Raw genomic sequence first — 144,179 nt, 5'->3', positions numbered from 1 at the left:
AATATGACCTGTGACAAAGAGTCTCTCCTTGACCAAACTTTACTCAGGCTCCCCTGAACTTTTCAACTAGGTCTTGACTTTTGGACTTCCATGTTCATCTCTGCATTGTCCAGTTTTAGCAAGAATCCTGTTAAATTCAGTTTAGCCAGAATCCCCAACCCTTGATACCTGATCACCTTCAATATCTGATCATGTTCCTTAAACTCCACTATCCCCCAGGTGATGTTTGATCATGCTGGCCTACCTTCAGCAAGAATCCTGATAGGTTAGTTTAAGCAGAATCTCCTCTTCTACACTGATGTTTCTTCTTAGTAATTTTTTTATTCATCAACCCCCTCCCTGCTCCTTGGCTATAAATTCCCACTTGCCCATGCTATATTCTGAATTGAGCCTACTTCTACACTGAGGTCTCTTTTTCCCTATTGCAATAGTCTTGAATAACATCTGTTTTTATGGCTTTAGCTACTGTGAAGCTCTGGTTTTTCTTTGACACCTGTTGCTTGCAACTCCAAGGCTACTGGACACAAGGGGAAGTTGGACAGAGGAAATTTCAGAGTGGAAAGGGACAATGATCATAACCAATTCCAAATTTAAAAGCCTACATTTAAGAAAACAGAACACATGCCTTGGGTGGGGATGAGGATCCAAGTGTTGTAGAACCTAAAGCTTATACATTTAGAGGCCCTCTTTAAGAAATAGAACACATAACCTGTTTTTTTTTAATTCCATATATATGTGTTAGCATGTGATATTTGTCTTTCTCTTTCTGACTTACTTCACTCTGTATCACAGACTCTAGGTCCATCCACCTCACTACAAACAACTCAATTTCATTTCTTTTTATGGCTGAGTAATATTCCATTATATATATGTGCCACATCTTCTTTATCCATTCATCTGTCGATGGACACTTAGGTTGCTTCCATGTCCTGGCTATTGTAAATAGAGCTGCAGTGAACATTGTGGTACATGACGCTTTTTGAATTATGGTTTTCTCACGGTATATGCCCAGTAGTGGGATTGCTGGGTCATATGGGATGAAGTGAGAGAGAGACATGGACATATATATACTACCAAATGTGAAATAGATAGCTAGTGGGAAGCAGCCGCATAGCACAGGGAGATCAGCCCGGTGCTTTTTGTCTACCTAGAGGGGTGGGATAGGGAGAGTGGGAGGGAGATGCAAGAGGGAAGAGATATGGGAACATATGTATATGTATAGCTGATTCACTTTGTTCTAAAGCAGCAACAAACACACCATTGTAAAGCAATTATACTTCAATAAAGATGTTAAAAAAAGAAGTTATTACAAAAATAAATAAGAAATAGAACACAATATTAGCAATGCAAGATTAGATTTAATAGTAAATAGCTATTTAGAATTAGGAAATATATCCCATCAAATTACAAATCTAAAAACATATGCTATATAAAGTTTAAAGCATGTAACACAAGCATCACAAACCTCCTCCCCAAAAACAGACAAATTTTATTAATTAACAACTTGATCCACTTCCAAAGCCCATTTATGGTTGTATTTGCTGCATCATTAAATACTTCCTAACAGGAAAAATCTGCTTTGACTAGGCATCTTGGAAAACCAAATCCCCCACTCAGAATGTTACACATCTGACTAGATTCTAGGAGCCTTAGTACATTTCAAACTTTGTTTTTCCTCACTACCGTTAAAAGATAATACTCCAGAAAAGGTAAAAGCATAACTCTTATACTAATATAAAAAGGAATACATGTTAAAAATTTTACTTTAACTCAATCAATAAGGATCCAAGCAGATGTTATGAAGGTGAGGCCAAAAAGCATGAGTTTATATGGCGTAAAAGAATATTGAAATGAATCGGCAAATGGAGGCAGAATTGGTTTTATCCACAGTCAAGGAGGGAGATCAGTTGAACCTCTCCAGTACAGAACAGAATTTACACGTCTATGGCCAAGAGTTATTTTGTATCACTGTTACTGTATTTACAATTTATAGAGTTGTAAAATGGCTCCCAGAATCTGATAACCTGGTGGAATGTCCTTTAGACAAAGCATAGTTTTCCACTGAAGTACTTTTTCTGTTACAGTCTCCCCACTTGACATCAAAAGTAATCTCAAATAAAGATAATAAAGATTATTCATGATCATAAAATAAGGTTGTCTCATTAGGTGTGGCCTGATTACTTACATAGATGCAGCAAGAGGGTTAACCCACCACATATTAAGTCTTCTTTAAGTTTGCTGGAAATTTTCATAGGGAGTCTCAGATTTGACTTTTAAATGCCTCTTCTTATTTGCTGTGCTGAAGTTAGGAAGCCACGCCAAGAAACTCTTGCCACCAGGTTATGGGTTCTGGTCACCAGCCGAACCCATAAATTTGAGTAAATACCTTTTTTCTTGATGTTCCCTCAACTTATCCTAAGTTTCTGGAGACAGCCAGGAAATGGCTTCCTCACTGCTTCTAAGGCTGGGATCATGTGAGCCAGATACTAGGCCAGTTTTTCCCAGAGGTCTTTGTCAGCACTGGCTCCATAAAGCCAACCTAATTCCTCATAATGGGCTGGTTGTACCTGATTAAATGAACATCATTCTCAAATATGACATTTCAAGGAAGGCCTTGGTTGCATGACCAATTTTTTTCCAATTATATTCTGGTTTAAAAAAAAAACAGGTACAATCTATGCAAATAATGATATTGCCATAAAAAGGAAGAAGACTCAATAAGAGTTTCTGAATTCTGAAGGGAGTCAAACAGAGAGGACAAAATATCTTTTACAAATGTTTCATTTCAGTTTTCAAAAGCAGAATCTGCCAAATCGTTATGGGTTACAGATATCTTAAGAAGAAAGAGAAAGGGCTTCCTTATAAATAGAAAATAGAACACTGCCTTAGTTGTTCAAGCTATTATAACAAAATATCATAGGCTGGGTAGCTTATAAACAACAGAAACTTCTCACAGTTCTGGAGGCTGGAAAGTCCAAGATCAAGACACCAGCAATTTGGAGTCTGATGAGGTCCCACGTGCTCATAGATGGGCTTCTTCTCACTGTGTCCTCACATGGTGGAAAGGGCAAACTAGCTCTCTGGGGTCTCTTTTATGAAGGCACTGATTCCACTTGAGGCCTCCACCCTCATGAACTAATCACCTCCCAAAGGCCCCACCTCCTAATACCATCACATTGGGGGTTAAGTTTCAACACATGAATTTGGGGGGGAGGGGACATAAACATTCAGTCTACAGCAAACATCACCTGAAACTAACACAACATTGTTAATCAACTATACTCCAATATAAGATAAAAATTTTTTTAAAAATAGCATCAGTAATAGTCCAAACAAAACTGTCATCTCTCTTCAGTGCATTTGGTTATGTGTAATTCTCGTTCCTCTGTATCTTGGGTTAGAGCCTACCTTGACTAATTCAGCCCACTGGTATGGTCTCAAAGTTTTCTAAGTGATGCCACTGGAAGCCTGTAGCCAAGAGTCTCTTCTCTGAAGTACCCAGTAGAGTCCTTGTCCATAAGACTCTGAGACATTCCTTCTTTGTTGAAGACAAGAAGTTTGGCCTGTGCTGATTGCAGTACCTTCTGAGAAACATCAGAATAAAATAACAACTGAAAAAAAATTATCTGTAGATGACAGAGACTCAAAATAGCTGCATTCAATTTACTACTGATAATTTTCAAAAGTGAAAGATCTGACAAGAGTTCATAGCAAGAATAATGCAACTGACAAGGAAATGTGTTTAGTTCTGTGGCATGAAAAACAGAATAATAAAGCCAATCCAAAAAATTCTAGACAAAATGTCTATAAGTATTATGATTAAGACTATTTTCAAGGAAGACAATGAACATTGCATCTGATTTATAAAAATGGATAAACATTTTTACAGAGAAAAAATATTGAGGCATAATATATAATATAATACAATGTCGATATGGTGTAATATTATATCATATCATATAGTAATCCTAAAACAATATATCATGAATATACCAAGAATATATCAAGAATATCAAGTAAAGAGATTCCATGAGTCTGGAGTAGGTCCTAGACATCTGTATTAAACTCCATAGGTAAGTCCAATGGGCACCTTTAATTGAAAACCATTGGCCTAAATGTAAATGTAAAAAGAAGGACTGTAGCCAAAAAAGCATTTTAAATAACACCCAAAATTATGACTGGTGACACCATACTGTTATTGACTACTGTCATCTCGCAAAGCAACCTCAGGGCTCTAGGATACAGCATCGTATTCTAGAGAGTGAGGGCATTGACATATTTCTAGGAACTTCCCAAACAATGTCCAAATTCTAAAATACTTTTATTAAAAAATTTACCTATGCCAATTTAACCTAGAGAAAGCTAAGCATCTCTTCTGATTTGACAACTCTTCATGCAACTCATTAATAGTAACTTATCAAATAAACCTAATTATTTCCTTTTTTTTAAAACATCTTTACTGGAGTATAATTGCTTTACAATGGTGTGTTAGTTTCTGCTTTATAACAAAGTGAACCAGTTATACATATACATATAACCCCATATCTCTTCCCTCTTGCATCTCCCTCCCTCCCACCCCTAGGTGGTCACAAAGCACCGAGCTGATCTCCCTGTGCCATGCGGCTGCTTCCCACTAGCTATCGGTTTTACATTTGGTAGTGTATATATGTCCATGCCACTCTCTCACTTTGTCCCAGCTTACCCTTCCCCCTCCCCGTATCCTCAAGTCCATTCTCTAGTAGGTCTGCGTTTTTATTCCCATCTTGCCCCTAGGTTCTTCATGACCATTTTTTTTTAGATTCCATATATATGTGTTAGCATACGTTAGTATCATTAGTTAGAACCCAGAAAAACAGCAACAACAAACAACCCCTTTGGTGTCCTCAACAAGGTTGAAGAGTATAAAGAGTTTTGCAGGACACCCCCCCCCCAAAAAAAATACAAGCAAAACTCTGAGAACTGCTGTTTTTAAGGCAAAACTACTATTTTCCTTGAAATACAGAAGCATATCCACAAGTGTATTTCTCTGAAACTATTACTCCCAAGTGGAGTTTCAATCATCTATATTCATTATAACTATGGGGACCTATTAGGAAACCCAGAGTTGGTATAAAGATTATTTTAAGCTGAAGGCTTTTGAGATTCAACAGATGCAGGGGGGAAAAAACCACACTCTCTCAGAACTTCCCTTATTTGACTAAAAGCAGGAACTTCTATGAAATAAGGCTGTCATAAATTCCTCTTCGGGTTGGATCTACTCCCAGAAGGGCGAATGCTAATAAAACCTACCCCAAATTCCTTCTCCAGGAGAATTTTATGGCCCATGAAGGAGACCACTCATACCTGTATAGACAAATATCATCACAAACTTTATCTCCTGTTTGTTCTCCTGAAAATTGTTCTGAAAAGTGCCTTTTCTTGCTCTCCCCATCACTTACTAAGTTGGTATATAGCCTCAAATTCTAACCACCCGTTTGAGTTATTCATCAAGAGCTCTCCCACATGCGTGCATGTTGCACGCACAAATAAACTCTGTTTTTTCTTCTGTTAATCTGTCTTTTGTCAATTTAATTTACAGTCTCCAGTCAGATGATATAAGAGGGTAGAGGAACTTGTATGTGAGGATTTTAGAGCTCATGAATACACGTTAACGCAACTTTCTATAGTCACACACATTCTTCATACAAACTCTCAATGTGGCAAAAATCAACACATTACTTAACAGACCCAAAGATATAGCCTCTCTATAGCACATAAAAATAAGAAACAAAGGGATATAAATTTAAAGTTATGCTTAATGACCACTGTTTCAGTATTCTAACTTATTTAGAAATGATCTAGGTATCCAATGAACATCTATTAATTATCAATGTAATAACAATCCAATTTTGGAGTATCCTAAAAATCCTGGGAATTATCTCAAGTGGGCATACTACGAAGCATAATTTCTGTTGAAATAAAATTTATGAGAATAACAATTCAATTTAGTGAAACACAAATTTACATTTTTCATAACCTTAAACAATAATGCTAGTTTATCTGGTCACTAAATCTTCATAAGTCAAGAAGAACATACCTAAGTAGAATAAAATGTGTGCTTATATTATACTTTAACACTCATAGAGAAGATGTAACTGTTTTTATTTTACCAAAAACAGTAAATTAGTCTTATTTACCAAAGATTTACCTAGATTAAGAAATTGGATTCTTAAACATTTTTGAATTAGTTTCTGTAAGAATATTTTTCTTCTGGCACATTTAAAGTATCAGAAGTTCAATTTCCTTGTTTTTTGGTAATTTGGGGTCTATCCAATTTACATAAGTGCTTATTTGTCTTTGTAAGCTGATCAGAACAGAGGTTCTTCAAGAGACTTTATAATCTAATTTTTCTACAGGGGTTAGGGAAGTCAGTTGAATCTTTTACCAGATAGGACAGAATTTGCATGTCTTTAGAAAAGAATTATTTTTGCATTGCTGTAGTTTATTTTCAATTTATGCCATAGAATCAGAAACTGATAATTAAGAGCAGTGTCCCCTAGACAATGCATAGTTTTCCATCGGAACACAAATGTTTCTCTACGCTACCCATGTAATTCTGATGCTGGATACAAGCATATGTTCATATCATGACACAATCTCAGTGCCTGATCTTCCATATCACAATGCCAAGAGAATCTACACAGTGGATGGTAAAGGTACTCCTTGAAGCTATTCCTACACCAGGGTGGCTAGCAATAACTTAACTGTACACAGAAGTGACTTTATACAACTTGTCAATTTTTATCCCACTAAATCCAAACTAAATGTAACCCCATCTCAACTTCCTCTTAGTTAGATCCTCAGAATTAGACACCACTCCAATACTATCTGACACCACCTAACATGAGGGGAAGTGTCATGGAGTAAAAGTCAGAATGAAACAAGACAGAGGTTTGTGATGGTTAATTTTATGTGTCAATTTGACTGAGCTATGGAGTGCCCAAACATTTGGTCAAACATTATTTGGAGTGTGTCTGTGAGGGAGTTTTTGGTTGAGATTAACATTTGAATTGGTTAACATACACATACTACTATATATAAAATAGATAAGCAACAAGGACCTACTGTATAGCACAGGGAACTGTACTCAATATCTTGTAATAACCTATAATGGAAAAGAATCTGAAAAAAATATATATATATACACATATATACATATATATATATCACTTTGCTGCACACCAAAAACTAACACAACATTGCAAATCAACTATACTTCAATAAAAATTTAAAAATTTTTTGAATTGGTAACTGAGTAAAGCAGATTGTCCTCCCTAATGTGTATGGGTCCTATCTAATCAGTTGAAGGTTTGTAGGACAAAAAGTTTGAGTAAGAGGAAACTATGTTTGCCTGACCTTTGAGCTGGGCCGGTGGTCTTCTCCTGCCCTTGGAGTGGAATTTATACCATTGGCTCTCCTGGCTCTCAGGCCTTTGGTCTCCGACTGAAACTATACTCCCAGTTCTCCTGGGTCTCCAGCTGGCAACTGCAGATCTTGGGACTTTTCAATCACATGAGCCAATTCCTTATAACAAACAAAAATAAAACAAACAAATAAATAAATATTCTGTTTCTCTGGAGAACCTTAACTAATATAAGGTCTTCAGAAATTGCAGTTTAAAAATATCTTACTTTTTAAATTTTTGCAAAAATATAGAACTGTATGTGTATATTACTATGGCCCATCCTAGGGCCTTGGAAAGAGCCCATGCATGTAAGGGGCCCTATAGCTTAAAATTCATTAGCTTCACAGTAAATCTACCTCTACTTCTATTCATTCCTCAAAACTATGACCTTGAAGAAGCCTTCTCTGACTCCCTGGTATCCCTGTACCCTTCCCAGATAAAAATGATTTTTCATTTCCTATGCTACTTCTATATAATGTACATCTCGGATGATTGTGTCTGTTTCCCTAGTTTACCTTACTAGATTATAAGCTTCTTAAGGGAAGATACTGGATCTTGTGTCTCTCTCTATACTCAGTGTCTAGCAAAGTAGGGCCTCAATAAACTTGAGCAAATGAATGAATAACAAATATGGCTAATTTCACTGGCCAACCAGAGCTCTCCACCTGCAATGTCCTCAACCACTACAGCCCATCACACCTCCACTATCCCATTCATTTTCCTTCTCCTTCCACCTCCCCCCAAGTCACCATCCAAATACACTCTTCTGTTCCAGTTATCTGCTGCTGGATAACAAACTACCCCAAACTTAGTGGCGTACAATGACAACAATCATTTGTTATTTTCTCTCCCGGACTGGGGGTTGACTGAGTTCAGCTTGGTGGTTTCTCACTCAGGGTGTCTCATGTAGTTGCAGCCAGATGGTGGCCAGAGATGAGGGCATCTCAAAGGCCTCTTCACTCACAGTTCTGCATGGGCTGCAAGAACTCAAATGGCTAGAGCCTGGAACAGCTGGGGCTCCTTAAACATCTCTATCTCCACATGGTCTCTCCAACATGGTGACTTCAGTAGCCAGACTTCTTACATGATGGCTCAGAGATCCAAAGGTGTGTGTCCTGAGAGAGAGAGAACCACACAGAGGGGTATTGAATTTTCTGACATAGACTGGGAAACAACACTGCATCCTGTTCCTTAGAAGCAAGTCACTAAAGCCGGCCTATGTTCAAGGGGGAGGCAGTTAAATTCCACCTCTTAATGGGAGGAGGCTTCATGAATTTGTGGACATGTTTTCAAACCACCACCCTAGCCCCTTGCCAGGTCTCATGAAGACCTTGCTCCCTGAGAGGTAGCAAAGTGCCAACCAAATCATCTGGTTCCTGACAGCACTTTATCTGACAACTTTCTCTCCCATTCTGCCAAATGAATGTACAACAGTCTTCAGAAAGCTTTTAAGGAAGGAAATGTCAGTGCTTTTTAAGATTTTGCAGTTTGGCATATAGCACAAGGAGACTCTCCCCGCTCACCTCAAATCACAGCCACTCCTGCGCACACACAACGGGGGTTCCGATATCCTGCAGGTAACACTCTTACTTTTTTCTTGCTTGTCATGTAAATGCACACTAATTTGCTTAAGCTAAGAAGAAGTAATTAATTGTACTAACATATCATTAATATGTATTCCAATAAGAATAAGTTTAAAGTGACCAGATAGGGCTTCCCTGGTGGTACAGTGGATGAGAGTCTGCCTGCCAATGCAGGGGACATGGGTTCGAGCCCTGGTCTGGGAAGATCCCACATGCCGCAGAGCAACTGGGCCCGTGAGCCACAATTACTGAGCCTGCGCGTCTGGAGCCTATGCTCCGCAACAAGAGAGGACGCCGCAGTGAGAGGCCCGCACACCGCGATGAAGAGTGGCCCCCACTCGCTGCAACTAGAGAAAGCCCTCACACAGAAACGAAGACCCAACACAGCCAAAAATAAATTAATTAATTTAAAAAAATAAAAAAATAAAGTGACCAGATAATAGTCTAAGACTTAATTGGCTTCTAAGAATACTTCATCTGATAATAATTCCGCTCAATTTTCGCTTCCTTCTGAGGACACCTGCTTCATCCTGAGCCTAATTGTGACAGGGCGGTGTCCCAAGCCGGTGGCCAGCTGGCTCTGTCCTTCAGTCCTACAGACATTTCAAAACATTATTTAATTTAATCTTCCCCAGAGCCCGGCAAGGACTATGTTATTCCCCTGCAAAGTAGAGATGAGAAAAAGGGAGTTCGGAGAGTTTCGATAATCTCCAGTTTCCCCAGCTCATATGTCTTCTCTTCTGTCTCTTATAAGGACACTTGTCATTGGATTTCAGGTGCACCCAAGATAATCTCCCCATTTAAAGTCCTTAACTTAATTACATCTGCAAAGATCCTTTTTCCAAATAAGGTCACACCACAGGTTCTGGGAGTTAGGGTGTGGACATGACTTTTTGAGGGCCACCATCCAGCCCACTACAGACTCTTTTCTACCTACAGGCCACATTGCCAGCCCACAGCCAAGCAGCGTGACAGCAAAGAGGATGTTGAACTTTTACCACGGTTGTTAAGACCTCGGTGCCAGTGCTGGACAGACTTAGGTGCCAGGCCTCATTCTACCTCCTACTAGCAGCTGAGTGACTCTGGGCAAGCTTATTAAACTTTCTGATTAAAACAGGCCTAGGGCTCTTTCAGTAGTGGGAGATACCAGCAATACTAAGTTTACAAATATTTGGTAAAAGAGGGAGTCTAGTATAAAAGAAAATGGGTGAGGAGACCATGCAGACAGAGGTGATATGATAGGCTTCTCACCCTGGTCAAGTGACCTGTGGTTGAGAATAGACATCCAACTTTTTGATATCTCTTCATGCTTCAGATCATACACAACTGAGAGACTAAAACTTTGAGTTAATCATTCAAATATCCAAATATGGAGCAACTTCATTGATTATTTTCCACATTGACATTCTGAGCAGATCACCCCTTACTTAATTTCTCTTCTGCTTCTAAGACTCAAACAGCCCTTCTGACTTGTCATATGACTTACATCTTGGAACCAAGAATGATAAAAAGAAACTAAAGCAAATAAATAAAATAAAATAAAACAAGCCTTGGTTTACTTGTTTGTAAAATGGGGATAATAAGTGTTTACCTCACTATGTTGCTGAGAGGGTAAATGAGCAGTTACTGTGCTGGGCTCTACCTTCCAAATATGCCTAAAATTCAGCCACTTGCCACCTTCCAGGCTACAACTCTGGTCCAAGTCAGTATCACCTCTCACCCAGGTTTTCACCACAGCCTCCTCTCTGGACAATCTGTTACCCCCATCCCTTCCCTTTAGTCTATTCTCCACACATCAGCCTGAGGGATCTTTGAAAATCATAAGTCAGATCACATCCCTCCTCTGCTCATGACCCTTCGGTGGCTCCCATCTTTCTCAGGGTCAAAGCCAAAGTCCTCTCCATGCTGTGTATCAGACTCTACACAATCTAGCCCTCTGCCACCTTTCTGACGTTGTCTCCTACCACCTCGCTCCCTCCTTGCTCACTCTATTCTAGAAACACCGGCCTCTTTGATGCTCCTGGAGTCTACCAAGCCTGCTCCTGCCTCAGGGCCTTTTCATTTACTGTTCTTCTTAATAACCACATAGCTCACTCTGGCTGACCCTTTCACTCTATCCAGGTCTTTGCTCAAATGTCATCTTATCAGAGAGGACAAACGTATACAAAGATAGCACTGCGATGTGAGTTCAGTTGTGTCTTCCCAAAACATTTGGTGAAATCTTAACCCTCAGCATCTGTGAGTATGACCTTATTTGGAAGTAGGGTCTTGCAGATGTAATCAAATTATATCTATACAGATGAAGTGAGTCTTGTGCCCTGGGACAAGCCTCTGAAGGTCACGGGTTCCAGTCATGAGCAGCAAAGCCTGAAGATGCTGGGGGATGGGCACACAGCATTTGTAAAAGGAATGGAAGGGGTCTGGGTGGGGTGCCAGTGGTGCTCACTACACTGGCACTAATCTACTCTGCCTCAATATGGACTCACCCTGAGTTATTTCTTCCCCAAGGGAACAACCAGCCAAACAGCTAAGTCTCGATGTCAAGCCAGGGAGCACCTCCATCACTGAGTCTGCTGGATGAACTTAGTGGTTAGGGGGACTGGATCAACTCTGCTCCCCTCCCCCATCTCAGTTCCTGATGCATTTATTCCAGGGCTTGGTGGCAAAGAGGAAGAAGAGGGCCTTTCTTCTGAAAGCCCGTGCATTCTCCTCTCCTTGGCCCCAGTCATGACTCAGTGTCTGATCCGGGGCTTTACAATGACAGTACCTTGTCACTGACAAAGAGGACAAATAGAAATCAAGGTGTTTTCCTTCCACGAAGAAGAGAACAAAGAACAATATACAACCATTGCAGCCATTGACTTACTGGCTGGTGACTAGCTCCATTTCCATGGAAACAGAGAGTAGAACAGGAAAGAGAAAGGCTTTTTAGAATAATAGAGGGCTTTTGTGTTGTGAGTTGCTTTTTTAAAATAAAGCCAGCAAGGTGTCTCCATTCTCTCAGCCCTGACCCCTGCACTGCACTTCTCTCCTGAGAAACCAGTAGGCAGCAGGACAGAATGGCAAGAGGGCACCTGCCAGTCTGCTAGCCCTCCTCATCAGCCAAGGCAGCCGGAGCTAGCAGGAGACCACACACAGTGTCAGCCCTGAAGAGAGAGACCCGTTCAGGAAAAAGCAAAAACAGTTTACCATCAAGAGAACAAAGCCTTATACGAAGAGCTAGCTGCTTTTCATAGGTCCTTTTGACTTAAAAATACATTACATAGGTACCAACATCCTTCACTGAAACATCAATTTGAAATTCTGGTAAAGCTTCATATATTGAGGTGCTACAATTGCACCCGCCCGCCCTCAGCCACCCCCTTCCCTGGGTACTTCAGGGGAGAGTCTGGCAGAGTGGAGTGGCTATAGAACACTGGGCTGTTTTATGTCTTGACCTCACTCTGTGGACCAACCACATCTGTGGGTGCCCTGCACCCTGGCATCTAGCTGGGGTCATGGCACTCTCAAGGGGCAACCAAGCAGTGGTCTCTCCAGTCACATGCCTGATCATGCAAGTTTCATTAAAAGGAACCATTTTAAGAGAAGCAAAGAACCCTACAGCCCACACACAACTCCCATGGAGAGAAAAAGTAGAATTGAGGGGGAAAAAAATACCAAGATAAGCGACGAGTGCCGATCTCTCTTTTCAGAAAGTCGAGATTCCCTTGGTAACCATGACTCACAGTTGCCATAGTGATGAATCTCGTTGCTAAGGAAACCTTACTTCATAGGCAGAACCTGAAAAAAACAAGAGTTCTACGGGCTCTTAAGTTTGGGCTCTTAAGTTTTACTGAGTGGTGGGATTCTTCCAGAAGCAGCCTCTGGGATGAGAACTCAGGCAGACGTGATTTATGCAGAAGGTGCTTCTGAGAGAAACTGGGAAGGGATCAGGCGACAGTGCCAAGCAAGGATGGGAGTTTAGGTGATGCTCCAGCCTCAGCTGCTACTGCACAGAGCTCCGAGGCAAAAACTGCTCTTCAGAGTTTAAGAGGGCCGGAGGCAAGCGAGCTGAGCTTTTGTACTTCTGTATCTGTCAGACATTGGTTAAGGGTCAACCCAAGGACAAAAATCTTCAGGCACTTCTGGCCTCAGCAGTCCAAGGATGGGCCTCTGCAGAAGGTCAAAAGCGCAGGCCATTAGGAGCAAAGCCCACAGAAGGTGGGAGAGAGGCGTACCACACCAGCAAAGGGGGTCTAAGACCTCCAAGAGGGTGGCCAACAGCTTCTGGCTACTGTTAAGAGGTGGGGTTTTCCAAATAAGGTGGGAGAACTGAAGCCGAATCTGGCCTCTGTACCCCAACACTGAATTAAATCTCGGAGACAGAGTTTTGGGTGGAGTAGAAAAAAAAATAGCATTATTGCTTTGCCAGGCAAAGGGGGCCACAGTGGGCTAATGCCCTCAAAAACTATGTGTTCCAACCTGGAGGGGGTAGTGAGAAGTTTTATAATAATGCTTCAAAGAGGGCATGGTCAGCTGGTGGACATTCTTCTGATTGGTTGGTGGTGAGGTAAGTGGGAGTTGGCCTCATCAACCTTCTGGTTCCAACCGGTACGGGGTCTACGTGCTTGTGGGCAGCATACAGTTAACTTCTCCCACCTGGTGGGGGCTTCAGTGTCTGCAAAACAGCTCAAAGATATTGTTTGTGTATCCCTTGAGGGGGAACCAGGACCCTGCCCCAAGGCTGCACTATTTTTGACTGTTCCTCCTTGTCTCTGCATCCCCTTCCTTCCCTAATTAGCATCTGCTTGAACCTGCCCATTGGAACTCAGGGAATGTCATGGAGGCTGAATGAAGTCTATTTCCTATAATCAAGAAATGGGGGACACAGAAAGGCCTTTGTGCCCAGGAGTCCCACAGGGTCCTGCTTGGTATCAGAACTAGGGTGAAGCAAGTGAGGCTCTCACTAGAGCACAAAATTTAAGGTAGTGCCAAAATCTCAGAAATTAAGATAAATAACAGCTTAATGAAATATTTTTTACACCCCCAAACATTCCCAAAGTTTATACTACCACTAGGGTAACCACTAGTCTTTTATTTATTATTATTATAAATTATTCAATTTATTTAAACTAAAAAAAAAAAAAGGCAGTTCACCCATTTTTCCCACCCCCTACCCCTGCCTCTAGAAACCTCCACCAATCCATTCTCTGTATCTATGAGTTTGGTGGGTTTTTTTAAAATTTTATATTGGAGTATAATTGATTAACAATGTTGTATTAGTTTCAAGTGTACAGCAAAGTGATTCAGTTATACATATACATGTATCTATTCTTTTTCAAATTCTTTTCCCACTTAGGTTATTACAGAATATTGAGCAGAGTTCCTTGTGCTATACAGTAGGTTCTTGTTGGTTATCTATTTTAAATATAGCAGTGTGTACATGTCAATCCCAAACTCCTGGTCTATCCCTCCCTCCCATCCTTTCCCCCTGGTAACCATAAGTTCTTTCTCAAGTCTGTGAGTTTGCTTCTGTTTTGTAAGTAAGTTTATTTTTATCATTTTTTTAGATTCCACATATAAGCGGTATCATATATCTTTCCCTGTCTGACTTACTTCACTTAGTACAATAATCTCCAGGTCCATCCATGTTGCTGAAAATGGCATTATTTCATTCTTTTTAATGGCTGAGTAATATTCCATTGTATATATGTACCACATCTTCTTTATCCATTCATCTGTTGATGGTTGCTTCCATGTCTTGGCTATGAACACTGGGATGCATGTATCCTTTCAAACCATGTTTTTCTCCAGATATATGCCCAGGAGTGGGATTGCTGGATCATATGGTAGCTCTATTTTTAGTTTTCTTAAGGAACCTCCATACTGTTCTCCATAGTGGCTTCACCAATTTACATTCCCACCAACAGTGTAGGAGGGTTCCCTTCTCTCCACACCCTCTCCAGCATTTATTGTTTGCAGATTTTTTGATGATGGCCATTCTGACTGGTGTGAGGTGATATCTCATTGTAACAAAACGAAAAGACAACCCACAGAATGGGAGAAAATATTTGCAAACAATGCAACCAACAAGGGATTAGTCTTCAAAATTTACAAAGAACTCATGTGGCTCAATATCAAAAAAACAAACAACCCAGTAAAAAAAAGGGCAGGAGACCTAAATAGACATTTCTGCAAAGAAGACATACAGATGGCCAAGAGGCACATGAAAAGATGTTCAACATCGCTAAATGTTTTTTTAGATTCCCCACATAAGAGATATCATACAGTATTTTTCTTTCTCTGTATGAGTTATCTCACTGAGCATAATGCCCTCAAGGGCCATCTACATCGTCAAAAATGGCAAGATTTTATTCTTTTTATGTAGAATAATATTCCATTGTATAAATATACCACATCTTCTTTATCCTTTCATTCATCAGTGGACACTTAGGTTGCTTCCATAGCCTGGCTATTGTAAATAATGGTGTAATGAGCATAGGGGTGCATATTTCTTTTAGAGTTAGTGTTTTTGCTTTCTTTGGATAAATGCCCAGAAGTGGAATTGCTGGGTGATATTGTAGTTCTGTTTTTAATTTTTTGAGAAGCCTTCATACTGTTTTCCATAGTGGCTGCACCAATTTACATTCCTACCAATGGTGCAGGAGGGTTCCCTTTTCTCCACATCCTTGTCAACACTTGTTATCTCTTTGTCATCTTGATGATAGCCATTCTAACAGGTGAGAGGTGATATCTCATTGTGGTTTTGATTTACATTCCCTGATGATTAATAATGCTGAGCATTTTTTCATGTACCTGTTGACCATCTGTATGTCTTCTGTGGAAAAATGTCCATGATGAAGAAAATAGCAATATTTTGCATAAAGACAGGATCCAATTCTGCCTCACTCTCTCACCCTAATACTGGCCTTGGTTCTTTATTTATCATAACAGGCGGCTGTCCTGTGGGCTATAGATTGCCGATTTGGTTTTTTAAAATATTGCATTAAAATACTATACATCTTGATTGCTGACTGTTTTGGCACCTCCTCAAATTCTGTACCTGAGGCAAGTACCTCACCTGCCTCACCATAGTCCCACCCCTGCTCAGGCAAGTAACAGCTTCCTGGAACAGCAGCATGGAAGCTTTCCTCTCCTATGACAACTACCTTCCTCAACACACACACACACACACACACACACACACACACACACACAAATGCACCGTTAAATTCCTCCCTTTTCCCACTCTCCAACCCAGATTCTTAATCCCTAAGGGTTAAGAAGTTTTTATTTTTTTAATGTTTTCTATTAAGCAAATAAGGCTCCAAATGCTCTTTATGTGCATCTTTAAGTCCTCCAGGATGGGGGGAAATGAGGAGATGTCTGTTGGTCAAAGGGTACAAGCTTCCAGTTATAAAAGAAATAAGTTCCAGTGATATAATGTATAGCACAGTGATTATACTTAACAATATTGTATTGTATACTTGAAAGTTTCTATGAGAGTAGATTTTAAATTATCTCACCATAACAACAAAAAAAGTGGTAATTATGTGAGGTGAAGCATGTGTTTACTAACCTTATTGTGCTAAACATTTTGCTATATATATGTGTATCACATCATCATGTTGTACACCTTAACCTTATACAAATATCTTAATAAAGCTGGAAAAAATCCTCCACCCCTGGAAAAACCCATCTCCTGCACTGATTATTCCTTCCTAGAGGGACTTAACCCTCATTTAAGATAATCAGCTCACCCCAGTTTTCCCCAGGACTTCCTGGGATTTAGCACTGAAAGTCCTGTGTTCCAGAAAACTGCTCAGTCACAGGCAACCAGGATAGGTGGTCACTTACTTGTTTGTTTTGTTTTGGTTTGATTTGGTTTGGTTTTTGGGTTTTATTGGGGTATAGTTATTTTACAATGTAGTGTTACATTCTACTGTACAGCAAAGTGAAGTAGAGTTCCTGGTGCTATACAGCAGGTTCTCATTAGTTATCTATTTTATATATATTAATGTATATATGCCCAATCTCCCAATTCATCCCACCCCTCACCTTTCCCCACTTGGTGTCCATACATTTGTTCTTTACATCTGTGTCTCTATTTCTGCCTTGCAAACCAGTTCATCTGTAACATTTTTCTAGATTCCTCATATATGCGTTAATATATGATATTTGTTTTTCTCTTTCTGACTTACTTCACTCTGTATGACAGTCTCTAGGTCCATCCACATCTCTACAAAGGACCCAATTTCATTCCTTTTTATGGCTGAGTAATATTCCATTGTATATATGTACCACACCTTCTTCATTTTTTTTCCTTAAACATATTTGTTGCAGTATAATTGCTTTACAATGGAGTGCTGGTTTCTGCTTTATAACAAAGTGAATCAGTTATACATATACATATATCCCCATATCTCTTCCCTCTTGCATCTCCCTCACTCCACCCTGCCTAACCCACCCCTCTAGGTGGTCACAAAGAACCGAGCTGATCTCCCTGTGCTATGTGGTTGCTGCCCACTAGCTATCTATTTTACGTTTGGCAGTGTATATATGTCCATGCCACTCTCTCACTTTGTCCCAGCTTACACTTCCCCGTCCCCATATCCTCAAGGCCATTCTCTAGTAGGCCTGTGTCTTTATTCCTACCTTGCCGCTAAGATGACCTTTTTTTTTTTTTAGATTCCATATATATGTGTTAGCATACAGTATTTGCTTTTCTCTTTCTGACTTACTTCACTCTGTATGACAGACTCTAGGTCTATCCACCTCACTACAAATAACTCAATTTCGTTTCTTTTTATGGCTGAGTAATATTCCATTGTATATATGTGCCACATCTTCTTTTACCATTCATCTGTTGATGGACACTTAGGTTGCTTCCATGTCCTGGCTATTGTAAATAGAGCTGCAATGAACATTTTGGTACATGACGCTTTTTGAATTATGGTTTTCTCAGGGTATATGCCCAGTAGTGGGATTGCTGGGTCGTATGGTAGTTCTATTTTAGTTTTTTAAGGGACCTCCATACTGTTCTCCATAGTGGCTGTATCCATTTACATTCCCACCAACAGTGCAAGAGGGTTCCCTTTTCTCCACACCTTCTCAAGCACTTATTGTTTGTAGATCTTTTGATGATGGCCATTCTGACTGGTGTGAGATGATATCTCATTGCAGTTTTGATTTGCATCTCTCTAATTATTAATGATGTTGAGCATTCTTTCACGTGTTTGTTGGCAATCTGTATATCTTCTTTGGAGAAATGTCTATTTAGGTCTTCTGCCCATTTTTGGATTGGGTTGTTTGTTTTTTTGATACTGAGCTGCATGAGCTGCTTGTAAATTTTGGAGATTAATCCTTGGTCTGTTGCTTAATTTGCAAATATTTTCTCCTATTTGACAGTTGTCTTTTCACTTTGTTTATGGTTTCCTAAGCTGTGCAAAAGATTTTAAGTTTCATTAGGCCTCATTTGTTTATTTTTGTTTTTATTTCCATTTCTCTAGGAGGTGGGTCAGAAAGGTTCTTGCTGTGATTTATCTCATAGAGTGTTCTGCCTATGTTTTCCACTAAGAGTTTTATACTGTCTAGCCTTACATTCAGGTCTTTAATCCATTTTGAGTTTATTTTTGTGTATGATGTTACAGAGTGTTCTAATTTCATTCTTTTACATGTAGCTGTCCAGTTTTCCCAGCACCACTTATTGAAGAGGCTGTCTTTTCTCCATTCTACATTCTTGCCTCCTTTATCGAGGATAATGTGATCATATATGTGTGGGTTTATCTCTGGGTTTTCTATCCTGTTCCATGGATCTATATTTCTGTTCTTCGGCCAGTACCATACTGTCTTGATTACAGTAGCTTTGTAGTATAGTCTGAAGACAGGGAGCCTGATTCCTCCAGCTCCGTTTTTCATTTCCAAGATTGCTTTGGCTATTTAGGGTCTTTTGTGTTTCCATACAAATTTTGAAATTTTTTGTTCTAGTTCAGTGAAAAATGCCAGTGGTAGTTTGATGGAGATTGCATTGAATCTGTAGACTGCTTTGGGTACTATAGTCATTTTCACAATGTTGATTCTTCCAATCCAAGAAGAACATGGTATATCTCTCCATTTGTATCATCTTTAATTTCTTTCATAATGCCTTATAGTTTTCTGCATACAGGTCTTTTTTCTCCTTAGGTAGGTTTATTCTTAGATATTTTATTCTTTTTGTTGCAATGGTAAATGGCAGTGTTTTCTTAATTTCTCTTTTAGATTTTTCATCATTAGTCTGTAGGAATGCAAAAGATTTCTGTGCATTCATTTTGTATCCTGCTACTTTACCAAATTCATTGATTAGCTCTAGTAGTTTTCTGGTAGCATCTTTGGGATTCTCTAGGTATAGGATCATGTCATCTGCAAACAGTGACAGATTTACGTCTTCTTTCACAATGTGGATTCCTCTTATTTCTGTTTCTTCTCTGATTACTGTGGCTACAACTTCCAAAACTGTGTTGAATAATAGTGGTGAGAGTGGGCAACCTTGTCTTGTTCCTGATCTTAGTGGAAATGGTTTCAGTTTTTCACCATTGAGGATGATGTTGGCTGTGGGTTTGTCATATATGGCCTTTGTTATGTTGAGGAAAGTTCCCTCTATGCCTACCTTCTGGAGGGTTTTTATCATAAATGGGTGTTGAATTGTGTCAAAAGCTTTCTCTGCATCTATTTAGATGATCATATGGTTGTTCTCCTACAGTTTGTTAATATGGTGTATCACATTGATTGATTTGCGTATATTGAAGAATCCTTGCATTCCTGGAATAAACCCCACTTGATCATGGTGTATGATCCATTTAATGTGCTGTTGGATTCTGTTTGCTAGTATTTTGTTCAGGATTTTTGCATCTATGTTCACCAGTGATATTGGCCTGTAGTTTTCTTTCTTTGTGACATCTTTTTCTGGTATTGGTATGAGGGTGATGGTGGCCTCATAGAATGAGTTTGGGAGTGTTCCTCCCTCTGCTATATTTTGGAAGAGTTTGAGAATGATAGGTGTTATCTCTTCTCTAAACGTTTGATAGAATTCTCCTGTGAAGCCATCTGGTCCTGGGCTTTTGTTTGTTGGAAGATTTTTAATCATAGTTTCAATTTCAGTGCTTGTGATTAGTCTGTTCATATTTTCTATTTCTTCCTGGTTCAGCCTCGAAAGCTTGTGCATTTCTAAGAATTTGTCCATTACTTCCACGTTGTCCATTTTATTGGCATATAGTTGCCTGTAGTAATCTCTCATGATCCTTTGTATTTCTGCAGTGTCAGTTTTTACTTCTCCTTTTTCATTTCTACTCCTATTGATTTGAGTCTTCTCCCTTTCTTTCTTGATGAGTCCGGCTAATGGTTTATCAGTTTCGTTTATCTTCTCAAAGAACCAGCTTTTAGTTTTATTGATTTTGCTCTCATTTCCTTCATTTCTTTTTCATTTATTTCTCACCTGACCTTTATGATTTCTTTCCTTCTGCTAACTTTGGGGATTTTTTTGTCTTCTTTCTCTAATTGCTTTAGGTGTAAGGTTAGGTTCTTTATTTGAGATGTTTCTTGTTTCTTAAGGTAGGATTGTATTGTTATAAACTTCCCTCTTAGAACTGCTTTTGCTGCATCCCATAGGTTTTGGGTCATCGTGTTTTCATTGTCATTTGTTTCTAGGTATTTTTTGATTTCCTCTTTGACTTCTTCAATGATATCTTGGTTATTGAGTAGTGTATCGTTCAGCCTTCATGTGTTTGTATTTCTTACAGATTTTTTCCTGTAATTGATATCTCGTCTCATAGCATTGTCAGAAAAGATACCTGATATGATTTCAATTTTCTTAAATTTACCAAGGCTTGACTTGTGACCCAAGATATGATCTATCCTGGAGAATATTCCATGAGCACTTGAGAAGAATGTATATTCTGTTATTTTTGGATGGAATGTCCTATAAATATCAATTAAGTCCATCTTGTTTAATGTATCATGTAAAGCTTGTGTTTCCTTTTTTATTTTCATTTTGGATGATCTGTCCATTGGTGAAAGTGGGGTGTTAAAGTTCCCTACTATGATTGTGTTACTGTCAATTTCCCTTTTTATAGCTGTTAGTATTTGCCTTATGTATTGGGGTGCTCCTGTGTTGGGTGCATAATCCCCTCTCCTCACGCACCAGGAAACAAAGAGGCAAGAAAAGTCTCTTGCCTTTCTGGCAGGTCCAGACATTTTCCCGGACTCCCTCCCGGCTAGCTGTGGTGCACTAACCCATTCAGGCTGTGTTCACACAGCCAACCCCAGTCCTCTCCCTGCGCTCTGACTGAAGCCTGACCTTCAGCTCCCAGCCCCGCTCGCCCCAGCGGGTGAGCAGACAAGCCTCTCAGGCTGGTGAGTGCCGGTCGGCACCAATCCTCTGTGCGGGAATCTCTCTGCTTTGCCCTCCGCACCCCTGTTGCTGTGCTCTCCTCCGCGGCTCCAAAGCTTACCCCCTCCGCCACCCGCAGTCTCCACCGCGAAGGGGCTTCCTAGTGTGTGGAAACCTTTCCTCCTTCACAGCTCCCTCCCACAGGTGCACGTCCCTTCCCTATCCTTTTGTCTCTGTTTATTCTTTTTTCTTTTGCCGTACGCAGGTACGTGGGGAGTTTCTTGCCTTTGGGGAGGGTCTGAGGTCTTCTGACAACGTTCAGTGGGTGTTCTGTAGGAGTTGTTCCACGTGTAGATGTATTTCTGATGTATCTGTGGGGAGGAAGGTGATCTCCGCGTCTTACTCTTCCGCCATCTTGAAGCTCCCCCACCACATCTTCTTTACCCATTTGTCTGTCGATGGGCATTTAGGTTGCTTCCGTGACCTGGCTATTGTAAATAGTGCTGCAATGAATATTGGGGTGCATGTGTCTTTTTGAATTATGGTTTTCTCTGGGTATACACCCAGCAGTGTGATTTCTGGGTCATATGATAATTCTATTTTTAGTTTTCTAAGAAACCTCCATACTGTTCTCCATAGTGGCTGTATCAATTTACATTCCCACCAACAGTGTAAGAGGGTTCCCTTTTCTCCACACCCTCTCCAGCATTTATTGTTTGTAGATTTTTTGATGATGGCCATTCTACCCGATGTGAGGTGATACCTCATTGTAGTTTTGATTTGCATTTTTCTAATTATTAGTGATGTGGAGTATCTTTTCACGTGCCTCTTGGCCATCTGTATGTCTTCTTTGTTGGTCACCCTACTTGTAATGCTGCTTCCCTAGGATAGGATTGTGCGTTTTCTTCTGATTGTGGATCCCAAGTAGGAATCCCTGGTCCAGTCACTATTTCTACATAACCAACCTCTCCAAACATGGTGATGTAAACCAAGAAACATTTTGTTCTGCTCATGAAGTCTATGGCTCATGAATTTGGGCAGAAGACAGTAGAGACAGCTTGGCTTACCTCTGCTCTTCAATTTCTGGAGGCTTCACTGGAAAGATTCAAAGGCTGGGGGTGACTTGGCTATCGGCTGGAACCTCAGCTTGGGTATCATCCAGAACTCCTTTCCATGGCTCTCATGTGATTTCTCTGTATGGGCTCGCTTGAGTTTCCTAAGAACATGATGGCCGATTCCACAAATGAGCAAACCAAGAGACTAAGATGTAAGTGCAGAACATTTTCATGATCACACCTCCAAAGTCACATAGATTTAGTCTTGTCATTTTGTTTATACATTGGAGAAAAAAGAATTCAGTTTATTAAATCTTTCATATAACTGCACCCAAGTTTTGCCAAGCTGGGAACTTGGACATTTTCTGTGTAGTGACTTTTGTGTGTGTGTGTGTGTGGTACATGGGCCTCTCACTGTTGTGGCCTCTCCCGTTGTGGAGCACAGGCTCTGGACGCGCAGGCTCAGCACAGCCGCTCTGCGGCATGTGGGATTCTCCCGGACCTGGGCACGAACCCATGTCCCCTGCATCGGCAGGCGGACTCTCAACCACTGCGCCACCAGGGAAGCCCTGTAGTGACTTTTTAATTCTAGTTTTCATAACCTGAATATCAGACTGTTGCTTTCGCATGTTGTACATAGTGTCTCATGACTGGAGTTAGCTTTATTTTATAGTATCTGTACTCCTTGTATTTTTCAAGAGTTATTTTGTAAACAGATGATATAGTTCTCCATTGAAAACACAATAAAAAAAAAGCACAACCCCCCCCCCCCCCAAAAGTCACACAGCATCACTTTCTTCACATTCTATTGGTTGAGGCAGTCAAAAAGTCCATCAGTTTCAAGTAGATGGGACAGAGACTCTACCTCTTAATATGGGAGTGGCACTGGTATAGAAGAGCATGTGGGATGGAAGATATTGTTTAAACCATCTTTAGAAAATGCAGTCTACTGGTGTTACATGAGTAACAGGGTATATCCAGAGGAAGTAAGAGGGAATATGGAGAGCTTCCTGTGCTCAGCGTGGCTTCCAGCCTTCCAGAGGGTCCTGGCTAGCTGCCCTGTGCTGCTGTGAAAGGGCTCAGCAATAGTAGTTCTGGGCAGGAGGAGGAGCCTGCAGTTCAAGAGCTCTTAGGCTGGCCCTGGGTACCTGCACTGGGAGGGGGGTACCAGAAGCAAATTATTGTTCTGTAGAGTGAGGTTTTCTAGCCCCCAGGAGCTCTGATCCCTCCCTACCCTATCACCAGATCAATACTACTGTTACAGACTGAATTTTGCCCCTCGCCCAAATTCCTATGTTGAAGCCTTAACCCCCAATTTGATATTTAGAGGTGGGACTTTTGGGACGTAATTAGATTATATGAGGTCATAAGGATGGAGCCCCCATGAGTGGAATTAGTGCCTTTATAAGAAGAGGAAGAGATATGAAAGAAATACAAAAATGCTCTCTCTCCACGTGCATGCGTCAAGGAAAGGCAATGTTTGGACACAGTGAGAATGCACCCTCTGCAAGCCAGGAAGAGGGCCCTCACCAGAACCCGACCATGCTGGCACCCTGTCCTAGGACTTTCAGCCTCCAGAACTGTGAAAAAACAAAAGTCTGTTATTTCAGCCACCCATTCTATGATATTTTGTTATGGCAGCCTGAGCAGACTAAAACAATTTCTTCTACAGGGCTCGTGCTCAAAGGAGTAAAGTAAAAGCATTTGTGAGTCCCCTCATAACGTGCCTACAGCAGTGTGTATACCAAGAGGTGGTGCCCTCCATCTGACCTCCAACTCAACATGGGCACCAACCCCTGGGAATGACCCCAGTGCCACCAGCTACTGGCCACAGGAAATGCAGGCCTGGTTGTCCAGGCCCCTGGGTGAAGAGATGCCTCCCAGGGTACTTTCTGCCTTGGAGAGGGCAGAGGCTAGGGGTCTTCACTCCCCAGAGTGTTCTCCCTGGCCTTCTGTGCCAAAGCCTAGTCTGTGCCTGACTGCTAAACGTTTCTAAGAGCTAGCTCTCATGCCTTTGAATACATATAATTTGCAGGAAGAAGGAAAAGCAATCAGAGGCTGTATTTGAATTAGAAGACATATTTTTAAAGTTTATTGACAGTAAAAGCATCAAAATCCCATTGTGTGAGTGTTGTCAAGTCCAAATTAAGATTCCTGAGGGCAATTTTAGAGATGTAAAGTTCTGCTTTTTTAAAAACTTAAATACTCAGGGGACAGCACACATTCTGTGTGACTTTAATTCTTCTGTTAAAGCTGTAAAAAAAAAAAAAGAAGAAAGCTACTTTCTTGCTCTACATTTCAAGTCTGAGTAATGAGGAGAGAGAACAACCCACAGTATGGTATAATAATAGCAAACTAAAAGAAAAGAACACAAAACAGATAAACAGGCTTTATTAATGGCTTCCGGCTAGGCAGAAAGAGTTAAGAGTTCCAGTGTGTTCTGCTGATATGTCTATTAATTTTCAGACAGAGTTTATAGTTTTACATTTTTTCCTATAATGAAAAGTAAATCAATGCTTGTGTGTGTGCATTTTGTTGTTGTTGTCAAACTGTTTAGGCCCCTAAAAACGAGCTGTTTGCTCTTCTTTATATTTGATTCAGACTTCTTTAAAATGACTCAATTTTCATAAAAGAATAAATGAGCACCCAATCCTAGAGTGGTTTTGAATCCAATTTAAAGATTATATCAGTTGTAACTGATTTCTCTGTTTCCTAAAATAGGGTTCTAGTGAATCAATAGCATAGTGTGTAGATTAGAAAGAAAGCTATGAATTTTTCCACTCCCAGCATCCATGCCCCTGAAAGGGGCATGCCCCTGAAAAATTTTTTGATCGCCGCATCAAAAGATGGAATCTATTTTTCCACCTGTTGCATCTGGGTTGGCCACATGACTTGCTTTGGCCAATGGGATATTGGCATATGTGACACAAGGAGAGACTTCAAAAGAACTTGTGCATTGGAGCTTGCCATCGCCTGTTTCTCCTGAAAACCTACCTGCCTCTATGTAAACATGTCCTGGCCTGAGAGCCTCATGACCCAGTCAGCCCTGTTGCCACAGCTACTGCCATCCAAACTCTAGAAACACAGCCACTAGCTGATGGGGAGCCAACTGCAGAGGTACGAGGGAGCCCAGCTGAGACCAACAGAAGAACCTGCCCAGCTGAACCCAGACCAAGTTACAGACTTGTGAGCCATGTAAATGGTTGGTGTGTTAAGCCACTCACTATGTTTTGGAGTGGTTTGTTATGCAGCAGTGGTTAACTAACACACATAGACTCTCAAGTTTTTATTCTCTTTAAATTCTAGAAGGTGCACTTCTTAGTCAGAGAAGTAACAAAGGGCACATGTATCAAGAAATAGTAGTGTCTGCTTAATCTCCTGATACAAGTAATTGCTATCACTTTTGATTTTTTTAATCATATTTTCCTCTTGTCTCTTCCCATGCTGACACTGCGTTCGTAGGGGTTAGGTTAAGCAGAGGGCGTGACTGGCAGTGGTAAAGAAAAAGTTATTCATGACATTTGTTAGAGAACAGTAAGGCAAACTTTATTCAGTACCATTGCTAGAGGTGTAGAGCCCACTGCTATGGGGTTTTGCAGTGGCGGGGGGAGATTGGGCTCAACTCTGAATACAACAAAGAAGGTGGGAATTTATAGTCAAGGAGCAGGGACAGGTTAGTGGCAGGGTGGGGGGTGGGGGAAGAGGGGTAGTCAGAGGATGGAAAATTACTAAGAATCCTCACAGGTCAGGCCAGAGTGATCAGACATCACCTGGGGGATGGTGGGGTATGAGGAACCCTATCAGACATGGAGGGTAATCAGATATGAAGGATGGAGGATTCTGGCTAAACTGACAGGATTCTTTCTAAAATTAGACAATGCAGAGATGAACACAGAAGCCCAAAAGTCAAGGCTGAGTTGAGGAGAGGGTTCAGAAGAGCCTCCCTGACTAAAGTTTGGTCAAGGAGAGACTCTTTGTCAGTAGTTAAGGGACAGAACGTGAAAATGGGCACTTTCAGCCTCTGTTTTCCACCCTACACTAGAGGGCACAGAGCCAAATAGCCAAAACTCCCTGCCCTCACAGCCACTGACCCTGAAGTCTTCAAAGACTCCTCTCTGTGCCCACCATCTTCAGGGAGCAGCCTGCACTCCTCAATCTCCTGTGTCTTTTCCTGGGACAAGGGTTCCTTACAGCAGCAGAAGGAGAGCATCCAGGGCCAGCTTCTCTGTGGTTGCACAGGGCCCATATTCAGAAGGCTCCCTGTGCTGAAAAGAGTTAACACAGCAGGCCAACTGCTTATCCTTGGAAAGGCCTGCTAGCAAGTTTGGCTCTTGGCTGGAGTCCTGGAACTTGGATTTCGGAAGGATTCTCACCATTCCCAGAACTGATAAGGGCGGCTCACTGTGCCTAGACTGTTTGTGCAAACATTAAGGTTTATGCTGAACACCTGCTTGCCTTCTGGGAGTCTGGAATTCGGGGATGTGTGAAGCAAGGGGTGCCTATGTGACCAGCCCCCAGTAAAAACCCTGGGCACCGTATCTATAAGGACCACCTGTAGTTGGCAACATTTCACATGTGTTGTCACAAGTCGTTTGTGATTCCACTGGGAGCAAACTCTTGGAAAATTGCCCCTGGTCTCCCCTGGACTTCTCCCCATGCACCTTTTCCCTGGGCTGATTGTGCTTTGTCTCCTTTTGCTGTGATAAATCTTAGTTGTGAGTACAACCATATGCTGAGTGCTGTGCACCCTCCCTGTGAATCATCGAACCTGGGGATGAGCTTGGGGACCCCTGATCCAGCCTCACACTTGGAGATTAATGCTCTGTGGTCACCATCTTGACATTCTTAATAATTTTACCTTTGCATTGGTGTTTCCTAAGTGAAGTCAAATGGGACAATGGAGCATGCTCCAGAGGCTTAGGGCCTCCCATCTCCCTGGGATGGTTTCCACTGCCCCCTGCCCCCGGCCACCCAGGATCACTGCTGCACCCTACCCCCAGCAAGGACCTAGGTACAGGCATGCGAACCTGCACATGTGCCCTGTGGCGTCTCAAGGTGGGGCAAGGTGGCTGGGGTCCTTGCCAGGGCTAACAGCTCCTCAGCACATTTAGTGGATGACTCAGGGGGTGTTGGGAGGCCAAGCCTCTCACCCACCACCAATCCAGATACTGAGCAGGTCTAGGCACAGAGGTTGCAGTCCTTTGGGAGTCATTCCTTTTCATCTGCTGTGGATTGTAGCAGTGAGCCCTTTGGAAGGGAAGCTGCCTGGAGAGACTTCACCGCCACACAGTATTGCTTGTCAATCTGGCAGCTGGAGGGGGGAGGGAACCCAGAAGCTGGAGAGCCACATGGACCCAGTCTCAGGGCAAAGCCCCAGGGTCCCTGTTCACAGACCCTTCAGGTCTGCATTTAACCCACAAGATGCATGCCCAAGGGAACAGGACTTTAAATAGCAAATAGGGACTTCCCTGATGGTCCAGTGGGTAAGACTCCATGCTCCCAATGCAGGAGGCCAGGGTTCAATCCCTGGTCAGAGAACTAGATCCCACATGCATGCGGCTACTAAAGATCCTACATGCCACAATGAAAAGACCCGGTGCAGTGAAAGTAAATAAGTAAATTTTTAAAAATAGCAAATAAAAGGAACATGACAAGTGTAAAGAGAGACTATGGAAGAGAAGAAAAGGCTTTATATTTTGTACCTTTAATAGCACATTTTTCCTGCTTTTTGAACAAGATGTCTCATATTTTCATTTTGCATTGGGCCCCACAAATTCTGTAACCCATCCTGACAACAGCTGAATATGTTGAGCTCTTGGCACTTTGCCTGAATCATCTTCTTTCATCCTCACAAGTGTCCCCCATGCTTTTGGACTGATATCCTAGAACTGTGTTTTTCAATTTTTTCAACCATGACTCTGAGTAAGAAATATTTTACATCATGACCCATACATATAAATGAATCAAATGTTTCACTAAATAACACTTACTGTTGGGGGATTGATTAAGATGGTGGAGTAGGAGGACGTGGAACTCACCTCCCCCCATGAACACATCAAAAATTCATCAACGTGTGGAAAAATTCTCACTGGAAACTAACTGGAAACTGGCAGAAAGAGTCCTGTACAACCAAGGCTTTAAGACATATGTAATCAAGCAGGAAGGGAATAAAAACGATTGAGTCAGGACCTGTGTCCCTGGGAGGAGACTCAGAAGAAAAGGGGGATTACACAGGTGGAGATTCCCCACCCTGGAGAGTGGGCGGTTGGAGTCACATATTGGGTATCCCAGTCCTGGGGTCCAACACAGGGGAGACAAGCCCCTTGGCTAGTTGGAGGGTCACTGAGACTAACAGGAAGGCTGTGGGAAGCCTGGACTCCACTTGTGAGGACCACACAAGTGCTGGCTTGCTCATGAGGCAGGGGAAGAGGGCGGATTGAGGACTGCTCTAGTGACTGCCCAGTTTCCTGTGACTACCCTGGGGCGTGCCCCAGCCTGAGGCAAGCAAACACTCCAGCCCACTTACATCACCTCCCAGCTCTGCACTGAAGCGAGGGCTGCCACAACCAGGGAGAGAGCTCAGCTATGGGACATTGAAGAGACTCTAACACAGGACAGTGTCTGAGTGGGGCAGGGGTGGCCAGTGCTGGTGCTTACACAGGCAGTGCATCAGGATTGTCCTTATCTCTAACAGTGGTGGACTGCCACAGCCCCTCCAGCTCTGTAGGGCAACAGGGCAACAGGGCAATGGAGGCTGGGGACAGTGATTGGCTGTGAGGGACAAATTCCTAGAAATGTACAATCTCTCCTAAGACTGAACAAGGAAGAAATAGAAAATATGAACAGACAAATTACCACTAAATATCAGCAAAAACAAACAAACAATAAAACCTCCTGACAAACAAAAGTCCAGGACCAGATGGCTCCACAGGTGATTTCTACCAAACGTTTAGAGAAAAGTTAACACCTATCCTTCTCAAATCATTCCCAAAAAATTGCACAGGAGGGAACGTTTCTGAACTCATTCTAGGAGATCAGCAACACCCTGATACTAAAACTGGACAAAGATATCACAGAAAAAGAAAATTACAAGCCAACATCACTGATGAACATAGCTTCAAAAGTCCTCAACAAAATATTAGCAAACCAAATTCAACAATACATTAAAAGGGTCATACACCATGATCAAATGAAATTTATTCCAGGGATGCAATGATGGTTCAGTATCTGCAAGTCAAACAATGTGATACACACATTAACACACTGAAGAATAAAAATCATATGGTCATCTCAATAGATGTAAAAAAAACTTTTGACAGAATTCAACATCCATTTAAGATCAAAACTCTCAACAAAGTGGGTATAGAGAAAACATACCTCAATGTAATAAAGGCCATATATGACAAGCCCACAGCTGACATCGTACTCAATGGTGAGAAGCTGAAAGCATTTCCTCTAAGATAAGGAACAAGGCAAGGATGCCCACTCTCACCACTTTTATTCAGCATAGTATTGGAAGTCCTAGCCACAGCAATCAGATGAGAAAAAGAAATAAGACATTTGAATCGGAAAAGAAGTAAACTGTCAGTATTTGCAGATGACAATACTATACATAGAAAATCCTAAAGACACGGCCAAAAAACTACTAGAACTCAATGAATTTAGTAATGTTGCAAGATACAAAATTAATATGTAGAAATCTATTGTGTTTCTATACACCAACAACAAACTATCAGAAATAGAAGTTAAAAATCAATCCCGTTCACAATCATCAAAAAGAAAAAAATACCTGGGAAAAAATCTAACTAAGGAGGTAAAAGACCTGTACTTGGAAAACTATAAGACACTGATGAAAGAAATTGAAGATGACACAAACAGATGGAAAGATATACCATGCTCATGGATTGGAAGAATTAATACTGTTACTATGACAATACTACCCAAGGCAATCTACAGATTCAATACAATCCCTATCAAAATACCACTGGCATTTTTCACAGGACTAGAACAAATAATTCTAAAATCTGTATGGAAACACAAAACACCCTGAATAGCTAAAGTAATCATGGGAAAAAATAACAAAGTTGGAGGTATCATGCTCCCTGGCTTCAAACTATACTACAAAGCTACAGTAATCAAAACAGTATAGTACTGGCACAAAAACAGACACATAGATCAATGGAACAGAATAGAGAGCCCAGAATTGAACCCAAACTTACATGGGCAATTAAACTACAACAAAAGAGGCAAAAATATACAATGGGGAAAAGACAGTCTTTTCAATAAATAGTAGAACAGCTGCATGAACCAAACTGGACTACTTTTTCACACAATATACAAAAATAAACTCAAAATGGATTAAATACTTAAATGTAACACCTGAAACCCTAGAAATTCTAGAAGGAAACATAGACATATGCTTTTTGACATTGGTCTTAGCAAATATTTTTTTTTGAATATGTCTCCTCAGGCAACAGAAACAAAAGCAAAAATAAACAAATGGGACTACATCAAACTAAAAAGCTTTTACACAGTGAAGGAAACTATCAACAAAATGAAAATGCTGCCTACCAAATGGGAGAAGATATTTTCAAATGACATATCCAATAAGGGTTACTATCAAAAAATATACAAAGAACTCATACAACTCAACATCAAAAAAGCAACCTGATTTTTAAAAATGGACAGAGGGTCTGAATAGACAGTTTTCCAAAGAAGACATAGAGATGGCCAACAGACACATGAACGATACTCAACATCACTAATTATCAGGAAAATGCAAATCAAAACCACAATGACATATCACCTCACACCTGTCAGAACAGCTTGTATCAAAAATACAAGAAATATGGGCTTCCCTGGTGGTGCAGTGGTTGAGAGTCTGCCTGCCGATACAGGGGACACGGGTTCGTGCCCTGGTCCGGAAGGATCCCACATGCCGCAGAGCGGCTAGGCCCGTGAGCCATGGCCGCTGAGCCTGCACGTCCAGAGCCTGTGCTCCGCAACGGGAGAGACCACAACAGTGAAAGGCCCACGTATGGCAAAAAAAAAAAAAGAAGAAGAAGAAAAAATACGAGAAATAACAAGTGTTGGCAAGGATGTGGAGAAAAGAAAAGCCCTTGTTCACTGTTGGTGGGAATGTAAATTGGTGCAGCCACTATGGAAAACAGTATGGACATTTTTCAAAAAATTAAAAGTAAAACTACCATATGATCCAACAATTCCACTTCTTGGTATTTCTCTGAAGAAAGGGAAAACATTATTTTGAAAAGATATATGCACCCCTATGTTCATTACAGCATTATTTACAATAGCCAAGATATGGAAGCAACCTAAATGTCCATCAATAGACGAATGGATAAAGAAGTTGTGTATATACACAACTGAATATTACTCAGCCATAAAAAATAATGAATCTTGTCATTTTTGACAACATGGATGGCCCTCAAGGGCATTGTGCTAAGTGAAATAAGTCAGACACAGAAAGACAAATACTGTCTGATTTCACTTATATATGGAATCTAGAAACAAAACAAATGAACAAACATAACCAAACAGAAACAGAATCATAGATATAGAGAACAAACAGGTGTTTGCCAGAGGACAGGAGTAAAATAAGTGAGGGAGATTAAGAGGTACAAACTCAGTTACAAAATAAATGTTCATTGAAATGAACAATGTGGGAAATATAGTCAATAATTATGTAATATCTTTGTGTGGTGACAGATGACAACTAGACTTATCATGGTGAACATTTTGAAATGTGTAGAAATATTGAATCAGTATATGTGTACCAGGAACTAACATAGTGTTGTAGGCCAATTATACTTCAAAAGCAAACTCATAGAAAAAGAAATTAGATTTGTGGCTATCAGAGGCAGAAGGCAGTGGGGAGAGGGAATTAGAGGGAGGTAGTCAAAAGGTACAAACTTTCAGTAATAAGACAAATAAGTACTAGGGATGTCATGTACAACATGATAAAGGTAATTAACAGTGTGGTATGTTATATAGGAAAGTTCTTAAGAGAGGAAATCCTAAGAGTTCTCATCACAAGGAAAAAAGGGGTTTTTTCTCTATTTCTTTAAACTTGTATGTATATGAGATGATGGATGTTCACTAAACCTATTGTGGTAACCATTTCATGACATATGTAAGTCAAATCATTATGTTGCACATCAAAAAACAAAAAAAAACAAAAACAAAGCTACCACATGAAATGCCACATCTCCCTTCTCTCATGTTGTAGAATCTTTTTGCCAATTTTAATGCCCGTGACTAACAGAAGTGCCGCAGGGTACAAAGATTTTTCCAGCTATAGTATTGGCTAAATCTATAGATGATAATAAGCCACTTTGGGAGCATGTACTTGTGATCATTAGCCAGGGGACCCCCCACACAGTTTGTGTATCTGTTAGTTCAGGCCTATGAGGAGCTGGTTGGGGGAGCCCAATTCACCCCAACTCTTTCTCTTTCAATAAGCAGTCAAGGCACAGAACTCAGATTTGCTCCTCCACAACAAAAAGCTGCCTCTTTTGAGTGTTTCACAAGAAAGGAAAGGAAACTGCAGTTTGAAAATGGTTTGGGAATGAGAAGACTTCTGAAGAAAAGCACTGAGGGCCCATCCTAGCCTGCTGGTCTGCTGTTAAGGATCATATTTCAACCATCCTTGGCAACTGTGCAAAGAGTTTGCCTGTTGGCTCTCATCTCTTTGCTGAGCAAAAGACCTTGCAAATAGAAGACACTAACTGATTGATCTCATGCAGACCACAGAAGCCTTTTCCAAGAGAAGACAGTAAGGAAACACAATTAAAAAGAAACCGGAAGGATTGTCCCCAGTCCCAGGTCCTCAGGGGCCATTGAAGTTTGTTCCACTGGTTGGAACATAACTGCTGTGGCTCATCTGATTTCACATTTTGTCTGGTGCAAGTCATCTGGTTTCGATCACAAGACAGGCAGAGTAAGCAACTACAGCTGGATTGACACAAACCCTCAACCACTCCTGGAAAACTAAGCACAAATATACTTTATGACAACATCAATAATACCATGTCCCGCTAGGAAAGAAAACATAGCCCAGGCCTCAATTCCCCATCCAGAGCTTTCCATACTATAAGAGGAATCAGGCAACCTAAGACTTTCACAGGAAGACTGGTTAGGTAGAGATCATCTTAGCATTTCTGAGGGGATGTGAGGAACACTAGCTTGTGAAAGTTTCTGCTAGAAAGTGTTCCTTGTTCAAAAACCTGTAGGAAACATTGAGTACTATTCCCTTCTCTTGGAATTTCATAGAACATTTTGACGTTTTAGGAGCTCTAAAAAGCCCTGCAGTTAAACACAACAGCAGCAAAACCACATTTATACAACCAGAGAAGCCTTTATTCTTGTAAAACCTATGAGCATTCTTAGATTTGTTTTCTCATGGAACATAATTCAAGAAACACCAAGGCTCATCCACATGTATCTTCCCACTCAGCAGCTCCATTCTTTTTTTCATAATTTATTTTATTGAAGTATAGTTGATTTATAATGTATTAATTTCTGCCATACAGCAAAGTGATTATATATACATTCTTTTTCATATTCTTTTTCATTATGTTTTATCATAGGATATTGAATATAGTTCCCTGTGCTGTACCGTAGTACCTTGTTGCTTATCCATTCTATATATAATAGTTTGCATCTGCTAATCCCAAACTCCCAGTCCATCCCTCCCCCACCCCCCTCCCCCTTGGCAACCACAAGTCTATTCTCTATGTATCTGATTCTGTTTCTGTTTTGTAGATAAGTTCACTTGTGTCATATTTTAGATTCCACGTATCATATGGTATTTGTCTTTCTCTTTCTGACTTACTTCACTTAATATGATAATCTCTGGTCCATCCAAGTTGCTGCAAATGGCATTATTTTGTTCTTTTTTTGTGGAACAGCTCAATTCTTGATGCTGAGTCAATCTGGAGGACAATACTCTCAGAAGATCAAGGTGGCCTCAGGCCCATTTGAGCCTGATGTTGACATCAACCCCAGGGCAGAGCAGTGAAAGTCCTTCCCTTGGGAGGAGCAGCCTGGTGTATGTAGGGCGGTGCTCACTAGACTGAACCCAGACCCCTGGGTTTAAGTCTAGATCAGGAACTTCAGAAGAAGCCCTAAAAATATTATATGCCCCACCCCGTATATACTATAATTCAAAATAAACTCAAATAGTAAAATAAATATAAGGAAGCATAACAGAATTCTGAATGCTTCCATAATAACAACTTCAATATTTGAAATAAATTCTTGCCAAAAAATTAATACTCCTGCTCTGCCATTGCCCTAAACACTAGTCCTGCCAGCATTCCTACCCCAGGATCTGCCATCGTTGACCCCAAGCTCATCAATTGAACTCTTTTGGCCCCAGTTAAAATGGCATAGGAGGTTAAACTAGTCTAGATAATTGTTACAATTACTTCCAGCTCTAAAGTTCTGTGATTCTTCCTGATGTATTAACTAGTCCCAACATTGGAGGATGAAAGTTTTTCCCGAAGTAATTCCCTAGGTGCCTATGGTAGGACACACTGCTGGCTTCTCACCTTGGTGGAAACTGTGGATGTTCAGCCCACCTGCCCTTGGTACTTCCTTCATTCCCATCCTGACTGATGGCTTCCAACTTCAAACAGTGCAACACTTTGACTGAGATCTTCCTCTGACTATTGACAGCCTATGTGGGGCAGGCTGGAACTACCATGGAATTAATATCCCCTAGAGCAGCCTTCAACCAATGGTGGATGAGAGTTGATCTGTAATACCCCAGCTCCCTGCCCCTCAGTTGGAATAACTCCAATGTGTGTGCTCTCCACTATCTCCCAGAATTCCCCAGTAGGACTGAATCCCAGTTGCCCACAGTGGCAGCTAGCTTGGCAATGTACTCTTTCTTGGCTTCTTTCATTTCCCTCTCTTAGCTCCCTCCTCCCCTACCAGTATTTCCTGAGATCACCTCTCAATCCTCAAATCCTTGTTTCAGAGTTCGTTTCTGGGGAACCCAAACCAAGACACTACTAGCCAGCATTCATTTCCCTACTTTTTTCCTCCCTAACCACACCTTGTTTTGGTTTAGCTGTCCACCCTGCAAGAAAATGTACTCCTACATGGTAATCTCAGTCCTCTTCACAGTGATGGGGTAGGATTTTATCCAATTCTAGCCAATGAGACCTGAAGAGAGACTTCTGGGAAACAGTTTCTTGCTCCAAGAAAAGAGATGTCTCCTATTCTTCTACTAGGAGTTGACATGTCTGAATGTGAGGCCCCAAAGTGCAGCCACCAATTTATGAACAGGGGAGCCAGCCTGGAGGGAAAATGGACTGACTTAACATGCAAAGTGGAGAGATGGCAAGATCCTGTCTCTTTTATTATTATTATTATTATTATTATTATTATTATTATTTTGGCCGCATGGCATGGCTTGTGGATCTTAGTTCCCTGACCAGGGATTGAACCCGTGCCCTCGGCAGTGAAAGCACGGAGTCCTAACCACTGAAGATCCTGTCTCTTTGATGACGTATTTGAGCTGCTGGAGCCCACTAAATCTCTGGACTTCATACATGAGATAATAGATTTTGTAGTATTTAGACAAATATCAGTAGGAATATTCTGTTATTTGCAGTTACAGATATCCTATCTGATATACCTTCCAAGATTTCAGGAATAAAACCAAAATGTTTGTTTTGAAACTTTGCCACTTGAGAAATTAAATCCTGCATAATTTTTAGCAGATGTCTTAATAATAGGGACTGGTTCAATTAATTACGGCACATATTATACACCCATGAAAAATTCCGCTTTAGGAAAAATAATGACACAGAAAATTATTTCAGTGTATTTTTAAGTTAAAAAGCAAGTATGGGGCTTCCCTGGTGGCGCAGTGGTTGAGAGTCCGTCTGCTGATGCAGGGGACACAGGTTCGTGCCCCGGTCCAGGAAGATCCCCCGTGCCATGGAGTGGCTGGGCCCGTGAGCCATGGCTGCTGAGCCTGCGTGTCCGGAGCCTGTGCTCCACAACAGGAGAGACCACAGCAGTGAGAGGCCCGCGTACCACAAAAAAAAAAAAAAAAAAAAAAAAAAAAGCAAGTGTGGTGTAAATGCATTAAAAAAAATTACAGTTCATACCCAGAACCATTAATGTTCACTTTAATTTTTTTTCATCTACCAAGTTTTCTATTAAGAAGATGTACTGCTTTTATTATTTAAAAAATAAAAGGACACAATATTTGAAAAAGTAACATAGGCTCCTTCAAGTGTTCCTTCTCTTTCCTCTCTGTCAGGGGAGGAACCAAATGTCCAGCATCAAAGGACACACTGAGGGGCAGAAAGTGTCCAGAGTTCTGCAGCAGCCTAAGTTTCAAAAGGTCAGCTTCATGAGGTGCTCAGGGCAGAGCTTTCACAGAAGCCATAAAAGATAACCATTTCTTTTGCTACTCAAGGGTTATGGGCAATGTAAGAAGGCGTCCGATAGCCTGATGGACATATCTACATTTGCCTTCCTGCCTGAGCCACTGACCATTGGGATAACAGAAGATGCAAAAAAACTAGTCTCCTGGTTTCAGGAGAGGTGGCAGGGTTTGAGGACCATCTTCTAGGAGCTAAGTTACTGGAGAGGAGGTAGGGTTTTTTCTTCTGGTTTTGTTTGTTTGTTTGTTTGGGGGTTTTTTTCGGCAAGATGGAAGAAAAATATCCAAAAGCGAAGCCAGAATAAGAAAGCAGAGAGGAGGGACCTTCAAGACGGTGGAAGAGTAAGACATGGAGATCACCTTCCGCCCCACAAATACATCAGAAATACATCTACACGTGGAACAACTCCTACAGAACACCTACTGAACGCTGGCAGAAGACCTCAGACCTCCCAAAAGGCAAGAAACCCCCCACGTACCTGGGTAGGGCAAAAGAAAAAAGAATAAACAGAGACAAAAGACTCGGGACGGGACCTGCACCAGTGGGAGGGAGCCGTGAAGGAGGAAGTGTTTCCACACACTAGGAAGCCCCTTCGCGGGCGGAGACTGCGCGTGGCGGAGGGGGGAGCTTCGGAGCCGCAGAGGAGAGCGCAGCCACAGGGGTGTGGAGGGCAAAGCGGAGAGATTCCCGCACAGAGGATCGGTGCCGACCAGCACTCACCAGCCCGAGAGGCTTGTCTGCTCACCCGCTGGGGCGGGCGGGGCTGGGAGCTGAGGCTCGGGCTTCTGTCGGAGCCCCGGAAGAGGACTGGGGTTGGCGGCGTGAACACAGCCTGCAGGGGTTAGTGCACCACAGCTAGCCAGGAGGGAGTCCGGGGAAAAGTCTGGACCTGCCGAAGAGGCAAGAGACCATTGTTTCCGGGTGCCCGAGGACAGGGGATTCAAAGCACCACCTAAACGAGCTCCAGAGACGGGCGCGAGCCGCGGCTATCAGCGCAGACCCCAGAGACGGGCAGGAGACGCTAAGGCTGCTGCTGCCTCCACCAAGAAGCCTGTGTGCGAGCACAGGTCACTCTCCACACCTCCCTTCCAGGAGCCTGTGCCGCCCGCCACTGCCAGGTTCCCGGGATCCAGGGACAACTTCCCAGGGAGAAAGCTCGGTGCGCCTCAGGCTGGTGCAACATCACGCCAGCCTCTGCTGCCGCAGGCTCGCCCCGCATCCGTACCCCTCCCTCCCCACGGCCTGAGTGAGCCAGAGCCCCCGAATCAGCGGCTCCTTTAACCCCCGTCCTCTCTGAGCAAAGAACAGACGCTCTCCGGCGACCTACACGCAGAGGCGGGTCCAAATCCAAAGCTGAACCCCGGGAGCTGTGAGAACAAAGAAGAGAAAGGGAAATCTCTCCCAGCAGCCTCAGGAGCAGCGGATTAAATCTCCACAATCAACTTGATGTACCCTGCATCTCTGGAATACCTGAATAGACAACAAATCATTCCAAAATTGAGGCGGTGGACTTTGGGAGCAATGATATATATGTATTTTTCCTTTTTCTCTTTTTGTGAGTGTGTATGTGTATGCTTCTTTTGTGATTTTGTCTGTATAGCTTTGCTTTTACCATTTGTCCCAGGATCCTCTCTGACCGTTTTTTTTGTTTTGTTTTGTTTTGTTTTGGCCAGTTTTCTTTTGAATAGTTTTTAACACTTGTTTTCATTGGTGGATTTGTCTTTTGGGTTGGTTGCTCTCGTATTTCCTTCTTTTTTTTTCCTTTTCTTATTATTTTTTAATTTTTAATTTTTAATAATTATTTTTTATTTTAATAACTTTATTTTATTTTTTTTCTTTCTTTCTTTGTTCCTCCCTTTTCTTCTGAGCCGTGTGGCTGACAGGGTCTTGGTGCTCCAGCCAGGTGTGAAGCCTGTGCCTCTGAGGTGGGAGAGCTGAGATCAGGACATTGGTCCACCAGAGACCTCCCAGCTCCACATAATATCAAACAGTGAAAGCTGTCCCAGAGATCTCCATCTCAATGCTAAGATCCAGCTGCACTCAACAACCAGCAATCTACAGTGCTGGACACCCTATGCCAAACAACTAGCAAGACAGGAACACAACCCCACCCATTAGCAGAGAGGCTGCCTAAAATCATAATAAGGCCACAAATCCCCCCCAAAACACACCACCAGACATGGACCAGTCCACCAGAAAGCCAAGATCCAGACTTATACACCAGAACACAGGCACTAGTCCCCTCCACCAGGAAACCTACACAACACACTGAACCAACCTTACCACTGGGGACACACACCAAAAACAATGGGAACTACGAGCCTGCAGCCTGCGAAAAGGAGACCGCAAACACAGTAATGTAAGCAAAATGAGAAGACAGAAAAACATACAACAAGTGAAGGAGCAAGGTAAAAACCCACCAGACCAAACAAATGAAGAGGAAATAGGCAGTCTACCTGAAAAAGAATTCAGAGTAATGATAGTAAAGATGATCCAAAATCCTGGAAATAGAATGGAGAAAATACAAGAAATCTTTAACAAGGACCTAGAAGAAATAAACAGCAAACAAACAATGATGAACAACACAATAAATGAAATTAAAAATTCATTAGAAGGAATCAATAGCAGAATAACTGAGGCAGAAGAACGGATAAGTGTCCTAGAAAAAAATAGAGTGGAAATAACTACTGCAGAGCAGAATAAAGAAAAAAGAATGAGAACAATTGAGTACAGTCTCAGAGACCTCTGGGACAATATTAAACACATCAACATTCAAATTATAGGGATCCCAAAAGAAGAAGAGAAAAAGAAAGGGACTGAGAAAATATTTGAAGAGATTATAGTTGGAAAGTTCCCTAATATGGGAAAGGAAATAGTTAATCAAGTCCAGGAAGCGCAGAGTCCCATACAGGATAAATCCAAGGAGAAACATTCCAAGAAACATATTAATTAAACAAAATTAAAAACAAAGAAAAAATATTAAAAGCAGCAAGGGAAAAACAACAAATAACATACAAGGGAATCTCCATAAGGTTAACAGCTGATCTTTCAGCAGAAACTCTGCAAGCCAGAAGGGACTGGCAGGACATAATTAAAGTGATGAAAGGGAAAAACCTGCAACCAAGATGACTCTACCCAGCAAGGATCTCATTAAGATTTGACAGAGAAATTAAAACATTTACAGACAAGCAAAAGCTGAGAGAATTCAGCACCACCAATCCAGCTTTACAACAAATGCTAAAGGAACTTCTCTAGTCAGGAAACACAAGAGAAGGAAAAGACATAGAAAAACAAGCCCAAAACAATTAAGAAAATGGTAAAAGGAACATACATATTGGTAATTAATTTATATTTAAATGGATTAAATGCTCCATTCAAAAGACATAGACTGGCTGAATGGATCCAAAAACAAGAGCCATATATATGCTGTCTACAAGAGACCCACTTCAGACCTAGGGACACATACAGACTGAAAATAAGGGGATGGAAAAAGATATTCCATGCAAATGGAAATCAAAAGAAAGCTGGAGTAGCAATTCTCATACCAGACAAAATAGACTTTAAAACAAAGACTATTACAAGGGACAAAGAAGGACACTACATAATGATCAAGGGATCAATCCAAGAAGAAGATATAAAAATTATAAATATTTATGCACCCAACATAGGAGCGCCTCAATACATAAGGCAAATGCTAACAGCCATAAAAGGAGAAATCGACAGTAACAAAATCATAGTGGGGGACGTAACACCCCAGTTGCACCAATGGACAGATCATCCAAAATGAAAATAAATAAGGAAACACAAGCTGTAAATGATACATTAAACAAGATGGACTTAATTGATATTTATAGGACATTCCATCCAAAAACAATAGAATACTCTTTCTTCTCAAGTGCTCATGGAACATTCTTCAGGATAGATCATATCTTGGGTCACAAATCAAGCCTTGGAAAATTTAAGAAAATTGAAATTGCATCAAGTATCTTTTCCAATGACACCACTATGAGACTAGATATGAATTACAGGAAAAAGTCTGTAAAAAATACAAACACATGGAAGCTAAACATACACTACTTAATAGCCACGAGATCACTGAAGCAATCAAAGAGGAAATCAAAAAATACCTAGAAACAAATGACAATGAAAACACAACAACCCAAAACCTATGGGAAGCTACAAAAGCAGTTCTAAGAGGGAAGTTTATAGCAATACAATCCTACCTCAAGAAAGAAGAAACATCTCAAATAAACATCCTAACCTTACACCGAAAGCAATTAGAGAAAGAGGAACAAGAAACCCCCAAAGTTAGAAGAGGAAAGAAATCATAAAATCAGAACAGAAATAAATGAAAAGAAATGAAGGAAACAATAGCAAAGATCAATAAAACTAAAAGCTGGTTCTTTGAGAAGATAAACAATATTGATAAACCATTAGACAGACTCATCAAGAAAAAAAGGGAGAAGACTCAAATCAATAGAATTAGAAATGGAAAAGGAGAAGTAGCAACTGACACTGCACAAATACAAAGGATCATGAGAGATTACTACAAGCAACTATATGCCAATAAAATGGACAACCTGGAAGTAATGGACAAATTCTTAGAAAAGCACAACCTTCAGAGACTGAACTAGGAAGAAATAGAAAATATAAACAGAACAATCCCAAGCACTGAAATTGAAACTGTGATTAAAAATCTTCCAACAAACAAAAGCCCAGGACCAGATGGCTTCAAAGGCAAATTCTATGAAACATTTAGAGAAGAGCTAATGTCTATCCTTCTCAAACTCTTCCAAAATATAGCAGAGGGAGGAACACTCCCAAACTCATTCTATGAGGCCACCATCACCCTCATACCAAAACCACACAAAGATGTCACAAAGAAAGGAAACTACAGGCCAATATCACTGATGAACATAGATGCAAAATCATCAAAAAAATACTAGTGAACAGAATCCAACAACCCATTAAAAGGATCATACACCATGATCAAGTGGGGTTTACCCCAGGAATGCAAGGATTCTTCAATATACACAAATCAATCAATGTGATACACCATATTAAAAAATTGAAGGAGAAAAACCATATGATCATCTCAATAGATGCAGAAAAAGCTTTCAACAAAATTCAACACCCAATTATGATAAAAACCCTGCAGAAAGTAGGCATAGAGGGAACTTTCCTCAACATATTAAAGGCCATATATGACAAACCCACAGCCAACATAGTCCTCAATAGTGGAAAACTGACACCATTTCCACTAAGATCAGGAGCAAGACAAGGTTGCCAACTCTCACCACTATTATTCAACATAGTTTTGGAAGTTTTAGGCACAGCAATCAGAGAAGAAAAAGAAATAAGAGGAATCCAAATTGGAAAAGAAGACGCAAAACTGTCACTCTTTGCAGATGACATGATACTATCCCTAGAGAATCCTAAAGACACTACCAGAAAACTACTAGAACTAATCAATGAATTTGGTAAAATAGCAGGATACAAAATAATGCACAGCAATGTCTTGCATTCCTATACACTAATGATGAAAAATCTGAAAGAGAAATTATCAAAACACTGCCATTTACCATTGCAACAAAAAGAATAAAATACCTAGGAATAAACCTACCTAAGGAGACAAAAGACTTGTATGCAGAAAAGTATAAGACACTGATGAAAGAAATTAAAGATGACACCAACAGATGGAGAAATATACCATGTTCTTGGATTGGAAGAATCAACATTGTGAAAATGACTATACTACCCAAAGCAATCTACAGATTCCCTATCAAACCACCACTGGCATTTTTCACAGAACTAGAAAAAAAAGTTGCACAATTTGTATGGAGACACAAAAGACCCTGAATAGCCAAAGCAATCCTGAGAAAGAAAAACGGAGATGGAGGAATCAGGCTCCCAGACTTCAGACTATACTACAAAGCTACAGTAATCAAGACAGTATGGTACTGGCACAAAAACAGGAATATAGATCTATGGCACAGGATAGAAAGCCCAGCGATAAACCCACACACATATGATCACCTTATTTCTGATAAAGGAGGCAAGAATATACAATGGAGAAAAGAGAGCCTCTTCGATATGTGGTGCTGGGAAATCTGGACTGCTACATGTAAAAAGAATGATATTAGAACACTCCCTAACACCATACACAAAAATAAACTCAAAATGGATTAACGACCTAAATGTAAGTCAGACACTATTAACCTCTTAGAGGAAAACATAGGCAGAACACTCTATGACATACATCACAGCAAGATCTTTTTTGACCCACCTCCTAGAGAAAGGGAAGTAAAAACAAAAATAAACAAATGGGACCTAATGAAACTTCAAAGCTTTTGCACAGCAAAGGAAACCATAAACAAGACGAACAGACAGCCCTCAGAATGGGAGAATATATTTGCAAATGAAGCAACGGACAAAGGATTAATCTCCAAAATTTACAAGCAGCTCATGCAGCTCAATAACAAAAAAACAAACAACCCAATCCAAAAATGGGCAGAAGACCTAAATAGACACTTCTCCAAAGAAGGTATACCGATTGCCAACAAACACATGAAAGGATGCTCGACATCACTAATCATTAGAGAAATGCAAATCAAAGCTACAATGAGGTATCACCTCACACCAGTCAGAATGGCCATCATCAAAAAATCTACAAACAATAAATGCTAGAGAGGGTGTGGAGAAAAGGGAACCCTCTTGCACTGCTGGTGGGAATGTAAATGGATTCAACCACTATGGAGCACAATATGCAGGTTCCTTAAAAAACTAAAAATAAAGCTACCATACGACTCAGCAATCCCACTACTGGGCATATACCCTGAGAAAACCATAATTCAAAAAGAGTCATGTACCTCAATGTTCTTTGCAGCTCTATTTACAATAGCCAGGACATGGAAGCAACCTAAGTGTCCATCAACAGATGAATGGATAAAGAAGATGTGGCACATATACACAATGGAATATTATTCAGCCACAAAAAGAAATGAAATTGAGTTTTTTGTAGTGAGGTGGATGGATCTAGAGTCTGTCATACAGGGTGAAGTAAGTCAGAAAGTGAAAAACAAATATCGTATGATAACAGATATATGTGGAATCTAAAAAAAAAGAAAAAAATGGTTCTGAAGAACCTAGGGGCAGGACAGGAATAAAGACTCAGACGTAGAGAATGGAGTTGAGGACACAGGGAGGGAAAAGTGTAAGCTGGGACGAAGTGAGAGAGTAGCATGGACATATATACACTACCAAATGTAAAATAGATAGCTAGTGGGAAGCAGCCGCATAGCACAGGGAGATCAGCTCGGTGCTTTGTGACCACCTAGGGGGGTGGGATAGCGAGGGTGGGAGGGAGGTGCAAAAGGGAGGAGATATGGGGATATAGGTATATATACAGCTGATTCACTTTGTTATATAGCAGAAACTAACACACCATTGTAAAGCAATTATACTCCTAAAGATGTTTAAAGAAAGAAAGAAAGAAAGAAAGCAGAGAAAAATCAAACCCAGCATCACAAGGGTGATGGTGAATAGAGAAAAATAACACAGGGTTATGGAGGAAGAGAAACAGTACCAAGAAGCCCAATGGCTGGCAACCTCTCCTAGGTGAGTCCTGGACATCTGAAGTTGCTGGCACTTCATGACAACATACAGATCTTCACAGGCACCAGCAATTCATGCATTGGTCCCTGATGAGCAGAGCAAAGAGGGCACAGGTTAGTCCCATGTGACTGATTCAGAAGGATGCCATGTTCCTTGGGTATGTTCCCAAAATATGTGGAAAGCCTTCTGAGAACCCAGAGCCACTTCTGCACATCTGGGGATGCAAATTAGACTCCCTGAAACCACCAGTACAAACTCACGCCACATCTCGAGAGGCATTGTGGTAGAGTAGATGGTGCCCTGTGTTATGCTTTCAGAGGAGCTGAGTTCAAGCCTCAGGTCTGGTACGTACTAGCTGTGTGACATTTGTTGTCCATTAAACATCTCTAAACCTCAGTTTCCTCATCTATAATAATAATTATTAGCTTTGCATCCTCCTCCTTCACAAGTTTCTTATAAGAATCTAGGGGAATAATAAATATGAAAGTGCTTTATAAAACTACAGAAGTCTCCACATTGTAAGGTATTATTAGAGATTTTGAAGTCCTGGTCAGGAGAATTGTAAAGTGAGGAACTAGGGATGGTAAACATGCTAAGGGCAAATTTTTTTAACCATGCTCATCTAAAGAAGAGCCACAAAAGAATAGATCTACCCCCTTGAATAAGATGGTGCGGACAGAGAGAAAGCTGAACCCTATCAGGTTGCCACCTTTTACATCAAGGGGAACAATTTTTAAATATTAAAGAGTAGGGTTAATATTTTTTGAGAAAGAATCAAAGCCCAAGAGAGCTGAGGGAATTATGAGATCTCTTCCTTGGGACTTCATGTTAAACAAATTATTTCTCAGCCCCCCTCCAAAAATAAACTTAGACATTTGATCCTAGGACTAATGTCAGGAGAGCATAGAAGAATCATTTTTGTGTCATTTGGGCCCTCCAGGAATCAGACTCTTGAGATGCAGTTAGGAGTGCAAGAGGTTTAGAGATTTGCAGATGCCTGGGGAGAGGAAGCCGTTTGGGGCAGGGAGTACCTAAAACCACGATGCAGATCTGACAAAGCCTCAGCCAACCTAGCAGGGAGCTCTGGACCACAGATTCCTCATTAAAGGAATTCTGATCGGCAGAGATGGCCAGACCTTACTACTTCCACTATGCTCAGTCATTGGCTAGGGGCTGCCCAGGAAGAGTGTGGCCTCAGCTCAAAAGCTGAGCTGGATCCTGAAGGGCTAACAGTTGGGGAGCATCAGCTAACTGCACTCTTCACGGTTGATCCACACCTTCTTTCATGAAAGGAGATAGAGCAGCGCACCTCCACAGCTGCTACAATATTGAATAAGGGAGATGCCAGAAGACTGAAGATGTTCAGGGTTTTTTTTAAGGTGACCTCTAGAAAGTCTAGGCTGGATACTGAGCAAAACTACTGTTTGTGAGCACTTACAACGGGCAGTGGAGATCAGTAAGGGTCAGTAGGGGTTCACCAAGAAAATCCCGTGATAGCTCATCTCACTGTTTTTTACATTACTAGTCTGGCATACTCACGTCAGGAGAACGCTGGTGATATAGTACCAGATTTCAGTAAGATATTTATCAAAATCTAAGGCTATATCCTTATCATCAAGATGGAAATATGAGAACTGGGTAATAGTTTAGTTGGGCACATTCTGATATTCTAAAGCAATCATATCCATGGAGATCAATTAATAAGACCCATGTTAGCAGTTAATGTTTTAAATTCAAAGATCCAAAACCAGGATTTGTATCTTCCTCCAACGCCAGCTCATCTTCCTCATTCTCGGCACCTATCAATGGTATTATATTTTCCTAGACAGCCAGATTTGAAAACTCTGAGTTTCCGTGGATTTTTGCTTCTCCCTTATTCTCTTCATTGACTCAGTTTCCAAGTCATGGAGACCATGCTTCTTATTACTCCCCACATTTATCCCTTTGCTTTCATTCCTACTGCCATGTCCTTGGTCTTGGGCACCATTTCTTCAAACCGACTCCATGTCATGCCCAGTGTCCTTCACACATTAATCCATCCCACATCATCCACATTGACCTTCCCTGCCACTCCAAACCACTGGCCTCCTAGCCAAGGCCCCTTCAGTGGGGTCCTTCATTTATGCCTCACCATTTGCCCATGTGTCCCACCCCTGGGATCAAACAAATCAAAATACTTCTTTTATTGTTTCTCCTCCTGGCAGTCGGCTGCCTTGCAGATTTCTTCAGTGCTGAGCCACAGATTTTTTTAATCTTCAGTGTTTCTGAAATTAGGAAGCCCCTTATACTCAAAGTCACAAGAAAACTGTCAGCCTCAGAATTAAAGAAGAAGTTATAAAAGGCTCCTTGCTGCCTGTGACTGAGAATTTTGCAATGTGTAGAAGGGATTAGTTCATCTAATTGTCATTGCAGCTGTATATTAACTTGGATCCCTAATTTTTACTTAAAATGAGGCAGCATATGCTATAAACTGCTCTGGAGGCTTGAGGCAAAAGAGATAAAAAATCTCTGCCCTGGTGGAGTATACATCATGAAGAATTGTTGCTAGGTTCTGAAAAATCTGTCCCAGGGGCTGGTTGACTCTTAAGGAAGCTCTTTAACTTCTAGTGACAAATAACTCAATTATGGGAAAAAGTGAAACTATGGTTCCAACCAAATAAGTCATGCAAGCAAAACCTGATATATTTTGTGTGGCAGAAAAGCATTTGAAGACAGTAACCTGTGTTTTTTTACCCTTGTATTTTCCTCTTTCTGCCCCTCCCATCCCCTACCAATTCAAGCAGACAGTCCCTTTCTCATTCCGTCAGGGGGAGAATGTGGCAAGTTAGAAAGTAAATATGGCCTCTTGGTGGACTAGGAATGCAAGAGTAAGGGAGTGGCAAACCCCAGAAAGGAAGTGACACTCAAGGTTCATCTAAAGGCGTGGTGGGCGGTCTTGCAGGCTGAAGCATGAGCCCCAAGTAGAGTTTGAAGGGATTAAGAAGCAACTTGGACTATTCATAACAGGCCCCATGGCGGGCAGTGGTACCAAACATCTCCACCCAGTGGCTGAATGTTGAGTAAATCTCACCGAACCACAATGAAATTCCAGAAGAGAAGGGAAGAACTCAAGAAATAACCATGCTAAGACTTCCCACCAATCCAGAATGGAAGGCTCAAAATAAAAATTAGGTTGAATTATAAAATGTAACGTTGTAGGTCTTCACATCTGAACGTATAGACTGAAAATCTTACCTGCTATACTTGCCATATCACTAAAGGTACCAAAGAGACTAAGAATCATGAGAACATTATGAAAAGCAGCAAGTCCCCTGAAATGAGCAACTCAGTATACGTTCAGACTCTGAATGTGAAAAACACAACCAAAATTTGGTCATGATTCAAAAATGGGAAGTAGCATATATTTAAAGTTATAGGGATAATTTAGAGCACTTTTTAATGGATACTTGATATAGTGTTTCTTATATTTTTCCTCTAAAACGCTGCTATTTAAATTGATGGTAGATCTTACAATTCATGGCATTTTGGAAGTGAGGAAAAAAACCTGGTTTCCATCATTTTCAGGAGTTTCAGCTGTCAAAATCCTACCCGTCAGCAACCAAAGTGTCAAAAATAAGGGATTTGTTAAATAAATTGTATGACATCTATATAATGGAATGCAGTACTTATAAATGGTCTCATGGAAGAATATTTAATGACATGAGAAAAAGTTAAAGTTAACTAAGTTTTTAAAAAAACCTCGTGTGTGTGTGTGTGTGTGTGTGTGTGTGTGTGTGTGTGTGTGTGTGATCTACAGGTCTGCCTCCAAGGTGCCTCTCAAGCCCTCCAACCTTTAATGTTGTCCTTCAACCTAATAGCCAAATGGCACACCTGAGATCTCATCTCATACAACTCTTATGGGAGGTCTATCAGGTCCTCATATGGGCGACCAATCATTCGAGTTTTCCCAAGATTAAGGGGTTACCTGAGATTCCAGGACTAACACCAACAGCCCTGGGCAAACTGGAACAGTTAGTAACTTTAGTCAGTGCCCTTCCTACAACGTGTTGCTGTACTGTCCATGAGCAACTTGCCTGGGCTCTTAGCTCCCCTGCTGCTGAGATCACCTGCAGGACCTAAATTAAAACCTTGAGGTAACAGTAAGTACAATATATATTTTGTTAAATCACATTGAATCTGGAACACCATTTGCAGCACTTTCCCCAGGGATCTGTACTTAGCCCTGTACCTTTTTTTCAGTATTTCTGTACTTTTTATCAATGCAAAAGACCCCGTTAAGAAGACGAAAGACAAGTTACCACCTGGGAGAAAATATTTGCAAGCCACATAACCAACACAGAACTAGTATCTAGAATACATAAAGAATTCTCACAACTCCACGATAAAAAAAAAAAAAGCATGACGTTTGACTGAGGAGCATATACAGCTAGCTAATAAGCACATGCTTAACCATCAGAGAACTGCCCGTACCCTGCTCTTCCCATCAATCTTTAGCAAAACTCCCCAATTCTCCTGAGGCCATGCCCAGTTTTTTTTCCTTCTCCCAACCCAAGCCTGCCTTCCCTGATTTGGTCCTCTCTACATATTCCTAAATTAGCACTGCCATCTGCTCCATGCTATGGACCTTTTCTTGGTGTCATGAGGAAGGCAATCCTGGGGCAGTCATATCCCACCAAGTCAGGCCGGCCACTGAGAAGGGAGGTCAGGCAGTAAAGGAAGAGGGACTTTCAGGCAAGGAGGAGAGGGACAGACACAGCTGGGTACAGGCAGAAGGATCTTTCTGGTCCTCCCCTTATCATGCCAGAGGCCACCGGGTCCTTTCCCCTCCTTTCTTCTCAGATTGCGTTTGTCTGTTCCCTAAGGAGTAAAAAGCCTTCACCTTTCAAATCAGTATCAAATGTGTCCCTTAATGGCCGGCAAAATGACTTCTAGTTATTTCACAACCAAATATGGCTGGTTAAGGGACAGGCCAAATTATCTACCGCAGGGGGCCGGGGAGGGGCTGGTGTGCGTGTGTTTGTGTGTGTGTGTGTGTGATCCATAGGGACAGATACACCCAGAATTAAAACAGTGGAGGGCGGAGACCTTCAAGATCCTTTGACACTCCCAGGTGGAAACCAGGTCGGACATACATCCTGCATGGACCTTTCCTGCCCAGCCAGGATATCCTGTGTTTGTCAAAAAGACTGCACAGGGAGGCCCTGGCCATTGTCCTTCCCGAAATCTGCTAGTCAGCCCCTCCCCAGGCTGCAGCAGCCGCCCCAGGGCAGAGGAAGAGTAACTCTGGAAACGGTGTTATCAGCATCCTCCATGGACTTCCTCACCTCCTCCCCAGCCTCGTTAGCCCCAAGCTCCTTAGCATCCTCAAACAGAAACCTGGGAAGCTGGGATGGGGTCAGCACCCTGAAGCCAGCCCTCTCTCTTTTGCCAAGACCTGCCTCTGCACAGCCCTAAGTGGGCAGCCGAGGGCTGCAGCTGGAGTCCCGAGCCCATGATGGAGCCGCGGCTGGGGCCTGAAGCTGCAGCCCTCCACCCGGGCTGGCCAGCCCTGCTGCTGTGGGTCTCAGGCCTGAGCTACTCTGTCTCCTCGCCGGCTTCTCCCTCTCCTACTCTGGTGCCCCGAGTCAGAACCAGCTACAATTTTGGAAGGACTTTCCTCGGTCTTGATAAATGTAATGCCTGCATCGGGACATCTATTTGCAAGAAGTTCTTTAAAGAAGAAATAAGGTCAGAATCTCAATCAGATAACTCTGAGGGGCAAAATTCTGTTCCCTTCATGTGATGATGTCCAGGAGTTTCTTGAAATCAAGTCAGGATGTAATTTATGAATTTATGGGTGGGAGCTGAAGCAAAGCCATTTAATCATAGTGGGAATGAGTTAAAGTTGGGATGGGAAGGGGGTAAGGTGTAAAGCCAAATTCCAGCTCTAAATGCTAAATCCAAAGTTTCCTTTGGAAATGGGAGCTTAAAGTTTTAAAGTTTTCTATGAATGGAGTAGCCTGGGACTATTGAGTTTACCAAGTTCATTTCTCATAGTGGGAAGGAAATAAAATTTATAGACAGCTTACTATGTGACAGAAAATTTAAAGCTGTTTTTATCTTCTCCTCACAACAATCCTGGCAGTTAGTGTTTTGCACTCATGATTCAGATAGTGAACTGAGACCTAGCAAGGTTCAGTGACTTGCCCAAGGTCACCACCTCATAAGTGGCAGATCTGGAATTCAAATCGAGGCAGTTTGCTCCAAAGTTTCTGAACAAGTTTTCTGCTATGAGATGTTGCCTTGATCAGAGGAAAACCTAAGTTCAGTAAATCTCAATGCACCTGGCTCTCACCAAAGAATAGTACCACACTCTGGAATTCAGGCCTGCCAACACACAGTCAATGTGTTGGCCTTTACTTGGCCTTTACTATGGCCAAGACCCAGCACGTGCTGTAATGGCATTGCTATAACTCTGGTCATTGCCCTCCGGGATATCAGGAAAGGGGAACGGTGTTACAAATAACAATAAGGCTTGATCTGATGCAGGCCAGAAGTGAAGTGTAAGGGACCTCGGGGAGGTCCAGGGAGAGGATATTAATTCCAAATGGGGACTGGAGAAAGGCTTCTCCAGGGGAAGGTGTTCTGAGCAAGACCTTGAAGGATGAGCTGAAATTTAGTGGGAGGAGAGGGGCTTAAGTTAGAAGGATCAGCTTGAGCAAAGGCCCAGCGGTGTGGGAAGAGGTGAGAAGTCTTAGTGGCTGGAGCATGGGGCACATGTGGAGGCATGGCAGCAGGAGGAGGTTGGAAGGGTCAGATGGGGCCAGGGGCCTTGAATGCCATACCAAGGAATTGGGACTTAACCTGTGAGCCAGTGGTCTCCAGCCTTTTCAATAGACCCTTTGTAATAGGCCTCTTCTCTTATGCCTTCCCCCAAGGCCCTGCCTCTGGCTTGTAAGATTTGATGACTAAGCAGAAGGCATTCATTTACGATAATTTTATTTCCAATCTGTATTAACCAAAGACATATTTGAGTATTCTACTAAGTTACTAAACAGAAATAACAAATAGAAAATACCAACAAAAAGAACTTCTTTTGTGAGATGGTAGATGTTATAGGGAGTGGATGTGAACTTTTCCTATTAGACATTTTTAAAAAATTTTTATTGGAGTCTAGTTGATTTACAATGTTGTGTTAGTTTCAGGTGTACAGCAAAGTGAATCAGTTATACATATACATATATCCACCCTTTTTTAGATTCTTTTCCCATATAGGTCATTACAGAGTATTGAGTTCCCTGTGGTATACAATAGGTCCTTATTAGTTATCTATTTTATATATAGTAGTGTGTACATGTCCTATTAGACCATTTTTTAAGGCATTTTGAATGTTAAAAAGTTGAAAGACCTCCAACTGAGGAAGCTGTACAGCAGGCAATGGTGAGGATGTTAAGTAGGGTGGGGACAAGATGAGGCCTGTATTTTGGAAAGATCTTCTGGAAAGCAGTGTGCAGAACAGCCTGGTGATGCTGGCAGGGGCTGTCAGACCAGTTCTCCTAGTCCAAGAGAAAGATCATTGGGAACAAAGCAGGGCAGGAAGGATGCAAGTCAGTTCAGCTAGAGAATCATTTTGTTGATCAACTCGATGTGACAGGAAATGAAGATGTTGGAAATGAACTCAAGATTTCCCACCTAAGAAATGGGATGGAGAGGACCAAAAACACAGGGGAAGTGGCACTGATTCCTTGGAGAAAGAAGGCAGTAAGAATATGGACATATTTTAAGATAAGAGGGAGGGAAATTAAGGGATTCAACTGAGGAAGAGCTCCAGATTCATATCCTCCTCCAGATAAGTAAACAAGAGTGTATGAATATTACAGTCGGCTCTTCAAGTGGAAAGAAATGAGGTTTTTCTCATCAGTCAGGTAATGACCATATTCAGGAAGCATTTCCCCAAACAGGTTTGTGTTCCAGTTGAGTTCAGGATATTACTTCAGCTCCCTCAGAATTCATTTTCCACGTGCGCCCGCCTGAAAGGGAAGTGTGCAGATCCAAGCAGGGAAACACCAGGCGGGGCAGGTTGAGGTTTGGAATGCTTCACGTTGAGAAATCACATCCTCAGCGCAAGGAAGCAGCGAGAGGTAGTAAGTGGCTCTGGGAACGTGGACTTGTTATAGCCTTTTCTCTACATTGTAAATAGTATTTTCCTTATTTTAAAAGTGATATCTCTTTATTTTAGAATTTTCAGGAAATATTGATTAAAGCAAGCACAAAATAAAAATCACAGACAATTCCTCAAAATGTTTAGTTAACATTTTGGTATATGATCCTTACCACCTTTTTTCTAAGTATGGATTAAAATTTTTTCAACAAAAATGTGATCATACTATGCATACCCTTTTGGAAACTTTTATTTAACCATGTATCGGAACACCTTTCCACATTAACTATTCTTCTCCACAATTTGATTTTTAGTGGTTTCGTGGTATTCGATTGCATCAACCAACCATAATTTATTTAACTAATCAACTATTGTGGGGTAACAAGGGTTTTTTTTTCACTTTTCATTATTATAAACAGTGCTATGTTGAAGATCCCTGTGGCTAGACTTTTATGCACATCAGTGATTAATTCCTGTAACAAATTCCTAAAGGTGAAATTTCTGGGTCAAAAAATACAGTGAATTTTTAGGATTATGAGATATATACATATATATATATCTCCAAATGGAGACTTCTACCTATAGAGTTTACTTTTTGCACACTCACAAGTGTTTACTATTACTATTATTTTTATTATGGATTTCTTCTCAGTTGAGCCCTTTTTGCAGGCTTCTTGCCCGTTTGTATTTCTTCTTTGCTAAATTGTCTACAAGTTCACATCCTTTGCCTCTCTTTCCAATGGTGTGTTTGCTCATCGTTTTTGTTCATCTCCAAACATTTCTCTACTTTTTTTTTTTTCCACTTTTAAAACTGGTCATAATGCTACCTTAGGAGAAAGCCCATCCAAAACTTTCAGATGTTAGACTGAAATGCTATAGCCAGGCAAGCATTAGAACTCCAGTCCTGGTCCTCAATAAGGATTGGACAATGCTTGTTGTTCAGCAACAAACAGAGGGTGAGCTCCCCGGGCTGGCTGGGTAGGCTGAAGACACATGACTGGTGGAAGGATGTCACCTTTCCTTCTTTCCCTATCTTTTCTTTGGCAAGAATGGTAATCATGAATCTGATGCTTCCCATACACAACCAATGATCTTTGACCATTAGAATGTTTTCAGTACCAGTTTTCCATGCATTACATGTTGACTTTCAAATCATGAATGAAAAAGTTAAGGGAAGCTAGAAAAATGAGTCAACCTGATTTACATATTCTTCCTACTGAATATATCCTTATATATAAAATTCTAAGTGACCACCCCAACTGGCAAGTTCTACCAGGATCTGATTGATCAGTATTTGCATATGTGCGAGTAACAGGTAAGGTGAAAGTGTGGGGTATGGGGTACTTAATGGCAGTATTTCTGATCAGAATCACTCCTAAGGATTCCTCAGCTCTTACGAGGATGGACGTCTTACCTTGCCTTCATTACTGTACCCAAATGGCCTTACATCCTCACCCCCCATTCCCAAAGTCTTCTGAGTGGTGGATGACTCACAGCAAAATAAGTAAATCATTAAGCTTTTTTTTGCCTTCCCTTCTCCCTTGCCCTTGTCTTTCTCCTTCACCTCAGAAGGTGATAGTAATTACTGCTTTAACTCACTTCCTCAAATGAATTCAGAGATCTTGAGAGCTTCAGGGCCCCAGAGCTTAAGGCAAAAATATCCATCTACACATTCAATCCTCCATACATGCACCCATCCATCCATCCATTCACCCATTCATCCAAGCATCCCTCTAGGCATTCTTCCACCCAACCTTCACTCTGTGCATCCCATTCATCCATCCCTCCATGTATTCCTCTACTCACTTAACCATCTGTTCATTCAAATACCCATCCAACCATCCATCCATCCAACTAAAATCATTGGGTACTAACTTGGAACAAAGCACTCTGCTAGGCACTTAGTTACAAAGTTGAAGGAGGCCCAGTCCTGGCCCTGAAGGAAGACAGAGACATGAACCAATGATTAAAGCAGAGTATGAGGACTATACAAAATGTCCTACACAGGATGTCATGGGAGCATGTGGGAGGGAACCTATCTCAGACTGGGGGGATGAGGGAGTGAGAATCAGAAGAGATGATACCTGTCTGGGGTTTAATGTGTCGGGTAGGGATTATCCAGGGAGGAAAGAGAAAGTGTCTCAGATAAAGGGATCAGCATATAACAAGATGAGTGGAGGCTCAGAGGCCCAAAACAATACAGCTTAGCCAAGGATGGTCAGTGGTTTGGTGAGACCAACGCAAGCTTGTGAGGGGAGCAGCAGGAGATGGGCTTAGGAAGAGCCTTGTGAAGTATGAACTGTATTCTGAGAGCTTTGGAAAGATGCTGGATGTTTTAAGTGTCCTGAGGGGTAGAGAAGAGGGAAGAGAGGCACGAAATATTTAGGGAGGCGTGGCTACAAACTTAGTGTTTGACGGGATGCAAACACAAGAAATATACATTCTCGTTCCAATGTTATCACTCTCCCCTACACCCCCAGCCTGCTCTCCATGTTGAGGAGCTTGCAGGGATGGGACCACATGACATTTATTCTTCCTTCCAGCTCTGGGAAACTATGATCTTGCTTGTCCATCTTTTAACCCAGTGAGGAACTCAGCCAGGGTCACTACAAACATGCCCATGATGTCAGTTCAGAAGGAAGATTAGAACTCTGCCTCTATTTTGTGGTTTTCCAAATTCTAGGATATTAACATTTTAGTGAATAAACAGCAGGGCCCATTTTCTCACTGACATTCTTCAGTTTAATAAAGTAGGTAATCAAAGTTGTAAGAATATTCATTTGTTTCCCATTCAGCATCCTAAAGTTATTACCATTTGGAAAGGGGGAGAAGTGTGGCCTGTAAACCTGTTTATTTGTCCTCAGTTGGTCCTCATGGGACACCTCAAGCCATGGCTGGACATGCACCGGGATCCATTACAGTCACCTGCCAAGTCAGTGCTGTCCTTTCAGTAGAGCCTCCTCAGAAGGTGGGGATAGAAAAAGAGGACAATGAGGTTATCCCACAGGGTAGGGCATCCGTCTCCATGCCATCCCCACAAACTGGGAGACAGAGACCCCTGAGATCTGTCCTCCCCTGCCACTAATTTTCTATGATTATTCAGACAAGTCATGTTCAATTTTCTCATCCTCAAAATATAATGGACAAAGTGAGAGGGTGGCATGGGCATATATACACTACCAAGTGTAAAATAGATAGCTAGTGGGAAGCAGCCGCATAGCACAGGGAGATCAGCTCGGTGCTTTGTGACGACCTAGAGGGGTGGGATAGGGAGGGTGGGAGGGAGGGAGACGCAAGAGGGAAGAGATATGGGAACATATGTATATGTATAACTGATTCACTTTGTTATAAAGCAGAAACTAACACACCATTGCAAAGCAATTATACTCCAATAAAGATGTTTAAAAAAATAGATAACCAACAAAGACCTACTGTATAGCACGGACAATTAATAACCTATAAGGAAAAAGAATCTGGAAAAGAATTAAATATATATATATACATATATATATGTATATATATATATATATAATGGAAGGGGGACAGGGACAAAATCATCTTTAAGGACCCTGCTAGCTATAACTCCTAATAATGTTACCCGTCTGTTACCAAGCACAAATTCATAAAATAGATGATAGAGGACTAAGTAGCAGCAAAGTGGTTTAGAGTACAAGCTCTGGAGCCCTGAAGGTTACTTCCTCCAGTTCCTGGCTGTGTGACTTGTAGCAAATCACTGAACTTCTCTGTGCCTCAGTTTCCTCATCTGCATGGTAATAGCAGTGCTGACCTCATAGGTTTGTTGAAAGGTTTAACTGACTTAATGCACATACAGAGTTCAGCAAAGTGACTGCTAAAGTGATTCATAAATGTGTATTGCTGTTATTGTTATCAAAGAGAGCCACCTAGTTGTAAATCCTTAGTCACAGGCCCTTGGGGAGGGGTGGTTTGAACCCCCATGAACAAGAGTAGCTACAGGAAACAGGCCTGCCTCGGAGGCCTAGGCCCTTCCTTATTCTCCCAGTAGGGAGGATCATTTCCCATGGTTGTCCTAAAAATTCCAATAGAGTTGATTCCTTGCAAGTTTTCGGTGTCTGGTCTTTCTAAACAGATCTGTGGCAATGTCCTTGAATGGAATTCTTTGTGCCTACTTCCACTGCAGTTTGAATGGTCCTGCATTGCAGAAGGTACTTACTGACAGTTTCTTAGAGCACCTTCTTTGAAAAGCTTTCAGTCTAAGAGTCTTAGTTACCCTAAGAGGGTAACTGTATCATATAAGTGAGAAAACAATACAATGTAGGGTTTGGAGCTAGTTCCTCCAAAACTCATTATCATGAGGTCGCCCAGTAATGCCCAATAATAAGAATTTAAAGATTCTTATTGAAATTAAATTAAAAGCAACAAGGTCCTACTGTATAGCACAGGGAACTATATTCAATATCCTGTGATGAACCATAATAGAAAAGAATATGGAAAAGAATGTATATACACGTATAACTGAATCACTTTGCTGTACAACAGAAATTAACACAACATTGTAAACCAACTATACTACAATAAAATAAATTAAAAAAATAAATTAAATGTATAACATATAAGCCTAATTTTCATTTGCAGTATAACCCTCAATTATTAATAATAATGAAGAGACACATTTTCTTAGTACTTTTTCATACATTAATCAGAAGGAGATTGAACATTCTTCCCTGATGGAACTGTCGGCACACAGATGGAGGAATGACTGGAGAAAAGGGTCAAGGTGGTGCCTAGAAAATCAGCAAATGGTAATAGGCCAGTGCCTCTCCCCTGGGGAGGATTCCATTGTGTGGAATCACACCTCCTGGATCCCACATAGCTTTGAATTTGGTGACCCTTTAGCAGCCACTGTTCCCTGACACTTGGTTGGTACTGATAACTTATCTGTGGACTGAAAGCAAAATTGATGGGGCTTTTGGGGGTTGGATATGAAGAGGCAGTGCCCTCCCCAGTTCAGGACCAGAAGCCTCTTCACGAACTGTGGTTTCAAGACCCAGCCGTTGTTCACAGAGTGGGCCTTTGCTAGAACCAGTGCAGCGAAGCAGGAAGATCATGGGTTTTTCTAACAGGCAGCCCTGAGTTTGCATCCCTGCTTAGCAACATATTATCTGAACTTGCAAGGCACTTAAGCTCCGCAAGCCTCAGTTTCCACATCTGTAAAGTGGGGATGGGTTATTAGGAGAATCAAAGGTACCAGCACATGTGAAGCTGCTGCCTTCATGTGGAGTAGAAGTTCAGAAAGCCATGGCTAGCCCTTCTGTGCCATTTGGATGAAAAAGATAAAAGTTTGGTTTCGGTATGCAGATCCCTCACCTTTTCTGACATCACATATACACTTCCCTAAGTTTGAGGAAACACAAATAGTCCTCTCACAGGAGAGCTTGGAGCTTCCCAGTCTAAGGAGAAGAAATGGATCAGAGCAGATGTTCTCCCCCATCTCCCTGTCCCTGGGCTCTGCTGGCTCTGGCAGTGTGGCTCGTCCCTGCTTAGTCCCTGCTCCCTCTCTCCAGCTCCCAGGCTGATCCCCAAAGGGCTATTCTTCCAGGTTTGACAACTGGCTGGCCTCACGCCTTGGACTGATTCCCGACGACTTGCCTTCTTACCCTGTAAATTACTCGGATGATTTCAAAACCTGGCGCCCCGTGGAGATCTCAAGGCTGGTCAGCAAACACCAAAACGAGATCTCGGACAGGAGAATCTGTGCCTCCGCAGCTGCCCCAAAGACCTGCAGCATTGAGCGCGTTCTGCGGAAAACAGGGAGGTTCCAGAAATGGCTGCAGGCCAAGCGCCTCACACCGGACCTGGTGCAGGTGAGAGTACTGGCCCTGGGGGTGGGGAGAGGGTGCAGAATCCGTTCCCAGCTCACATCTCAGTCTGGGCAAAAGGAATTGTAGTCTGTCTAAAGTGGGACAAAACAATGTCATGTAATAGCATGGCTTGTGACAAGACAGGAACTAAACAGGTTTAGTTATAGGGACCCTTCCCATTGTCATTCTCCATTCTCTCTGATATGACTCTCAGCGACTCTTTGGAAAACAGTTCCCAGCTCCCACCTCTGGTCTGAAGGACGGATGACCCTCACCAGCCTTCCCCCCACCCCACCACAATGTTTGCCAACCCCTAAACGGTGACCGTTCTTAGAAGCTCCCATATGCATCCCGTTTCATGATCCAGAGACCCCACTTTGAAAATCAGCTTCCTCTTTGATCTCCCACCATGAAGAAGAACCAAACCTGAGTCACTGCAAAAGCAGACTCTGATAACACAGCTCCCTCCTCCCATCTGAGAGCTCCTACCCACTCCCACGAGTAGGCTGCCTTCAGAACTTCAGCACGTTGCCAGTGCCATCTTATCCTGCATTGGTCCCCTCCTGCACTATCGCCACTGGTATCGTGTTTTTCATCCGGACCAGCACAGTCATGTAACTCCACACACATCCAGCTGGCCCCTTGGGGCAGAAGATGCTGCCTCAAAGGATTGAGGAGCCACTCACCTTCAGCAAAGATGAGAGAGGAGAGGCTCACCTCAGTCTCCCTGTCATGATGAGGCTGGAGGATTTAGCATCCCTCAGGGGCATGCCAAGTCTGTTTCTTGGACTCTCCAGGCCATTAGCCCCTTCATATGGGCACATAAGGCTGCCTGGGTAACTTCTGAGCACTAACAGACCTTCCTTTTGGTCTCTTTGAGATGAGCAACCCAGAACAAAGCAGAATCACTGGTCCCTGCATATCTCGACCACGTGGCAAGACCATGTGGCTTTACTCTAAAGTCGTGTGGAAACTGCCTTGAAATCAAGAGGCATCGAGCTGCTGGTGACATGGCCATCATCTGATATTGAGCTTTCCAATGTGGTCCTTTTGTACTCTGCACTTTATGAATCTCACTGGCATGGAGTGGGGAGAAAATAAGCCAGAGGAAGTCAAACTATTGCCAGGTTGGGGAGGTGGTGGCAGGACCCAACCTAAGGGTCTTGGAGTTGGTGTGGGAAACTGGAAGTGGAGGCTCAGGTGGGAAGAACCTTATGGGAGCTTCTCAACACTGGGCAGAACCAGAAGACAGAGGACAGATATCAAAGCCCACACCATGGTACACACCCTAGGTGCAATGCCCCTGTGCCTCTCTTTCTGCAGACAGAGCCTCCATGCACTGGCCTGGGTACCCACCATCTGCCATTCTAAGGCTGACCACAGCTAATACTGAGGCATGGGAAGGACTAATATGAGACCTCCTCTGCTTTGCCTCAAATACGTGCTCAGGAGCAAATAGAAGGCCCCAGGAAGAGCAAAACAAGATATACAAGGGTTTGTTTCAGAAGCCCTTGAAAATCCCATCACTTCTTCCTGCCCCCATTGCTGTCTGGTCCCACGCTGACAGGCACATTTCCCCCAAGGCACCGGCCCTGGATACCTTCACCTGGGACCTAGCAAATGTACCAAAGGACAGAACATCCTGGTGCACAAGATACACTTGAGATTCCGCAGAAAGTGGCTAAACTGGCCTTGGGCTTTGAACTAAGGAAGACTCCCTCTTTCCTTCATTTTCTAGACACTTCCATAATACAGTGGGGATTATCCCAGGAGGCCTAGGAAGTCCAAAGCAACCTGCCCAGTACATTTAATGCCATCTACCTTGATGAGTATAGACATTGTGGTAGGGGCAAAGGATCCCTGGGGTCTGGAAACTGTGGTTGAGTCCTGACTCTGCCACTAACAGCTGTGGCCGAACATGAAGGAGCTCAGAGACCCAGGAAGAGCAGAGAGCTTCTGGTTCCTGTTCATCCATGTGACAAAGATGAATCAGACACAAGCTCTGCCCCCCAGGATCATGTGGCCCAATGGTGAGGACAGACAAGAACACAAACCACCACAAAGTGCTGTAGTGGATGTTATGATAACAGCCTATATGGGGACAAAGGACAGACTATTGACTTGGATCCTTCACTCACTGACCAGTTGACATTGCATTTAAGTCTAGGACTTCCCCACTCTGCCCTGACATTCGTCCTCCAAAACTGTGCTGGGGGGAGGTGTCTGGATCATCTCAAAGGCCCTCCCAGTTCTGACATTCTTTGATTTCACATGACTCTACTTCACTTAGTTAAGAAATCCTAATTGCATGCCTACTATCACCAGACACTGTGCTGGGTGCCTTGATTCCCTGTTTCTCAAAAGGCAGCAAATAGTGCCTGCTTTACCAGATTCATTCATACTAGTGAGCTTATAGATATGAAGATGTTTTAGAAAAAGTCCATCACCATAGATACGTATGGCAGTGTTGTTGTAATAAGTGGGTCCCTTTCTTCAATTTCTTGTGCTAAAACTTGCTCTACCAATTTTGTCATCGTGCATTAACATACAGCTAAACAAGCTTTCCTTCTTTCCTTTTCTTTTTTTAACATCTTTATTACAGTATAATTGCTTTACAATGTTGTGTTAGTTTCTGCTGTATAACAAAGTGAATCTGCTATATGTATACATATATCCCCATATCCCCTCCCTCTTGCGTCTCCCTCCATCCCACCCTTCCTATCCCACCCTTCTAGGTGGTCACAAAGCACCGAGCTGATCTCCCTGTGCTATGCAGTTGCTTCCCACTAGCTATCTATTTTACATTTGGTAGCGTATATATGTCCACGCCACTCTCTCACTTTGTCCCGGCTTACCCGTCCCCCTCCCCGTATCCTCAAGTCCATTCTCTATGTCTACCTCTTTAATCCTGTCCTGCCCCTAGATTCTTCAAAACCTTTTTTTTTTTTTTAGATTCCATATATATGTGTTAGCATATGGTATTTGTTTTCCTCTTTCTGACTTACTTCACTCTGTATGACAGTCTCTAGGTTCATCCACCTCACTACAAATAACTCAATTTCGTTTCTTTTTATGGCTGAGTAATATTCCATTGTATATATGTGCCACATCTTCTTTATCCTTTCATCTGTCGATGGACACTTAGGTTGCTTCCATGTCCTGGCGATTGTAAATAGAGCTGCAATGAACATTGTGGTACATGACTCTTTGAATTATGGTTTTCTCAGGGTATATGCCCAGTAGTGGGATTGCTGGGTCCTATGGTAGTTCTATTTTTAGATTTTTGAGGAACCTCCATACTGTTCTCCGTAGTGGCTGTACCAATTTATATTCCCACCAACAGTGCAAGAGGGTTCCCCTTTCTCCACACCCTCTCCAACATTTACTGTTTGTAGATTTTTTGATGATGACCATTCTGACCGGTGTGAGGTGATACCACATTGTGGTTTTGATTTGCATTTCTCTAATGATTAGTGATGTTGAGCATCCCTTCATGTGTTTGTTGGCAATCTGTATATTTTCTTTGGAGAAATGTTTGTTTAGGTCTTCTGCCCATTTTTCAATTGGTTTGTTTGTTTTTTTGATATTGAGCTGCATGACCTACTTGTATATTTGGAGGTTAGGTAGGTTTATTCCTAGGTATTTTATTCTTTTTGTTGCAATGGTAAATGGGAGTGTTTCCCTAATTTCTCTTTTAGATTTTTCATCATTAGTGTATAGGAATGCAAGAGATTTCTGTGCATTAATTTTGTATCCTGCTATTTTACCAAATTCACTGATTAGCTCTAGTAGTTTTCTGGTAGCATCTTTAGGATTCTCTATGTATAGTATCACGTCATCTGCAAACAGTGACAGTTTTACTTCTTCTTTGCTGATTTAGATTCCTTTTATTTCTTTTTCTTCTCCAACTGCTGTGGCTAAAACTTCCAAAACTATGTTGAATAATAGTGGTGAGAGTGGGCAACCTTGTCTTGGACCTGATCTTAGTGGAAATGGTTTCAATTTTTTCACCATTGAGAACGAGGTTGGCTGTGGGTTTCTCATATATGGCCTTTATTATGCTGAGGTAAGTTCCCTCTATGCCTACTTTCTGCAGGGTTTTTATCATAATTGGGTGTTGAATTTTGTTGAAAGCTTTTTCTGCATCTATTGAATGATCATATGGTTTTTCTCCTTCAGTTTGTTAATATGGTGTATCACATTGATTTATTTGCATATATTGAAGAATCCTTGCATTCCTGGGATAAACCCCACTTGGTCATGGTGTATGATCCTTTTAATGTGCTGTTGGATTCTGTTTGCTAGTATTTTGTTGAGGACTTTTGCACCTATGTTCATCAGTGATATTGACCTGTAGTTTTCTTTTTTTGTGACATCTTTGTCTGGTTTTGGTATCAGGGTAATGTTGGCCTCATAGAATGAGTTTGAGAGTGTTCCTCCCTCTGCTATATTCTGGAAGAGTTTGAGAAGGATAGGTGTTAGCTCATCTCTAAATGTTTGGTAGAAGTCACCTGTGGAGCCATCTGGTCCTGGGCTTTTGTTTGTCGGAAGATTTTTAATCACAGTTTCAATTTCAGTGCTTGGGATTGTTCTGTTTATATTTTCTATTTCTTCCTGGTTCAGTCTCAGAAGGTTGTGCTTTTCTAAGAATTTGTCCATTTCGTCCAGGTTGTCCATTTTATTGGCATATAGTTGCTTGTAGTAGTCTCTCATGATCCTTTGTATTTCTGCAGTGTTGTTGTTACTTCTCCTTTTTCAATTCTAATTCTATTGATTTGAGTCTTCTCCCTTTTTTTCTTGCTGAGTCTGGCTAATGGTTTATCAATTTTGTTTATCTTCTCAAAGAGCCAGCTTTTAGTTTTATTGATCTTTGCTATTGTTTCCTTCATTTCTTTTTCATTTATTTCTGATCTGATCTTTATGATTTCTTTCCTTCTGCTAACCTTGGGTTTTTTTGTTCTTCTTTCTCTAATTGCTTTAGGTGTAAAATTAGGTTGTTTATTTGAGATGTTTCTTGTTTCTTGAGGTAGGATTGTATTGCTATAAACTTCCCTCTTAGAACTGCTTTTGTAGCTTCCCATAGGTTTTGGGTCGTCATGTTTTCTTTGTCATTCGTTTTTTGATTTCCTCTTTGATTTCTTCAGTGATCTCTTGGTTATTAAGTAGTGTATGTTTAGCCTTCATGTGTTTGTATTTCTTACAGATTTTTTTCCGGTAATTGATATCTAGTCTCATAGCGTTCTTGTCAGGAAAGATACTTGATATGATTTCAATTTCCTTAAATTTCCCAAGGCTTGATTTGTGACCCAAGATATGATCTATCCTGAAGAATGTTCCATGGGCACTTGAGAAGAAAGCGTATTCTGTTGTTTTTGGATGGAATGTCCTATAAATATCAATTAAGTCCATCTTGTTTAATGTATCATTTACAGCTTGTGTTTCCTTATTTATTTTCATTTTGGATGATCTGTCCATTGGTGAAAGTGGGATGTTAAAGTCTCCTATTATGACTGTGTTACTGTCGATTTCTCCTTTTATGGCTGTTAGCATTTGCCTTTATGTGTTGAGGTGCTCCTATGTGGGTGCATAAATATTTACAATTGTTATATCTTCTTCTTGGATTGATCCCTTGATCATTATGTAGTGTCTTTTGTCTCTTGTAATAGTGTCTATTTTAACGTCTATTCTGTGTGATATGAGAATTGTTACTCCAGCTTTCTTTGATTTCCATTTTGCATGGAGTATCTTTTTCCATCCCCTCCCTTTCAGTCTGTATGTGTCCCTAGGTCTGAAGTGGGTCTCTTGTAGGCAGCATATATACAGGTCTTGTTTTTGTATCCGTTCACCCAGTCTATGTCTTTTGGTTGAAGCATTTAATCCATTTACATTTAAGCTAATTATCAATATGTATGTTCCCATTACCATTTTCCTAATTGTTTGGGGTTTGTTTTTCTACGTCTTTTCCTTCTCTTGTGTTTCCTGACTAGAGAAGTTCCTTTAGCATTTGGTTTGGTGGTGCTAAAGCTGGTTTGGTGGTGCTGAGCTCTCTCAGCTTTTGCTTGTCTGAAAAGGTTTTAATTTCTTCGTCGAATCTGAATGAGATCCTTGCTGTAGAGTAGTCTTGGTTGTAGGTTTTTCCCTTTCATCACTTTAAGTATGTCGTGCCAGTCCCTTCTGGCTTGCAGAGTTTCTGCTGAAAGATCAGCTGTTAACCTTATGGAGATTCCCTTGTATGTTATTTGTTGTTTTTCCCTTGCTGCTTTTAATATTTTTTCTTTGTATTTAATTCTTGATAGTTTGATTAATATGTGTCTTGGCATGTTTCTCCTTGGATTTATCCTGTATGGGACTCTCTAGGCTTCCTGGACTTGATTGACTATTTCCTTTCTCGTGTTTGGGAAATTTTCAACTATAATCTCTTCAAATATTTTCTCAGACCATTTCTTTCTCTCTTCTTCTTCTGGGACCCCTATAATTCGAATGTTGGTGCATTTAATATTGTCCCAGAGGTCTCTGAGACTGTCCTCAGTTCTTTTCATTCTTTTTTCTTTATTTTGCTCTGTAGTAGTTATTTCCACTATTTTATCTTCCAGGTCACTTATCCATTCTTCTGCCTCAGTTATTCTGCTATTGATCCATTCTAGTGAATTTTAAATTTCATTTATTGTGTTGTTCATCATTCTATGTTTGCTCTTTAGTTCTTCTAGGTCCTTGTTAAATGTTTCCTGTATTTTCTCCATTCTGTTTCCAAGATTTTGGATCATCTTTACTATCATTACTCTGAATTCTTTTTCAGGTAGACTGCCTATTTCCTCTTCATTTGTTTGGTCTGGTGGGTTTTTACCTTGCTCCTTCATCTGCTGTGTTTTCTCTGTGTTCTCATTTTGCTTAACTTACTGTGTTTGGTGTCTGCTTTTCGCAGGCTGCAGTTTTGTAGTTCCCATTGTTTTTGGTGTCTGCCCGCAGTGGGTGAGGTTGGTTCGGTGGCTTGTGTAGGCTTCCTGGTGGAGGGGACTGGTGCCTGTGTTCTGGTGGGTGGCACTGGAACTTGTCTTTCTGGTGGGCAGGGCCATGTCCAGTGGTGTGTTTTGGGGTGTCTGTGAACTTAGTATTATTTTAGGCAGCCTCTCTGCTAATGGGTGGGGTTGTGTTCCTGTCTTGCCAGTTGTTTGGCATGGGGCATCCAGCACTGGAGCTTACTGGCTGTTGGGTGGAGCTGGGTCTTAGCGTTGAGATGGAGAGCTCTGGGAGAGCTCTTGGCGATTGATATTACATGGGGCCGGGAGGTCTTTGGTGGTCCAATATCCTGAACTCGGTTCTCTCACCTCAGAGGCTCATGCCTGACATGAGGCCGGAGTACCAAGACCTTGTCAGCCACATGGCTCAGAAGAAAAGCGAGAAAAAAAGAAAGAAAAAATATAATAATAATAAATTTAAAAATTTTTAATTAAAATATTATTTCAATATAAAATAATAATAATAAAGAAGAGATCAACCAAACCAATAAACAAATCCACCAATGATAACAAGTGCTAAACACTAAACTAAGATAAATATAAAAATCAGAAACAAATCAGTCATAGACAGCAAACCCCAAGTCTACAGTTGCTCCCAAAGTCCACAGCCTCAATTTTGGGATGATTCGTTGTCTATTCAGGTATTCCACAGATGCAGGGTACATCAGGTTGATAGTGGGAATTTAATATGCTGCTCCTGAGGTTGCATGGAGAAGTTTCCCTTTCTCTTCCTTCTTTGCCCAGCTCCTGGGGTTCAGCTTTGGTTTTGGCCCCACCTCTGCGTGTAGGTCGCCCTCAGGCATCTGTTCCCGCCCAGACAGGACGGGGTTAAAGCAGCAGCTGATTAGGGGGCTCTTGCTCATTCAGGTGGCGGGGGAGGGAGGGGTATTGTAGTTATAATTGGAATGCAGGGTGAGCCTGCTGTGGCAGAGGCCAGCATGATGTTGCAACAGCCTGAGGCACACCGTGTTCTCTCCCGGGGAATTTGTCCCTGGATCATGGGACCCTGGCAATGGCGGGCTGCACAGGCTCCTAGGGATGGTGGGGGGTGTGGCCAGTGCTCGCACTCAGGATTCTTGGTGGCTGCAGCAGCAGCGTTAGCGTTTCATGCCCGTCTCTGGTGTCCAAGTTGATAGCCGTGACTCATGCCCATTACTGGAGCTTGTTTAGGTGGTGCTCTGAATCCCCTCTCCTTGCGCACCCCGAAACAATGTTCTCTTGCCTCTTCAGCAGCTCCAGACTTTTCCCCGGACTCCCTCCCGGCTAGCCGTGGTGCACTGGCCCCTTCAGGCTGTGTTCACGCAGCCAACCCCAGTCCTCTCCCTGCGATCAGACCTCCGAAGCCCGAGCCTCAACTCCCAGCCCCGCCCGCCCCGGCGGGTGAGCAGACAAGCCTCTCAGGCTGGTGAGTGCCGGTCGGCACCGATCCTCTGTGCGGGAATCCCTCCGCTTTGCCCTCTGCACCCCGGTTGCTGTGCTCTCCCCCGAGGCACCGAAGCTCCCCCCCTTCACCATCCGCAGTCTCCGCCCGCGAAGGGGCTTCCTAGTGTGTGGAAACATTTCCTCCTTCACGGCTCCCTCCCACTGGTGCAGGTCCCGTCCCTATTCTTTTGTCTCTGTTTATTCTTTTTTCTTTTGCCCTACCCAGGTACGTGGGGGGTTTCTTGCCTTTTTGAAAGTCTGAGGTCTTCTGCCAGCGTTCAGTAGGTGTTCTATAGGAGTTGTTCCACGTGTAGATGTATTTCTGGTGTATCTGTGGGGCAGAAGGTGATCTCCACGTCTTACTCCTCCGCCGTCTTGAAGGTACTCCTTTTCCTTTTTTCTACTAAAAAGGCATCCATTAACAGCACCTTGTTTAGACACAGCTAAAATCATAACCATTTTCTTTCTTTTTGTTTTTTTGAGGGGGGGATCTCCTAGTCCATCTTTTCATCCCCACCAGAGAGTTTTCCTTTCCTTATAAAAACCAGAAAAATATCAGTAGCCATTTTATAAACTCTGGGCAAACCCATGCTTCTTTCATCCACCAAGCTCAAGGTCATTGCCATCCAATTATGGCACTGTCTCTTCACCCTCCTGTCCTTTCCAGAGACCCTTTGCCCTTAGGATCCCACAGCAAGCACAAGGTGCTCTGTATCCTTTCCCTCCCAGACCTTATCCAGGCAGTACCCAAATTCCTGCTCTTTTCTTCTTAGCAAAACTCACCTATCAAGTGCTTTCAAATAGACCCAGCATCACCAAAGGTGGGGAGAAAAGAAAGTCACCCATCCAATCAAGAGAGATGAAAACAAGTGCTCAAACAAAAACTTGTATACATTGACTGTCAGTCCTGCTTATGAATAAAGAAAGTCAACTTGGATGAGAAGCCCCAGTGATTACCATCAGAATCTGAGCCAGCCAGTTCATGGCTTCCCCTCCTGCACGGCCAAGTGCAACTTTGTATTAAGGACACTCTCTTGAGCCACAGGTAATACACTGTAGCAAGGGGCTGCCAGGAAGTGGGACAGGACCAGGAATCAGCAAGAGGGTGAAACAATGCAGTGTGTGTGTGCGTGTGTGTGTGTGTGTGTGTGTGTGTAACATGCTAATAAAACCGTGACTTTTCTCCTCTAAAAGCTGTGTCGTTCTAATGGGAATATCTCACAGCCTAAATTACTAGCCCACAAATAGAACCACAGCCAAGAACAGCACCCAGGGTTTGTCATGATGTGCTTGTTCGCAAAACCACAAAGAAGGCTTCCTCTGCTATTACGCCAGGCACAAAGAGGCAACCCCCCTCAGAAGCACGTGGCTAATCAGAGGAAAACACATCTCCTCCATCGTGTCCCCCTCCCATCCCCTCAACTGCCAGCTGCTATTGACATTGTTCTATACACAGATCCCGTTTCTTCCTCAATTGGGAACCGGCTTGATGACCATGGAGATTTTCCTCCCACTAGATGGTGGTATAGAGTGTTCAGGGAGCTTTGTTTAAACAAGGATGCCTGGCAATTTTACTTCCTTGGTCTCATTCACATAAATACAATAAGGGAAATAAGCAAAGTAACCAAAATGCACGCTAACCATTTAATCAGAATATAGTTTTAGAGGTAACTGCTAAACGAATAATAAAATTCCCCTTTGGTTTGAATTTAATTCAAAAATATTTAAGGGGTGTTTGCAGGACATATGCTATGCCCTAGGAGGGTATAAGCCTGTCAAGACAAGGTCCCTGCACTCTGAGAGATGACACCCCAATGGGGGAGACAGACCAGATTTGATTAGTTCTGATACAAGACAGGTTATGATAAAGTGTTTGAATGAAGATGGAAATTTTATATTGTAGTCACAGCTAGTTTTCAGACTATAAATATTTTAATCCTTCACAAACTACCAGGTCAAAGACCCTTCCAAAAAGTTGCATTCATTTTTTTACAAAAATGACATGGCTATATTGATGCCGAAAGGAGAACAGCTGATGGGTAGATGTACCATTTTCATACTTATCTAACTGACATGGAAATCAAAGCTGAAATGGAAGAGGAAATTTAAGCAACTAAAAGCACCGTCACACACAGCAATATTCACAGGACATCAGCGCACACTCTCTGGCTGAACGGTCTTCGGAAAGCAGGGCCCCTTTGTGACTATGAGATCGCGAGACTTGGCTCTCCGCGACCGTGGGGATGTAGTAGTGCTTCTTTTTTGTTGCCCATGCGAGTTTCTGGAGGCAACCCACCAACCCAGAGTCCACTTTCTCCTTTCCATCATATAATTGTTGAGAGTTGAAACAAATAAGACTTTGAATCACGGGATATGTTTAGAGTTAAAACCACCGAGACTTCGTCACCTCAGCATTTGTGGCAAAGGGATCCTTTGGAAGAGGACAGTGGCTAAATTATGAATCTACAGGTCTCCATTGTATCCTAGGCTCATAGAAAAATGACTCATAGATCACCCAGCCTGTCCTCGAAAATGACTCCTAAATTATTCTTGATGGATCTCACGAGTGAAAAGGAGACAATGAAAGGTTTCCCCAGCCTTGACACAGACAAGTTGGAAAAGAAAAAGGAGGCAAGAGAAGACTCAGGGAAGGTATACATGAGATGAGTTGCCAGTGGTTCCTTCTCAATGAGTCTCAAATGCAGAACAGAGGCAGCTCCCAGCCAAAGCATTACTGAAGCCTGGGCAGTCACCAAGATGGACCATCTAGAGCAGACTTAGCCTTCACAGGGCTCTCCACTTTCCCTGAATTTAGATGTTAGCCAACCAAGCACCTTCTTAAATAAATCAAGCCACCCTTTGTTCTTTGATTTCTTTCCTTGCTATCTCGCTATCCCTATCGTGATGTACTCTGGGACAAATGCTTTTGCTATAGCGTGACTTGGCTCAGAGTCCTGGGGTTTGGCTATGCCTCTACGTGTGTCCACATAATATGCAGTAAGCAGAGGTTAAGCTATATGGTATATATATCTATAAAGATATTCACTTGAAAAAATTAATGATAGAAATAATTGATATATTGGTCACATTCTAAAAACTGTTTATTAGGCCACAAAAACATTCAATACATTTTATTTATTTATTTTTGGCTGCGTTGCGTCTTCGTTTCTGTGCGAGGGCTTTCTCTAGTTGCGGGGAGCGGGGGCCACTCTTCATCGCGGTGCGCGGGCCTCTCACTATCGCGGTCTCTCTTGTTGCGGAGCACAAGCTCCAGATGCGCAGGCTCAGTAGTTGTGTCTCACGGGCCTAGTTGCTCCACGGCATGTGGGATCCTCCCAGACCAGGGCTCGAACCCATGTCCCCTGCATTGGCAGGAGGATTCTCAACCACTGCGCCACCAGGGAAGCCCCTCAATACATTTTAAAAAGTAGAGATACCGAAGGCTTTTTTCTCTGATTAAAAGGCAATAAAATCAGACATAAACAATAATGAAACGGGGAAGCCCCAAAACCTACCAAACCTGGCATTTAAAAACATTATCTTTTGAACCACAGAGCAAAAAACTGAAATAGTAATCATATCAAGAAAATAACAATGATTAAAAACTCTACATATCCCTAATCTATGATTTGCTTTGCCAAATCACTGCTCAGAGGATAACTGGAAGCCAATCCAGTGTTGTGTCAGGCAGCTCTCAATACAAATTTGGTCATTAATGGGGAGGAATAAGACAAAAAGACATAAAACTGGGGATCTGCATGTCAATTTGGTCCTAACATGAGACAGCAGACCACAGAGCAATAGGTCAATTTGTTAAAGATCAAAATAGATTACTACCCACTGAACCACACATATGTCATAGATTCTTGGAGTTCACAGAACCTCGAAAGCCCACCAGTTCAAATTCTCACACTATTTCCATTCTTTGTCCTACCATACAGTGACAGGAAACTCACTACCTTCAGAAACAACATGTTCCTTCTTTGAACCAAACGGATCATTAGGAAATGCATCTCAAATCTGTCTTCTTGTAGCTTTCACTAATTTTAACTATTAAGTTATTTCTACTCCTTGGTGTTAAACGTAACATTTCCCCCTCCCATACATTCACCTCCTAAATCCTGGTTTTGCAATCTAAACATTCCCAATTCTCTTTGCTATCTTGGTCATTCCCCTCCTACTGGTACATGTGAAAAGTTGTGTCAGCCAAAACCCCTTCTGCAGCTAGATTTTAGTTTTCAAGAACAGAACCTTTTATTTATCCCGTTAAGTATGATCTTCTCAGATTAAATCCATTACTCCAGCCTGTCACCTTGATTGTGTTACTTATAGTCACTACCAACCCAACTACATATCACATTCAATTTTGATGAACACGACTTTTATCTAGGTCCTAGTCATTAATAAAAATATTAAATAGAACAGGGCCAAAGAGAAAGCCTTCTTACTCTATGTGGATGAATCCATTCACTGTTAGGTAAACTCAGTTAACCAATCACTAATCATCTTAATTTTCTATGCCATCAAAATCTTAATTCACAGTCTCCTTTAAGAGTTATCATGAGGGACTTCCCTGATAACCACTTCCCAGTGGTTAAGAATCTGCCTGCCAATGAAGAGGACACGGGTTCGATCCCTGGGCCAGGAAGATCCCACATGCCGCGGAGCAACTAAGGCCATGTGCCACAACTACTGAGCCTGTGGTCTAGAGCCCACGAGCCACAACTACAGAGCCCACGAGCCACAACTACTGAAACCCGTGCGCTTAGAACCCATGCTCCGCTACAAGAGAAGCCACCGCAATGAGAAGCCCACGCGCACCGCAACGAAGAGGAGCCCCCACTCACTGAAACTAGAGGAAAGCCTGCACACAGCAATGAAGACCCAATCCAGACAAAAAAAAAAAAAGAGTTACCCTAAGACTTACCATTGAATTCCTCACTAAAGTCTATATATTCTAAGTCTATTGCATTTCTATGGTTAAAAATCAAATAACCATGTCAAAGAAAAAATAGTCTAGAATGATTCAGTTAAATGAGTCCTCAGTAACTACTTAAGATCATCACTTCCTCTTCTAGAGGTGCACAAATCATCCTATTAATACCCTGTCTTAGAATATTTCCTATGATCCAGTAATTTGTAAAATCTACCCTTTTGCTCCTTTGAATATCAGAAATGGATTTTCATGCCTTTTCTGTTCTCTGCATTCACTGCCCAAGATTCAGTGATATTGTTTGCAAGGTCTCTGTGAATCTTCCAGGTGGGACAACTCATTCCAAACAATGGAAGCTTCCTTTACTCATTTTGGCTTCCCATACCTGTTCGCCACCGTTTTGCTCCACCCTTTTCAGATCAAACTCCCAATACCTGTCAAAGAAGACAAGCAAACATTAAGAATGAAAATTGGGGGCTTCCCTGGTGGCGCAGTGGTTGAGAATCTGCCTGCCAATGCAGGGGACACAGGTTCGAGCCCTGGTCTGGGAAGATCCCACATGCTGCGTAGCAACTGGGCCCGTGAGCCACAACTACTGAGCCTATGTGTCTGGAGCCTGTGCTCCACAACAAGAGAGGCCGCGACAGTGAGAGGCCCACACACCGCAATGAAGAGTGGCTCCTGCTTGCCGCAACTAGAGAAAGCCCTCACGCAGAAACGAAGACCCAACACAGCCATAAATAAATAAATTTTAAAATTCACGACATATGTCAATATTTAAAAAGAAAAAAGAATGAAAATTGGGCCTTTATTTTGTTACCCACCAAGATTCTCCCCATGGCCCTACTCAAAACGTCTTTAGTTTCTTTTCACTCTATTCTTTGTAAAATAGAGTTCTTTTCAAAGTTTTTCAAAGTGTAAGTTACATATTTAAATGCACAAATCTAACATGCAGAGCTAGATAAATTTTTATACATGTATTCATTCATGTAACCACCATCCACATCAATATACTGAACACTTCCAGCCCCTCAGAAGGCTCTTTCATGTGCCCTCCCTAAAAAGACTGCCTCTAGGGTGACCAACCATCTGAATTTCTTGAGACTATCCCTGTTTTAGCACTGAAAGTCCCACATCCTGGGAAACCCCTCAGTCCCAGGCAAACTGGAGCAGTTGATCTCCTCACCCCCTCCCAATGGTAACCACTATTTCGACCTAAATCACCATAAATTACTTTTATTTGGTTTTGAACTGCATTTAAATGGAATCACACAGTATGTCCTCAACATATTATGCTACTTAACCATGTTGTTGCATGACCAGTAGTTTGTTTTTTCATTGCAGTAGAATATTCCACGATGTGTGTGATGATGTCACAATTTATTCATCCTACCATTGATGAACAAACATCCTTATTTATGTCAGTTGGTGAACGTAAGCATACAGAAGTGAAGTTTCTGGGTTATAACTGTACCTATGGACAGATTTAGTCAATACTGCCAAACAGTTTTCCAAAGTAGTTGTACTGATTTCCTCCTATAAGCAACGGAAGAGTTCTGTTGTTCCACATTTTTATCAACACTTGATACTGTTAGTCTTTTATTTTAGTCATCTTGGTGGGTGTCTAGCAATATCTCATTGTGTGGTTTGAATTTGTATTTTTCTCATAACTTACAATATAAGGGCCCTTTTCATATATTTATTGGCTGTTTTGATTCCATCTTTTGTAAAGTCCTGGCATAACCTGTTTGTCCATTTTTTATTGGGTTGTCTGTCTCACTGATTTGTAAAAGTTACACTTATATTCTGGATATGAGTTCTTTGTTGGATATATGTATTACAAATATCTTCTCCCAGCCCATGGCTTGCCCTTTCACTGTCTTAATGGTATCTCTTGATAAACTGACATTCTTAATTTCAATGAAGTCCAGTTTATCAATTATTTTCTTTTAAATATCTCTATTATCCCATGGTCACAAAGGTATCCCCCTGTTTACTTCTAGAAGCTTTCATGTATTCTCTCTCATACATAGCTCACTAATCTTATGTTCTGCTGTGCCCAGTTTGGTGTTAAATCCAGTAGTAACTTCTTAATTTCAGATATTGCATTTTGTATTCCTAAATGTCAACTTAATTTTTTTTGTGGATTCCAATTCTCTGTTGAAATTCTCTCCCTTTCATAAATTTTGCCTGTCTTTTCTTCTATTCTCTTGAAATCTTAATCACAGTTACTTTGAATTCTATACTTGCTAATTCTAAAATCCAGATTATCTCTGATTCTACTTCTGCTTTTGTTGGTTGTTTTCTTTTTTCTTGATTATCAATTAGTTTTTCTTGCTTCTGCACATTTTTTGGTAATTTTTAACTGTATGCTGGATTTTAAGGATAACACATGGTAGAGGTTCGAAATTACATTGTCTTCTCCTAAAGATGGTTGAGTTTTGCTCTAGCAGCCAACGAAATTGCTCACCTAAATCCAGGGTTTCTCAGTCTTGTGACTATTGACATCTGGGGCTGGATCATTCTTTGTTAGGGGATTGGGATGGGGGCTCTCCTGTGCATTTGTTAAGATGCTTAGCGCATCCCCCAGCCTTCACCCCCTAGATGCCAGTAGCATCACAACCCCCAACTGTGACAACCCAAACTGTTTCCAGATGTTGTCCAAAATGTCCTCTGCGGGGCAAAATTGCCCCCAGTCTAGAACCACTGCCTTAATCCTGTTGAGGCTGGGATTAAGACTTTGTTAGTGCAGGTCTCTTTCAGTTTTGCCCTTACTCCCAGGACATGGTCCTTGCTGGTAGGACCTGAGCCTTACCACTGGAATGTGGACTTTCTGAGGTCCAATCAAAAGCCCAGGGTGCTCACTAAGATGTCTAGCCCAGACCCCCATCTCTGCAGTGCTATGTGGCCTCTGAAATCTCTGCTCAGTGATATAGCCTTCTAACGTGGTTCTCTGCTAGGGCTCTAGAGTCCCACCCTGTTCTTATGCAGCTTAGGAGTTGGCCAAAGATCTGAGGGAAACTTTCACATATATTTTGGGCGCTCCTTCTCTGTGGCTTTTCCTTTATAGGACTCTGCCCCCCAAATCCCAGCTACTCAGGCAGTCCCAAATCCTAATTGCTGCAAGACCCTGCACTGCAGCTTGGACAATATCCTTGGGGGAAAAGACAGTGTGAATGTGGGGCTCAGCTCATGTGCATCCTTTCTCTCAAGGATTGTTGCCCTATGTGGGTGGTGGTCCAACTCCCACAAGCAGTTGTTTTATATGTTTTGTGTGGGTTTATAGCTATTTGCATCAGAAGGGTAAGACTGATACCAGTTACTCTGTTATGGCCAGCACTAGAAATCTCAAAATGATCTACTGTCCAGGAGAGAAAAAAACTGGTGCTATTGCATTCATATATGCAAATCCTAAATATAGCTATGAAAGCCATCTTTCTTGCTTTTGAAACTCTCACCTTATTCTAAAAGGCTTTGGCATTTTGGATACTATTTCAATGCTGAAGAAAGTGTGGGGAATACCTGTGACTTTCAGCCCAGCACATATGAAAGGAATCAAGCCTGCAATGAGAGCCAGAGGAGAATCTGACTTAATAACACACTTACAGCAGACCAGAAAAACACTTTCTATAGAGTACATGGCATTGTTTTCTTTCTTTCTTTCCTTCCTTTCTTTCTTTTTCTTTCTTTCCTTCTCTCCTTCCTTCCCTCCTCCCTCCCTTCCTCCTTCCTTCCTTCCTTCCTTCCTTCTTTCTTTCCTTCCTTCCTTCCTTCCTTCATTCCTTCCTTCCTTCCTTCCTTCCTTCCTCTCTCTCTCCCTCTCTCTCTTTCTTTTTTTGACTCTCCAACCAGACAGGGAACTACTTGAGGGGAGGCACTGCATCTTATTCATCAATGTCTTCCCACACACATGTCTGACATTGTGTAGACACTTCATAAATCTTTGGGAAATAGAGGAGTGATTGAATGAGTGAATGAATAGGACATGATTCACCACTCACTATTCATGGCTTCAGGGTGACTCTTGATCCACACCTGTGCTAACTCCCTGGTCATCTCTAGAGGCTGTCAGATTTCAGAGTCTCTGAAAGTCCCGTCTTTCCCCAAGAGAGCATCTTTACTGGCATGACTCAGGTGTTAACAAGCTTGAAAGTCCCATGGTTTCTACTCCTTGGAATATGACTCTTGATACCAGAAATGTCTACCTAATTTGGGTGAGAGGGATGGTGACACAGTTATCCATTAGCTTCTCCAGGGCTTGATCTCTCCATAGTTATCTTGGAAGAGAGATGGCTGAGGCGTTTTGACCCAGGGCAGGGGAGGAAGAAATAGATGGGGGACCTCTTGCTCAGGAGGAGGAGGGGTGATTCCCCCAAGGGCTTGCCTGGTAAGCTGGCCCAAGCACTTCTGAGCACAGCACCTCAAAGGGAAGATAAGACACCAAAAGGAAAGGTGAAAAGCAAGAACCAATTGCCCTTCCTCTAGGTAAGCACTGCCTCCTACCAAGAGGCTTCTGGGAAGGTCAGTGATTCAGGCTAACCCGGCATCTAGGGCCTCCCAAATGGCATTGGCTGTGGTGGAGACTTTCTGTACAACATCATGTATTCAGATTCAGTAGGTGGTTATTTACCTGTGACACTTTCCAGTTCTGGGGACAAGACAGTGGACAGCATATATGCCATTGTTGGGGGGGGGGGGGGCGTTTCTAGAATATAAATGACTTTTTTCTTCTGTTTTTCTTTTTCTTTTTCTTGGGGGGGGGGCCACTCCTCATGGCTTGTGGGATATTACTTCCCCGACTAGGGATCGAACCTGGGCTCCAGCAGTGAAAGCACGGAGTCCTAACCACTGGACCGCCACGGAATTCCCTACAAATGACTTCTTAATTAACCAACCAATCTAACTGCCTTCTAGCATCTTGAGATTGATACCTTCTTTTCACCCTAAAATTATAGTGCTTTCCTCACAGTTCTGGGTCTAAAGAACCCTATATGTGAAGCTCTCTGATTTTTATAGGATCAGATGGCTACAGTCATGGGGCTTACCTAATTCTTGATATTCATCATCCTTGGGTCCATCTGATCTCTCTGTCCTCCTTGAAGTCCTGCCCATTACCCAATGGTGAACAATCTAGGACTTCCCCTTTTAGTTGACTGTTTCACCTTAATACCTCAAGCCCTCACAGCTCAGGAGGCCATCATATTGTCTGAGCACGTTTTCCTGCAAGAGTTCCCCCATGACAGACCTCCTTCCCTTGACACAGACCTCCTGGCTGTGCAAAGAGAACACCTTCAGCCAAGTCCTTCTCCTATGCAGCACCCTCAACTCTTCCCATCAATTGTCTCCTTGCCTCTCACCTTTCCTTTCTCAGACACATCCTCAACCTGGCTACCTGCGACACTCTCAAAATAACAGATCTTTCCCTTCCCAGTTCAATGTTTAACTTTTTTTTGGGGGGGGGCATGCCTCACGGCTTGCGGGATCTTAGTGCCCCAACCAGGGATTGAACCCGGGACCTGACAGTGAAAGCGCCAATTCCTAACCACTGGACCACCAGGGAATTCCCTTCTTTTTATAATTAAATAACATATACTTATTATAAAAATTTATAAAGTATATTTTTAAAAAACGCATAAGGGGCTTCCCTGGTGGCGCAGTGGTTGAGAGTCCGCCTGCCGATGCAGGGGACACGGGTTCGTGCCCCGGTCCGGGAGGATCCCACATGCCGCGGAGCGGCTGGGCCCGTGAGCCATGGCCGCTGAGCCTGCGCGTCCGGAGCCTGTGCTCTGCAACGGGAGAGGCCACAACAGTGAGAGGCCCGCGTACCGCAAAAAAAAAAAAAAACTCATAAGGAAGTAGGGGGAAAAATTGCTTTCTAAGCCACCACCCAGAGGCAATCACCGTTAACACACTGGTGTTTTTACTTCTAGTCTTTTTTCTAGTCAGATTTAACTTAAGAAAAAATAAGTTATATGTTTCATGTTGCATATTTCTCTATGGCTTAATGTTATATCACGTACTATTCCCCGTATCATTAAAATTCTTTATAAGCTCCATTTCATCACGTGGGTATACCATAATGTTATTCACTAGTGTTTATGTCATTTGATGTCATTATTATAAATAATACTTTGATGACCATCTTTCTGCAACATCTTTGCCTGAACTTTATATTATATTCTTTTTTTAACATCTTTATTGTAGTATAATTACTTTACAATGGTGTGTTAGTTTCTGCTTTATAACAAAGTGAATCAGTTATACATATACATATGTTCCCATATCTCTTCCCTCTTACATCTCCCTCCCTCCCATCCTCCCTATCCCACCCCTCTAGGTGGGCACAAAGCACCGAGCTGATCTCCCTGTGCTATGTTCTTGAGACAAATTTCCTTTTCAAAACTACCACATACTGACTACTTTCTATGGGCCAGGGGCATTTCATACACATTTGTCACAGTTAATCTTCACAACCTATGAGATATCCTTGTTCTCATTTTACAGATGGGGAATCGGAGGCTTAGGGAGATTTATTTACCTGGCCCAAGATCACCTGGCTAGAAAAGTTTGGAACTGGGATTTGAACAAAGGTCTATCTCCTGATTCCAGAAGTCATACCCTTAAGTACTATGCTTTGCTGCTTCCTTACTTTCTGTGGTGGAATTACTGGGTCTAAGGGTATGAACATTTTTAAATCTTTTTAATTTAATCTTTTTAAATCTTTTAAATTACCAAACTGAATTGAACTCCCATCAGCAGTTTTTGAGGGTGTTCGTGGCATCTTCAGGGCCAATAAGCTTTGCCTCTAAGATTATGTATGATATCTGTAGAATAAAACCTAAATTCCTAAATATGCTTTTCAAGAGCCTCACAGTTTGGTCCCAACTTTCTTTCCTGATGATTCCATTGGCCAGATATGGCCTTTAAGTCTGTTCCTTGCTTTTGCTCAATTCTGATCCTTCAGCTTGAAATGCATTGACGTTAGAGGTCCACCTGACAAAATCCTACTCATTCTTCAAGACCATGTTCATGCCACCTCGTCTGTGAAGCCTTCCTGGATTCCCCTACTGCTCTCTTCTCTGTATTCTCACAGCACTTTGTTTACACCTCTTGTAGCATTTGTGTCATCTTGCCCTGTACTGAACTTTGTAGTATAAATGTCACTCTGCCCCACCAGAGTACCAGTTCTTTGGAGGTCAGGACCCTCTCTTATTTAAATGTGTGACTCCCGTGCTTAGCACAATGCCTTCTATAAAGTAGGGGCTTGATAAATTTTTGTTTAATAAATGATTTGCAACAGCCTCGGGGGAGTTTTGACAAGTTTCCTAACCCACATGAGTGGTTAGGACAGTATATTTGAGTTGGGGGAAGACTCCCCAAATTCCTTTTGGTTCTCTCTGCAATGCAGTCCAAAGACCCATTGAGTCTAGTGACCGACCTTAGTCTGGATGGCTAGCACTTCCTTGTCAGGATAAATACTCAGCTCTGGCCATTCTGGGCTTTGCAGCCTCTCTCTCCAGGGCCTCTTGTTCTACTTTCTCATACCCATTCTCTAGGAAGTGGCTGCTTTTCTCTCTCTCCTAACCCTACCCTCCATCCCAGAAAGGACCTGGTAGACGGTACCCTGTGAAGATACCCAGGGTGCAGGGGAGTGAGGGCACCAAAGGTGGGGGAAATAGGGGTTGGGGTTGGCAACAGAAAGGAGGCTCAGCCAACCAGGACCTAACCAGACAGTCCATCACTGGCTCCCATCTGACAGAGAGCTCCTCACCCACAACCCTGGCCCAGAGCGGCCTATCCGAGCCTGTGCCTCTATCCAGGCTTTCCTCAGAACGACAAACCGCCACTCCTCAAATACATACTTAGGGTGGTTGGGGTCCAGTGAGATACTTCAGTAAGGTCACAGAAAAGTCACCAAGAGAGAAGCAAAGGAGCCAAAGGTGATGAGGTAGGTTTGGAATGTGTCAACATGACCAGGCTGAACTACATTTCCCAGACTTCCCTTCCCTTACATTTCCAGTTAGAGAGATTCTGTTGGGAGTTTGGGAGGGCGGAAGGGCAACAGTGGCCATTTTGTGGCTCACACACGGTATTGCATGTCTGCTCTGCCTTCCCCTGGGCTCCTGCTTCATCTTCTCTGGCTCCCAGGCTAGGGTTAGCTTCATGCCAAAGGGCCCCAGCTTCTTCAGTTCTCCACACCATCAAGCTCAGAGGCAATAAGAACTGACATGGGTTTCAGTCCATTGTCATGAGCTCCATCTTGTGCTTGTGGGTTCCATGTTGTCCTTGATCTTCCCCCATTTTGCGTCTGTCTTCCCTTCTCAACTGCCTGCCTATGGACTTCAAGCTCCAGCATCATATGGGAGATCAACAGCCTTACAGAGACTACTTAACCTGCTTGTACAATTGTATAAGTTCAAATCCTGTTTTTTAAAAAAATCTAGTGATTCTGCTTCTCTGATTGAACCCTGGCTGATACAGGTGGTACAACCTCAACAGAGGGGGTGGGGATAAAAAGAAGCCTGGTAGTCCCTCCCCTCAGGCAAACTTGAGGCTGGATTGAAGGTTTTCCTGACAATCAGAATTCGTTCTGAGCCTCCTGGACCACAGGACCTTTGCAGAAGCTACTGAGTTTCATTGGGAGTTTCCGCAACTTTGCATGCACAAATGAGCTGTCACAAGCACTTGGCTTCCTGTCTTTTGATTTAAAAAGAAAGAAAGAGAGAAAGAAAAAAAAACAGCAGCCTATAAAATGAAATGGCCCAGTGGAGAATTATGACCAACCTTGGCATACCTGAATCAAAATGACAGACCATGAAATAACGTGTTTTACTCTGTGTCAGCTGCCCTGCCTGTCCCAACTATCAGCTGAATTGCCTGCCACAATGATTATTTCATCTGCCGCAGTGAAAATCTTGGAGCAGCCCACAAATGCTTCAATGGCAAAGCCTCTGGGGCCCCTGAATGGAGGAAGATGGATGACGGACGAGGTGGGAAGAAAGAGATAGACTCCAATAGGAGGAGAAAGCTAGTCACCACTTCCACTAGCAGGGTCACCCAAGATGTTGACTACACCATGGAAGAAGGGTCCAGGATCACCACCAAGTGAGCCTCTGACTGCTAAAGGTTTGACAGTAAGGGGCACAGGTAGGCAAGGGGAGGTAGCCCTGACCAGGGCATATCTTCCAGGGAATAAAAGAAGAGTGTCCTGGGCAAAGCCATGAAAATGAGAATAAGATGTAATTGTGGGAAGTGGTAAGTGTCATGCCCCCTGATTACAGTACGGGTCAAGAGCAGTGGGTAGACGTTGCAATGGTAGGACTGGGGCAGGGGGGTGGGGGGCTAAATTTTATTCTATAAGACAGTGGTTCTCACACTTGAGCGGACATCAGAATCCCCTGGAGGGCTGGTTAACACTGGCACTGCTGAGTCGCAGCCCCAGAGCTTCTGACTGTGCAGGTCTGAGGCAGAATCTGAGAATTTACATTTCTAAAGAAAAGTGACTTGAAGACTGTGGATCTTTCCACAAATGGGACCTAAAAGTGGTATGCGGGGTGGACGGGCAGGGGAGTGAGGTCAGTGAGGCTGTGTAGCGAAAGTAGGACAAGGCCCCCAAAACACAGCTTCTGGTGAAGAAAGTAGGGAGGAGAGGCTGAGTTTCAATGCAAGAAAGCAGCACAGTCTGGCCTGGGATTCAGGCCTGGGTTCAAATCCTGGCTCCACCACTAAGGAGGGTTCCTCAGTGGAAGATAAGTCGTAGTCAGAAACCTGTTGGGTGAGCACTGATCCGAGAGGGAAGTCAGCCAAGTGATCCTCAGTGGCCTGCCCACAGGCTGCTGGAGACCACGGGCTGGGTGCCCTTTTCCCCAGACCCCAAAGCCAACTCCTGACCCTCGGATTTTCCTGTCTGGGTGCCCACTCTTACCAACCACTATGTCTATTTGCCCACTCCAAATAGGGGACAAGATGATAACACTCATTCCCCAACACTTCTCTCTGAAGTTACTGAGCTCCCTGACTAGGGTTTCCTGGGGTTCCCAACTGTTTTTTTCCAAATTTAAAGACAGTCCTGGGTCAACATAGTCACGATGTGGAGAACATTTGTTTGACCCTCCAAAGGCAACCTTATTTCCTACTCAGAGATCCATTTTATTGTGAAATTTGGGGAGGGGGCATTTTACCATTGACCCCCATTGACCCTTAGAACTGACAACACTACCTTGTGTTCACAAAGCCCTCCACAGTGTGTAAAGCACAGTGAGATGTTTATCACGCATCCAGGAAAGTAGTATCAGGTACCTACAACGTCCAGAGAGCCAGCTAGAGCCAGGCAACCGAGTGACGTACCTGGTGTAAACCAACCATCTACCATAATGCCCACGTGAGAGATGAGGAAACGGCCTCAGAAAGGGAAAGGGACTTGCCTAAAGGCACACCTCCAGGCCAGCTAAGCCCCGGGGGAGCACAAGCTGGGGGAGAGGTGACTGATGACGCAAATGGACACAACACAATGCTAGAGATCACAATGATGACAGCACAACTTGACATAGGGAATCAAAGCCGAGAGAGACCAGCCGTTAAGATAAGGAAGTTGAAAATAGCTCCAGATATTCTAACCTGGAAGACTGGGAGAATGGTAAGGTCACTTACAGAAGTGGGAAAATTGGGAAAGGTGCTATCTTTGGGGCAAATAATAGCAAATACTCATAGAGCCCTTCCCATGTATGTTTTGCCGAAAGCCTTACTTTAGGTTTCCAGGTTCTTAGGATTCGCTGGCAAAATAATCACTCTACACTCAGTTAAACAAGAATTTAGAGAGAGTTTATTGAATTAACAAAGATTACAGTATACTAATTAAGAAAAGAATAGTATAACTAACTAAGAAAGAATAGTAAAGACAGAGGTTTATACATCACCGAATTGGGGAAGCACCTACATCCAGCTCCAAGAAGCGCTGGGAGGTGCCTTGAACAGCAATCTGGAGTCCCAGTTGGGAAGGTCCCCGGTGGTGCTTCCACCCCACGGGTGACGTTTGCCACTGAAGGAGCCCAGCTTTTAGCACCAGGCCGCAGGCTGATAACAGTCAGCCTTCGTGCAAGTTTGTAGCTCTGGTTGTTGTCATAAATGCCTTGGTCTTAACTCGTAAGTCTTGGAATGTTCTTTTTTTTCCCCCCCTTTTTTTTTTACATCTTTATTAGAGTATAATTGCTTTACAATGGTGTGTTAGTTTCTGCTGTATAACAAAGTGAATCAGTTACACATATACATATGTTCCCATATCTCTTCCCTCTTGCGTCTCCCTCCCTCCCACCCTCCCTATCCCACCCCTCCAGGCGGTCACAAAGCACCGAGCTGATCTCCCTGTGCTATGCTGCTGCTTCCCACTAGCTATCTACCTTACGTTTGGTAGTGTATATATGTCCATGCCTCTCTCTCGCTTTGTCACAGCTCACCCTTCCCCCTCCCCGTGTCCTCAGGTCCATGCTCTAGTAGCTCTGTGTCTTTATTCCCGTCTTACCCCTAGGTTCTTCACGACATTTTTTTTCTTAGATTCCATATATATGTGTTAGCATACGGTATTTGGAATGTTCTTGATCCCTGGGGGCTGGCCAGGTCCTCAAGGTGCAAGAGGTCCCGTAACTTACTCCTTGTCTTATCTAGTGGTTTACAGTGTATGCCGGCGCCACCCCTGCTGGCCTGGGTGTAGCTCGGCAGTTTGGCATGCAGCCTGCTTTAGTGTCATTGTCCCGTCAGAGAGAGGCCTAGCGCCACCTCTGAAGCCTGAATAAGGCTGCTTTACTAGCTACCCCAACAATGTACCAGACACTTTCTCCGTAGATTTGACCGTCCCAACACCCTGATGAGGTGGGTACCACAATTATTAGGGTAACCATACATTCAGGTTTGCTTGAGACAGTTCCAACATACGCCAGCTGTCCCGATTTAATTATTAATATCATCCCTTTCACTCTCAAAACTATCCAGGTTTAGAAGATAAGTCACAGAGTCCCCTTATTATTATTATATTATCCCTCAGTTACACACGAGGAAACTAAGGCACAGATCAATTCAAGAGCTTGCCCCAGGTCAGGCTGTTGTTAAGAGACAGAGCTGGGATTTGAAGCCAGCTAGCTTGCCTCTAAAGGACAGGCTTGTAACTACTTTGTCATACTGCCTCTCGAAGTTGGTATTGAATCCAGTTTTTCACCTTTGCAGCTGGGGGGTGAAGGCTGCCCACCTATCCAGGCAAAGACCCCACCCCAAGCCAATGAATTCCAAGATGGAATGGAGGCAGGCAGTGGCCTGGAGAGGTTAGACGTGAAGGAGATCACGTCTGGGGGGAATCTTCATTACTTCTCTCCTGGGAGACCTCCCCATCGATTTAAACAGAACTTCTCAAACATTCTATCAGGGCTCAACCCAGAAACTCTGCGGAGTATCAAGAATCTAAACAAACAGAAACCCCGCCCAAAGAAAGGATGTCACAGAGCTAGAGGCTCTGTTTCATGTGGCAATGGGAGCTCTGTCAGAGACAGGCCTTCCGGTGCGAGGGAAACATTTTATATCCCTCACCCCACCCAACCAAGTCTGTTTAGTTTTTGATTTAATGTTGTTTTAACATCTAGTCAACGCTGCAGGGTATGTTATCCACTCTGAGATGATCCAAGGCAAACTCCAAATTCTGGCCCCACTCTTGGCTGACTTCCTGTCCCTGCTTCTACCCTTTGTGACTAACTTTCCATCAGTGACTAAGTTGCAGGGAACCTAAATTGCTCAGCCGAGGCGAACGGTACCAGAGAGAAACTTCCCAGTGGGGCAAGGGGCCTGTCATAAGGCTACAATATCTTATGGTACCTCGTAACAGCGGCTGAGATGAGCTGCATCATAAAGTAACATAAAAGACTGAGATTTATGAGGACATTTTTGGATGTCTGAACTTTGAAAATTACCCAGAGGGTTTCTCCAAAATAATCACTGTGGTGGCCAGCATTTGTAGAATGAAAAGTTAACAAACCACATTGAGTCTGGGTTTCAGATTAAAAAAAAAAAAATCAGAAAGAACTTTAATAAAAGAGGGGGAAAAAAATCCATCTACTGAAGTTGGAAAAGAACCGTGAGCTGTTTCTCTTAATAACATAAACCAAACAGGGATTTTCATGGTTTTGAATACAATGCAGCTTGAAGACATATTTGGGAACTTTGCGGTTAATTATCCACAACTGATACAGTTATTGAATCGTCATTGTTCTAATTAGGACACACTGATTAACTAGGATACATAATTAACCTAAACCCTGCTTCACAAGCATATTTAACAACTAAATCATGTGAAAAGTGTTGAGGTGTGCAACCAGAAAGAACTCACAGGTTTATTAGCACTAGAACTTTCTCTTCTCCCTGGGTGCTAGGAGAGCTTGATAAAAGTAAATTCACTCAAAGTAAAAACTCATTTGTTCAAGATTTCCCTCAGCTTTCCAAATTGAGCTGGCCAGGGCAACCTTCTTAGCGGAAAAGCTAACTTCCAATCTTTTTTTTTCTTCTGGCATCACTACATGTGTGTATTCGCACATCCCCACATAGAACAATGGTGGCCTCTGTGGGCAGCAACATGAACTTTTTTTTTTTAATTTCACACTGTACAGTTCCATAGTATTTGAATATCTCACAATGAACACGCCCATGATGGCCAACTTTGGAAACGTCTATCCTCTTGGTGCATGGAAAAAAGTACACGGGCTAACCATTCTCTACAGTCAGTATGGGCACCGCCTGTGTCCTGATCCATTGATGGGGAAGATGGTGGTAGCCCTTGGAAAGGGTAAGGAGGGGAATAAAGTGACTGGAGTTAGCACATCTGCTATGTTTAGAGGTGTGCCGTAATTTGCAAACATAATTTTTATTTGCCTAATTTTTATGTTCTTTAAAGCCTTAGAACAAAAGAACAGATTCTATCTGAGAAGTGAAAATTAATTCTCATTTCAGCATGAAGCTCTTCATTAGTTGGATATGTCCTTGGAAGGAAGGTCAGATTCCTGAATCAAACCGTGTCTTGTTAGCACTGTGACCTCAGCTTGCTGACTTCCAATCTTAAAGGAAAGCCGACTTCTTAGATTTCTCTTTCTAAGAGCAGCTAGTGTTCTTTCTTCTACATATTTTTTTTCATCAGAAAAAGTGTATTCAGTGATGGTAAATCTTTGCTTTGATTTTCTTAAATAATATAGGCTATATTCTCTGTGGTGTGCAATGTACCCTTGTAGCTTATTTTATACCTAATAGTTTGTACCTTTTAATCCCTTACCCTTATATTGCCCTTCCCTCCTTCCCTCTCCCCACTGGTAACTGCTAGTTTGTTCTCTATATCTGTGAGTCTCCTTCTTTTTTGTTATATTCACTAGTTTGTTGTGTTTTTTTAATTCCACATATAAGTGATAAATCATATAATATTTGTCTTTCTCTGTTTGATTTATTTCACTTAGCATAATGCCCTCCAGGTTCATCCATGTTGCTGCAAATGGCAAAATTTCTTTCTTTTTTATGGCTGAGTAGTAATCCAGTGTGTGTGTGTGTGTGTGTGTGTGTGTGTGTGTGTGTGTGTATATATATACTACTTCTTTATCCATTCATCTGTTGATGGACATTTAGGTTGCTTCATAAATGTTTGCCTTTTGAGTAGCATTTGCTTTGTGGAAACAGCTGAAAGTCATCCAGAACCAAGTGGGATCATTAATATGGGAAATGAACTTGAGGATAATGTGCACTAATAAGCAGCATGATCTTTAACAAGTCACCTCCCTTTCCTGGTCCCTACCTTAGTATTCTCATCTGGAAAATGGGAGCATTTTACTAGATCACTTGATAATGCAGTCTACCATTTGCATTGGCCAGCACGAGCTGCGAAATTTAATGTCACTGCATTTTCCACAAACTGTTTAAGCTTTTTTAAAATCAATCACTTTAAATTTCCAGGAGAGTCACAGGGCAAGAGAAAACTAAAAGCTAAAAGTCCCTGTGTATGCCGGGATAATGTCTGTGAAAGGCTTGCCATATGGCCTGACACTTAGAACTTCCAGAAAGTGTTACCCTCCTTTCCCCAACTGTGTCCTGCCAACCATGGTTTCAAATAGTGATTACCACAGAGGCTTCTGCGTCAGCCCTCCACATGCAGCTCCCTTGCCACCCTCCGGAATTCACCAACACACAGGACCACTGGGAATGGGCTGTGTGTGCCCCACGTTCTGTGATGGCAGGCGGTCAAACCCCAGCCGAGATGCTGTCTCCCTGCTGCCATCTTCCACTTCCAATGGGACCCTCAAGCTGGACAGATCTCACCCATGGCATGGAACTTGAGAAGGACTAGGGCAATTCCGGGTAGGTTACTGAAGACCCACATGAATTCTAAGTTGTGGTCTGCTCTGAGGAAAGCCCCCTCCTGCTCTCTTGAACTCTCTTATCTCTCTCTGGCTTCTAGGGAGGAACAACAAGCACAGCTCTCTCCATCAGAGTCACAGAATCATATGTCTAGACAATTTAACTTCCATGCTTCTGTTCCGGTAAGAACCCTTTAAATGGGGACACTGCTGATTGCTGGTGATTTTTTTGAGAAAACACATGACAGGATGTGGATAAAAGCCAACCGAAGGTCAAACAGCTCATTGGGGAAGTTACTTCTCGTGTACTCAGATGTCACTAGAAGCTTCAAAAGTGAAAGCAAAGCTAGATTTCCATCTCAGTTGCTGTTGTTTCCGCACAGAACAAGTGCTTTTCCCTTGGCACCAGTGTATGTGTGTGTATATATTATATATATGTAATGTACATATGGTATTATGATAATATATTACACAAAATATACAATATTAATAATTTATTAACCAATATTAATAAATATAGTATAAATGTTAATATAATAAATTTTATATAAAATAATAATATGCAATATAATTATATATAACATATAATACTATATGATATATATGTATGTGTGTATATATGTATGTATACATATGTGTATATATATATATATATAACAGATTTATTTCAAGGAATTGGCTTATGAGATTGGGGGACTGGCAAGTCCAAAATCCATAGGACAGGCCAGCAGGCTGGAGAACCTTGTGCAGGACCTGATGTTATAGTCCACAGGTGGAATTTCTTCCTCCTCAGGGAAACCTTAGTTTTGCTCTTAAGGCCTTTCAACTTCTTGGATCGGGCCCATCCACATTATCAAAGATAATCTCCTTTACTAAGTCAACTGACTGTAGATGTTAACCATCTCTACAAAGTACCTTCACAGCAACACCTAGATTAGTGTTTGATTGAACAACTGGGCACCATAGCCTAGCCAAGTTGACACATAAAACTGACCATCACAATGATGTACCCATTAAATTTCATTGACTGCTTTATAAACTATTAGAGATTGAGGTGGAGAAGCGTGACAATCTCTCTCAGTACCACCGTGCACTGAAGACCCCTGTGAGGTGACAGTGCAGCAGAAGACCCCTGTGAGGTGACAGTGCAGCAGAGCAAAAGCCCGGTCACTTGCACCACACCGTGAAGACCTTGACCCACTGGCTGGTTCCCTAGGGATGTCACCAGACAGGAAATGCAAGGATGAGGAAACCGGGCATGAGAGAGGGAGGGGCAACAGAAGGCCAGTGTTTGGTTTTCCTTTTGTCTTTCATTGGAAGATGGTGAGTTAGCCCTGTTGCCCATGTACAGAGAAGGGAGTAGTGATTTGGAAACTCCAGAGCAATGGGCAATCCCCAGAAAGTGTGTATTTCCAATAAAATAATGAATCATTATTTTATTGGAAATGTTTGGTTTCCTAATTCTGTTTGCCGTTGGCCAATATCACTGTGGGCTTGCACTTGGCCAGCACAAACCAAACAGGAGTAGATGCAGCCCCACTCTGTGAGTGGGACCTTGGGAAGCAGCTGCCTCCACCATAAAGGGAGATTGGGGTACCAGATGGGTTTAGAGCCTCTTCCAGCTATAGTTCTAGAGACGGCCCAGAACCTTCTCAGCAAATATACCAGTTATTTATTGCTGAGTAACAAACCACTTCAAAACCAGGGGCTTAAAACAACAGGAATCATCAGTTTTGCTCACAAATATTCAATCTGGGCAGGGCTTGGTAGGAAGGTTCACGAGGCTCCACATGGCATCAGCTGGGGTGGTTCAGTACAGCACTGGAGGACCCATTCCCAAAATGGCCAAGTCATGTGTCTGGCAAGTTGGAGGTTGACTGTCAACTAGGCACTCATCTGGGTGAGAGCTAAGGGTCTTGCTTTCTCTCCATGTAGCCTGGGTTTCTTTACAGCATGCTGGCTGGGTACAAGAGAGAGCCAAGTAGAAGCTGTATCTCCTTTCATGGCCAAGGCTCAGAAGTCATACAGCATCACTCCCATAAGCATTCCAGTCACTAGAGTCACCAAAGCCAGTCCATACTCTAGGGGAAGGGAATTAGACTCCACCCTCGATGGGAGGAGTGTCAAAGCGTTTGTGAACATGTTTTAAAATCACCTCCACAAATGATACCTCTGGTGTCCACCCTCATGTTGGGTACTAGCTCTGACACCTCCTTTTTCCTTGGCCCCCTCCCCCATTCAGCCGATCACCAAGACTTGTAGATTCTACTACCCTCAAATCTTTTCATTCTCTCATCTCACACCTGGACCATTGCATCTTCTTAACTGATCTTCCTGCCTCCATTCTTTTCTTCTGTGATATTTAGGATTAGACTCAGCTGCATGTGACAAAAAATCCAAGTAACAGTGGCTTAAACAAGATCAAAATATACTTTTCTTTTACATAAAAAAAACTGATACATAGCTGTCCAGGGCTGATATAGTGGCTCTGGGATTGTCAGAGATCCAGGCTACTTTCATTTTTCTGCTCCACAACCCTTAGCATGCCCTGGTCCAAGATGGCTGCCCAAGCACCAGCCATCACTTCCACATTCCAGTCAGGAAGGAAGAAGGAGTAAAGAAGGATACACCCGCTCCCTTTAAGGACCTTTCTCAGAAATTTCTACTTATATCTCATTGACCAGCACTTAGTCACGTTACCACACCTAGCTGCAAAGGAAGCTGAGAATGGAATCTTTATTCTGGGCAGTCATATGCGTCACTAAGGTTTTTGAACAGCTTGTTGCCTCTGCACAGATACCCTCCCATCCTCTTTGCACGCTAACTCTACCCTTGCTTCAGGCCTCCACTTAGACTTCACTGTCTTCCAAGAAGCCTTTGAGGGGCCCACAAATATGTTTTGATTTCTTTTAAAATCAGAAGAAAAACTCGATCTTTTAGATCCAAGAACATGTTTGAATATATAATATTAAGGCATTTGTACCAATGCAGTTGTAAAATATCATTTTTAATATTTTTTATGGAGGAAGGGGCCCATGAAGGCAAAGGACTTTGGAGGTGCCAGTGCCTCCAAAAGTTCTGGTGTGGCCCTGCTCCTGTGGGCTCCCATATCTCCCTGACCTCACACCAGTCATAGCTCCCTCTGCACCACGTCGTAACTGCTGGGCATTTGATGGTCTCCCCCGCCCGACAGGCCTGGGAGGGCAGTGTCGACTGTGGTCCCCTTTGCATCTGCAGTGCCTCAAATACAGTCTGGTCCTTGGTAGACTCCCTGCAAATGTTGGTGGGTGAGTGAATGAATGAGTGCTCTGAGCTCACCCAGCTACAGGGTTACAAGCCCAGTAAAGATAAGGATGCAGGTCCTACCTGGCTCCACCTACCTGCTTCTCACTTGGTGTACTGTCTTAGTACAAATACTAGGTATGTGTGACTTGGGGAACTCACTTATCTCTCATGACCAAGTGACCTCCCAAAGGCCCCACCTCCTAATACCATCACACTGGGGATTAGGGTTTCAACATATGAATGTGGTGGGGTGTGGGGAGGGCAAACATGCAGTTCATATCAGGTTCAAATCCTGAATCCAGCCCTTCCAACACCTACCTACACTCTGAAGACTTCCAGTTCCTCAGTTGCAAACTGCAGGTGGAGACACAGGGTCTCCAAGGCTCCAGCTGCTTGCTAGGGATGCACATTGCCTGCCCAGTGCCCGCCTCCCCTGACCCCAGGACCGCTCAGTCCCTTCTCAACTCCCGCCCTCCCTCACATAGCCTGCCCAGGGCCCTCCCACCACGCCCCCCAGGGGTACTGTGCTCCATAACCCCCCAGACCCCCTCAGGGCCTAGTTGGTCCCCCACAACCCCCGCGATCTCCCCCAGTAGCAGGGCCTGCCCGTGCCGGTCCTGCCGGCGCCCACGAGCACTCAGCACAGTTTCCTCCTCCCGGAATCTCTCCCACCTGCTGCAGGGCCTGCCCAGCCCCCTCTTGCGCTGCCCGTCACAGCGACTCCTGGATCGCGTGGTCCGGCGCTATGCGGAGGTGGCCGACGCTGGCAGCATCTTCATGGACCACTTCACGGACCGCGACAAGCTGCGTCTCCTCTACACGCTAGCTGTCAACGCCCATCCCATCCTCCTACAGGTATGCAGGGACCCCCGGCCCCGGAAAGCCCGTCCAGGGAGCGGGTTCACTTCCAGCTCCAAGGGAGCAGGCCCTGGGTTGAGCTGTCTCTGCCATCACTGCACACCTTGGGGCCACCAGCCCACATTAGTACCTTTGTGGCATTTAGTAAATATGTGTTGGCTTCGGCAGTGGGGAAGTGCTGTGGTTGCTACAGAGGAAAGAGGTGTGGGAGCTGGGGTGGAGGGGTGGCGGGGAATGGCCACTTTCACGGCCAGAGGCAGCCCAGAAGGGCTTTGTGGAGGAGGGCGACTTTGACCAGGTGTCTCAAAGATCAGTACGAGGGGCTTCCCTGGTGGCGCAGTGGTTGAGAGTCCACCTTCCGATGCAGGGGACACGGGTTCGTGCCCCGGTCCGGGAAGATTCCACATGCCGCGGAGCGGCTAGGCCCGTGAGCCATGGCCGCTGAGCCTGCGCGTCCGGAGCCTGTGCTCCGCAACGGGAGAGACCACAACAGTGAGAGGCCCACGTACAGCAAAAAAAAAAAAAAAGAGGGGGCGGGAGACGAAGAGAGGGAGGAGAAAGAGGCGAAGGAGAAGGTGTAGGAAGGGGAGGGGGTGGAGGAGGAGGAAGCCCCACAACAGTTAATAATAATTAGTATTGTTATTAATTATATTATAATTATTTATAATATTATATCAACTTTAATAACTATAATAATTATATCGAGATTATATTTTAATTATTTGTAGTATTGTGTTAATATTAATCATTCTAATTAATAATTATATTAGTTATTATGATTATTTATAAATAAATATAATTATTTATAATATAATTATTATTTTAATATTATTTATACTATATTATTTTGTTCTAATTATTTATAATATATTTAATTCTAATTATTTATATTATTAAAATTATTTATGAGATATTATATAATATATAATTACTTTTTTTTTTTTTTTTTTGCGTTACACGGGCCTCTGACTGTTGTGGCCTCTCCCGTCGCGGAGCACAGGCTCCGGACGTGCAGGCTCAGCGGCCATGGCTCACGGGCCCAGCTGCTCCACGGCATGTGAGATCTTCCCGGACTGGGGCACGAACCCGTGTCCCCTGCATCAGCAGGCGGACTCTCAACCACTGCGCCACCAGGGAAGCCCCATATTATTATTACATATAATATATTAACTATATATTATTGGCCAAAGGCATGATGGCTAAGTACATAATAACAACTCATTTCTTGAGCACTAGCTATGTGCCAGGCACTGTGTTAAATGTTTTACATCATTATCTCATTTAATGCTCACAACTCGACAACCCCACAGGAATATTATTATTGTCCCCTCTTCCAGATGAGGTAAGTGGAGCCCAGAGCTGTGAAGTGACTTGGCCACAGTCCCTTAGCCAGTGTCAGCAATGGAACCCAAACCCAGAGCTGTCTGACTTCAGGGTCCACGCTCTTCCTGCTAAAAGCTGCCTACTAACGTTGGCATTTGAAATCCTAGAGGAGAAGAAGGAATTGCTGGTTTTCCTTCACGCTCAGAGGCCTTCTTCTCCAATTGTCCTACACTTAGTGGCCAAGGCAGGTGACCTGGCTGCTTCCAGGCCTGGCTCCTGAGAGGTCTGGGCTGGGAGTCTCCATCCACCCTGAGCCCCGCCCAGGAAGGGCATGGCGTCGATCTGCCCCCAACCCCGGGATGACTCGTGGCGGCACATTTAGACATCGCCAGGGGGCCGGGGGCCTCTCTGCATGGCACACAGTGGAGAGGCCCCAGTGGGCGGGGCGGGGGGACAAGAAAAGGTTCTTCACAACATGGTGAGCGGGTTAAAATGGCAGAAGGCCACAGAAAATCATCAGAAAGGGGGATGACTTTGTTTTTTTAAGAAGGAAAATGAGGAAAAAAAGTGTTAATATTTATAGTTTCTGTCATTTCTCCCATAAAGAAACACCATTCTAGATATAGCTGCCTCAGTAAATAGTCAAAAAAAAAAAAAGCTAGGATATTCCCTCCACTCTTTTTTTTAAATTGAGATATAGTTAATTTACAATATTGTGTTAGTTTCAAGTATACAGCAAAGTGATTCAGTTTTATATATATATATATATATATTCTTTTCAGATCCTTTTCCCTTATAGGTTATTACAAAATATTCAGTAGAGTTCCCTGTGCTATACCGTAGGTCCTTGTTGTTTATCTATTTTATATATAGTAGTGTGTATATGTTAATCCAAAACTCCTGGAGCTCTTACAAGGAGACAGAGGAAACTGGGTAGAGCTGTGTGCTTCCCTAGACCAGTGTTAGGCTGTCAGAACGTTCCAGTCAGTTGGGGAGTCTCTGTGAGTGTGTAATTACCCCAACCAGGCAGATTTGCCCAGGACCACGCCCAGGGCCAGTGCAGCAGTTCCCAAAACTTGAGTCACCCAAGGGTCACCTTCATAATTTTTGCCCTATCCCAGAATCTACTGCCTGCACTGTTATTTTTTTTAATATTTTCTTTAAATCAGCCTTAAGTTGACCCTCTTTTTTTTCCCCCATAACCTCTTCCTAAGCCGTGATGTCTGTGAAATCTGAAATGCTAGTCATATTTCTTCAACTATACAACTCTTCAAATAAACACATTTCCCTGAAGCCTGAATATCCTCTAAAATTGTAGCAAGGGCATCGGCATTCTCTTACCTCGCTTGGGGCAACTTTGTTGAAATGCAATCTACAACATGGAAAGAAGAGCTCCCTTTTCTGAATCCCTCCATCAACAATGGAATAAAAAAGTGGTGGGGGGAGGGACGGGGGGAGCAAGGTATTGCCATGTTCCAAGAGGTATAAACAAGGTTAAGGGATGCTTTGCTGACGTGTCTTGAGACGTTGGGTACCTGAGTAAGGCTGATATTTCTGTCTGCTCTTGGAGAGAGAGAGAGAGAGAGAGAGAGAATGAGAGAGAGGGAGGGAGGGGGAGAGAGAGAGAGGGAGGGAACTGTCTCAGGAGGTTTTTCTCTCTAATCCTCTAATGCCTCCTCCTCTCACTTGGCAGATCTTCCCGGGCGCCGAGGGATGGCCACTGCCCAGGTACCTGGGCTCCTGCGGCAGATTTCTGGTCAGCACTAGCACCAGCCCGCTGCAGGAATTCTATGGTGCACCCGCAGACCAGGCGGCCGACCTGGCCTACCAGCTCCTGGGTGTCCTGGAGTCCCTGAGAAGCAACGATTTGAACTACTTCTTCTACTTCACCCACGTGGATGTGGACATGTTTGGCATCTTCAACAACGGGCATCTGTTCATCCGGGATGCCAGCGCACTGGGCGTCATCGACAGGCAGGAAGGTACCCAGCATGCGCCTGGCTGAGCAGCTGTCAGAGGGGAAGCCAGGGTGACAGGCGCTAGGGAGGGGTGACAACGGGGCCTGGGGGTGGGGTGTGGCTCACACCACTGGACCTCGACAGTCTCCCTGTGTCATAGTGAGAGCAGCCCAAGTTTGGGACGGGAGAGAGTCCCTCTCCCCGTTTTAAGTCTCTGCTCCAGCTCCAAAGGGGAACCGGACTTGACCTTGTCAGTACAGGAGGAGGAGATTTGCACTGTGCGATGGCCCCAGCTTCACCCTCTGAGGGCACTGCCGTTGTCCGATTGGGTCTGTGTGGCGCGGGGACATACATCTCCCCCTCAGAGCCTTTCTCATCAGATGCTTTATCTGAACTATCTGGCTGATTCAGTGGTACATTTCGCAATCCATTTGGGCACCTTTGCTTTTTATAAAGTTTTCAAATTGAAAAACATGGCACCGAATGAGGTGTATGAGTGAATCGTGTTTTTGATGATGTGCACAGGCTCATCCAGGGTTCTAGAACCCTTTGAACATCATAGTCTGTAATGGTGACTAGATATTCTGAGCCCAATAGTAGGACAGAGGATTTTAATTTCCAATTTCTGATTTTGTTTATATGAGAAGGCCTACAAAGATAGACCAATTAAACCACGCTTACTCATGTCCTGATTTGTCTTTATCAAGAAGAATCAAATGAGAAGAAGTGGGGCTGATACCAGAATATTCGGGAATGTGAACCGCTGAATAGCAGTCCCCCTACAACCCACGGAAGGCATATTCTGGATTACCTGTTCTTTCTCCCAACTTTGTGTTTAAAGAGGGCACATGAAACCGGCCCTAGGAATTTCCTGAGCTCCCTAATTCAGTCATAATAATGGGAGAATCACGATATGCATGAGAACCTTGCAATTAGAAGCCCAAGTTCTGGTAGGAAGAAGTGCGTTTTCCATCCCCAGGCCTCATCTTTTTTTTTTTTTAATTTTTTGGGTGGCATGCAGGCTCTTACTTCCCCGACGAGGGATCAAATCCGTGCCCCCTGCAGTGGAAGCACAGAGTCTTAACCACTGGACCGCCAGGGAAGTCCCAGGCCTCACCTTATTGTAGCCAAGAGAGTTCCCCCCAGGGTCTCATCAGGTGCCATTGTGTCCCTGAGCCCTAAATCTCCTGGTGACAGGAGATGCTAGGAGTCTGAACCACTTTGCCCAGCAATTCTCATTAGTGATGCCTTCCCGCAAGGAGAACAGGTTGTAGGGTGTGTGATGTCTTCCATTCTCTTGTAGGCAGCCAAGCGGCCTCCAGGGCGGAAAAGAATAAAGACATCTTCAGCTGCCTGGTCTCTGGCTGCCATACCGAGCTGCCCTCCTGCGCCACCATCCCTGAGAAGCAGAGCCTGGTGCTGGTGTGTGGCCAGGTGCTGCCCCCACTTCTCCAGGCCAAGTTCCCGTCCCCGCTGCAGGAGGAGATAGATGCCGAGCTCGCTCGCTGTGGGGAGGGAACCCGGCCAGACCCCGAGGTCCTCCAAGCCGCCAGCCGGCTGAAGGACATCTTGAGGCCCCTGAGAACCTGTGACCCCAGATTTGCCTACCGCTACCCAGACTGCAAGTATAATGATAAGTTCTGAGGGGCTGGAGCCTTGCTGGCCTCCGGGGACCACATCCTTGAACTTCCGCTGCCCGCTCGCTTGCTGTACGGTTGAAAGAAGCTGCTCCCTTTTAGACACTGGGAGAAAGGTGCCTTTGTTTCCCAGGGAGAAAGGAACATGCCAAACATCAGAGGGCAGTCATGCCATCGGGTGGCATGATTACCCCCACTGGCTGGGTCACCGTGGAAGAGCCCAAGGGTGGGCATCGGAAGAACCAGGTGTGGACGCTCACTCGGCCTCTTTGAGCCTCATTTTTCTCTCTTCTCCACCAGACTCTTGAGTTAGTGCAAAAACACAGAGATATGAAGGGCCAGGGACACGTGCTCCCTCCCCCCAGCCCAGGTGGTTACAAAGAATGTTCCAGAAGCATGCACGGCCAGGGCAAATGTGACAGAGCCGTGGAGGTCAAAAGGCTGGCACGGAGGGAAGACTGTACCCCTGCCCTAGCCCTCCTGCTACGTTCCCCGCGCTGCCACAGGGTGAGGAGACTGCAGGACAAGGGGACACGTGGACGGAAGGCCCTTCTGTCCCAGAAGTGTCCAGAGAGGCACTTCATGGTGTGGGAAGGAGCCAGGGGTAAGAAGAGAAGAGGGCTGGGCTGGGGGCCAATGTGTTTGTCCAGGTCCTCTGAGAACCAGGTGTCAAGACAGGATTAAATGGGCAAGGATTGTATCAACATTAAGGAAGATGCCTGGCGGGGGGGAGGAAAGGAGGAGGGAGCCGGAGAAGGCTGGGAGAGCCATCAGGCCGGGCTGTAAGGTTGACCCCTCCCTCCCCCAAGCAAGGGCAAGAAGGTCAGGTTGGGGCATTCCAGACTGCCATCTGCACAACCGAAAGAAGCTTCAGCGAGACCGTCAGGGTGTCCTCGAGGCAAAGCCATCAGAGGAGCTTCGCAAGAATGGAAAGCCCTTATATTCCTGTGGCAGGGAACAGCCCGTGGGAAGCGTGGCCTCAGCCCAACCACAAAGATGGATTTCAAAGCACAGCGCAGGGCGCTTAGCCAGTTCTGCTCCCTGGGGCAGAAGGTCTGTGAGTTCGAAGATTCTCATTGTAGCCACAGCCGGGAACCAGGGCCAGCTCTCTCCACACCGTGGCCTCCAGGGCAGGACTCTTAAGTAGTCTGAGAATTTTCATTCAAACTTGGCCTTACAGGTCATTCTAAAAATAGTTTTTCAAGGTCAGCCAACGGAATATATTTTATTCAGCAGTTTGCTTTATGTCTTTAAAATGTTTAGCCACGTGGTATGTGGGTCTCCGTGCATACTCCTGCCCGGGCCCCTCAAACATTAGTGAGGCTTCCTTGGACCTTTGCCCAGCCTCCCTGCCAGCCCTCCACCTCCCAGGCACCTCTCAGTCGGCTTCCTCTTTTCTACCTCTGAATCACCACCTTTAAGGTCAGAGTGCCTGGCTTAATAGGCTTCACGCTGCAGACGGGGAAACTGAGGCTCAGGGAGGAAGAGTGACTTGCTGGGATAGTTCCAGAACTCCTGCTACCCGTCCAGGCTCCTCTTGCCTTCCCCTTCAGCCTCTGTCCTGCCCAATTCTGGTCCCTCCACTCACATTTAAAGAGTAGCCAAGGAAAGTCCTGTTCGGTGGTACACCGCGGTGCGGTTGGGAGTTCCCTTTTGACTGCTCCGGGCACTACCTCTGGGGCAACCGTAACAGTGAGGGTGCCAGGCCAAGCTTCTGGGAGGGCAGGCTTGGGCTGCCTGAGAGTCTTTGAGACAGTTGTTTCCTGGCTTGGTCTGGAGAGCGAGGATTGACCACCCTTCCCAACACCTTGCTTTTTGAGCCCAGTGAAATTGATCTTAGACTTCTGGCCTTCCGAACTCGGAGAGGACAAATTTCTATCGTTTTAAGCCCTCACTGTGGAGTCATTTGTTATAGCAGCCACAGGAAACAAACACATACCCCGAACTCTTAGTGTCTGCTTCCAGAGAACCCAACTTGCAATGCTCCCCAGCTCCAGTCTATTGTGATGGATTCAAAAGCCAGACTCACCAGGAAGGAGTGTGTTATGCGTCCATAACCAGGGCTGGGGCTTGGACGGTTCCGTTCCTCCACTGACTAAGTCCTGGGCATCATTGAAGACCCTGAGTCCTACCTTGACCCAAAGCTTTTCCTGACAGCCCAGCTCCCAGCAAGCCTTTTCTGAATCCTACCTCTGTACCCCTGAACCCCAGGCCCGCACCCATTTGAGGCTAACCTCAAGGGTATTCCAGAGAGATCTGTGCTCCGCCTTCCCATCCAGCTGGGAGCTCCCTGAAGATGCTAGTGGCACAGAGCTCTTTGTATTCCCCGTAGCAACCAGCACAGGGCTAGGCACAGAGCACGTGCTCAGAAAATATTCTTGCTGAGAATAATGACTGTGTTCTTCAATCCTTTTTCTTTTGTGCTCTTCATACACCATGTGCTTTAGACTGATTTATTGTGTCCCCCGCAAAAATTCATAGGCTGAGATCCTAACCCCCAATGTGATGGTATTTGGAGGTCATGGGGGTGGAGCCCTCATGAATGCCCTCATAAAAGAGACCCCAGACAGCTCCCTCACTCCTTCCGCCATGTGAGGACACAGCAAGAAGGTCCTGGCTATGAACCAAGAAGCTTGCTCTCTCCAGACACTGAGTCTGCCAGCCCCAAGATTTTGGACTTCCTGACCACCGGAACTATGAGAAATAATTGCTGCTTATAAGCCACCCAGTCTGTGGTATTGTTACAGCAGCCCAAACGGACAAAGACACCATGTTGAACATATACAAGCCGCAGCCACGTCCTCGAGAACAGCTCTTTCCCCTCAACAGCCAGGAGACAAGTGAGTCAACCCTCAAGAGACCTAGCCATCGTACTATGTTCTCATCCCCCTGGAATCTGATTGGAGGCATTATTTTTTCTGCGTTTTGCCAGCCACTGTCTTTCTGCCTGCAGGACCGGCTGCATAATTTGTGGGACCCCCTGCAAAAGGAACACGTGGGGCCTCCTGTCACTGAGAATTGCAAGATGGGGCCAGCAGAGTGTTAACCTAAGTGCAGGCCCCGTACGACTGTACGTTGATGCCCACGAAGCCAGCCCTGGGTGCCTGCGAATACTAATTAACCTCTGTGTAGAGGGTTCTTGGAGTTTACTGGGGTCTCACTTGATCTCCACAACCAAGGGGAGTATCTGTGGAGCCAGAGGTGATATAAAATATTTAATAACCATCATGGCAAAGGAGCTGACATAGGAGAACAGACTCCATTGGCTTCAGCTGTCAGCTCAGCATCCCCACAGCTCTGCGGGCAAGTCCTACTTTTCAAACAAGGAAACTGATTCAAGCAATTTGCTCAAAGTGACAATTTTTAGGTCTCCTGCTTTCCTAGTCCTCCCCTGTAGCATCTAACTTCTGCCTATAAGTGATTGCATGAGCCTGAATGTTTCCTCTAGAGCTAAAATAAATACTTTGTTGGATTTGTATTCATTTTGAAAAGGTCTAGAGCCCTGGAATCAGACAGACCTGGCTTCAAATCATGTCTCTGCTGGTTACTGTGTAACCTTGGGCAAGCTGCTTAACCTCTCTGAGTCTCTCTTTCCTCACTCATAAAAAGATGAGGAAAAGATTTACCCTTGCAGGGTTATTATCCTATTTAAATAATACACTGTTTCTCAAGAGCCTGGCACATACGGGCGTTCTATATTTAATGGTAAATGTAGGGCAAGAGCAGAGGGCTTCCTGGCAGAAAGGGCTCCTCACACAGCCAAGGTGAGTGCTGCAGCCTCTCTGGAGGGACGCTGATCTCTGTCCCAAAGCTCTGCTCCAGACCAAAGGAACCACCAGGATGCCGCAGGCTGCCGGACAGTCTGACTGGGGCCATTTTTCTTCCCTCCCGCTCTCCAGACTCTGGGATGATCATGAATGGCAGCCGGGCAGCCACTACACTCGCCTCCACAGCCTAGGTCTCCACCAGGCTCAGGAGGGAATCCTCCTTGAGCAGGTAACGTTGGGATCCTTGGGAAGTCCACCCGCGCTTAGTATCTGAGAGGTTCAAGTATCCCTCTTGGCCCATTGAAAGCTCACAGCTCACTGCCTGTGTGTGGTGATGTGGCTTTCCTGCCCACTTCAGGCCTGTTGCTCACATATATTGACACAGCTGAGCTCACGTGCACACAAGTATAGTCAGATCGATCTGCAGCTTTTCACGTCATTTTTAAAAAATGGTTGCATCTGCGGACTGTGCAGGATGGTCAACACCTAGGCTGAGGGCCCTGATTTGCAGATGTAATGACCCTCTAAGAAGGCAACTTAGAGGAATAGGCCAGCAAAGGGGAGCTGAGCAACCAGTGACCCGCCCATTGGAGCTCTTTGTAGAAGCAGACAAGGAGAGAGAGCACCCCCAGCCCACTAGGGTGAGCAGGGCATCGTCTCAGGTCTGAGCTGCCTGTGGCAGCGCAGAGGGATCAGCGGCTCTGGAAGCAGACTCGTCTGCTTTCAGATCTTGTGCCAGCCTCTCTCACCAAAATTAGTACGTCAAAGTTATTGATTGCAGCGTTGTTTGTCATTGCAAAAACAGAAAACCACTTCAGTGCCCGTACATGGGAGAGTGGTTGAATATACTGCAGTACATCGACACAAAGGAGTGCTATGCAGTTCTACAAATGAATAAGGAAGGTCTCTAGGAACTGACATGGGATGATTTGCAAGATATAGTATGACGTGAGGGGAAAAAAAGCTCACAAGGTTATTTATAGGATGCTACCTTTCATGTAAGAAAGAAGAAGATATAAGAAAACACTTATGTATCCGTTCACCTGTGATGCAAAAAAAGATATACACACACACACATACACACATATTTATGTGTGTGTGTATATGCATGTGTGGGTGTATAGATACATAGATCTAAAGAATAAACCAGGGGGCTTCCCTGGTGGCGCAGTGGTTGAGAGTCCGCCTGCCGATGCAGGGGACACGGGTTCGTGCTCCGGTCCGGGAAGATCCCACATGCCGCGGAGCGGCTGGGCCCGTGAGCCATGGCCACTGAGCCTGCGCGTCCGGAGCCTGTGCTCCGCAACGGGAGAGGCCACAACAGTGAGAGGCTCGCGTACCACAAAAAAAAAATTAAAAAATAAATAAAGAATAAACCAGAAGCTAATGAGATTGGTTCCCTACAGGGGGGTGGGTGTCAATGCGGTGGAAAGAAGAGAGGAATGGGAGTCGGGCAGCAGGGATGAGGGGGGAGTGAAACTTTTCTGAGCATGCCTTTTTGTATAACTCTGACTCTTAGAACCATGGGAATACCTCACACAACCCACAACTAAATAGTTAAGATCAACCAGGAGGTGGGTTGAACTAAAATGAAATACAAAGAATAACAGATGGACCCAACTGTATTACAAATGAATAAAATAACTACACAGAGGAACTAACTTAAGTAACTTGGAAACTAAGCCTTTTGACTACATAGTATAAGACAAAAAACATCAAGAAGTGTACACACACTTGAAAACGGTTAATTTTATGGTATGTGAATTTTACCTCAATTTAAAAAGAGAGAGGAAAGAAAGAACCATCCACAAAATCTGTGCTCTAGTCAGTAAATATTTTTCTCATGAAGATCTGGGTTAGCAATTCCGAAACTAAGTTTTGAGCAAGTAGGTAAATATGTTGTGAATGGTGAGAGACGGGCTTCTCATGGCTCGAGAAAGGAGTTACAAGTCAAGAAAGAGGGAATTTTGTGTTCCTTCCAATTTTGAAGTCTGATGTTAGACTGGAACTGGAGGTATCACTATGAACTCAGGCTTTCTTTTTTTTTTAATTTTTATGAGAGTATAGCTGCTTTACAACACTGTGTTAGTTTCTACTGTACAGCAAACTGATTCAGCTATACACATACAGATATCCCCTCCCTTTTGGACTTCCCTCCCATTTAGGTTATCACAGGGCACTAGGTGAGTTCCCTGTGCTATACAGCATGTTCCGCTCAGTTCTCTATTTTATTCATGGTACCAATAATGTATATGTTTCAATCCCACTCTCCCAATTCCTCCCACCCCACCCCTTCCCCCTTGGTATCCATACATCTGTTCTCTACGTCTGTGTCTCTATTTCTGCTTTGCAACTAAGATCATCTATACCATTTTTCTAGATTCCACATATATGCGTTATTATACGATATTTGCTTTTCTCTTTCTGACTTATTTCACTCTGTATGACACTCTCTAAGGACTTCTCATATGTATGCACAATGCCCAAATAGCAGTCAGTGCTCACAAATGGTCCTCAATGGCAGACAGACATCAGAACCAATTGGCAAAATGCCCAAATAGCACTTCGTGCTCAAAAGAGGAGTTTGTCCGGGTGCACACTGGTAGACTTGGTCAGTCTTGGAGCTCATCAACTCATCCAGATGTATGTTTCCATCCCACCGCTCACATCACTAAGATGTGAGTGTACAGAAATATATTTCTTAGCTCTGTCTCTGAGAGGGTCTATAAGCAGTGACACCCCAGTACCTAGTGCCTGGGTCTTGGTTTCTTCAGTAAAAGAAACCAGAGCTCTTTGGAGAAATGGCTGATTCCAAGACTAGACAGGGAAAGTACAAGATGAGCCTTGTGTTGCCAGAAAGGAAGGGGCTCCCAGGAGGCAAATTTGGGACAATTTGTATATCAAATAAATAATGGTAGTAATAACACATAGAATAAAATCAATTCTTACGAGACCATACTGATATAAATAAATAAACAGATAAGTAAAGAAATGGAGGAGGCAAGAGCTCTTCCTTATGGTAGAATTCTAATTAATAAATGTAGAAGAAATGATGGGAATGGAAAATCACCACTTGGCAAACACCACAGTAATAATTCTTGCAGGCAGGTATCACCAGTGAGGCTAAAACTAGTAGATCATAGTATGAGAAGCAGGATGTTTGCATCGTCTCAAAGTTATCTCGCCACAACACACTCATAATTACAAAGGGAAAAATAGTAAATTTATGCTGAAGACACCTGGCAGACACAACTTCTACCAAGTGATCAAGGTCAACGTCACTAGTCATAAGTCATATAGACATCAGGTATCCTCTGATATGATGCACTGAGAGGGGCACCGCATCACTTTGGTAGTATTCTTGCCCCAAAGGCCAAACCTCAATTGAATCATGAGATAACATCAGACATATTGAGGGACAACCTACCACTAGCCATGAGAGACCAAGAAAGACTAAGGAATTGTCACAGATTCGAGGAGACTAAGGAGACATGAGAACTACATACAATGTGGGGTCTTCAGTTGGATCCTGGAGCAGAAAAAGGATATCAGTGGTGTCGATACCCACCAGCCCAAACTCACCAGCAACACTGCTGTAGTTGGACAAGATGGAGTTATTGCTCATCAAAACAAGGGAGAACGCGCATCATGGAGCAACGTGAGGTGTCTCAGTAAGAGGGGGTTAGAAAGGACTTTGTAGAAGATTTGTGCTCTTTAGGTGATTTGGGGGAGGGTTCAAGGAAGCAGGGCTTTGCTCTAGATTGAATGCTATCAGGAAGAGGGGTAAATCCATGATTGCACATCTCAATAGATCTTATCTATAAAGCAGGAGGAATGAAGCAAGGTAATGCCATAGTTAGGAAAGCAGCAGTCACTCACAGTAGCCAGGATAGGGGGATGTTTGGTCATTTTTGTTTAAACAATGTTCATGTCGTTGTTTGTGTTCAGACCTTAGTAGACTTCTTTTGTCTTGGTTCATCGTGGTCACAGAGTGGTCTTGTTTAATGTTAGTGATCTGAGAAATTGTTTAGGTTCAAGGAGAACACAAAGGCCCAGCTGCGAGGCCCAGGCCAGCTCTGAGCAACACCAAGAGGAAGGCCTGACGATGCCAGGCCGGTTCCCAGCTACAATGGTCCACGTTTCTCTTTCTCAGTGGGACAACTGTTGAAATTCCAATAAGATCTATTAGATCAGTACATAGTATTTTATGGAAGATCCCACATGCCGCGGAGCAACTAAAAACCCGTGCACCACAGCTACTGAGCCTGTGCTCTAGAGCCCACGAGCCACAACTACTGAGCCTGCGTGCTGCAGTCACTGAGCCCACGCACCCTAGAGCCCGTGCTCCGCATCGAAGAGTAGCCCCGGCTCGCCACAACTAGAGGAAGCCCGCGTGCAGCAACGAAGACCCAACACAGCCAAAAATAAATTAATTTTTTAAAATAAATAAATTAATTAATTAAATAAAATTTTTCCAAAATAAAAAGTCAAAAAGGCAACTCAGTGCATGAAGCAGAAATTGTTCAGCACCAGGTAAAGAAGCTGGCTTGCATATTGGGGCTGTGCTATATAAAACAAAAGACATAAAACAAAACACAAAAGCATTATATGTGTGACAAGATGGCCCTGACTAAGAAAAACACATGGAAACTGAGTTGGATTAAAAGGAAGATTCAGATGTGTATAACTCAGTCACTTTGCTGTATGGCAGTGATTGGCACAGCATTGTAAATCAACTCGACTTCAACTTTAAAACATAAATAAAAATAAGTAAATAAATAAAATTAAGATTCAGGTCTGCCATCTAGGGCTCACTCCAGGGTGATGCTCATTGAGTAGAAGAACCACTGCACCATTTCCTTTGTTCAATTTGCCCGAGTGAATATGCCTGTACTAGAACCAGGGTTACCCCTACCACACTGGAAGGCAGTAGAGACTTGGGGCTCACACACTCACTTCTGATTCCTTCCTTTCTACCTACAAACCATGGTGCCTCATGTAGAGAGTTGAAATCCCCCTTCACACACCCTCACCCAAACCCCGCCCCCGACCTGCCCCCAGCCATTTAGCTGAATCCAGCTTACCACCTCATGCCCCTACCTGGAGCTTCTCTCTGAAAAAATCATTCTTTAGGGCGAATTGTGCCAAATGTGAGTTAATATTTCCTTCGTCAAAATAACACATTTGTGTGCGTGTGTGTGTTTTTAAAATAATCCTACCCAAGGCAGGCAAAATTTCAGGAAAAGAGGCAAGTCATGGAAACTTGGTGAAAATATAATCCTATCGAAAAGCAATCTGGCAATGTTCATCAAGAGCCTCAAAAAGCATTGCACACTCTACCCAATAATTTCACTTCTGGGACGCTATTCAAAGGAAGTAATCAAGAATGCAGAGCGAGTTATGCACAGACTGACTGTTAAAAATCATGGATTGAACACTTGTAACCCCTACTAAAATGAGAGTAAGTGGAATTTTTAATAGGTATAAACTACCACATGGGGAAATGAGAGAGGAGAAAATAGAAACAAAATTTTGAAAGCTGGAAAGCAAATAACTTAGCAGGACCAAAAGAACTGAATCCTAAGCTGGCAACAAAGGACGCTGAGAACCATCCCAATTCACATCACAGAATCTCTCAAAACGTTGAAGAATTTATGGCTCTAGATCCCTCAAGAAATTAGGGAGAAGGCTGAAATAAGGGTGAGGCTATTTTAAGAAGGAATTGGATGCCAGTTTTCCCCCATCCTCCAACCCTTCACAGCCGGGTAATGGCCAGGTGATGGCCCTCCAAGATCCAACAGATCGGAAGCTCCTTCCCTGGAGGGAGTCAATCCAAGGGTTTTCAGGGACAGCACAGAGACTAGGGCAGCAGGTCACCCTGAAAACTGGGGGATTAAGCGCATGTATGCACAGTGGCTGTGCACTTCCCCCCAAGGCAGGAGAACTGACAAGTGAGCCTCCTGGGAAAAGGCTAAAAAATCCCGACATCAGAAGTCCCTCAACCGCCCCCCACCCCCGCCACATAAGGTCACAGCTGGCAGACCCCACTGACTGTCTAGAGCATCCAGTCATCTTTTTAGTTCCTCACTCCTTTCTATTTTTTTCTAACACTATTTTAAAATCATTTAAGGCTTTCAGAAAAGTTGAAAGAAAAGTACAAATAACTCCCATATACCCTGTATTCACATTCCCGTGTTAAATTTTTTCCTGTGTTTGCTTTATCATTTTCTCCCTCTCCATCTCTCTCTCTCTCTCTCCCCCACCACCCCTCTCCTCCATTTTTTTCTGAACCCTTTTAGAGTAAATTGCAGATGTGCCCCTAAATGCTTCAGAGTTTATATCCTAAAAATAAAATAAAGGCTTACATAATAACCACAGCACAATTCTGAAAATCAGGGGATTAACACTGATACAACACTGTTATCTACCTACAGGCCTTATTCAAATTTTGCCAATTTCTCCAATATTGTCCTTCATAGAAAAACTTTTTTCTGGCCCAGGATCAATTCTGGATCATATATTGCATTTAGTTGGCATGTGTCTCTAGTCTCCTTTAATCTGGAACAGTTTCTCAGCCTGTGTGTTTCATCACTTTGACATCTTTAAAGAGGAAAGGCTGGTTATTTTGTAGAATTTCCATCAATCTGGATTTGTCTGTTGTTCCCTCATGACTCAGTTTAGTTTTTTTTATTTTGGGCAGGAATGCCTCAGAAGTGATGCTGTGCTCTCTTCATCGCAGTCTATCAGAAAATACATGAGGTCAGTTTGTCCCATTTTTGGTGACATTCACTTGGTTAAGGTGAGGTCTGCCAGATTTCTCCACTGTACATTTACTCTGTAATTGGAGAGGAAATACTTTGAGACTATGTAAATGTCCTGTATTCATCAAACTCACACTCACTAATTTTAGCATCCACTGATGATTCTTGCCTGAATCAATTATTACTGTGATGGTTGCCAAATGGTGATTTTTAAATGTTTATTATTCCTTTTACATTTATTAGCTGGCATTCTAGTGTAAAAAAACCTTTTCTTCCCTCCTACTTACTTATTAATACATTTATATAAATACATATGGACTCGGAGATTCTTATTTTATTCAACGGTTATAATTTATTATTATCATTTCTTTGGGTGATCCAAATTTTCCCAGGTTTGGCCAGTGGAAAAATTCCCAGGAAGTCAAACAAAAAGTCAGACTAAAAATGAGAGAAAAAATTTAATTACAGAATTAGTTCAGGAGGTCTTATCGAATAATAAGACTTCCAAAGAGGATACACACACACATAGACAGACACACAGACACCACACAGTGACATAGGCACACACACCAAGGCATATATAGAGACACAGACACATACACCCAAACACAGATACAGACACAAACATGGACACACACACACAGATACACAAATAGAAACATACACAGACAGACAGACACACACACACAGGAGGAAATCATCAACAACAAAATTAAATTTCCCAGAATGAAAGGACATTAGTGTTTACATTGGAAGAACTTTTGGAGTGCCCATTACAAAGGATGACTGTTCAGAGCTCTAGGGACAAAGGAAAGACCCTACAAGTTTCCGGAGGCTGGGGAGCGGGACGGATGATCACATATGAAGGGTCAAGAGTCAGAACAGCCTTGTATTTCTTAACAACATTAGAAGCCAGTAGAGAATGACTTCCAACTTCTGAAAGAAAACTATTTCCCACCTTCAATTCTCTATCCAAACAATCAGTCAGTTCTAGATCTATTCAAACTACCAATCTTAGACACCCAAATTTTCAGAAGTTTTCATTTTCAAGCACTCTGTCTTAGGACACTATTGGAGGATATGTTCTACCAAAAGGGGACCGTAGACCAAGATAAAGGAGACCTGAGATATAGGAAACAAGGGATCCAGTATGGGAGAAAGGTGAAGAGGTCCCTGGATGATGGCAAAGGGTGGTCCCAGGAGACAGCTGTGCACCAGGCATAGGGCCGTGTAGTCCACAGGGGAGCAGGTCGGAAGGCTTCAAGAGCCATACCTTTGGGAAGATGCAACTCATACAAACCTGATACATCTGAATGTTTTGAGAGAAGATTTAGACCATCGGATTTGAATTAACAATGAATACATAGAAAACCAAGCAAAGGACTTAACAACACAATTAAGAACTTCTGAGAAAATAAAAAGTTATGCAGGAAAGGAAAAGTGAGCATTGTATACTACATGGCTGAGCTTTGAATGGCATTTATATAGACATAGGAATCAAAACTGTTAAAGTAACCAGATTAGGCCCAAGATGGAGTCACTCATGCTAAGCCACATGCCAGCAAGCCAAAATTTAAAGAAGTTTCTATGCTCGGCTCTCCCGGAAAAGGAAGGCCTAGGTCAGCCAATCAGCGCTTGCCTGCTCTGCACAAGATACCTCACCTGGTCCAACACTTCCCTTTTCACCATATAACCCATCAGCAAATGCCCAGTGTGACTTCCTTGTTCTGCTCACTTTGGTCCATAAAAATCTCTCACCTTGTACAGCTCTGCAGAGTTCCTTCCTATCTGCTAGATTGGATGCTGCCATAATTCATGAATCACTGAATAAAAGCCTACTAGATCAGCACATTGTCTGTCGAAATTTTTCTTTTAACAATACTACATATTAACTTAGCCAGAATGATGATATATTCATATTGGGAGTATGGGAAGAGTGTGCATGGGAGGGGAGGGCTAGGAAGAACAAAAAGCAAAACAAGTCTGTATCTTCCATAGCAGAGATTCAACAGATAATGCCTACAACAGAAAAATCAAGAAGTCTCCATTCAAACCTGTTATTTACAGAAGTGGTAGTAAGTAGACAAAAGAATTAGCTAAAAGATATTGTTAGCCGTTTGACAAGGCAAATGAGGGGAAAAGGTGGGGGGAAGCTGGTTTTTTTAACAATCCCTGCAGCAATATATGACTCTCCAAACTATATACGTCTATAACTTTGCCAAAAATTTTTTTTCTAAAGCAACACTAGAAGACTTTAAATAGAAGAAACAGAAGACTTATGCATTGAAATTATAATCACACCATTATTTTAAATAGCAGAGAGCTGTATATAATTTAAATTCCCGAGAGTGGAGAAATGCCTATGTATTTAGGGTTGCACCCACACAATTATATACGCAAGTACATTAAAATACCATTTACAGAGAAGTTATAATGCCATGACCCCAATGCTAAGTGAAACTAACAGATAAAAAAAAATGTTCTATATGTGTTGAGTTTTTCTGTTCCTGTTTTTTGTTTTTGTTTCTTTTCTTTCTTTTTCTTTTTCTTTTTCAGTAAATAAAGTTTTGCACAGAAATAAGACTGCAAGTAAAGATAACAAAATATTAACAGTGGTTGGATTCAGATAAAGGGCTTTGGATTCTTTAGAAAATGATTTCTATTTTTCTGTATTTAATAAATATTCTTTTTGAACTTTAAAAATATTTTAATAACAATATTAAGTATGTGTTCACTATACAAAAATTGAAAGCATTAACATGGACCAAGAATAAAAGAAAAGGCATCCAGATGTTTTGTTTTGCTGTACGCGGGCCTCTCACTGTTGTGGCCTCTCCCGTTGCGGAGCACAGGCTCCGGACGCGCAGGCTCAGTGGCCATGGCTCACGGGCCCAGCCGCTCCGCGGCACATGGGATCTTCCCGGACTGGGGCACGAACCCGTGTCCCCTGCATCGGCAGGCGGACTCTCAACCACTGCGCCACCAGGGAAGCCCCAGATGTATTTTTTTATTATGAAAAAATGCAGACATTTTTAAAGAGCGGAGATTTCTCCCTCATGCATGCCCAGTGGCCTGGGACCAGCCATGCCCAAGACAGTCTGGCCAACTAGGACTTGACCAAGGCCTCTGAGTCTTGGTCTTGACTTTGAGACAGACTTCATTTGCAGCGCCAAGATTGCTTTTTAAAAAAAAAAACCGAGATAAAACCTTATTGAAAAAAAATCTGAAGCTGTTTTAATGTTTATTTTCCAGTTAAGTCCCAGGAACTAAAAAGAAACCCACACAAAGTTTCAGAAGAATTTCAGAAACTGGGTGACTAACAATGAAAGTTGGAAAAACTCATTTTCACATTGACCATCCCTTTTGTTTTATATGCCTCAGTGCTAAATCCGCAGCCTGCTTTCTCTCAGTTTCCATTTGAGTTGTGCGTTGCTCCTTAGAGCTGTGAGTTGTGCGGGGAATCATAGTTTATATTGCCCTCATGTACTCATAGAAAATGGGGAGTAATATTTTTACATTAAAAAATTTTTGTTAAGGTTGCACGTGCATAATTTCGGGCTACTGTTACACCAAAGAGTAATCCACAATAGAGCTTTTCGTGGATAGATGCATGAAAATTACATGTTGAAGACGGAGGGAGAGAGAGAGAAATCCAACTTGTCGTCCCACTGTTGGGACCCATGGGAGGAAAGAAAGGGAAGCAGGGGCCACTCTAGGCTGAGTGAAAGGGGACAAGCGACTCTGCTCATGAAGAAAGCGGCTCAGCGTAGACAGAACAAGCAAGTGAGGCCACGGTGTTGGTGGGAGAGGCCCTCTGAGAACAGGAGGAAACTCCAGCACAGAACTGGGCAGCAGCTTTGGGAGGCACTCTGGCCCTTCAGTAAAGCAGTCTTGGTCTCCAACCACTATTCCTTTGCCATTTTCTTTCTCCCCCCCCACCCCCGGCTGTGTTAGGTCTTTGTTGCTGCACGTGGGCTTTCTCTAGTTGCGGTGAGCGGGGGCTACTCTTCGTTGCAGTGCGCGGTCTTCTCACTGCGGTGGCTTCTCGTTGCGGAGCACGGGCTCTAGGCACGTGGGCTTCAGTAGTTGCGGCACACGGGCTCAGTAGTTGTGGCACATGGGCTTAGTTGCTCCACGGCATGTGGGATCTTCCCAGACCAGGGCTCAAACCCGTGTCTCCTGCACTGGCAGGCAAATTCTTAACCACTGTGCCACCAGGGAAGTCCTTGCCTTTTTTTTTTTTAAGTTGCCATTTTTCTTCCTGTTTGGCAGCAAATCTGTGGGATTAACGCCCACTCTGTCACACTCTGGAAACTGTCTCAACTGGCTCTGTGACGTTCCTGAAGCAGCTGCCAAAAGGTTAAGAGGCTGTGAATAGGGTTGGCAAAAGCTCGTGCAATTTTTAGCAAATTATCTGTCTTCCCAGAAAGACAATGCCATAATTTGTTTCTGGAGGCTGAGGAATCCCTGGCCCAGTAGAGCCAGCCCCTGCACCCAGACCAAGTCAGGCCTCCCCTCTTGGGCCGACTCCACACAGACACCCCTAGGAAGCAGCCCGGAACACTGGCTCCATTCACGGGGCCACGCTGCAGCTGCCTGCTCCCTTCCGCAGAGGACGTGCCTACGTGGCTCTTCCAACTAGCCGCCTTTCGTGTTCTGCTGGTTTGATGATTCCGTTCCTCACTTCCCACCCTTTCTTTCTTATTATTTTAATTGAGGTATGACTTAGACATCTAAGAGGCGTACCTCTTCAGTGTACCGTTTGATGAATTTTCATATCTCTACACCCACATGAGCACCATCATTACCCAAGAAACGTTCTCCGTGTAACTTCCCATTCACTACTGTGCCCCTTCCCACCTGCAAAAAAGGTCATCATAATTCCAGATGGTCCCACCATAGATTCGTTTGGCCTGTTCTTGAAGTTCACCTAAATTGCACAGTGTGTACTCTTTTGCATCCGGTTCCTTTCACTCAACATGTTTTTGAGGTTTATCCATGTCGTGTATCTGTTCTTCATTCCTTTTTATTGCTGAGTAGAACTCCATCGTGTGGAGATATCATCTATCGTTGATCCATTCATCCACTGAGGGACATTTGAGTTGTTGCCAGTTTGGAGCTATTAGAAATAAAGCCGTTGTGAATGTTCTTGTACGTGTCTTCGTGGGACATATGTACACTCCCCATTTTACTGAAGAATCCATTTCTCCTAGAGAAGACCAAGGCAGTTTGGTCTGGGTCCAAAGCCCTCATCGAGACCAACTAGACATTGGAGGGATGGCCAGAGGCCCGGCTCACAGATAGATTTAGAGCATCAAAGAACTGCCCCAATTTTTCCCAATCAAGGAAGCCATCCAATGCTTCTAACTGTCCAAAGGCAGGTGTGTCTGATGGCAATGAAATGCAATAGCAATGGGAGCCGTGACTGGGCTCAAGTTTTTATTTTTAATTAAAATTTTGTGCTTGGCTGAATTTCTTCAGATTCTGGCAAGTCTAACGTAAATGACGTGGACACCATCTGTGGGGTTTGAACCCACCTCTTCATAGATGGCCCTGTCTTATCCATTCATCCCTTAGCTGTACTATGGCACTCAGGAGAGGGTATTAGCGATGGGTCTGGAATAAAGACTACTGATTCCACCCCATACCATGGAGACCAAGGAAACTGATCTGGTCTCCTTTGCAGAATCTATGATGCTAAAGAGGGTTCCCCAAAGTTGCGATGATATCTGACTGTTTGCCCTACCCCCATTTCCACTCCTTAAGGGTAACTTCACAGATTTGTTGAATGTTTACTGTGTGCCAGGAACAAATCATTTTGTCATTTCCATGTTTGTTTCTTGCTTGCATTTACTTCTCATATAAACCCTGAGAGGTAAATATTATATTATTCTTTTCATGGGTGAGGAAACCATGACTTAGAGAAGATAAGTGTCTTAGGTTGGTGCCGCCATAACAAACTACCACAGATTGGGTGGCTTAAATAACAGAAATTTATGGTCTCACAGTTCTGGAGGCTGGAAGCCCAAGATCAGAGTGCCAGCATGATTAGGTTCTGGAGAGAACTCTCTTCGTGGTTGTAGACAGTGTCTTTTTGCCATGTCCCCACACGGCAGGGAGAGGGAGCAAGTTCTCTGGTGACTTTTCTTATAAGGACACTAATTCCATCACGGAAGGCCCCACCCTCATGATGTCATCCAAACTTAATTACCTACCAAGGCCCCATCTCCAAACGCCATCACATTGGGAGTTAGGGTTTCAACATATGAATTAGGGAGGGGGACACGTTACAGCGCATAGTAGTAAATTGCCCATGGGCACACACTAGTAAGCAGTGGACCTGGATTTGAGCCTAGGTCTGACTCTAGAGTCCACATACTTAACCATCATGCTATAATGTTTTGATGGTGTCAGGACCTTTGCTCACATTCACGTCCCACCTCCAACCCTCGGAATGGGATCCAGCTAGGCAGATCCTGTGTGCCAGGCCACAGGGTCAGATCACAGTGGCAGTGACTACCAACCAGAATGTACCACCAGACTCCAAGCCCAAGCCCACCCCTGCATTTGCTCTTTCTCCTGCTTGGGATTTCCTAGGACTAATCGTCCTCCAAAACCCAGCTGAAGCCTACCTCCTCCTGGAGGGGCCTTTCCTGCCGATACTGACTCTCAGTAGTTTCCCTCTTACTAAGCACTTCTTGTCTTCATTATCCATTATACAATCAGCCCCATGTTCACTATCTTGTTCACTGTCTCTACGAAACATTTTGCCATATGAGAGAAAGGGAAGATCTGAACTATGTTGGTTTAATGAGAATTCAGGAGGGGGGAGAAGTGCTAGAGAGTGTTCAGTTGAGGTCCTTGATTAGAACGAGGGGGAGATAATAATAAAAGATTACTACTCATGTGAGGATATTTGGCAGATTGAAAGAGGCTAAAAACCTGGATCCCTACTTCACACCTTACATAAACATTCTGATAGATTATAAAACTAAATGTAGACAAAACTTTGAAGCTGTTGAATAGAATATGGGAGAATATCTTCATGACATGAGACCAAGGAAAGTTTTCTTAAATGAGACACAAAAAGCACTAATCATAAAACAAAAGATTGATACATCTGACTACACTAAAATTACAAATTTTTATTCATCAGACAACTCCATAAAGAAGCCACAAAGTGGGAGAAGATATTTGCAACTCATTCATTAACGAAGGACTCACATTCAGAATATATAAAGAATACTTACACCCAAATGAAAGGGGAAAAGACAACTCAGTATAACAATGAGCAAAATGCTGAAATAGCTGTTTCAAAGAAGTAAATCTAAATAGCTGATAAACATATGAAAAACTGTTCAACTTCATTGTTAAAGAGGGAATACAAATTAATACCATGATGATACAACACAATACACGTATCATATTGGCAAACATTTAAAAGTCTGATAATACCAAATGTTGGGGAGGATGTGCAGCAAAGGTAACTCAGAATGGCTGATGGGTATGCAAACTGGTACCATCTCATTAGAAAATGGTTAAGCATATTCTGATAAAGGTGAAGATACACATACCCTTATGACCTAGCAGTTCTGCTCTTGGGTGTACACTAAAGAAATTCATGCATACATTCACCCCAATTTATGACAAGTTCCTCAAGTTTTCCATCTTTGTGTTTTGCTCTGTGCTTTGAAGTATTTCTTCACTTGAGTTTACAAGCCACCATGTTGTGTCCTAACAATGACCATCCTTTTTTTCTAATCAGTTCCTGAATTGAGCAGTTGGGAAGTTATGCTGACTCAGAAAATATTTTGCACTGAAAGTGACTCCTCCCATGTTCATTTTTTTTATTCAAGTGGTTATCTTGAACAAGTTTTGGTGAACATGTGTTAACCGTGATCTGAATTACCTCCTTTGTCTAGCTTCTGGGACTCCTTAGATGAGTTAGTTTTACTTGGGGCTGAAGTCCAGTTACTAAAGAACAGGGGCAATAGACCCCAATGTGGTAGAAGACTAAGTGGTCTCATCTCTCAGGGGCTAACCATAGCAACAGGCAGGCTACCAGTTCCCTGCTGAAGCCCTAGAAGAAAACCCTCCTGCTCCAAGGTCACTTCACATCTCCCTAGACTCAGACATGGAAAGGACACAGTTCACCCTTTTAGCTACCTTTGGTCTCTTGGAAGTCCAGATAATCAAACCCACCTGAGGGAATCCAATGCCAGCCCCCAACCCCCACCTTGAGATCCATGCCCTGGTGAGCTGAGTGTTTTCCAGTTGCCACCTCATTCTAATCCCCTCCCTGGAGCTCTCCTACTCTGGTTCCAAAGCTTGACCAGTCCATCCAGAACAAAGCTCCACTCAAGTTTTCCCTGCTAGGACTCCCATGAGGCTCACAGTCTCACTTGCCCCCAGTTATCAGCTCCAAAAGTAGACCAGATCTGGGTCGCTATCCATATCCTGTGTGTCATCCTTACACGTATTTTTTAAAAGGAGCAAAATCCTGATACCAAAACCTGCCCAAACATAGCAAAGGGAAAAAAAAAATACTGTAAACCCATCTCGCTAATAACTAGAGATGCAAAAATACCAAATGAAATATTTTCAATTGAATACAGTGGCGCATAAGAAAAATGTTATACCTACTTCACTGTCAATTGCAAGGTGTCTATTCAAAAACATAGGTCTCCTCTCTGGCCTCTCACAGTGCTGCTTAAAGATTAGGTCATGAGGTCATGTTCTTAATATTAAGAGACGTTTTTTCCCCACCAGTCTGGGTAAGTAGACTTTTCGACTTTATGGTTTTCCAGAAGGAAGACATATATAATCACAACCACTTACTACTTGTGTGAAATACAGTATCTGACAAAGGTCCAACTGATGGTTACAGACCTTTTCTGTTCCTTCTGGAAGTTGATGCAGGCTTCTCATCTAGCCTCTAGAGGGCAGCCAGAAGGAAGAAATCACATTCTTGTGTTCTGTTGCACCCCAGTTGTCTCATCTCAATAGTTTCAGTGAGTCAGTGTTAGGTTTCTGCAGACTTGGAAACCAACCCTTCAAAAAGGCCCTGGCCCTGGGTGGGGGTGTGAGGAGCTGGGAAAGGACACAAAGGCAAATTTTTAGGGTGATTGAACTCTTCTGGGGGTGGTGGATACATGACTCTATGCATATAGAGTGAACTTTCCTGTATATAAATTTTAAAAACTCAACAAAGTTGTCAGGGGAGACCAGGATGGATGGAATGCAGACTACGACAAATGAATCTAACTGTATTACAGATGTATGACATAACTTCATCGATGTGGGTGGGTATAATAAAAGGAGCTGACCAAAGTAACTTTGGAAAATGGTATTTTAATTAGCTACTCAAAGACTAAAGACAAAAAGAACTATATAAAAATACTGTACTCTACTTTGTAAAGTTTTTTCTTCACAGGGATTCAGGATAGTAATTCTGAAACTACTTTACGTGTATTTTAGGGCTGAACAAATAAGTAAATTGTATATAATAGGAGCCATGGTACCAGAGTAAGTAGTTACAAATAAACAAAGAGGGAAGACAGAAGGCTAGACTGAACACTGTAATGCTGGATTCAAGTCACCAATACCAATATAAACCCATGTTTATGTGTGTATGTATGTAATTACATCACCTTTTTTTTGTTGTTATAGATGAAACAGTTATGGAAGATTGGGAAGGCAAGGAATGATTTTAATTTTTTGCATTAATTTCCATGTACTTTTTAATGTCAGTGAACTCATGTGTATTTTAAAATATATGCAGATAGAAATAGAATTGTGGATATATGTGTATACATGAATTAGTACACATACATCTATTTCCTAGTTTTGTCATTGTAGAGGGTCCAAAAGCAGTGACAGCCCAGTAGCAATGAGCACACCTATCACCCAGACCTAGGTTTCTAACACCATTCATCAATAAAAGGAACCAGGGCTCCTAAGAGAAATGACTAAGTCTAGGGCTGGGGCACAGAAAATACAAGATGAGATTGGAGCATTTTGTGGTACCAGAAAATTAGGAAATGCTTTTTAAAAATGCAAGGAGGGGGCTTCCTTGGTGGCGCAGTGGTTGAGAGTCTGCCTGCTGATGCAGGGGACACGGGTTCATGCCCTGGTCCAGGAAGATCCCACGTGCGCGGAGCGGCTGGGCCCGTGAGCCATGGCCACTGAGCCTGCGCGTCCGGAGACTGTGCTCCGCAATGGGAGAGGTCACAACAGTGAGAGGCCCACATACCGCAAAAAAACAGAAACAAAAACAAAAAAAAACATAAAAATGCAAGGAGGCTTGTCAAAAGAACACAAGAACCAACTTGAAAGAGCTCTCATTGGCCAAAGCTGGAATAATTTGAGCAACAAAATAAATAACAGTAGTACTTGATTATAACTCCAAAAATAAGATAAATATCCATGAGTCAATACTGATATAAATAATTGATTAAATGAATGAATAAATAAATGGGGGAGATGGTACAACTATTCCTTACAGAATAAATTTCCTTACAGAAGAATTCCACGTAACATACATATAGATTCTACCCCCTCTAGGAGGTAAAGCTTAATTTCCTCCTCATGAGCATGGTCTGAACTTAGTGACTCACCTTGAAAGAGTAGAGTATGGAGAGGGAAAATAGTAACTTTAAACTAAAAATACATGTGGACAGTACCTTAACCAAATGATCAAGGTCAAAATCACCAGTGACAAAGTTATGTGATATCATGAACCCACTGATATGATATGGTGAGAAAGGCACTTTAGCTCTGTAGTGTTCATCCTCAAAACCCATAACTCAAATCTAATCATGAAAAAAAATCAGACAAACCAAAACTGAGAGATATTCTACAAAATACCTGACCAGTACTCTTCAAATGTCTTTTTTAAACAAATAATTTTAAAACAAGCAGTTTGATGGTTAATTTTATGTGTCAACTTGGCTGGGCCACGGTGCCCAGATATTTGGTCAGACATAATTATGGATGTTTTCTGTGAAGCTGTTTTCTAGATGAGATTAACATTTAAATTGATGGACTTTGAGTAGATTACCCTCCATTATGTGAGTGGACCTTATCCAATCAGTTGAAGGCTTTATTAGAACAAAGACTAACTAACCTCTCTGAGCAAGAATGAATTATGCCAGCAGATGGCCTTTGATGAGCTGTAACTCTTCCCTGGGTCTCCAGCCTGCTGGCCTACCCAGCAGATTTTGGACTTGCCAAACCTCCACATTTGCATGAGCCATTATAAGTCAGTCTCTCTCTCTCTCTCTCTCTCTCTCTCTCTCTCTCTCTATATATATATATATATATATATATATATATATATATATACACACACACACACACATACACATATATACACACACACATATACACACACACATACATATACATACATACGTGTGTGTATAGACACACACATACATTCTGTTGATTTTGTTTCTCTGGAGAACTCTGGCTAATAAAAGCAGTATCTTTTTTTTTTTTTTTTTTTTTTTTTTTGTGATACGCGGACGTCTCACTGTTGTGGCCTCTCCCGTTGTGGAGCACTGGCTGTGGACGCGCAGGCTCAGCGGCCATGACTCACGGGCCCAGCCGCTCTGCGTTATGTGGAATCTTCCCGGACCGGGGCACGAACCCGTGTCCCCTGCATCGGCAGGTGGACTCCCAACCACTGCGCCACCAGGGAAGCCCAAAAAGCAGTATCTTAATGGTTACTGAGAATACAAAATTCAAAAGGCACACAACTAAAGGGTAGACAGAGAAAAGTCTTACTCTCACCCCTGGCCCCAAGTGACCTAGTTTGCTATCCCTGGAAGTCCCCCCATGTAGCCAGTTTCTTATCTTTTTAGAGCTTTTCAGTGGTTTCAAAAATTTTAAGGTCATAAAAAACAAGGAAAGACTCAGGAAATTGTCACAAATTGGAAGAAACTAAGGTGATATGATGACTAAATATAATGTAGTATCCTGGATTGGATCTTGGAACAGCAAGAGGACATTAGTGGAAAAACTGGTGAAATCCGAATAGTCTGGAGTTTAGTTAACAGAATTGTACCAATGTTAATTTCATAGTTTTGATCAAGATAACATGGTTATATAAGATGTTAACATTAGGGGAAACTGGGTGAAGAGTATAGGTGAATTCTCCGTACTACCTTTGCAACTTTTCTGAAAATCTAAAATTATTCCAAAATAAACATTTTAATAATAAATATTCCAGACCTCTGGTTATGGACCAAGATGGAATGGACATGCTTCATTCTATCCTTTCCACTAAGGTAGAAAACCTGAATATTATATTTTAAAAAAACAAATATTAAAATGACTTTGAAAGGTGGAGAGAAGACATGGCAGCTGATCAGCTAGGAGCCCAGGGTCCTGAAGAATGACATGCATGAGTTCCCTGGGTTTCTTTTTGCCTCCATATATCCTGGACTAGGTATTGTAGAAGCTGGAAACCCAGAAATGCCAATGGGAGATGACAAAAAAAAAAAAAAAAAAAAAACCACACCTCCCCCCTCAAAAAGTCTGCTGGGTGCCTTTTATTTCTTTTTCTTGCCTAGTGAAATGACCAAAACCTCCAGTACAATGATGGAATAAAAATGAGAGTGGACATCTTTGTCTTTTTTTCTGATCTTGCAAAGCATTCAATCTCTCATCATTAAGTGTGATGATAGCTGTGGAGTTTTCATAGAAACCCTTTATCAGGTTGAGAAGTTTTCCTCCTATCTGAGTTTGCTGAGATTATTTTTTCTTGAATAGCTATTCAGTTTTTCAGATTTTTTTGTGTGGCAAATATTGAGATGATTGTGTAGTTTTGGACTTCTGTTAATAAGTTATATTAGATTAATTGATTTTTGGATGTTAAACTAAACTTGCATTCTTGAGATAAATCCCAGTTGGTCATGATGCATACTTCTTTTGTGTATGTTGCTGGATCCAGTTTGATAGTATTTTCTGAAGAATTTTTGTATCTATGTTCATGGGATATTGGTCTGTGATCTTTCTTTCTTGTGGTATTTTTGTCTGGCTTTAGTATCAGGGTAATTTTATTTTCATAGAATTCATAGGGAAGTGTCCCCTTCTCTTCTATTTTATGGAAGAGCTTGCAAAGGAATGACATTGCTTCTTCTTAAATATTTAAGAGAAATCACCAATGAAGCCATCTGGGCCTATGCATTTCTTTGTGGGAAGTATTTTAATTACCAGCTTAATCTCTTTACTTGTTATTGTTACCATTCAGCTTTTTCTAATTTTTCTTTGGTAACAGCTTTATTAAGATATAATTCACAAACCTTAAAATTTACCCATTTAAAGTGTAGAGTTTAGTATATCTACAAAGTTGTACGATCATTGCCACAATCAATTTTAGAATATTTGCTTCACCCCAAAAAGAAGCTGCAAGCTCTTTAGCTTTATCTCTCCTCCCCCAATTTCTCCATTCTCTCTCTCTGCCTGAGGCAACCACTAATCTACTTTTTGTCTCTATAGGTTTGCCTATTTGGCATTTTATATAAATGGAATCATACACTATGAGGTCTTGTATGACTGGCTTCTTTCACTTGCATAATGTTTTCAAGGTTCATCCATGCTGTAAGATTCACCAATACCTCATTGCTTTTTATGGCTGAATACTGTTCCATTGTACAGATAGACCACTTTTATTTATGTATTCATTAGTTGATGGACATTTGGTTCTTTCTACTTTTTGGCTATTATGAATAATGCTGTCATGAATATTTGTGCACAAATTTTCATGTAGACATGCTTTCATTTCTCTTGAGTATATTCCTAAGTTTGGATTCTACTTCTTGAGTCAGTTTTGGTAATGTGTGCCTAAGACACCTAAATTGTTAGTTTGTTGGCCTAAAGTTGTTCATAACATTTGCTTATGATGCTTTTAATTTTTGTAAGGTCAGTAGAATGCCCTCCCTTTTCATTCCTGGGTTTGATAATTTGTGTCTTCTTTTTGCTTGGTTGGTCTAGTAAAGGTTTATCAATTTTGTTGATCTTTCCAAAGAACTAATATTTTATTTTATTGATTTACTCTATTTTTGTTTTTTGTTTAGTTAGATGATTTAGGAAAGACACGTGCAACATAGAAAGAATGACAAAGCGAATGTGGCTAATTGTAAGCAACTGGTGAATCTGAATAAAGATCTTTGTTCTAATCTTACAATTTTTCGATAAGTTGGAAAAATATCAAAATATTATATATTATTAAAATAAAAACTTATAAAAATGAATATTTCTTCTACCCCAGATCAAACTGCATTGTGGCAGCTCCAAAGAAATGGAGGGGGAAGGGAGGGGGACGGATGTGGGGTACTCAAGGAAGAAATGCCCAAGGCAGCCTTCCAGAGTCTTCTCACATGCCAATACAGCACAAAGAGACCCGGAAAGTATTTGCATGAAGCTGAGAGCAGTGTGGATGGGGCCCTAAGAGCTGGCAACAATGGAGAGAGGCCTGATGTCCAGGATGAAGAACAAGTCTGTGTGACCCGATAACAGGAGACAATGGGGAATGAGGTATATTGGCAGATGTTTGCATTGACAGAGTGACTCCCCCTCCTCAAGCCTTGGTGTCACTTAAGTCCCCTGCAGAACTGAGATTCAACACTGGAGAGGGTCTTGAACCCTGAGTTGACTGTGGTTGTCTCTCAGTCAGTTAATGGGAACTCTAAATATAAATTATACAAAAAAGTTATATCTCTTGTTCATACCTTTCCCGTCCTGAGAAATGCATACCCATTAAATACATACACACAATGATAAAACTAAACAAGAAAAGCTGGAGTATCTATAATATTGTCAGGCAGAGTAGATTTCAGAACAGGGAAAATTGTCAGCAATAAAAGGTCAATTCTCCAAGAAGACATAGCCACCCTAAACATTTATGCACCTAACTATAGAGACCCAAAATACATGAAGCAAAACCAGACAGAATTTAAAGGGAAAATGGACAACACAGTTATACTTGGAGACATCAACATTTCTCTCTATATAATCAGTGGAGCAAGTAGCACAATCTGCAAAGATATAGAAAATCTGAATACTACCAACCAACTAGACCTAATTGATGTTTATAGAACACTCTATCCAATAGCAGCAGAAAAGGCAACAGAAAGGTCTTCAATGGGAAACTAAAAGGCTTAGAACACAGTGGATCAGAACATTCATTTACCCATACATGTTGTTGAGCATAATAACCACTTGAATGTTCACAATACATTGTTAGACATTCTGGGGACCATCCACTATTGGATCCTGAATTCCCTCAATTTAACCCCACTTTGAAAAGAGACTTTCTTCACTGGTCACCAGACTGTTCCCTAACTTAACATCAGTCTGAGGCTTTAAAAATAAACCTAGCTGATACAAGTTGAGGTTAGTTGTCAATATTAGGTTTGAAATAGAAGAGTGTGAATATTTAGCATTGTACGGAGATATTAACCAGTACAACCAAACAAAACAGTTAGAGGCATAAAAATAGGAAGGGAAGTGGTAGAACTATATTTATAGTTAAAATGATATATCTGTAAAACCCAAGATAATTAACGCTGAAACTAATACAAATAATAAGAAAAGTTTAGGAAGGCAACAATATAAAAGTAACACAGAAAAATTAATAGTCTGTATATATCAAACAATTATTATTTCTAAGATATAGTGGAAGAGAAAATTCCATTTGCAACAGCAATGAAAAAAGGAATAATATTCAACAATCATAAAAAAGTAAAGGAGAATAGTTCTATAACAAAAAGCAGAGAATTCTGCTTCCAGCAAGATGGAGTATCAGAACTTACTCTCTTGCCTTAAAAAATAACTGGACAAATTATATGAAGCAATAGTTTTTAGACATTGGAAACAGGCATCACAAGACAGTAATCACTGAGAAAGGGAAGAGAATGACGTGATCTCTACAATTGCCCCAGTTTATTGCTTGGAGAGAGTTTCCAGACTGCAGCCAAGAGATAGGGAACCCAGAACTCAGTACTTTCCCTGAGTTGAAGATACAGAGTTGAGAATTCAAGGTGGCCAAGACAGCTAAAAATCCAGAGCGCCAGAGTAGGTGGAAATGCACAAAACAATATCTCTGGAGATTTGCCTATGATTCCTTTCAAGTCTTCCAACTGAAAGGATCAACATGGGTGTGAAGAAACTACTTGAGACCAGAAGGTGTAAGGGAGAGGGGAACCACACAAAAAGATTAGAGAAAGAGTCCTTTGGAGCTAACTTAGCCAATTATAGTTCCTGTTCCTGTTCCCACCAACTGGATTAGAAAAACCTCATAAATCACATGGCATCAGGTAGAACGCTCTGAATGCTTTTGCCTCAGTAGTGGGACAAAATTAGAACTAGATTGAACACTGTTCTAGTCTCACCTAATATAGTTTAAAAGCAAGACCTGAAAGTTTCAAACTGTTTCCAAGTAACTTAACTACATCCCAAAACAAGCCCAAGAATACTTATAGAAATAAGACAGAACCTAACAAGGTAGCATTCACACTGTCTGGCATTAAATATAAATCATCAGGCATGCAAAGAAACAAGAAAATATGACCCATAATTTCAAGAAAAATCAATCAAAATAAACCTAGAAGTGATATAGATGATAGAATGAGTAAACAAGGACATTAAAGTTATTAAACTACATTATATATGTTCAAGAAAGGAAAGGAAAGCAGAAGACATGGAAGATATTAAGACTATCCAAATCAAACTTCTTAGAGATAAAAATAACAATGTCTAAGATGTAAAATATATACTAGTTAGGATCAAGAGCAAATTAGACACAGTGGAAGTAAAATTTAGTGAAATGAAAGACAGTGATAGAAACAATCCAATATGAAACCCAGAAACTAAAAAGACAAAAAAAAAAAAAAAAAAAAAAAAAAGGGAAAAAATGATCAGTGAGCTATGGGAAAATTTTAAGTAGCCTAACATATGAATCCTTAGAATACTTAAAGGAAGACTCAAAATCTAATATTTGAAGGAATAATGGCTGAAAATTTTCAAATTTGATGAAAACTATAATTCCACAGATTCAGGCAACCCAAAGAATGTCAAGCGAAAGATACACGAAGAAAGTTACACCAAGACACTCATAATCAAATTGCTTAAAACTAGGGGAAAAAGATGAAATCTTAAAAGCAGCCAGAGAAAAATTCTAACAACAATGTGTGTAGGGTTTATAATCTATGTGATGTAAAATGTATGACAGAAATAGAAGTCTAATGTTTTAAGGTTATTAAACTATATTTAAAGTGGTATAATATGTGAAGGTAGACTGTGATAATTTAAAGATGTATAATATAAACCCTAAAACAACTACTAAAATAATACAACAAAGAGCCATAGCTCATAAGCCAACAAAAGAGAGGAAATAGAAGCATAAAAAATCAATACAAAAGAAGACAGAAGAAGAGGAAAAAGAGAACAAAACACAGATGGGAGCAATGAAAAACAAAGAGCAAAGTAGTAGATTTAAATCAAAGTATATCAATAAGCACACTAAATACAAATGGCATATACAACCTGTGGTAGGCTGAATAATGCCCCCCCATCCCCTCTCCAAAGATATCCACACCCGACCCTTGAACATATTATCTTACATGGCAAAAATGACTTCACAGATGTGATTAAGGGTATGGACCTTGAGATGGGATATTATCCTGGAATATGCGGGTGGGTCCAACCTAATCACAGGAGTCCTTAAAAGCAAAGGAGCTTTCCTGGCTGGGTCCAAGAGATGTGACAAAATAAGGGAGAGAAATGTGACATAAGAAGGACTCGACCAACCATTGCTAGCTTTGAAGATGGAGGAAGAGGTCCACAAGGCAAAGAATGCAGCAGCCTCTAGAAGCTGGAAATGGCTTTCAGTTTTTAGTAAGAAAATGGGAACCTCTGTCCTACAAGAACAAGAAACTGAATTTTGTCAACAACCCAAATGAGCAGGAAAGAGATTTTTCCCCTAGAGACTCCAGAAAGGAATGCAATCTGCTGACACCTTGACTTAATCTAGTGAGATGGATACTGGACTCGTAACCTACAGAACTATAAGATAATGAATGTGTGTTGCTTTAAGCCACTAAGTTTGTGGTAATTTGTTATAGCAACAAAATTTAAAAATTTTTTTTTAATTTAAAGACATTTAAAGGTTATATGGGTTACCTTATTTAGGTTATTTAAACCTTATTTAAAGGTTAAAAGCAAACGCATAAAAAAAGTACAACATGCTAATGCTAATCAAAAAAAGCTGGAGTAGGGAATTCCCTGGCAGTCCAATGGTTAGGACTCTGCGCTTTCACTGCCAAACTAAGATCCCGCAAGCCACGTGGCATGGCCAAGAAAAAAAAGAAAAGCTGGAGTTTTTTGATCTTTGCTCAAAGATCAAAACAGAACTTGGAGCAAAGAATATTACCAGGAATAAAAAAGGTCATCTCATAATGATAAAGGGGTCAGTTCATCAAGTGAACATAACAATCCTAAATGCTTTTGCAACGAATAACACGGCTTCAAAATACATGAAGTAAAATCTGAAAGAAGTGCAAGGAAAAATAGACAATCCACAATTTTGGTTGTAGAGATCAACACTACTCTCTCAATAACTGATAGAAAAAATAGACAGAAAATCAGTATAGAAATAGACTTGAATAATACTATCAAGAAACTTGCCCTGTCAATTATAGAAAATTCTATCCAACAGCAGAATATACATTCTTTTCAATCACACATGGAACATTTACCAGGGGCCATATTCCAGGCCATAAAACAGTCTCAATTAATCTAACAGAATTCAAGACATACAAAATATATTCTCTGACTGTAGTGGAATTAAATTAGAAATAAAGAAAAGTATCTTGAAAAGCCCCAAACAGTTGGAAGCTAAAGTAACACAGTGTTAAATAATCCATGTTTGAAAGAAGAAATCAAAGGGGAAACCAGAAAGTATCTTGAAATGAATGAAAATGAAAATACATTACATCCAAGTTTGTGGAAGGCAGCTTGTAAAGAAAAAGGCTAACTCAGTAGGACTGGATTGCTCAAATTCTGCACATTCCCAGGAAAAACTCTTGGCCATCTCCTGGGAACTAAACATTGAGCTCTTGGAATGTTCTGTTAAGAGTATTGTGGGTTTTTTTTTTTTTTTTAATGTCTGTCTTGGCCATGCTGTACCAGTTTGACCAGATAGTTTATGCTGCTAATGTGATTTATAGTGAATACGTGCATTTTATCTGTGAGTCTTGGTCTGGAGTCTGAGTAGCTGAGGTCATGCAGGTGCTGACCCCCAATAAAAATCCTGGAGTTTTCCTGGTTGGCAACACTTCGTACATTTGTCACACACTGTTGCTGGCGGAATTAAGCACATCCCGGGCAACTCCACTGGGAGGGGACACCTGGAACCTTGAGCCTGGTCTCTCCCATACTTCTCCCCATGTGTGTGTTCCCTTTGCTGAATTTAATCTGTATTCCCACCGTAATAAACTATAACTGCATAAAACAGCTTCTTAGTCCCGTGATTCTTTCTAGCAAATCAGCAAGCCTGAGCCTGGTCTTGGGGGACCCCTGACACACAGATAAAGCATTAATTAGATGGAAATTTATAGAACCAAATGACTATACCAGAAAATGTCTCAAATCAATGATCTCAGTTTCCACCTAAAGAAACTAGAATAAGAGCAGCTAAAGAAACCTGAAATAAACAGAAGGAAGGAAAATAATATAGATGAGAGAGAAAATCAAGGAAAAAAGAAAACAGAAATACAATAGGGGAAAATCAATGAAAAACAAAATTAGTTTTTTGAGCAGATCAAGAAAATTTGTAAACCACTTGCCAGACTGATAGGGAAAAAAAAAAGGCACAATTTGCTAATATCAGGAGTGACACAGAACTATAGATTCCACAGAGATTAAAAGGATAAATTACCTGAAAGCCACAAACTACCAAAGCTCACTTCAGAAGAAATATATAAACTAAAGAAATTAATTTTGTAATTAAAATATTCTATCAAATATTTTATTTAGAAATACCAATTCTACGTAAACTCAAGAGAACTGGAGAAAATACTTCCCAACTCATTCTCTGAGGCCAACATTACACTGATAACAAAACCAGACAAAAACATTATCAGAAAATAAAATTGTTGACCAATATCCCTGATGAACACAGATGTAAAAATTGAATTCAGTTCAAAAAATTGGCAAAAATATATAATCCAACAATATATAAAATAATAAAACATCATGAGCAAGTGGGTTTATCCCAAGAGTATAAGATTAGTTTAACATTTAAAAATCAATCAGGGCTTCCTTGGTGGCGCAGTGGTTGAGAGTCCGCCTGCCGATGCAGGGGACACAGGTTCGTGCCCCGGTCCGGGAAGATCCCACATGCCGCGGAGCGGCTGGGCCCGTGAGCCATGGCCGCTGAGCCTGCGCGTCCGGAGCCTGTGCTCCACAGCGGGAGAGACCACAACAGTGAGAGGCCTACGTACCGCAAAAAAAAAAAAAAAATCAATCAATGTAATTCACCATATTAGCAAACTAAAAAAGAAAAACCATATAATCATCTCAATCAATGCAGAAAAATCATTTTATAAAATTCGACATACATTTCTGATTTTTAAAATCTCACCAAACCAGCAATAGAAGGGGCCATCCTCGATCTTCAAGGGACATCCTGAAGATGAAAAACAAGATGAAAAACACTGAAAAACATTCAATTAACATCATACTTTCCCCTAAAACTGGGAACAGACAATGATGTCTTCTCTGACCACTTCAACATTGTACTGGAGGTTCTAGCCAGTGCAAAAAGCAAGAAAAAGAAATAAAAGGCAATAATACAAGAGAAGGAAGTAGTTAAACTATCTTGATTCACAGATGGCATAATTCTTTATGCAGAAAACCCTAAAAATCTACAGAAAATCTACTAGAACTAATAAATGAGCTTAGCAAGTTTGCAGGATACAAGGTCAATATTCAGTAATCATTTATAGTTCTATAAAATAGCAATAAACAATTGGAAATTATAATTTTAAAAACACAATTCATAGTAGCATCAAAAATATAAAAGACAGGGATATGAAGATCTGTTTACTGAAAACTACAAAATACTGCTGAGAGAAATTACAGAAGATCTAAATCAATGGAAAAATATGATTTTAATGCGTTTGAAAACTCAATATTGTCAAGATGTCAATTCTCCACAGATTGAGCTATAGATTCAGTGCAGTCTCAGTCAAAATTCCAAAAGAATTTTTTTTTTAAATTGGCAAGCGAAAATTCATCTAGAAATACAAAAGATCTAGAAAGCTAAAACAACTTTGAAAAAGAAAAGCAAAGTTGGAAAACTTATACTAGCTGATTGAAACACTTCATAGAACACAAAAACTAAATTGATATGACTTATACACCTAACTGTAAAAACTAAAACTATAAGGCTCCTAGTAGAAAACATAGGAGAATACATCGACTAGAATGGCTAAACTTTTGAAATCTAACAACACCAAATCTCTGTAAGGATGCAGAGCAACTAGAGCTCTCACATATTGCTGGAGAAGTATAAACTGGTACAACCACTTCGGAAAAATGTCTAACAATTTCTCACAAAGTTAAATATATACCTAACTTATGATCCAGCCATGTTTCTTCTCGGAAAAAAAAAAAATCAGAAGCAAAAATTGGAAACAAACCAATACAATTAGCAGGAGAATTGATAAAAAACATTGTATTCTATTCATACAATGAAATCATACTCAGCAATAAAAAAAGAAGGAACTACTGATAGATACACCCATCAACATAAATGAATTTCAAAAACGTTATGCTTAGTGAGAGAAGTCAAACACACAAAAAAGTACATTTTGCATGCTTTCATTTCTATGAAGTTTTAAAATAGAAAAATTAATATATGGGGACAGAAATCAGAAAAGTGGTTGCCTGGGAGAATGGCAAGGGAGGAGGTGATAGAATAGAAAAGGACTCAAGGGAACTTTCTAGGGCAATGGCAGTACGTTTTCTTTTTTTAAAAAAAACTTTATTGGAGTATAATTGCTTTACAGTGGTGTGTTAGTTTCTGCTTTATAACAAAGTGAATCAGCTATACATACACATATATCCCCATATCTCTTCCCTCTTGCGCCTCCCTCCCTCCCACCCTCCGTATCCCACTCCCCTAGGTGGTCACAAAGCACCGAGCTGATCTCCCTGTGCTATGCGGCTGCTTCCCACTAGCTATCTATTTTACCTTTGGTAGTGTATATATGTCCATGTCACTCTCTCACTTTGTCCCAGCTTACCCTTCCCCCTCCCCATATCCTCAAGTCCATTCTCTAGTAGGTCTGCGTCTTTATTCCCATCTTGCCCCTAGGTTCCTCATGACTTTTTTTTTTTTTTTTAGATTCCATATATATGTGTTAGCATACGGTATTTGTTTTTCTCTTTCTGACTTACTTCACCCTGTAGGACAGACTCTAGGTCCATCCAACTCACTACAAATAACTCAATTTCGTTTCTTTTTATGGCTGAGTAATATTCCATTGTATATATGTGCCACATCGTTATCCATTCATTTGTCGATGGACACTTAGGTTGCTTCCATGTCCTGGCTGTTGTAAATAGAGCTCCAATGAACACTGTGGTACATGACTCTTTTTGAATTATGGTTTTCTTAGAGTATATGCCCAGTAGTGGGATTGCTGGGTCGTATGGTAGTTAGTTCTATTTTTAGTTTTTTAAGGAACCTCCATACTGTTCTCCATAGTGGCTGTATCCATTTACATTCCCACCAACAGTGCAAGAGGGTTCGCTTTTCTCCACACCCTCTCCAGCATTTATTGTTTGTAGATTTTTGATGATGGCCATTCTGACTGGTGTGAGATGATATCTCATTGTAGTTTTGATTTGCATTTCTCTAATGATTAATGATGTTGAGCATTCTTTCATGTGTTTGTTGGAAATCTGTATATCTTCTTTGGAGAAATGTCTACTTAGGTCTTCTGCCCATTTTTGGATTGGGTTGTTTGTTTTTTTGATATTGAGCTGCATGAGCTGCTTGTAAATTTTGGAGATTAATCCTTTGTCAGTTGCTTCATTTGCAAATATTTTCTCCCATTCTGAAGGTTGTCTTTTGGTCTTGTTTATGGTTTCCGTTGCTGTGCAAAAGCTTTGAAGTTTCATTAGGTCCCATTTGTTTATTTTTGTTTTTATTTCCATTTCTCTAGGAGGTGGGTCAAAAGGGATCTTGCTGTGATGTATGTCATAGAGTGTTCTGCCTATGTTTTCCTCTAAGAGTTTGATAGTGTCTGGCCTTATATTTAGATCTTTAATCCATTTTGAGTTAATTTTTGTATGGTGTTAGGGACTGTTCTAATTTCATTCTGTTACATGTAGCTGTCCAGTTTTCCCAGCACCACTTATTGAAGAGGCTGTCTTTGCTCCATTGTATATTTGGCAATACATTCTTGATTGAGGTATGGTGTATGCATTTGTCAAAACTCATCAAACTGTACACTTAGGATCTGTTCAGCTTACTGTATGCAACCATATCTCAAAAGATAAAAAAGCAAGTTTAAAACACAGGCAAATAGTCTCTATATGAAAAATCTGTCAACCTAAAATTAAAATTAAATTTATCTTAAGATTCCATTTTCACCAATCATATTTGCAAAATTCCAAAAGGCTCCGCAATACAGTCTGTTGGCGAGACTGTAGGAAAAATAGCCAAGTTCATATATTGTTGGGGTGAGTGCAACACAGTATAGCTATGAAGGGTATTATCAAGCAAAACTATATATGCACTTACCTTTTGGCCCAGCAATCAAATCTCTAGGACTCTACCCTGAAGATATATACCTCCATAAACACAAAACAACATATGCATAAGTGCATTGAGACACTATTTGAAATATCAAAAGACTGAAAACACCCTCAAATGTCCATCATTTGGATATAGTACATGCAAACAACAGTGGAGTCCCATGAATTGATAATAATTTTTAGGATATATTCAGTGGAAAAAAGAAAAACAAACCAAGGTGCCAGATATAGAGAACAAACTAGTGGTTAGTAGTGCGGGGAGGGCTGGGGAGCAGGGGGAGAGACAATATAGGGGTAGGGGATTTTTTTTAAAGGGTTATGGGATTATATGAAATCATGTGTGTGAAACTTTTGAAAATTGTAAAGCACTATAGAATTTAAAAATCTTTCATTCAATAATTTTTTTTTTTTTTTTTTTCAGTACGCGGGCCCCTCACCGCTGCAGCCTCTCCCATTGCGGAGCACAGGCTCCAGACGCGCAGGCCCAGCGGCCACGGCTCACGGGCCCAGCCGCTCTGCGGCACGCAGGATCCTCCTAGACCAGGGCACGAACCCACGTCCCCTGCACCAGCAGGCGGACCCCCAACCACTGTGCCACCAGGGAAGCCCAATAAAATTTTTTTAATTGCTCAGTAGTATTCCTTTGTATGGCTAATATACAACTTGTTTATTAATCTGTTGATGAACATTTGGGTTGTTTCCTTTTTTTTGCTATGACAAAGCTGGTATGAAAAAAAAAAAACACCAAACAAAAAAACCAAGATGCCAAATAATGTATACAACATGCTACATCTTGTGTAAAAAAGAAGGGAAATAAGACTATATAACAAATTTACTTACTTTTAGAAAGAGAAACACAGGAAATATGAGTTAATAAATTGAAAATGGTTACTTATCAGTGGTGGGTGGAGAAATCTGAAGGTGAAAGGGATGGGAGCAAGACTTCCCAGAAAACACCTTTTAATATAGTTTTGCATTTTGAACCATGTAAATGTTATATATTTTGAAAATAAAGTTAAATCAAAAGAAAGGGTGGGGGTGGGGAGCTAGATGGATACTGAAGCAAGCCTAAAATTCAGGTTTCAGAGTGCTAGCATGAACTTCAATGTCAACTAGCAAATTACCTAATGTTCACACACGGCTCTTCAGTGGGCTTTTATTCATGAAATTTTTGTGCAGACCTTATCTGGAGGAGCAGATGGAGATAATCTTACAAAGGAATTCCAATTCATGAACTATGAGCCCCATCTGATACAGAAAAATTTATGACAGGATAATTTGTAGGCTGATGAATATTTTCAAACTATCCAGGTTTTGTATACAGCAGTTGTATTTTCAAACCTTTGGTACTTAGTTTTTCTTAAATGAAATTTTTTTTTTTTTTTTCGGTACGTGGGCCTCTCACTGTTATGGCCTCTCCCGTTGCGGAGCACAGGCTCCGGACGCGCAGGCTCAGCGGCCATGGCTCACGGGTCCAGCCGCTCCGCGGCATGTGGGATCTTCCCGGACTGGGGCACGAACCCGTGTCCCCTGCATCGGCAGGCGGACTCTCAACCACTGCGCCACCAGGGAAGTTCCTTAAATGAAATTTTTGATGTATCAATAACTCATATCGTTTTGAGCTTGTCCCCACCCCTCCCAAATGTTTTCAGTACTGTAACCCAGAAAATCTTGTTGATTGTAGATTTGGGTACTGATTTCCATTTATTAGACATAGAATCCTTTCCATGTGCAGACATTTCAAAATTTGCATCTGAGTACGTTTAATGAAAGATGACACTTAAATCACATATATCAAGTTCTCTAAAGATAACATTCTCATCTAGTTTCACCCTGCCAAGTGTATTATTCTATCATAAAGTGGAGAGCTAAAGTTAATGCTTAGGTACAATTAACTATACATGCCTACAAAATCAGTGAATTTGCTTTCTCTTTTCTTCCCCTTACTCTCTTTAACAAATGTTGTAACTGGGCATTTGGAAGTAGGTGTAATTCAGAGTATTGCTTGGTGTTAATCATACCTTTAATCTATTTGAAGCCATCCTACACTTTCACACACATGATTATAATACCTTAAGACAGTCCCTATGTTCATGAGGAATTTTTCTGTTGTTCACATTAAGACATGTTTAATCACTTCGAAGTGATTACATGGCACTGAACTACATGGCACTGAAGTTTTAAAACCCTGAGAAAACTGATTCTACATCTTTTTCAGGTTGGTACACTTATAATTCATACTTTGAATATGTTAAATCAGATTCCCACCTTAAACTAGATTGGTAAGTGGTAGTCAGACCAAGAGTTTAGAAAAATGCATATTAATCTTTACATTGAGAATATTACTCACTTTCTTGTTAGTTTGTTGAAGTGCCATTATTTGGTTTTAGGATGGGTACAACTCAGTAGACATCACTAAGACTTAACAGGAATTTCCTTTTCCTTTCTCATTTCCACTTTAATTCATTGCTTGCATTTTCACCGTCTTTTTCAACCACAATTGAGGGTCCTAATGCAACCTAAACCCATGCTTCCTTCCCATTCTAAGAGCGCAAAAATCTAGGAATATGATGTTAGGAGGAGGTAAATACTACTACTCCCCAAATGCTTTGTTTGTGATAGTTCTTTATTACCCTTTCACTGTCTGTAGGATCTGTAGCAGTGTTCCCTTTTTTTAATTAGTTATCTATTTCATACATATTAGTGTATATATGTCAACCCCATTTCCCAATCCATCCCCCCGCCTCTTTCCCCCTTGGTGTCCATACATTTGACCTCTACATCTGTGTCTCTGCCCTGCAAACCGGCTCATTTGTACCATTTTTCTAGGTTCCACATATATGCGTTAATATACGATATTTGCTTTTCTCTTTCTGACTTACTTCACTCTGTATGACAGTCTCTAGATCCATCCACGTCTCTACAAATGACTGAATTTCGTTCCTTTTTATGGCTGAGTAATATTCCATTGTATATATGTACCACATCTTTATCCATTCATCTGTCTATGGACACTTAGGTTGCTTCCATGACCTGGCTATTGTAAATAGAGCTGCAATGAACATTGGGGTGCATGTGTCTTTTTGAATTATGGTTTTCTCTGGGTATATGCCCAGTAGTGGGATTGCTGGGTCATATGGTAATTCTATTTTTAGTTTTTTAAGGAAGCTCCATACTGTTCTCCATAGTGGCTGTACCAATTTACATTCCCACCAACAGTGCAAGAGGGTTCCTTTTTCTCCACACCCTCTCCAGCACCCAAATGCTTCTTCTTAACACAAACTTAACCACTATGACGTACATCCCAACTTGCCCAGGATAGCCCCATTTCTTGGCTGTTGTCCTGCCCAACTAATAGCATTGTCCCTTTTCGATCTCAAAGGGGTTCTGGTTTGGACTATAAAAATGTCAGCCTAATTATACGTTATACATTTTAAAACATTTTTCTCTTGTTAAAGAAATATTCAAAATGAAGTTTCTTTCAAACGTGACTACAGAGCAAGCACTCAGCAATTCCTATTTCTCTGCAGTAGGAGGTAGAATAGCACTTGCTCTGGAGTCGGATCAACATAGTTGGAATCTTACCTTCAATACTTAATAACCACAAACCTTGGGCAAGTTACATGATCCTCTCTTTGCCTCAATTTACGTATGTGTAAGATGAGGCTAAAACAGTACATCAGAGGGTCATTGTGAGGACTAAAGAGAATATATTTAAAGTACTTAGCACTATGCTTTGCAACAGTATTCAGTAAAGGGTAGGTATCTTTAGGCCATACTAAAAAAATACCATCCTCATTTCCCTGTTCAACTGAAAAGTATTTCTTCCTTTCAAAACCAAAATACCACATGGGTTGCTTCATGGTATATATACAAAACTATTAATTACTGTGTAAAGCACTCAAGACAATGATACAAGATGTTTAAAATTGATGACTGTTTGCTGTTTCACAAAGACCAATGTAATTGCATCCCTGGTGCTGTTGGAAGACCGAAGTGACTCCACCACCCCCTCAAATTCAGCACCTCTTCCCGTCCACTGCAATCCATCCGGTTGTTGCTCCACTGAAGGTGCTCTGGCAAATGTCACCAACCATCTTGTGCCAAATCCAAAGAAATCCATTTAATCCTCATCTTTGCAACATGGAATTGTTACTTTTGAAAAACTTTAGCGTGTCTAAGATCACCCTGGCTGGTTTCTTTTAGCTTTCTGCTCCTTTGCAATCTCCTCTCCCCTTACATGCTGACGTTCCTAGGTGGGTATTTGATCGACCTCTCCTCACCATACAGTTCCTGTATGATCTTACCTCCTCTGGCTCTAAGCACCACCTCGATGATGGACAGCAAGATACATGGTTCCGGTTCAGGCCCCTCCTAATTTCAACTACTTAGGTGCGTTACAAGCAGTTCTACTCTGATTTTCCATTCTAGTTAGAAGGGCCTCCACCCACGGGTAGACATCTAATGGGTCCTGTGGACTTTACTTTTGTCTTCCAAATCTGCGCTATTTCCACACTCACAACATCCAAAGTCCAAGTCCAAATCACCTCTTCCTTGAATTTCTGTGTTTTAGAAATGCCCCTCTAGCAGCAATGTGGAAGATAAAGCAGGCACGAAGACTACTGCAAATTCAATGTTGTTCTTTTGCTTAATTCTGTGCATGGTTCCACATTAACTACAGGGTAAAGTGTAAACATCTCTCACGGCAGAGGAGGCTTTTCAACATCGGGGGCTTCCACTCTCCAGTACACTCCTCTAATCCCTTAGTCAAAGTTCCCAAATCCTCTTGCTCTAGGTGTGATACAAACCCTGCTGAAATGCAAGTCCCAATCAATACTATTCACCTTTCTTATCTCTTCTAGGTTCTGCCTGACATATTACATGAATCTCCCATATGAGGTGCATGTATGAAGAGTAAAAGGCAGGGATCACATCTTATTCAGATTCTTTTTTAGGAGATACTAAATAAATATATTGACTAAATGAAAATACACATGATAATTTAAAGATTTAAGTTCTGAGAAGCAGACACTTCATTTAACATAATTTCATAATATTACGTGATCTTTTATTTCAGTTGCCTATTACTAGTAATTTGAGAGTCCCAACTGTCAAATACTACTTTGGAAAAGTGACTTAGATTTTAGTTCAAAATACAGAAGCCAAAATTTAATTGATTTAACTTAAATGGGTTAAACAAGTTAAATTGCTATACTGATGGTGTAAGAGTTCCTGTTTAGCTGGTGACAGTGAGAAAAGAATATGATTTAGTTCTCACTTTCTGGATCAACACCTTTTTTTAATATGTCATATAATTAGTTTCTTTCTCTAAACAATGTGTGTGCAAATGATGCAAACTCATTTCATTATTAAGGCACCCAGATAGTGTGTGCTTAGCTGGATTTACCTATATAAGCAGTAAAAAGAAAAGAGAGGAAAAAAGCATGCTATTTCTTCTGCAACCTGAAAAATGTAAGTTATTAAAGCAGTTAAATTGAAGAAAAGAAAGCAGTTTACATAAGACTCTGTTCATCTAGTTACACCTCAGACTAATGTTGATAGGTTTGACTTGTCTCTTATCCTCTACCCATTCAAACACTAAGTGAGCAAGTATTACTCTGAACCTTTAACTTCCAAATATTGTATTAGTGAAACACCACTAAATTACTCTTAAATGTCAGACAACTTATGTTAATCTTGGCAGTAAACCATCTTAATAAAACCACAGAAAAAATGAGACACTGTGTTAGTAAGATAAACTAGGAATGGTTAAGGAACATTTAGGCATAGCTTTAGCATTCTTATAATCTTTGCTTCTGGATAGTTGACGTACTTTTTTTTTTTAATTAAAGTATAGTTGATTTACAACGTTGTGTTAATTTCTTTGACTTGCAATTTTTATTTGCAAAAATGTTTTGTCTTGTTTTTTTTTTTTTTTCCTCATTGGCGATACGTGGGCCTCTCTCACTGTTGTGGCCTCTCCCGTTGCAGAGCACAGGCTCCGGGACGCGCAGGCTCAGCGGCCATGGCTCACGGGCCCAGCCGCTCCGCGGCATGTGAGATCTTCCCGGACCGGGGCACGAATCCATGTCCCCTGCATCGGCAGGCGGGCTCTCAGCCACTGCCCACCAGGGAAGCCCGTCTTGAGTTCTTTTAAAAAATCAGTGGTTAAACATCTTAAGCAGCACTTAGACAACCACTCTTGCTTCTTAACTAAAATTTGTAATTATTTCCTTCTGAAATTTTAAGAGATGATTGCTGCTAGTAGATATTCAAATTCAATTATTTACCAAATTATTAACTAATTGGATAAAATATCTCTGTGCTTTAAAGCCTTCAAACGGTTTCTAGGAGGACAACATACTCCACAACTATCTGAAAAAGAGCACTTGTTAATGCAGTCAGCACAGCATTTCACCAGTTAGGATTATAAATTCTCTTTAGTTATATATAACTTCCTTTACAGCATTCTCTATGCGCCTTCATTGAATATTCCTGGAAAAACCTTAGAGAGAACAGCATGATAAAATGAGAATATGTGCCAAATACAAGGTACCATTATTATAAAATGAAATACTATTGGTAATTAGAAGTGACGTGTTAATGCTAATATAGCTTACTATATTTTATTAGTGATGTGGAATTGGAAGACTCCCTCCCCTGCCCAAATCATGTCATGCAAGCAGGAAAGCATGAAATGTCAAAACTGCCTAACATTAAAAAATAAGTCTCTTAATTTATTTGCATTCTAAAATAGAGCCCTTCATCTGAATCTTTTTTCCATATAAAACACTACTAAGTGATGTACAGGATTTGTCAAGCCCATAGAACATTCCCTTTGAAATCTTAAGTTCAATCACTATTTGTTTTCTACTATTATACTACATTTTGGCAGCAACTGTTTATTGGTCTGTCATTGCAGTAATTGCAATTTAACAATAAACCAGTCTGACATTTTAGGTCTTGAAGATACATACCATATATATTTCTTTAAAAATAATCATACTTTTGTAAGCAATACTTTACAGTAGACACCTCAAAAATCTACCATAGATGTGAAACTTAAAACGAGAAAAATTTAAGCTCTAAATCTTTATACATATATATCCAGATTTCTATATATATTATATATACATATACAAGTATATATAAAATATATATAATCAGATTTGAAAAATGAACAAAAACTGGGCACTGTACATAAAGTCTTTTTAAAACTCAAACAATAGAAACCTCTTTAAACATTAAACAATTTTAATAAAAGTTTCTGTACAATGCTAAGCAGTTTTATTTACACATAGAAAATGTAATAGGAGTAGTGTTTGAAATTACAGAACTCCTTAAAATTTCAATGGCAGGTAAATCTGGAAAAAATAACAGCATTCCATTCACAAATATTTTCAAGCAATAAATATGTATTTATAAATAGTGTAAATTTACATCAAGATTAGAAACAAAAATCACAAATCTGGTTTATTCCTTAGTCTATGTGCAATCCATTATCTTTGTGACTTGGCTGTTAAATTTTTTAAACTTTTTATTTAGGAACCAAAAGTGTAATAACCGTCATGGTTTCAAAACAAGACAGAAAAACATAAAAGCAGTAAAAAAGTTCCTTACCTAACTTTTCACATTAAAAAAAAGTTGACCAAAGAAAGACTTAAAATTGCTAACTACCTTACAAAGAAATGACCAGCTAGGCTAGTATTTTTTTCCAAGGAAAATTCTGAAGGGGGAAAAGATAGATGAAAACCAATTCATCAGCCCAGAAATAGAGAAATATAAAAGAGGTTGTCTTCAAGTCAGTAGTCTGTATGATGTTGCCAGTTTTGTCAGATATATACAAAACATGGAAATTATTATTTTTTTTTCTGAAGTACAGCTGATCAGCTTTGTGAGAGTCCTGGAGTAGGAGCAATGCTCTCCCCTGTCCAGTTGGTTGACACTCCGCACTTGGAAGGTTGCATAGACACAGTTTTCAGCCAGCAGCCTTACGAGATAGCTACAAAAACCAGTGGTGCAGAACTGGGTTAGTTCCTGAATAGCAGAAAAGTTCTCATTTAATGTCCATGGAACAATATCAAGATGAGGAGGATGGTAATGGAGGAGCCTGAAAATAAAAGTAAAGTATGTTACTTTGGTATACAAATTGTTAATAGTGTTCCCTAGCTCCAGGTTACAAACACAGCCTGTGTATGAAAGTAAAGGAAATAACAATTCTCAAGAAAGTTCAACGGCCTGCCACACTCTGTCAAGCAAAACCAACCTCCCTTACTGTCTCCCACCTGGTCAATTTTCCTAAGAGTCTGAGACCATTACCCAACTCAGCACATCCACATTTTTTGGTACTTGTTCACCAATTAGTCAAAAACTCTTAGAATGTTATTAGGTTGACCATTTTTTGAGATTGCTTAAAAATATAAAGAAGGCTTGTGGAAAATAATATAACAAATCAATTATGATTTCATTAGTGACTTGCTTCAGAAGCTAACTCAACTAGATAATAAATTTTGTTTAACATATTCCAGATAATTTTCTTCTTCTTCAAGCAATCCTGAAGACCATTCAAGTGAAAGTATCAGGAGCTAAATTTCAAAAGTTCAGTTTCTGATCACATATGTAAGAGAAAAAGTACTGAGGGAATTCAACAATTCTCTTCTATTCATAAAACTACTGATGTGCTAGAGTAAAATGCTTCCCCCTAAGCATCTGCTGTTTAAAATTAAAAACTGTATGCAATTTATAAAGATACTTGAATTTCATAAGGTTATATAACATTGCAGGAAGTTAAGCTCCATCAAATATCCCCATAAAGTTAATACTTCTGGCAAGGACAAGATTTTAAATAAATACAATTAGCTCTAAAAGCAGAAGTATATTTAAAAGCATACATACTGATTCATATTGTGGACACTAATAACCTATAAACACAAACATTTTATCAACTGAGATCAAATGACATAAAGGATGTGACAGTGTTCTAAAAGCACACAGATTTTTAAATGTAATTACTGTGACATTATTTAGGGCTGGTCTCACCCAGGAAGAAAAGTGAAAATGAAATATGCCAACTTCATAGGAATAAATACCTGGAAGTGGAAGAGGGAGAGTGATATGTTTACTCATGCAATATCTGACGAGCCAAAGGAAATTTTAAATATTTCATTACCTCCTCCTTATCAGGTGGCAGAACAAACACTGCTGCTTCCCTATCCAGCTAACTATATACTCACATGTTGATTTCACTTACTAATGTAAATTGGTCATAGACTTGCATCAGGTCCTCCATTTTGTACTGTTCTAGCACCACAAAATTTTCCAGGTTTCCACTTGTTTTTCGTGCACAATCTTGGCAATGCACTATGTAGGTCTTTTGAGAATTGCTCTCATTAGTGACAAAAAGCAGATCAAAAACCTCCACCTATTTATACAAGAGAAAAAGCATTCAATAGAGACAGTAGTATTTATTTATTGTACTACTTTAGTATAATCATAGAGTTCTACTTCACATGGAGTTGTGGACAGTGATCACTGGTTAAGAGTGGGTACTAAGAGTTAGGAGTGTTTAAGAATCTTTAATAGATCAGGTTTATTTTGCACCAGACCCAAAGACATGGGTGGTAATGTCTATTTAGGGGAGTGACCTTGGGGAATGACATATTCATTACAACCACTGGCAAAAGCCTAATTCAAAAGTTTGATAAAAGTCAGCCTATTTATTTGTTTTAAATTCAAAACATTAGTATACAATCAGATGAAAGTGATCATTATTTTCCTTTTACTTCTCAATGATAGTACTTATCACAGGGCACTGTATATGGATATTTGTCTTCCCCAATAGACTGAGCTCCTCAAAGATGAAGACTATGTTTTACTCACCTTTGTAACTCCAGAGCATATCATTTCACAGTGCTTAGTGCTTAGCCAAACCTCAAAACAAACTTGTTGAATGAATATAATCTGATTATTTTACAGATGAGGAAACTGACAGGTAAGTGACAGTAAGTGAATGTTCAGCTATAAGCCTCATGTTAAGGAGTATGAGTACAATCAAAAAGTATAGTCATGAGTATAGCATGATTTTAGAAATAATACCTCTGTGTTAGAGAGACTGATGAGGTGCTAAGGCTCAAGCAGGATAAGGAATAACAGTACAGAATAAAAGTCATTCTCAAATACTGGAAAGCTTATACATTCATTTTTCTGAGGTATAACACACCTAACTAGAATCTATCTGGTCTCCCAGATAGATTAGCCAGGTTATACAGCATTAAAATAGCTGATAGATAGACTGAATCATCTCAAATAAAAGTCAACATCAGAATTACAGAATTTCAAGGTCTGGAGTAGATCATTAATATCCCTGGCTTTGGCATATCCTTAAATGTATTCAATGAAAGAAAATTCTCATGACTTCATGTCTTCTTTGAAGTTATGTTAATTAAAATCCCAGAGTTACCCATGTTTTCCATTACTATCAATGAGCAACAACATGAACCTCATAATCTGAGCTACAACATTTGTGAACATCCTTCAACCTGTCCCTCACTTCTGCCATTTAATGAGTTGTCTGATGAATTTTACCTTCGAAATATTTTTGTACTCCTCTCCCTCTTTAATATTCCCACTGCCAGGTTCTAGTCTAGGCCTTAGGATAACAACTCTTAACACCACTGCAAGAGCTTCTTATCTCCATCCTCTCCAATCACTTTTCCAACTTGGGTGCCTGCCCAAAAACTTTTGATGGCTCTATGACCTCCGAATAGATATCAAATTCCTTAAAATTATTCAAGATGCTCTGCAAACTTCCTACCAACCAGGCTTATATGTAGAATTTACATAGTCTGTGTTCCAGCCACATTGGACTATTTACCGTTTTCTGAAGAAACCATTCCATTTCCCATGTTGTTCCTATAGCTCATAACAACATTCATTCTACTTCCAACTGTCATCATTTTTTAGTCCGCTAAAGTCATACTCATCCTTCAAGGATGGACTCAAATGTTAATACTTTGGTGAACTCTTAGGCCAATACTAGAAGGAAAAAATTAGGTCATTTTCTCCCTTAGTGTTATCCTAACAGTAAGACCAAGACCAACTTTGCATTCACCACAGTCTCATATAACATTACAACTATTTGTAATTTGTCTTCCCCAAGTAGGATGTAAGCTCCTTCAGAGCAGGTACCATATCTTTGTTTCTGCATCTCTTGCAAGCCTTGGCCACAGGAGAAGATTGACCCATGTACTGTGAATTGTACCAGAGAGGATTGAACAATGATCTGCCTGGAGCTATACTGAACTATATCCACTTTACTGGCATCTGTATACATCTGGACTGTTCCCAGTTTAAAATCTCAAGACTAAACTTGACGCTTATCATCTGTATCAGTATCCATGGGGAACTGGTTCCAGGACCCTCCATGGATACCAAAATCCAAGGATGCTCCAGTCCCTTACAAAAAGTGGTGTAGCAACTGCATATAACCTATGCACATCCTCCCCTATAGTTTAAATCATCTCTAGATAACCTATTAATACCTAAAACAATGGAAATAATTGCTGGTGCATGGCAAATTTAAGTTTTGCTTTTTGAAACTTTCTGGAATACTCCCCACCCCACCCCCTGAATATTTTCGATCTGTGGTTGGTTGAATCCACAGATAGGAACCTGTGGATAGAGAGAGAGGGCCAACTGTTACCTACCAGATAAATGACACTAGTAGATACTTTTAGAGTTAATTCACAGTTAGTGAAATGGCGTATCACCAGATTAAATTTTAATATAGTAGTTACGTAACAAGACTGAACACAACAATTTCAGTAAAATGCATTACATAAAAGTACATTTTAAAAAATAACTATGGTGCTTCCCTGGTGGCGCAGTGGTTGAGAGTCCGCCTGCCGATGCAGAGGACACGGGTTCGTGCCCCGGTCCGGGAAGATCCCACATGCCGCAGAGCGGCTGGGCCCGTGAGCCATGGCTGCTGAGCCTGCGCGTCCGGAGCCTGTGCTCCGCAACGGGAGAGGCCACAACAGTGAGAGGCCCGCGTACCGCAAAAATAAATAAATAAATAAATAAAATAAAATAAAATAAAAAATAACTAAAGAGGGCTTCCCTGGTGGCGCAACGGTTAAGAATCCACCTGCCAGTGCAGGGGACACGGGTTTGAGCCCTAGTCTGGGAAGATCCCACATGTCGCAGAGCAACTAAGCCCGTGAGCCACAACTACTGAAGCCTGCACACCTAGAGCCTGTGCTCCGCAGCCACCGCAATGAGAAGCCTGCGAACCGGAATGAAGAGTAGCCCCCGCTCACCACAACTAGAGAAAGCCCACACACAGCAACAAAGACCCAACACAGCCAAAAATAAATAAATTAAATAAATAAATAAAAACAAAACAAAAAACTAAAGAGAAACCAAAACTGGAGAGGTAAGAGGTTTATAAAATAACTGTGGATAAGAACAGTTACTTACCTCACAAATGCTACAGTAATGCGCTGGCTCTTCTTTTGTTCGCCCATGCCAGATAATCTCTTTTCCTGCAGCAATGAGAGCTTCCCTCAATGTCTGACACTGCTTCAGAGTTCTCAGAAGACAATACCTATATTGTGGGGGGAAAATTATTTGTGACCAGCAACTGAACATTGAAAATTTTTAGCATGAAAGATGTATCAATAGAAGTAATGCCAAGAGATTCTGTTTTAATATCTGTAACCACATTTTTTTTCATCAATTTCTCAGATATTCTCAGATTTTAAAAATAAGGCCAATGCCCAGCAGGTCTGACAATGACAATATCAGATCATTTAAAGTTGAGAATAATTGATATCTGAATATCAAAATATAATAACCTGACACCTTGTTTAAGTGTAAGTTGCTAATTTTGGCTCTTATTTGGGCAAGTCAATTAACCTCTTTGGAAGTCAATGTCTCATCCTTGAAATAAGGGGTCTGAATTCCAGATGTGAACTCTATGATTCTAAGTAAGGCAGGAAAGCACACTATTTCTATCAACACTACCTAGACACTCATAAACAGCATCACTTATATGGCTGCTTTTGAAACTTTTGAGTATATAAGCAGAAAAGTATTTATGGATTTAGTCACTACACCATACAAAAAATGGTTTCACTGTAGTGCTGAAGAAGAAAAAAGACACTTCATTCCTTGATTTTAACTTGAAGATAATACAGTGAAATATTTCATTCATATTAACATAATTGAACTTTTCTTATACCTTTTCTAAACTCATACTTATGATGCTAATGATATAGTGAATTCTCACAATTTGTGATTTTCCTATAGTTTGCTGTCACTACTTGGAATTATTTGCTAAGTTCTCTCACTTGGAACTACTAATATTTAAAGTATAATAAATAATAGCATATTTAATTTCTCTTAATTCATACTTCCTTGCTATTTTACAAGTTACTAGGTTAAAGTACTGTAACTTATCAGAACCCACATAAATTAAAAGCCAGCATAAAAAAGATTAAAGATATACGTAAAATTTGATAACTTATTTAACAAACATAAAACAACATCAACTTTATAGTTGTAAGGCAAACCCCTTA

The 144,179-nt window shown here is 41.8% G+C and overlaps 2 protein-coding genes across 16 annotated transcripts in view; one reads left to right on the top strand and one right to left on the bottom strand.

The window, feature by feature from the left end:
- The first annotated feature begins 25,541 nt into the window (after window positions 1-25,541).
- On the top strand, window positions 25,542-99,720 carry DIPK2B (divergent protein kinase domain 2B). 2 transcript variants are annotated; one of them, XM_027091269.1, is made up of 5 exons: window positions 25,542-25,620; window positions 58,181-58,445; window positions 91,148-91,321; window positions 94,341-94,629; window positions 95,909-99,720. In XM_027091269.1, coding segments are annotated over exons 1-5 (1,071 nt in total). In that variant the 5' UTR covers window positions 25,542-25,618; the 3' UTR covers window positions 96,250-99,720. The 2 variants fall into 2 exon arrangements, with proteins under 2 accessions (XP_026947070.1, XP_026947069.1); XM_027091268.1 differs by lacking the exon at window positions 25,542-25,620 and adding an exon at window positions 49,724-50,189.
- Window positions 99,721-137,838: 38,118 nt separating this feature from the next.
- The window catches only part of KDM6A (lysine demethylase 6A), a 209,483-nt gene continuing 203,142 nt past the window's right edge, over window positions 137,839-144,179 (bottom strand). For all 14 annotated transcript variants that reach the window (XM_027091421.1, XM_027091427.1, XM_027091426.1 and 11 more), the window contains 3 exons: window positions 143,080-143,206; window positions 139,853-140,023; window positions 137,839-138,712 (listed from right to left, as the gene is read on the bottom strand). In XM_027091421.1, coding sequence (XP_026947222.1) covers window positions 138,683-138,712; window positions 139,853-140,023; window positions 143,080-143,206 — 328 coding nt within the window. In that variant the 3' untranslated portion in view covers window positions 137,839-138,682. The remainder of the gene's footprint in view (window positions 138,713-139,852; window positions 140,024-143,079; window positions 143,207-144,179) is intronic.

The sequence above is a fragment of the Aethalodelphis obliquidens genome, unplaced genomic scaffold (genome assembly GCF_003676395.1).
Source record: "Aethalodelphis obliquidens isolate GAN/ISIS:26980383/991018 unplaced genomic scaffold, ASM367639v1 scaffold71, whole genome shotgun sequence".
In the NCBI taxonomy this organism is placed as follows: domain Eukaryota; kingdom Metazoa; phylum Chordata; class Mammalia; order Artiodactyla; family Delphinidae; genus Aethalodelphis; species Aethalodelphis obliquidens.
This window is presented reverse-complemented; position numbering and strand designations above follow the sequence as displayed.

Coding starts and splice junctions, on each gene's coding strand:
- DIPK2B (XM_027091268.1), top strand. CDS start 49,954: ATGATGGAGCCGCGGCTGGGGCCTGAAGCTGCAGCCCTCCACCCGGGC. Junction 91,322..94,340: donor CCCATCCCATCCTCCTACAG/GTATGCAGGGAC, acceptor CTCACTTGGCAG/ATCTTCCCGGGCGCCGAGGG. Junction 94,630..95,908: donor CGTCATCGACAGGCAGGAAG/GTACCCAGCATG, acceptor ATTCTCTTGTAG/GCAGCCAAGCGGCCTCCAGG.